The 127,437-nt window shown below is 37.5% G+C and overlaps 2 protein-coding genes across 12 annotated transcripts; both read left to right on the top strand.

The window, feature by feature from the left end:
• The first annotated feature begins 13,374 nt into the window (after positions 1-13,374).
• Positions 13,375-23,931, top strand: LRAT (lecithin retinol acyltransferase). Of its 3 annotated transcripts, none has more exons than XM_059374935.1 (3): positions 13,375-14,143; positions 15,631-16,171; positions 19,965-23,931. In XM_059374935.1, the coding sequence occupies exons 2-3, from the start codon at positions 15,632-15,634 to the stop codon at positions 20,115-20,117; spliced, it is 693 nt and encodes a 230-aa protein (XP_059230918.1). In that variant the 5' UTR covers positions 13,375-14,143; position 15,631; the 3' UTR covers positions 20,118-23,931. The 3 variants fall into 3 exon arrangements, with proteins under 3 accessions (XP_059230918.1, XP_059230911.1, XP_059230904.1); XM_059374928.1 differs by lacking the exon at positions 13,375-14,143 and adding an exon at positions 14,712-15,344; XM_059374921.1 differs by lacking the exon at positions 13,375-14,143 and having other exon boundaries at positions 14,714-16,171.
• A 25,826-nt stretch (positions 23,932-49,757) lies between these two features.
• Positions 49,758-101,273, top strand: RBM46 (RNA binding motif protein 46). 9 transcript variants are annotated; one of them, XM_059374857.1, is made up of 8 exons: positions 49,758-49,886; positions 51,130-51,217; positions 65,076-65,237; positions 68,531-68,998; positions 69,729-70,511; positions 91,083-91,173; positions 92,071-92,130; positions 99,167-101,273. In XM_059374857.1, the coding sequence occupies exons 3-7, from the start codon at positions 65,087-65,089 to the stop codon at positions 92,105-92,107; spliced, it is 1,530 nt and encodes a 509-aa protein (XP_059230840.1). In that variant the 5' UTR covers positions 49,758-49,886; positions 51,130-51,217; positions 65,076-65,086; the 3' UTR covers positions 92,108-92,130; positions 99,167-101,273. The 9 variants fall into 9 exon arrangements, with proteins under 9 accessions (XP_059230840.1, XP_059230846.1, XP_059230830.1 ...); XM_059374847.1 differs by lacking the exon at positions 49,758-49,886 and adding an exon at positions 50,027-50,425; XM_059374863.1 differs by lacking the exon at positions 51,130-51,217.
• Positions 101,274-127,437: the final 26,164 nt, after the last annotated feature.

Below are 127,437 nucleotides of genomic sequence, written 5' to 3'. Positions count from 1 at the left end.
CCTTCTGTGACCCTGCGGGACCTGAGGCCACGCTGACCCCACGTGGGCTTCGCCCCGATTTAGCCTCTGGAGCAATGTCCCTCAGTGGAACAGACTTTTAAAAGTCCTGATTTTGTGCGCCGTTGCTCCACCGCTTACCGGTAGCCGCACCCCCCCGGAAGTCTATCTTCCCGTCACTTTGGATTCACGTCTCTGCCGCTCCTACCTTTCAGAAAGTTGTTGTTTTTCTGTTTCCAGAATTGCTGTTCTTCTTCTCTTCGATCTGCCGATGGATTTTCAGGTGTTTGCAATCTTTAGATAAGCTATCTAGCTGATCTCCGGCTAGCTGAAGCAGTCTCAGCCTGCTACTTCTCCGCCATCTTGACTACTCCCCTCCTCATTGTTATTATTTTTATGGATATTACAAACCCCAAATCACAGATCATTTTTGTTTGAATGAATCAATTATGTTTTAAAGGTAATTAAGTAAGAGAAATACTTATTATAGATTAATTCACACAGTGAGAACTTCTAATGTTCTTCATTTGGGGGGGCATATGTCATGATTTTCACCTGGTAATACTTTTCTTTTGCCCAAAGGACTTCCTTTAAGACTCCTTAGGGTACAGATCTATTGTCTGTCAGTAGTTTGTGTATGTCTCAAGTATCTTCATTTCACCTTTATTTTTGAAAATTATTTTCACTGGTTATGGAATTATAGAATAACCGTATTTTCTTTCAACTTTCAAGATTCAGCTCTATTGTCTCATTGTTAGCATTGCTTATGGCAAAAAAAAAAATGCTGTCATTCCTAGTTCCCTTACTTGTAACATGTCTTTTATCTTCTGACTGTTTTAAAATTTTTGTCATAATTATGATATTTCTTGCTTTAGTTGTTTCCAACTTTCTGTGTTGACTTTTATTGAAATTTTTTTGGTTGTACACTTTATAATTAAAAAATAGTTATTTTTTTCAAATATTTTGTTTCTTTCACCCTTTCTCTTTTTTGGGAATTTCAAATACATATGTATCAATGTGTGTTAAATTATGTCAGAGCTCACTGGTACATTCTTTTCTTTTTAAAATTGTTTTAATCTTTTATCTTTCTGTATTTCATTTTATTTTCAGGCTTTTTTAAAGGTGTGTTTAATTTTAAAGGTTTTCTTTTATCTATTTGAGAGAGAGAGTAGGGGATGTTGGAGGGGCAGAGGGAGAGGACTAGCAGACTCCCCACTGAGCAGGGAGCCCACACAGGACTCTATCCCATGGCCCTGTGATCATGACCTGAGCCAAAATCAAGAGCCAGATGCTTTATCAACTGAGCCACCCAGGTACCCCAGCTGTGTTTCACTTTGGTTTGTTTCTTTTTTTTTCATTTTTATTTTTTATAAACATATATTTTTATCCCCAGGGGTACAGGTCTGTGAATTGCCAGGTTTACACACTTCACAGCACTCACCAAAGCACATACCTTCCCCAATGTCCTAACCCCACCCCCCTTCTCCAAGCCACCCTCCCCCCAGAAACCCTGAGTTTGTTTTGTGAGATTAAGAGTCACTTATGGTTTGTCTCCCTCCCAATCCCATCTTGTTTCATTGATTCTTCTCCTACCCACTTAAGCCCCCATGTTGCATCACCACTTCCTCAGGTTTGTTTCTCTTTGTATGTCTTCAAGTTCATTAATCCTTCCTTCTTCTCTATGCTGCATTTAACCACAGGATATTTTCCATTTCATTCATTTTCACAATACAATTTTGTTTAGGTTTTAAAAAATATTTTTAGGTCAAACTACTGTAATCTGTGTTTAGCTTCTTGAACACATTGGCTACTGATTTTGTTACCTTTATCATTTATGGTTCAGTTTTGATTAGTTTTTCTCTCATCATTATGTATTCCTTACTTCTTTGACTACCTGATAATTCTTTGATTAATTCCAAAATATAGGAATTTTTACTTTGTTGGGTGATAGATATATTCATGTAAATTTTTATATAAATTCATATGTTAATATTCTTGAGCTTTGTTCCAGAATACAGTTATGTTAGTTCTAATCTTTGTATTGTAGCAGTAGATGAGCCTTTTGTCAAAGGCAAATTTTGCTTCACTACTAATGCAAAGTCCTACCAAGTACTCTGCTTGATCTTCCATGATTTATGAGGTTTCCTATTTGGTCCAGCAGGAACATAAACTATTAAAGCCCTGTGTTAGTTTTGGTTATTATTTTCTCAAATCCATTTGAGTTCTTTCCCTTGCCTTTATTATTTTTCTTAATTGTATATACTGATCAATACTCAGCTGAACATTCTAAGAGAACTCTGCACATCTCCAGAGCTTTCTCTTTGTGCAGTCTCATTCCCTTCTAGTGCTATGCCCTGCCATTTCTAGTCAGATTGACCTCTCCAGAATCATAGATCCATTTTCTCATGTTTGCAAAATTTCCTATTGCTACTTGGAGTCTGAAACCTTGTACCACAGCCTGGAAACTCCCCCGGCACTAAACTGGGTCAAATCATAGGGCCCATGTTGCAATTTCCCTGTTCTTATGGGTCACTGATTTTTGTTGCCTGATGTTTTACACCATTAAATTATAATTTTGTATATGTTGTTCAATTTTAGTAGTTTCAGAGCAGAGAATCAGTTTACTTTCTCTTACTCCATCTTGGCCAAGAATGTAAGTCTTTGATTTCTAGAAAATTATGATCCATATTCTAGGACAAGATAGGCACTTTATATTTCTCTAACAGTACCCAGCCAGTTGCATTATTTGATTTGTTTTATTGTAATATTCTCTGAGAAGAATGTATGAAATAAAATTCAGGGATTTTTTAATGTTGTTTGCATCTATCAAAATGTTTAAACCGGGCGCCTGGGTGGCTCAGTGGGTTAAGCCGCTGCCTTCGGCTCAGGTCATGATCTCAGGGTCCTGGGATCGGGTCCAGCATCGGGCTCTCTGCTCGGCAGGGAGTCTGCTTTCTCCTCTCTCTCTCTCTCTGCCTGCCTCTCTGCCTACTTGTGATCTCTCTCTGTCAAATAAATAAATAAAATCTTTTAAAAAAATGTTTAAACCAAGGAAGGCAATATGAATAGAGAAACGCATTAGTTAATTCATATATTTGTAACAGAACAAGATAAAAAGGAGAAATTAATCCCAAGCTAATATTTTGGTGGGGTTAGTACAATCAGTCTTATGGGTGATGTTCTTTTGGTTAGGATGATAACTGGTTGAGCTGGAATGGTCTTTTCCATGTACAAAGGCTGAGCCCACATCTGTATCTACATTTGGGGTAGAGACTAAGTCTCTAAAAGTAAGAGAAAGAGATAGCTAAATACTTTGATAAAAGTTAGAAGGTTTTTGGAGTATTCACAGTAAGCTAGAGGGAGTGAGATCAAAGAAAACTAGAAACAGAGGGGCAGTAGGTGTGCTGAAAATACCCTCAAGAATTTTATGCCGGGTTTATTTTATTTTTTATTAATTTATTTATTTTCAGCATAACAGTATTCATTATTTTTTCACCACACCCAGTGCTCCATGCAATCCGTGCCCTCTATATTACCCACCACCTGGTACCCCAACCTCCCACCCCCTGCCACTTCAAACCCCTCAGATTGTTTTTCAGAGTCCATAGTCTTTTGTGATTCACCTCCCCTTCCAATTTACCCCAACTCCCTTCTCCTCTCTAACACCCCAAGCCATTCTTAAGCTTCCGTTATCAGTTAAAGGAAAGAAGTGGAAAGTTGCTAAAAACAACTCACCTGTTCAGCTGTGCTTTAGTCGAAGCCAGTAACCTATGGGATGAGGATAAGCAGAAGGAAAATATATCTGAAATTAAACTCATTTTCTTTCTTCCATAAACCCGTTCTTATTCTTCCCTTCCTCCTCTTACTGTTGGTCCAATTGCTCCAGTAAGGAACTTGAGAGTCATGCCTGGGCCCACTGTACTCCTCTTACCACTCCTACCACCCCCAATACAACCAGGTTACCAGTCTTGGCAGTTTGTCTCCAGTAATATCTTTCATCTTTTTAACATGCCCTTCCATCTCATGCCCCTCCCCACATCTTACTCTCTCTTCCCTGGACCACGACATGGCCATCCAACTGGTCTCTGCCTCCAGTTTCTCTCCCTTCTCCCTTCAATCCATTCTGCATCCTGCCTTCAGAATTACCTTGGAGCAAATCACTCCTGTTCTTGTAAGCCTGCACTGGTTCTCTGCTGCCTCTGCAGTGAAGCCTGAAGTCCCAGCAAGGCATGGGAGGCCTTTGCAACCTGGACCCCACAAAGTGCCAGTGGAAGTTCTAACCTCTCTGAGAGAAGCGTACACCTTATATTCTAGTAGAACTAGCAAATTATACCAAAGGCTTTTTAAAAAATCTTGCCTTTATTCATGCTATGCCTTTGCCTGGCCTCTTGGCACCAACCAGGTTCACCTGTGTACCTGGCAAACTCTCATTGGGGTCTTGACTCCTTGTGGTACAACTTAGGTGCTTCTCCTTCTCTCACTGTTCTTGCCCCAATTAAAAACGATCGTTCTGGGGTGCCTTCATGGTTCAGTGGGTTAAGACCTCTGCCTTGGGCTTGGGTCATGGTCCCGGGGTCCTGGGATCGAGTCCCATGTCAGGCTTTCTGTTCAGCGGGGAGCCTGCTTCCCCCTCTCTCTCTGCCTTCTTGTGATCTCTCTCTGGTCAAGTGAATAAATAGAATCTTTAAAAAATAAATAAATAAACAAATAAATAAATAAATAAAAATGATCGCTCCCTTGGAAGTGTCCCAGCACCGTTAGTGCCTGTGACTGTTCAGTGCGCTACACTGAACTATGGAAGTTTTATTCAGGTCTTTCTGTTCCCTACCTAGTGGCTCTGTGTTTCATTAGGAAGGGGACTAAATCTCATTTATTGTGGTATTTCTGGGTGCCCATACAGAACTTGAGACTCACCTGGAGAACAACATCATTTGTTGAAGTGGATTAGAGATTAGAATTCTCCCATCCCCATTTCTAGAATTTTCTACTACCCTATGGATCTTTGCTGCCTCTTGCAAATTTTCCTGCATGCTATGGGCAATCAATAGATTGTTGAATGTGTTCCAGAAAGAAAACTCATTTCTTGAGTTCTTACTAGGTCTTAAAGGAACATATACATATTAATTTTTTAATCCTTACAACAACCTTATGAAGTATCCATCATTTTTATTAGCATTCTCATTTGAAAGTGGAGATAACTCAGACCAGAGGAGTTAAACCACTTGCCCAAGGTCACATAGCTATAAATAAAAGAGCCAGGATTTAAACCCAGGCAGCCTGGCTACAGAGTAGACATGCTTAAACATTCATCGCATTTTCATTCTCATTACATGAGAACTATGGACAGTCCACAAATTTGCCTAGCCCTTTCTTTTGACCCATTGGTCTGATCCAGGCCCCCTGGGGTTCTTAATTATTTGGGAGAAACAAATATAGGCTTTTTCAGAAATAGGCAAATATTATAAGTATGTACATTTCATCTAATCCATTTGGCTATAAAAGCATGGAAACATTTTATTGATATGTACAATTTTTGGATATATAATCTGTAATTTAAAATTAGTTAAATATAAATTATGTTAATATTTCATTATTTTATGACATTTTCAATTTTATAAATTTGACATTTGGCTAATGAAAAAATACCAAAATGTATTACTTACATCTTTCTCAAAAAGGTATGGATGGAATTTTAGGGTCAAAAGGACTTTGAGGTTCACTCAGAAAGATGACTCTATATCCAACATAATACAATTTTTAAAAAGCGAAAATAAACTTTGGGGACTTCATCAAAATCAAAAGCTTCTGCACAGCAAAGGAAACAGTCAAAAAAACAAAGAGGCAACACACGGAATGGGAGAAGATATTTGCAAATGAAAGCACAGACAAAAGGCTGATATCCAGGATCTATAATGAACTCCCCAAACTCAACACACACAAAACAGGCAATCATATCAAAAAATGGGCAGAAGATATGAACAGACACTTCTCCAATGAAGACATACAAATGGCTATCAGACACATGAAAAAATGTTCATCATCACTAGCCCTCAGGGAGATTCAAATTAAAACCACAATGAGATATCACCTTATACCAGTTAGAATGGCCAAAATTAGCAAGACAGGAAACAACACGTGTTGGAGGGGATGTGGAGAAAGGGGAACACTCTTCTACTGTTGGTGGGAATGCAAGTTGGTGCAGCCTCTTTGGAGAACAGTGTGGAGATTCCTCAAGAGATTAAAAATAGAACTTTCCTATGACCCTGCAATTGCACTACTGGGTATTTACCACAAATATACAGATGTCATGAAAAGAAGGGCCATCTGTACCCCAATGTTTATAGCAGCAATGGCCATGGTCGCCAAACTGTGGAAAGAACCAAGACGCCCTTCAACGGACCAATGGATAAGGAAGATGTGGTCCATATACACTATGGAGTATTACGCCTCCATCAGAAAGGATGAATACCCAACTTTTGTAGCAACATGGGCTGAGTGAAATAAGTCAAGCAGAGAGAGTCAATTATCATATGGTTTCCCTTACTTGTGGAGCATAACAAATAGCATGGAGGACATGGGGAGTTAGAGAGGAGAAGGGAGTTGGGGGAAATTGGAAGGGAAGGTGAATCATGAGAAAAACAATCTGAGGGATTTGAAGTGGCGGGGGGGGGGGGGGGGGGGGGCGGGTTACCAGGGGGTGGGTATTATAGAGGGCACGGATTGCATGGAGCACTGGGTGTGGTGAAAAAATAATGAATACTGTTATGCTGAAAATAAATTTTAAAAAAATTTTAAAAAAGGAAAAAAAAACCAGGAATAATCTTGAAATATTAACCAATAAGATTTAAGGTTTCTCAGCTAATTCAAATAAATGTAACTTCATAATAAAATTGTAAGTTTTAGATAAAATTAAGTGGGAGTTCTATTTAATGCCCACTGTGAACTTAGAACACATACGAATACTTAGTTTAAATCAAGAATGATGCATTTCTAGATAATATTGTTAAAATGAGGTTGTTTGAAGTCACGTTTTTGGTCAATAATCTTGGCAATACACTTTACTTTTACAATATCAATAATTACTCTTTCTTATTTATTCTTCCTGAGTTTGGCATCCTGAGAAAAGAAAAAAATTGATAGCTATTCTACATTGAAAGATTAAATAAGTAGAGAAAAATCTTGAAGAGTTCTTCTATTTAATCTATAAAGTAAAATACTGGATAAATAATAATTATAATTACTATTATTATTTTTTTTTTTGAAGTAGACTCCAACTCACAACCTTGAGATCAAGACCTGAGCTGAGATCAAGAGCCAAGAGACCTCCCAAACATCTGGTTAAATTATAATTGTCATTTTTTCTTTTGAAAGACAAAACCCAGAAATTGTTATTTGAAAAACAAATGGTACAGTCATAAAAGACATACAGTAGTCCCCCTTATCTCCTGGAGATAGTTTCAAGACGCCCAGTAGATGCCTGAAACCATAGATACTGCCAAACCCTCTATATATTACATTTTTGTCCTATACATACATAACTATGATAAAGTTTAATTTATAAAATTAAGTGCAGTATGAGATTAACAATGACTAATGATAAAACAATTACAACAATAAACTGTAACAAAAGTTATGTGAATGTGTTTTCTCTCAAAATATTGTACTGTACAATATTGTATCCACCCTTCTTCTTCCTCCTCTTATGATGATGTGCGAGAATAAAAAGCCTACCTGAGGAGATGCAGTGAGGTAGAAGACACAGACATCGTGACGTAGTGTTAGTCTACTAATAACCTTCTGAGCGAGCGTATGTCAGGAGGAGGATCATCTGCTTCCAGACTGTGATTAACAGTGAATAACTGAAACCAAATGAAGCAAAACTCAGATGCGCGGTGGGTGCTGTATGAGAAAATCTGGGTCCTCTCATCAAAAGTAAAAACAAGGGCTGAAAGAGCCATCCTTTGAGGAAACAGAGTTTAGATTGTCATCTTATATTTGACTTGGCAGTGAGGCATGCAGGATGACTATTTCTAACTATTGCTAGATTGAATTCTAGAAAGTTCAGAACACGAAGTCAATGAGAATCATCAGCAGGGAAGGTACTGGATGCTGTCACCACTTTTGTACATGAGTTGACAGGACATGAGTTGAACCAATTTACTTAGAATCACAAAGTAGGTTGTGACAATGTTTTGGGTGGTATTGGACTGAATGTAGGAAATTTACTAGTGATGTCAAGGATGTTGAAGTTTGGCTAAATCTTTGAGCTTGGCATCAACATCATTCTATAATGGGTGCCCGATTGGTATAGCCTGCTGACTGACATGGCATCCTGAGGTTCACAGTGTGGCTGGTTTGGTTACTTACCAAATCATCTCACAGGCCACTCCCATGCCAACTGCAGGCCTCCATTCCCAGGTTCCAGATGCATTTAAGATTCTGATTTTCTGGATGCCATCTGATCCATAAAGGTCAGAGCCAATGGGGATGATGCCCTTCAAGGATACCACTGAAAAATATCAGGAACCCTCCCTTCAAGATTAGCACCTTCCAGAATTAAATAATAGAGATTAAAAGAAAAACAGGAAAAGAGAAAGTGTAAAAATGTAAGTGTTAGAACATGAAATAGTTATGACCAAAGGGCAAATATCCTGGTTTATTCTTTTTGAAAGTAAAACTAATTGAACATTAAAATTACAGTGATTTCTGATTTAAATTCTATTGGATGAAAACAATTACACAGGTTTTTAATTCATCTTTAAAGAAAGAGCTACTGAATTTATTTTCTGTGTTAATTCTGTGTGATCCAAGTTCAATTCCACTCATTTGCTTTTTTTCTTTTTTTAAAGTGATCTCTGCATCCAACATGGGGCTTAAACTCAGAACCCAGAGATTAAGAGTCACACGCTCTACTGACTGAGCCAGCCAGGCACCCTCCACTCATGTGCTTTCCAGGTAAAGAATGGGTATAAATAAAATGCAAGTAATCCAACTTAATGGGAAGTCACTGTAGAGGGCAACCAGGATAAAAATCAGTGAACTTAATTCAAACATGAAGGTTTTTGCCTATAGAGAACACAAATAGCCTGGTTCTTAAAGAGAGAGCTGTCCATTTGGACGTCTTCCAGTTAAGAAGTTTGTGACAATTTCAAAATCAAGTTTCCCTTTTTAATAGTTGTTTGAGCTGTTTAGGTATGAGTCAGCTTTAGCTGAACCACACTGAATTTTATTTTAGTGTGAGCTAAGAGTCCAATTACAAAAATACCAGAAGGATATACTTCCTTCCTTCCAAATGCAGTTTAGAAATCAAAGAGGTATCATTCTTTTCAAGAACATACCAATTATATATATGGCTACAAAATACTGGTGAAGCAGTGTATAGTTTCTATACAATGAAACATACATAATCAAAGGAACCCATGATTATCAGCACCAACTGCTACCAAACTTTTGCCCTGTCTCTCCTGCCCTTTTTATGGAATGACTACTTCACTGGAGTGATTTCTCTCACTTTTTTTTTTTTTTTTAATTCAATGAGGCATTGCATTGTTTAAAGCAGTTATTGTGAATCCTATTTAGATTTTCTAAGTACTGGACAGTGATTTATCTTCATTCTCTGGCAATTACTCCCTGTGAAAATTCACCAAGAACAATGATGAAGACTCTCTGAAGGGCCTGGGTCATCGGATTTTCCTAAGCCCCAGGACCATTCACACTTGGAGGGTTTAGAGAGCATCTCATTCTAACCTGGCTCAAGACACTTCACACATGAGGCCTTCTAGGCCCCAGAAGTCTCAGATCTCACACAGCATCAGATTGGAGCATCTAAAGCTAATCCTGATATTAAGGAAGTTTGGCCTTCAGTAACTTGTCACTATATCCTTAGAATGTCTATGCATTTACAAAGAATTTTTGAAATATAGTGAATAACATGGCATTTATCACTGTTCCCAGTCCTTAGCATTACTGGTGATCACCAATACTGTTCTCTTTGGGTGACAGCAACATCTCATTCCTCTGTATATTTTATATATGAATACAGTGGTGGTATATTTATTTGCCTTTCAAATATGCAACCAAAGACTGTTGCTACATTTGCTTTTGTTAACAAATCTGGGTCACCAAATGTTCATATTTACTATTTACATATACATGTTTACATTACATTACATATTACATATTTACATATTTACTATTGCCTTACCATGACAAGTTAAAATTGAAAGGAAGCAAGCGGAAGTTACTAAGAAGTCACATAGTTTGCCAGTTACCGTATTTTGAAATGAAATGCGTTTTACATGTCGTGGGGCATCTTGGAATTTTTAGTCATTCCTTGGTATTATGTCATTTGATCATTTCAAATATGGACCTCTGGGGGTTTTGCATGTCTCGAGAGTCATCTTCAAAGAAAAGACTGGCCTTTATCTCTGTTCTTATAAATTATAAACGGCTTTATTGGTGGTGAGCAGCTGGAGGAGCAGAGCTCTGTGGAAGCTTCCGAATCTCCCCAGTGTGATTCTCCCTAGGCCCACTGTCTACTGACTGTCCCTCTGTGGTTGCACTCAACTCCAGAACAGTTATGTGCCTACTTTCTGCTCACCCAGGAGGGGTCTCTGAGCAAAAGCAGATCTTTTGTCGACACTGCGTTCTTGGATAGCTGTGCTGTTACAGCGAAGAGGAAAAGCACCCCTGCCTTACTATGATTCTCTGAAGAATAATGCAAATCATATGATAGACAACATGTTATGTTATGAATGTTGGTATAGTGATAAAGTGTTTAATCCTCCAAGCATCCCTTTGAAATATTATTTTAGAAAGATGACATTGAGGCTCAGAGACGACAAGTGACTTGTCTGAATTCATTTAGCTGTAAATGGCACTATAAGGCCTAAACTTGGGATTTTTGCCTCCTTCCTCCATGTCACAGCTGCCTCAACCTGGTATTCATTTATATGAAGATTACTTACTTGAGTCCTGATTCTTGATATTAAATACACATTCTTGGTTTTTTGATCAATCTTCTTATTTTATGGTTAGCAAAACAAAAAAACAAGTAAACAACAACAACAACAACAACAAAACCCTAAATCCTCTCTGGCTGGAACTGAAGCCTTTAATCTTTCTAAAGACAATAGGCAGGTCTGAGGCCCTCATACTAAGGTGCTGGCCAACCAGGAAGGAAGCTGGGGGAAGGAAGTCTTCCTCCCAGGAGGTAATTGATTACTAACACTCTAGTTAGGTAGCACTGAGTGTGGAATCTCCATGAAAAGGAATCTGTCCGTGTCCCCCCCACCCCCACTTGCAGAGGAAAGTGCACAAAGCCTTTATTCTCCCCACTCCCTTAGAATTAACCAGTTAGGGCTTCCGTGTTCATGGGGCCAGACCTGAGCATTTGTAAGTAAAATCAAGGCAGAAGGATAGCTCAGAAGAAAAACAAATGGTAGGATTATCATTATTTGTGTGTCCCCAAATTTAATAATCTTAAAAATCTAACAACAACAAAATCACGCTAAAGAAGGGCAATAATTTTGATGCATGAAGTTTAGAAAACCAAATTCACCAGGCTTAGGGACCAGGGGAAAGAAGGTGTAAGAGGTGAGAAGTCTGGGATCAACTAGGTTCTGCTTCTGAGCCCATGCCCCTGAACAAAACCCTGAACACCTATGTCTAAGGGCATGGAACTACATGGCCTCTCAAGTGCTAGGGCCTTCCTGGTGAGGGAAGACTATTAACCAGAATCTTCATCAGACCTTCCTCACCACTACAGGAAAACAACTGATGCTAAAAATTAAACCCCCATGGCACTAGAGAAGCAGGGAAATGAAGTCCAAATTAAAAAGGCATGGGATCTAAGTTTAGGGTTAGGTATTTCATTGAATTTCCAAGGCAAGCATAAGTACCAGCCGCACAGCAGGTACTTAATAAATGAATGGATGACAGGTGAACAAACTGATGGAAGGTCAGTCCTTCCCCAGTGGTGATGGACCTGGGGGCAAAGAAACCTGTAGATGAGTCCTGATCCATACCAACACAGTGAAGGAAGCAAAATTATAAGCCTTTCTTCCTGTGTAAAATGAAGATGATAATTCACAGGGTAATGAGGATGAAGTGAGAAAAAGCTCACTTCAGGGCCCAGCACATAGGAAGCACAGAATTTTGTGATCCTATTGTCTACTCTAAAGACTTCTCTGAGGAACAAGGAGGCTCCAGATGCTAGAAGTTTGCAGGCAGGAAATGTTAGCCTTCCACATTTCCACTGGACTCTGCACCTTGTCTCTGAGAGTGGGACCTCTTTCTCTTGGGACCCATGATGGGCTCCCAGGGACCCAAGGGTACCAAGATGAAGCTCACAAGTTAGGTGGGCTTTATGAGGCCCGATTTCAACCCCTTTTGCACAGAAACCCAGCACAGTCTTGGCCTGTACCGCTGGGAGAAACGGGCCCAGACTTGAGAACTACAGGTGGGGTTGTTCTCACTCTGTACTGGGAGGATAGGGAAGTGGTAAGTGAGGCCAGAGTTCCTGAACCTTTCATTGAAGTCTGTGTGTTGACCTGGGAAGCCTCAGCTCTTTTAGAATTCCCAGGCCAGACCTGGTGACCCATTTGAATGCATTCAAGGCATTTGCACATGGAGACTTGTTGAAAGTAGCTGACTTTCATACAATCCGGAAAACAAGAGATTTTTCTAGCAACCCATGGGGATGCTCCTTGTTCTAAGTGAATGATTTCTGGTTTAAGGAAGGAGAATTTTTTTTTTAAAGGATTTATTTATTTATTTTAGAAAGACCGAGACAGTGCGGGGCTGGGGAGGGGCAGAGAAAGAGCCTTAAGCAGATCCCACACTGGGGTTGGATCTCAGGACCCAACAACCTCAGCAGAAACCAAGAGTCCCATGCCTAACAGACTGTGCCACTCAGGCACCCCCAAGGAGAAATTTCAAACATCAGATTTTTCGTGGGCCTTTCTTTCTAACAGCATTTTCCCTTCCCAGTTTAGCTAATATTGATGCAGTCTATTAGTGGGAGTGTGACTATTAGCATATAAACAAATTTTTGAAGTGTGCCTCTAAGGGAGCAATCAGGAACTGACTGCTCAGCCACAAAAAATAATATACAAGCCTAAGAACGTTGAGAGTTGCCTTTTGTAAAGTAGGGTTACCATGGGGAGGGCAAATCAGTTGAGCCCTCTAGAGCTCATTGGAGGACGCTGCATTTTTTCAGTTGAGAAGCTGCCCAATCTTCCCTAACCACTCCCCGCTTAAGAGGTCTCAGAAGACTTCAAAAACACGGCAAATGGAAATGTTCTGCAGCCTCCTTTGGGTTACCCAGGGCCGAATTTCCTCAGGCGGGGCAGGGGAAACGCAAATCAGCTTGGCACTGCGTATCTTTAACAAAACCCCTTGGGGATGAGGCTGTTGAAGGTCTCGAGGTGATTTCTCCCTAATATTTTTTGCTCTGAAAGAGTTCTCTGTAGTTCTCCGTACTTTTGTCTGCGCAAATTTCCCAGGTGGAGTCAGTCGTAGGCGTTAATAATCCGCATTAGTGACCACCAGAGACGGAAATCGCTAATTACTAAGTCCCCTTTGATCTCCCCCAGCCGTTTGGCTCCTGACACTGGAGGTTCCGGCATCTACGCTTTCTTAAAACTGTACCAGACTAGAGTGTTCAGACGTGCGATCTGCAGTTTAACGTGTGCGCCGAGATCCGGATCAGATTTTTAAGAATTTCCACAGACTCCCCAGATTTTAAAATCCAGCGGCTGAACTGGTGTGCGGCTGGAAGCTAACAAACGCCCACGCGCGCGGGTGTTTGATTAATTTTGGCAGCTGCGTACTTCTGCGCTTTAAATTTTGGGGGGCAGGCTGGGGAAATAAACGATTTAAACTTTCATTGCACTGCCTGTCTCCCCTTCTCCATCGTCTGCTTTCGATTCGGTTGTGGGAAATGGAGTTTTCTTCTCTTTGCTAGAACTCTAATGTGATTCGGGATCATTTGCAAAAATGAACAAAAAAGTCACCGGCAAACGGGACGACTGGGGCAGAACGCTGATGGCAGACCCGGGGTGGGAGAAAAGGCCGGACCTCCGAGGATAATTAGAGAAGACTGCCTCCTCCCCGCCTGGTCTCCATGGTCCCCTTCATCTTCCAGGTAAGATGAATGGCCCTTCATCCATCATCCACAGCCAGCCTCCTCCCCCAGGCGAGCGGAGAATCTGCTTTCAGAAAAAACCTATTAGCCGCGAATTGGGCAGCTTTGTGGAGCCAACCGAGGCTCTCTATTGTGGCCTTTGTCTGCGGAATTTAAGCATTTACATAATGCACTAGCACCGAACTCCGAGCAGGGTTGGGACTCCGGGTGCGGAGCCTGGCGCGGACTTCGCGTCTACAGCTCCCTCATCCGGCTGCTCCAGCGGACCACCTTACCGGTTGCGCCTGGGTCACGCTGCAGGCGCTCTGGCAAGGAAAGCAGTGCCGCATCCGTACTTTGCCCACTCCGGGCGGCTGCGCTTTGAAAGCGGCAAGGTCTTGTTGGGTGAAACCACACAGGGTCCATCTGACCCTGAGGTCGGAGGAATAAACTTGATATGAATCTGGCTTTCCAGGCGGTCGTTGGGGGCTTCGCCGTTTTTCTGTTGACCGTTGAGAGCCGCGCGCTCAACGGTCACTGGTGCGTCCGAGCACAGAGGCGCCTTGGGTTCCAATCGCCAGAGCGCGGGATCTGGACTCGCGGGTCTCTAGGCGACCCGCGCGCCAACTGAGAGCAAAAAGGATTCGGGCATATAAAAGGGAGGACGAAGACCCGCGGCGCGTGGGACTAGGTCTCCGGGGAATTTAGGAAGGATTCCGCATGCTTTGGAGAGGCGCACGCTTCGAAGAGGAAATGCAAACACTTTAGTAAGCCGAGGTCTCTGGGTATCCAACCCTTTAGAGGGAGGTGGTTCGGCTCAGAAATCTCGCCAGAGGGGACTCTTCCACCGAAAACTTTCTCGAAGTGCCCAGAATACGCCCAATCCAGACAGGTGCAGAAACTTTTGCCGTGCAGTGCCTCCGCCACTGCTCTAAACGACCGCTTAGAGGATGCAAGAGGTTGGGTCGCGAGTGCTAAGGGGGAACCTGCATCTGGAATCGGGTCTCCAGGAAGAACACCGCACCCGGGGGGCCGCCAGCCCCCTTCCAAAGAACCCGCGCGCCTCTCGCGGCGAGCTGCGCTGGTAGCCTGGGCCCAATCAGCGCTGTCGTAGGGTCTGTGACGGCGTTCGGCCCCGCCCCCTTGACTGGGATAAAAGGCTTCAGAGAAGGCTTCAGCCCAGAGCTCCGCGCGCGGCCCTGCGCCCCGGCACTGTCCCCAGGTGGGTTTCGTGGATTGTTGCTCTCAGCGCCGGTCCCACTGTCCCCGCGGTCTGCCGCGATCAGGTCCTCATTCTTCTCAGTCCTCAGGGCGGGGCGGCCAAGCCAGTCTCCAGGATTCTCTCCTTTTCTTTTCGCTCCCCCTTCAAGGCAGCTGCAGTCCTCCGCGCACTGGGCCGCTGGCCTGCAGGTGAGCAGCAGCGCAGCGCCCCAGGCTGGCGAGCTCACCTACCCCGGCCCGTGCGCGACCGGCTGCGGTCCCCCCACAACGCAGCCTTTCCCCTGCAGGATGAAGAACCCGATGCTGGAGGCGCTGTCCCAATTGCTGGAGAAGCTGCTCCTCATCTCCAACTTTAAGCTCTTCAGTTCGGGCACCCCGGCCGAAGACAAGGCGAGGAATAATTTCTATGAGATCAGCTCTTTCCGCCGCGGCGACGTGCTGGAAGTGCCCCGGACCCACCTAACCCACTACGGCATCTACCTGGGCGACAACCGTGTTGCCCACATGATGCCCGACATCCTGTTGGCCCTGACCAGCGACAAGGGGCTCACGCAGAAGGTGGTCTCCAATAAGCGTCTCATTCTGGGCGTCATTGGCAGAGTAGCCAGCATCCGCGTGGACACAGTGGAGGACTTCGCCTACGGAGCCGACATCCTGGTCAATCACCTGGACAAGTCCCTCAAGAAGAAGGCGCTGCTCAACGAAGAGGTGGCGCAAAGGGCCGAGAAGCTGCTGGGCATGACTCCCTACAGCCTACTTTGGAACAACTGTGAGCACTTCGTAACCTACTGCAGATTCGGCACCCCGATCAGCCCCCAGGCAGACAAGGTACACGTGTGACTCGCCCGTGGGTTCGGTGGGGACCCCTTTTCCATCTCTAACTTTTTTCTAGGCTCTGGGATCAGGGATTGAGTTCTAGAATGAGTAACGGTCTCTGGTGTTCCTGAAGGAGGCCAAGTAAATAAATAGCGTTGTCCCTTGCAAGGTAACCTCAAAATGCGCTGTTAAAAAGTGTGGAAATACGGTCCCGCTGGCAGCGATTCTAAATCTACGCAATTATTGTTGCAGAGGTCCTCAGGGTGTCCATCCAGCGTCGTCGAAATGACAAAAGGGCAGGTCAGAGATGGGGAGGGGGGGGTTTGAGAGAAAATCTGTCGTTTTGTGCTTGCAAATTTTCCCAAGAATTGCAATCGAAGAAAGGCGTTCATCGTTTGTATTTTATCTATAACCCTGTGTACAAATTGTTGTGCCTTTAAAATTAAGGAAATATGCAGGTTTCTCCGTCTTTAAGCTGCACAGTGAATTCCCTTTGCTTAATATAAACTATCATAATTCCCAGTAGGAAGACCTCCCTGGTAGATCCCTTATTCTTGTGTCTGGCTTCAGAGAATTTATTTCCTTGGTATTCTGAATTCTTTTCCTTGAAAGCTTTAATCCCCATCTAGACTTCCTCATTGTTAGGCATCCTTCAACCCTTAGCTCCAAAGGTGGGATTGTTTATGGATTCCTCAAAGATCAAAACAATTGGTTTTCAAGAAGGTCCATTCAATGTTGTAATTTTAATGGGCACTTAAAAATAAAACCAGTATTAGCATTGACGATGATTAAATTACAAATCCAAAGGGGTGGAGGAGATGGATTTTTTATTTCCTTTTGAAACCTCTTAACTTAAAGATAGTTGACTTTCTAAGCCTGCAACTGCTTTTGCAATTAGATGCTTTCTCAGTCTTTGCTGTAGATGTTAAAGAGTTTATTGTTAATGTTCACTCTTAAGTGAAACCTGGGCCATCACCTAATGAGCTTCACATTTTAGCCTTCATGTTTAGATACTTTGTGGACCAAAAGAATGAGTCCATGCAACTGATTTTGTATTGCTCCACATCTTGATGAATTTTTTGACCATATGGAGAAATCTTTCTTTCATCTGTGGCAGAACATACAAATTCTATGCTTTTTATACATTGGTCTATGAAACTCCTGATAGATTATTTATAGAGCTACACCAGACTCAAGCTAGGAATTCTTTTCTAAGTAAAATAAAAATATAGTTAGAGCAGTGTGCAATGATTTAAGAATCACAGCCCCAGACCAGGCCTGATTAGAAATGAACTTCACTACATTTGCAAACAGTGGCTCCAAAAGTGTACAAAAGGAAACACGCCAGATTTACTTAGGAACCAAGCAAATTATTTCTCTAAGGAAAAACAGTATTTCTATCCAGTAATTAGGAGTTACCCTTTCATGGAACACATATAGCACTGTATTCTATATTTTGACCAAAAAAAAAAGTGCTTTTTTTGAGGTAGTAAAATATTTAGTGTGCATAAATAACTAGCTGGAGTCGTTTTTCATCTTTGGAAACTTTATAAGGTTTTACAGAAGTAAAGAAGTGTTTTAATTGCTGTTGCTGCATAGCACCTCTTGTGAAACGGAGTTTTTGTCTCCACTTTGAATGGTGTAACAAACAATTTGGCCAGAGTAGATTTCCTGGGGGAAAAAAAAAAAAAACCCATCCCAAATTTTCCAATTCTAAGAACTGTTTTTTTGAACATGCCTTGAGAGAAGTAGGTCATTAATACTGAAGGAGGACTGGTTTCTTCTTTTCAGAGATGTAAGGGATTACTTGATGCAGGGTCTGATTGCTGGGTTCTCCATCTATGTAGACAACTGTAAGCATAACACTGAGAGTTGTAAATTGTCTCTTAGTTAAGTGTGAGTTTATAAACACTCTGAAGAGCACTTTCCCTCATGAAAGCACTGCAACTAATTGGAAAATAAATTGGAAGAAAACATTTTGCTTTTTTGTAGCATGAAGCTCTTTAAACAAGTGTAGAAATCATAAAATTAAGGGAGTTTTATATTACTATTAACAATTTCAGTATTTTGGAAACTATAAAGCCCTTTAGTAACTATTGCTATGCTTTATGCTTTTTCAACTCTTCTTCTTCTTCTTCTTCTTCTTCTTCTTCTTCTTCTTCTTCTTTTTAATTGCTGGTCATGCTTTTCATTGTTAAAAAATTAACGCAAATACCCCTTTTAATTTTGGGGGTCTCAGTGCTCAGAAAGTGCCCCTACAGGCTTCTTCACACCTTCCAGCAATGCAGGACATTTCCTCCTGTTGAGCAACACTAGACTAGAGATGCATTCTGAGCTAATGGCCAAGTGAACAAGAACAGGACATAGAAATAAGACACTCCTTGGGAAAAATCTGCTTTTGGGGAAAGGAGTCCACAATGATTCCCTGTTTTCCTTAATTAACAATTACTGGGGAAAAAGACAAAAGGACATAACTGTATGGGGACAGCTTACTCATTTACCTAAATGCATATCTTCCCATTATTTGCCAAGCACTTTTCCCATTGTCCTGAAAACTTCATTTAGTTTGATCCTCACCACTTTAAGATTGTATATTTGGGGTCAGTGTTTTTGTTCAGCAGAAAGAGACAAATCATGTTTGACATGTAAGAAAAACAGCATCTGGATAACTAACAGGAAGTTTCGTATTTGTATTTGTATAAAAGTATGGATAGAGGCAACCTTACAGTCAAGGTAGCGCATTAAAATATATTGGGCTTGTATAGTCTGTCCATTAAGAACTTAGAAACCTAGCTGTCCAGGACTGTATAGGACACCCTCAAAACATATACAATGTCATGTCTAGAAAAGGAGCTTAAAACTAGTATGAGTAGTGAAAGTCACACATAAAATCAGTTCATTGATAAATTTTGCCCAGACAGTGATGAGGTAGAGATAATTGTCAACAGATGTAGCAGTAATAATAATCACCATAATGCCTTACATTTATGCAGCATGTAGAAGAATACAGAGTACTTTTGCATTAAAGATCTCATTTGATCCTCACAACAACCTCCTTATTCCCATGGAGGAGAAGAGGGTAGTCTGGACAAGTTAAATGATTTACATGAGATTTACTGGAGCTAACAAGAGTTGAGCCAGGACTCAAACATAAGCCATCATTTCTGAGTGCATTAAATTTTTAAAGAAAAACAATTTCACATATTAGAAGAATGGTTTCCTCAGAGGCATTTATTTATCTCCAGCAGCCAATTTTATGTCACATAATTGATTGAATTTAATTTACTCAGGGAATGGGATATGACCAAAAAAATTAGACTTTCTATGCCTTTAGATTTTGAGATTTATGAAGAACATTTTCACTGGTATCATCAAATTTTCAAATGTGAGTTGTAGGAATTGAATTCACCAATAATAATAAGCTAAATTTTATCACTCAAGATTAGAGATTCCTATGCTTATGTAGTTTTAGAATATGTTATTGTTATTGAAAGGCAATTTAAAATTTTAATCTTTAATCCCAAATAACTTTTATATGGTTACTGTAGTTTTCTATAAAAATTCTGTATTTAGAAATTGTCATTATGAACCTCGTTGCCTGAAGCATCATTTCAGTCACTTATGGGATGTGGAACCAAGAAACTGAACTACTCACATCTTAAATACTTTCCAAAGTCATTAAGAGCAATTCTAGTTTTTCTGTTAGACAGAAAAATAGGTGAGAAAATTATGCTTTACTATTTGGTATAGGTGATTCTTCTTAGGTTCAGCCCCTTTTCTAATATTCTTAAATTTTATTTTCTAGTTCTGTGAGAATGTGAAGATAATTATCCGTGATCAGAGAAGTGTTCTCGCTTCGGCAGTCTTGGGATTGGCATCTATATTCTGTCTGGGCTTGGCGTCGTATACTACCCTTCCTGCAATTTTTATCCCATTCTTCTTATGGATGGCTGGCTAACTTCATATCCCCGTGTCAGTGTGTGTATTCTGTGTGTAAATATGTTTATATTTATAGAGCACAAGTCAGTATATGCATCGTCTAGAAAAATGTGACCTGTAACACTGTGTTCTGGATAAAAATGTGACTAAGAATCATGCAAAGTGCTTACTGTGTAAGCCCAAGAACAAAGGCTTTCTCAATCTTCAGGCAGTTCCATTTTAAAGCCCTGCGCAGATCTTGGAAACATGGCAACTTGTGATAGAAGTCATCCTTCCAAGGGAACCAGCCAGTAAGATGATGGCCACAGGAGATTATTTTTTCTCCTGTAATCATGGTTCTCCATTAGGCCTGAATTTGAAGATTAGAAGACTTACTGAATGAGCCCACTAACTTCATTGTAAATTTATTCTGTTTCATCGAAAACCTTACATTAAACTAAAAGAATTTCCCTTGTTCAGATGAAAACATGTTTGGTGATGGTAAAAAAAAAAAACAAAAAACAAAAAAACAAAAAAACATAATCTTTTTTTTCATGTATTATATATAATTCCCAATAAGTCAAAAGTATTTTTATTACTTGAAACCATGTTGTAAAGTTGGAGTTTAATGATAAAGTAACTTACTAGAACTATAGAAACCTATGTTTTCCTGCAGAAATAAGCTAGTATAGCATCAGTTGAACAATTTGATTTGGATTTACTTACCCAGAAACTTGACATTTGTTATTTTTTTTTCCTTTTATGTGTCACTGTGGTGATATTAAACCACTCTGAGAGGTAAAAAGATACAGGATTGAAGTAATTTGGATACTTAGAGAGTGTATGTGCCAATTAAATATGCAAATGTACACATTTACACAGACTGATGAGAGACAAACATTCTTGATTGCTTTATAATACAGTGTGGTTGCCAGAGAGCATTTGTAGAAGTGATGTAAAAACAAGTTTAGTCTGTTTTCTTAGACCTTGCATCCACAGTATAACTTTCATATATGTCATTGGATGGTTTACCTTTTAAAGCACTTACTAATGTATTGTATAATTTTTAAAAGTCCTCAGATTTGTCTTCTAACAGATTTATTAATTTCATTGCAAAGTGTAGTTTCCATCCTTTAAAGAAGGATGCCCCAAGGAAATTACTGTTAGAAGTAATTTCTGAGTGTCAGTGTCACCAGGTGTGTAAATCGATTACACTGAGGCTGTCTTAATATCACGGTTGAGATGTAGCACTGTTAAAGACAGCATTCAAATACTTTGTAGAATTACCAAATTATAAAAATTAGGCCACAAGCTAGACTTGCATTTCAAGTATTAAAATTGCTTTTTAAGCTATCAAGAATCACAAGATAATGAGTCACATTATGAGTGATATGGGGAAGTTGAGTCGGTTACTCAGTGATCTAATCAGAACAAATTTAAGAGCAGATTTTAGTGTAACTGTTGTTTTACTACCACTAATTTACAACAAATTCAGTTGGAGTTTAATAATAATTAAACTTCGGGGCACCTGGGTGGCTCAGTGGGTTAAGCCTCTGCCTCCGGCTCAGGTCATGATCTCAGGGTCCTGGGATTGAGTCCCGCCTCGGGCTCTCTGCTCGGCGGGGAGCCTGCTTCCCCCTCTCTCTCTGCCTGCCTCTCTGCCTACTTGTGATCTCTCTCTCTGTAAAATAAATAATTAAAAAAAATAATTAAACTTTGTGTTTAATAACTTAAAATGTTTTAAATAGTCAAAACACGAAATGGCAACACCACAGAATAAAGGTTATCTGGGCCTATTCCAACAACTTAAATTTATCTTAAGTATGTGTACATGAAAGCAACCACTATGAGAACTCCCTTGTATTAGTGGTTTTTCCCTGACTGTATATTACCTTTGTAGCAACTGTTTAAATAAATTGATTTTTTAAACATATGGTGTCCTGCTAAATAATGTTAAATGTTAAAATTTTTTAAACATATGGTGTCCTGATTTTTTGCAGACTTCAGTATGTCAGGTAGCAAAACCCACTGCCTGATGTTAAATCTGTGTTCACAGATAATAATCCCTTATTAAATGCTAAGGGAAGTATTAAGGTTAGAATTAACATAATTAGTCTTACTTCATATGCTTAAAGTAAGATCCAGTTCCTCATTCATTTGAGTGCTCATTATATGCCAGGCACTGACCTGTTGTAATTTCAGGGTCTAGAATTAATATTACATTTGAACTACCCATATCAGAGTATATACAGTGCTCAGGGAATACAGGGGAAGAAGCATTTAAATCTCCCCAAAGTTCAGAGAAATCAGAAGTAGGCAATGCTAGCATTAGGCTGAGAAGTAGTATGAGGTGATTTTATCACACTGATGTGTTCTGCTATTTACAGGAAGAGGAAACTGGAAAGAAGCGTTTGTCCAGTACCCCACAACACTAGAATCTATTGAACTTAGGACAGAGGAAAGTTTTGGTGTGCTCAGTTTGATGAGTTGCTTAACAAGGTAGAAGCAGCACAGATCCCTGATTTGTGGTTGTGGAAGAAACTGAGCCATTCCTGTGTCTCTGATGAAGTCTCTGGGCTTCATTACTTAAGATTCATCCTTAGGATTCTGCAAGTCCCTTACAGTTCTAAATTTCCCTTCTAACTTGTGAAATGGTAAGTAGTGTCTAAGGCAGCTTTTTGGTGCTTGTTTTGTTGCCATATGTAGATGAAGGCCAAAGAACTAGCTGGGGCTAAGATGAAATAATGTCTCCAGTACTTGGCAGGTAATAAGAATGAAAAGAAGCAGACGTGGACCTCAAAGTTTAGGGCCTCATTGACACAGAAGCAGTACGTCTGTAATAGAGCTGGTTTAAAGCACAGAAAATGACCTGGTTAGTTTTAACCAATAGGGCCAAAATTATAGGGATGTGTACTAGGACTTGGAAACGGGATGTTTTCCAAGGGGAGAGATTTGGGTAGGGCATTCTACGTAGCAGGAACAGTATGAGCGAATGCAGGAAAACTGCCCATTCCTTGCCTAGCACCCAAGTGGGAGGCACTCAACTGTTCATTGACTGAAGCATAGAACTGCATGGGGCAGTCAGGCATAGGCACGTGGTTCACAGGCTAGCGTAGAGCAAGGCTGATGAGGAGAAGTGTTAGAAAAAGAGAGCAAAGATTAGGTGGGTACAAGTTTTGTGCAGACCAAGAAGTTTGGATTTTATGAACAGGCAGTGGAGGTTTGAATTCAGCAAGGTAATTCCGAAAAGTATAGAGGAAGGAGGGAGCATGGGGCAAGATAGGACAAAGGACTTTCTTAGGAGACTAGTTATGGTCCCTAATCTCTCAAATCAGGGCCTGTAATTGTGAGGGTGGGGAGCAAACATGTCAAGAAACTGTCAGCAGAGGAGCCAAATCCTTCTATTTGACTCATGAGTAACTGTTTGTGGAGTGTCAGGGAGGAGTCATGCATCCCTTCCTGCCAAAAAATCTGTTCCTGAAATAGAACTTCATGTGGTAACTGTATGTATTTTGGATATTTCAGAACTTTATTCTGCTAGTTCTGTGTCTTTGCAAGGACAAGCAAAGAAGTGCAGATTTGTTGTTTAATTTTTTTTTTTCAGAATAGAGATATATTTCTTATTTTTCCATTTCTATTTCATACTACTGCTGAAAGAAGTTTTCCAGTGATAACACAATTACGCCAATGGCAAAATTTTGTGATAGATGAGAAGCATATAAGAAATGATGATTGCCAATATTATGTTTTATATAATCTGTTTAGAGAATTTTATCTAACCTATATCTGTTAGCTCAACTAGTTTTATATTTGGTTTATATGTATATGAAATAAAATCAATTGTATATGCTGTCCTCTCTTGTCTTTGAATTTGATACACATAAATGTTTTTCTGAGCATGGTAGCCTGAGAATTTTGTCTTTCAAAGCTTCCTTTACTGAACATAATTGGCTTTACATATTTGAAATTATAACTATGGGGATATGCTTCCAGATTGATATGATTTATGTTATCCACATCGGGAAGCCGATCTTGATTATGTAGAAAAAGTTTCTGTGTATATTAAATAACAACTCTCTCCATTCCACAAAGCCAAGCAGCAACAGCACAAAGAGCCATGCACATGAACTCAGTCACCAGATATTTAACCCTGCCAGTGTGGCTGCCATTTTCCTCTGGCTGAGTGGAGCAGCAGTGTGAGTAGGACAAAATCTCAGGGTCGGTTTTGAGAGATACATTTACCGTATTGTAAAGAACCACAGTGGTTGCTGAGCCAAACCCTTAAACATCTAACCACATTTCAGACATGGAAAATCAGGCACAGAAGTTGAAATACTTTGCGATTACACAAATAACCAGAGGCAGATCCATAATTTGACTCCAGCTTTCTTTCCTCTATATGACCTTGAATTCCTGAGGTCTCCCTAAATTAGACAAGCTTTCATCCAATGAATGTATTAATTTCTTGCAGACCTTTTGTCTACTCCAAGCAGGGCCACAAAAGAATGAACTAGTTGGAATCTTAGTCCTATAGTTGCTCAGTCTCATGAGAAAGATTGGCAAGGAAACAGATTTCAAAACAATAAGTTTGTGCAAGTATCAGAAGGGCAGAGGCAAAACTTATACCTGTCTGCTGGGGGCAAGTAAAGGAGAGAGATGGTGAAACAAGTTTTCAATATCTTCATTGAGTTGTAAAGAGTACAAGCATTCTATGTGAAAGAGATCTTTCTCCAGGCCATTACAGCCACCTGGAGAAGTACATGGAAAGGCACGGAGTCATGAGAAAACAAAGCACAGTTGGATTACTGCTAGTCTCAAAGAACAATTACCTGTGTTTATATTGTTGTCTGAGAGCAATGTATCCATACTCTTCGACCATTCCTTTGAGGAGGACAACTCTAGGCTCAGGTGCTGTTAGAGAAAAGAGGCAAGATCATGGAGAACTTGACACTATGAAAGTCTGAAGTGGAAAGAAAGCATTTCCTAAACTTTCCAAATACCTCAGGTGAGCCTTATGAGCATCCTGTTTTGTCAAACACATGATCGGATGGGATATGGTTGTTAGGAAAAGAAATGTAAAGTTTATGGACGGAAATTTATTTAATTTATTTAAGGAGAAATGGGAGCTGTATGAATCAAAGGATGAATGGTCACATCTCCCCAATCCGCTCACATCTGCTCCCATGATCCAACAACAACCCTGGAGCCATCCTCCTCTTGATTCTAGATTCTGTCCCAGATACTTCATTCCACATTCCACTGAGCTTGTAACTGCTACTCTTCTTGCTACCCACCTACTGTTCCTGACCCTCAGAGTATCATCGTTTCTGCTGCCTCACAGTTTTCTACTCCTTGATTTTGTGTTTCTTCTACCTCTCCACTCTCTGGGCCTCTGTCTCTCATTTAAAATTTCTAAAGGATCTAATGAAGCTGACCAGTCATTATGTAATATTGGTGGTCATGAGCAAAGCTCTCTTTGAGGCTACCTCATGGCCAGTTGTTCTTTCCATATATGTTAGGTCTGTTCCCTTCACGTGACATCCTTGGGCCAGTTGTTGCCAAGTTGCACAATGACATGCTCCAAGGTAAGGAGCCTAAAAAGGCTACTTATGGGGCGCCTGGGTGGCTCAGTGGGTTGAGCCTCTGCCTTCGGCTCAGGTCATGATCTCAGGGTCCTGGGATCAAGCCCGGCATCGGGCTCTCTGCTCATCGGGGAGCCTGCTTCCCCCTCTCTCTCTGCCTCTCTGCCTACTTGTGGTCTCTGTCTGTCAAATAAATAAATAAAATCTTTAAAAATAAATAAATAAAATAAAAAGGCTACTTATGATTGATTTTTCTTTGAAGATAGCAATCAGTTTTAGTTTTCAAGAAGAGAGTAACATCTCATTATCGTGTCAACTCACTCTGCAACTGTGTAGAGAATGGATTAGGTGAGGAGATGTAACTTAAGGGACATAAATTCTATCACCAAAATGTAGGAGAGAAATTATGAAGACCAACAGTAACTCAGTAGGATGGAATGAGGAGGGAGGAGAGAGAATGACTGATTTGAGGGGTGAGGAGGGGGTTTCATTTGGGCCCAATGAAGAAAACAGAAATCATTCTAAGTATTGTCAGGTGGAATGAGCATGTAGATGTGTGTAATTTCCTGGTTTCCCCTCTACTCTCACCCTCCAGTCTCCCTCGAGGGCTTCACATTGGCCAACTAAGCCAGAAACCAGGTTACAGAAAAGCCTGCCAAGAATGACAAGAAATGCGTCTGAGGCATGACAGGCTATGATTTGGCACCAAGATAACCGTACCTGTTGTATGTGACATACCGGCTAATTTGGGCAGAAGTAGGGAGAAATAGAATGAGCCTGATCTGGGATATATAAGTTTGAGAAGGCTTTGGTCTCATGGGTGGAAATGCACAGTAGACAACTGGAAATTGGAGTCTCATGCTCAAGACAGAGCTCAGGAATGGGGATATATTTAGGAGTCATAATGGTGGTGGGTGAAGCCAAGGATATGAATTGGACCCTCTGGGGGAGTCTATGCAGAATTTTAAAAAGGAGGTAAGAGTAAGGTCACAAAAAAATAAGAGGGAAGAAGAAAGCAGTAACAGTTCCAGAAGACTGAGGAATAATGGCACAAAGGTTAGAGTAGACCAAGGAGAGACTGTGAGAAGGCCAGGAAGGAGTAAGTTTTAGAAGCTAAGAATCTGAATAGCATGGAGATACAGAAGAGAGCTGGGGTCTGGTGGGTGTTCACAGTGGATTTGACAAATGAAATTGAGTGGCCTTAATGAATCCACAATGTTAGGTATGGGGATGTTAGGGAGTTTAAGGGAGAAGGCAGATTATGGATTGAAATGTAAATGGAAAGTGAGCGTGGGCTTCCTTTTGTCATAGTTTGGTGGGAAAAGGAAGTCAACAAAGCCCAAAGACAGAGAACCGCATAATATCCGACATCTCTGTTTCCTCTTCAGCATTCTTTGGAAGGGAACATACTGGGACCATACTGTGAACTGCTTTATGCCTCATTTAAGAAGCATAACTCAAGTTAATTTTCATAGTTATTTTCTGAGGGAAATAACTTTTGGGGATATTATCAAAACTGCACTTTTCTTTCAGAGCAGCCATGACTATCAGAGAGTTAAGTCAAATCAATGAACATTCCCATTTCTATTGTCTTCCTTGAAAAGAACACATATTCAGATGTAAATTCTGGTAAGGGGGTAGGGGGAATGGGAAGGAGTAGAAACAAAAACCATACTGCCAGATCTCTAGAGTCTTGAGCTCTTGTTCAAACAACCTGTTGAGGGGAGTCCATTACCATTTCTTCTTTTTCCCAGAACGATGGAGAGATCAAGACACAGTGCAAGACTCAGATTCAAATGCTATTGGAATTGGGGGGTGGGGCATGATAACCTCAAGTATACTTCAGATTCTCTACAGATTAAAATGGTCATGGGCATCTGGGTAGCTCGGTTGTTAAGCATCTGCCTTCAGCTCAGGTCAGGAGCCCAGAGACCTGGGATCAAGCCCCGAATCAAGCCCAGCATCGGGCTCCTGGCTCAGTAGGAAGCCTGCTTCTCCCTCTTCCACTTCCCCTGCTGTGTTCCCTCTCTTGCTGTCTCTCTCTGTCTATCAAATAAATCAATAAAATCTTTTTAAAAAGTCATAAAAATCATAACACAAGATTAAACCAATCCAAACCGCTAACCTGTTCAATGGATATTATCCAAAATAATGGTTTCTTATCCATTAGTTCTATATTGATCTCAATGCATGTAGAATTTTGAGATCATTTTATCTGCTATTCAGCTGAATCGCTTATTCTTTGAGGAAGAATGTGTTAGTGTTCCTAAGTAAATCTTCTTGTTTATCCTGAGTAAATCAATGAGCTGAAACTCCCAAATTTATCAAATAAACAGTTCTTGTATGCTAAGCCTGGCTCAGCCTGCAGCTGCCCCCTAAGGATCTGCTCAAGCAGAAGAACCAGAGCTTTTTTTTTTTCCCCTAGAGAAAGAGAGAGAACAAGGGGGGCTGAGGGGCAGAGGAAGAAGCGATTCACCACTGAGCAGGGAGCCCTATGACATGGGACTTGATCCCAGGACCCCAGGACCATGACCTGAGCCAAAGGCAGCCACTTATCAGAGTGAGCCCCAGGTGCCCTCCCCCCCACCCCGAAGAACCATGTTGGTCCAGACACCTGGTCTGACCAGGTGCCTCACTGCTGGGTGGAAACCCAGAACGTAGCAATTGCTACATGCTGAAGCTACACCAACATTTATTTCCTCTTTGAGATTCCCCAACTCAGCTCCACACTCCACTACTGCACACACATCTCCCTCCACCTCATCTCTGGCAAGTCACAGACAAAGGACAGTCGACGACTGTCAACAGTGGTCAGTTCTCTCCTTTTCTCCCTACATCTAATTTTTCCTGGAAATGGACTTTAAGTGACAATAACATCTGAAAATAAAAGAGAATGAAGGAAACGGCTTTATAGCAACAGCAGTCTGAGGGACTAGCTCCTCAGGAGGCTACTCCATCTGCATTTCTCTTTGTGGCTGCTGTGGGAACTGACACCCCTCCTTCCATAGCTCAGATTTCTCTATTTTGCTGGTGTTCATTCCCCTAACCACCCAGAGACCAAGTGCTATGGATATCTTTTCTCAAAGGAGAAAGGACACTTTTTCCATTTATTTTCTACACACCTCAGCAATAGGTGAAGACACCAACAAGAAGACTTGATCAGAACCGTGATTCTCCCCATATGGCCGTTTCCTTGGTTTTCCTTCCAGGCCTCAAACTGATCCCCCACCCCCCAACGTAAGTCCACCATTGGTTTGCACAAAAATGAGAATGGGTGGGATTGATGAGCTGTAGTCTTTGCCTTCTTATAATGAAGCAGGAATTTAAGTCACTGTGTGAGAGGCCTATGTGGCTTGAACGGGCAAATACTGAAGGAGTCGTCATCTTGGTTGCCTCCGAATAAGCATTTGAGTTTACCCCCTTGCAGCGTCATTAAGTATGATTAAATATAATTTGTAAATTTGGTAGTCTCCTTTTTATCTGTTATTATTATTTTATTATTTATTATTGATTTTTTTTACTTAGGGACGTATGAGTCCATTTTCTTTCTTGGAACTTCACCTTTATTTTTTGCTATGTAAAAGGCAACCAAGTGTTCATCTTTACATCATGTCCAGACTCAGGTGCTGCAGCTCTTGGTGGCTTCACCTGCTCATGCAGACTTTGCAACGCAAGGTGACCTGATGCTGACACGTGGAACGGACTCTCCTTGAGAGCCCAGAACGTGAAAGTTTCCAAGATTTATTTAAGAAGTATGTTGGAATGAAGGGATGTCATGACATCTGTGGCAAACTGATTTGCCCTCAGATTGCCTCCACGTGGCAGTTGTCTTGCGGTGATCGTGACTAACTCTGAACCTCAGGACATGGACTCCGAAGTCAGCGTGTTAGGATGTGCTCCCAAGTACACATTTGTTTCCTGGTAGGAGGGAGACTTGGCGGGGTGAGGGAGGTCTCTCCTAGGTACCCAGAATCTGGGGGGCTTCCTGATCAACCACTCCACATTTGTCCTTCAGGCTTAGGATACCAACTACTTTTTGGCAGTGCAGCTAACTCATTCCCATGGGGGAGAATTCAGATTCTGTTGCATTCCTCCCATTCAGCTCACCTATAGTGAGTGTCCACGATATAGGGGTCACTGACCTTGGTAAAGGGACTAAAGGGGTGGGAGATGAAAGTTTTCACTCTCTAGTGAGAAGGCAGAGGGGCGCCTGGGTGGCTCAGTGGGTTAAAGCCTCTTCCTTTGGCTCAGGTCATGATCCTGGGGTCCTGGGATCGAGCCCCGCATCGGGCTATCTGCTCAGCGGAGAGCCTGCTTCCTCCTCTCTCTCTCTGCTTGCCTGTCTGCCTACTTGTGATCTCTGTCAAATAAATAAATAAAATCTTAAAAAAAAAAAAAAGAGTCTCTAGTGAGAAGGCATGTTGTGACCACAGTTTTAAAACAATCTTTGGTTGAAAGTGGCTTTAGAAAATATCTGACATATTCTCATTAATTATTTTATAAACTCCTGTTGCACACATTTGCTTATTTGATAACAATTACCCTATAAAGAAGAAACTGGGCCTACAAATAATAAATGACTTCCTTTTTAACCACCAAAGTGTTATTCTTGTTTTACAGTCTAGGAAACTGTTCTTGTTTTACAGTCTGATTCAACGCTCATGACCCTGAAGTCAGCGATGTAGTATCAGGACTCAAGCCTTGGTATTTTTACCCTAAATTCTGTATCATATCCAATCACCCTCATTGTGGGCAACCAGGTAAATGAGGACATCAATTTCTTTCCGAGATCATACTGCTGTGTCTAGCCAGTGGGCTTGGCATAAGAAGGGGACACCTTTACTTGCCTAGTCCTTACCTGTGCTTTTTGGTTGTAATCTTAAAGTTCAAAAGGATGTAACCACTCTGAAGATCTTAAATTCTCACAAGAGGGGTGCCTGGGTGGCTCAGTCATTGGGCGTCTGCCTTTGACTTGCATCATGGCCTTGGGATCCAGTCCCACATCAGTCTCCCTGCGTGGTGCCTGCTTCGCCCTCTCCCAGTCCCCCTGCTTGTGTTCACTCTCTTGCTGTTCCTCTCTGTCAAATAAATCTTTAAAAAAAGAAAGAAAGAAAGAAAGTCCTCACAAGAAATTGATATGTAAAGGCCAGTTGGTCCCTGTCCCTGGAATTGGAAAGTTTGGCTAACACAGCTGATGCCTGGTTTTAGTTCTGTTAGATATGCTAAGTGGCTCCAATTACTGCAGGTACTGCTCCTGCTCAGCAGCCTTCTGATGTGGACAATACAGAGTTTCTAAGCTGGCACTGTGGTGAACACTCTAAATTCCATGGTGAGTTATTTACAAGGCAGCTTCCTTCTGTGAAGCAATGCCAAGACAGATGCAGAGATAAAACCAAGGCTTGTGTAAGAACATCAGGTGTGTCTGTCTGTTTGTTGGTAAACACACAAGGGCACACACAGTTCCCTAAACCACAAAACTCATCTGGGACTTATTATTTGGGCCAGGTGTTTCATATTCCAAGTTAGAGCCCAACTCAACGGGTGAATATTGAAAAGCTAAGAAAGCGGGGGTGGCAAATGAACCTTCCTGGCTCTCCACCTATGGGGCATGGTGAAAAGCCTTCTCAAAAGTTTATTGTGAGTGGTAGAATCACAAATAATGATAGACCTATGTTACAAACTGAAGGACGTTATTTACACGTACAATATATCTAATATTGTTGATTCAGCAGAAATCTGTCTTGGTAATTTTCTGAGAACAGGCTGGATTGAATATCCTCCTATAGTTGAAAACATTTTCCCTCCAGTCTCTATTCTTATGGACCAGGCCCTAGAATCCTCGCTGACAGCACCACCACCGGGTAAGCAGAGGACAGAGGCAGTGGGTCGAAGAGTGAGGCCCTTGAGCTTAGGAGATGGACATTGTGTCAGAAGGCAAAGTGAGAGACAGGTAGGTGGAGATGCAGGTCTTTGTTTTTGTTTTCTTTAAAAGCCGATCTTTTAGATTGGTAACGAGCTGAACCAAATCCTTAGGGTGCACAGAGTGAAGGTAAGGTGAGGTGGGAAACAAGAATGTCCCAGGATCAGAGCTCCCAGGTGCTTTTTTTGTGTGTTTTTTTTTGTTTGTTTGTTTGTTTGTTTATTTTTAAGATTTTGTTTATTTGTCTGAGAGAGAGATAGAGTGAGCGAGTGAGCACACAAGCAGGGGGAGCATCAGGCAGAGGGAGAAGCACACTCCCACTAAGCAAGGAGCCCGATGTGGGATGGCCCCTGTTGGAAAGCCACAAGATTGGCCTGGTCTCATAAGTACAGGCCTCTGCCTCATGTGCCCCCACTGGGCACCTGTTAAAACCCAGACCCAATGTTTGCAGCAAGGTGAGGGGTTAAAAACAGAAAGACTACACCTGGAGTGCAGGAGTGAACTGGTGGCTGCGGGCCCAGCTGCCTTTATTTCTAATTCTCCAATGGGGCTTGGGGCCAAGTTCAAGGGTCTGAGATGACCCAAAATAACCAGATGCCGCAGGTTTGAAATCAATGTATTTGCCTTGTTGGTAGCTGGTTTCCTAGGCCCCTGCATTAAATTATACGTTCTCTTAAAGTGTTTCTGAGGGTATAATATAGTGTTCAATAAATTCTTAAAAATAACTACAATTTCAGTATCTCCCACTTTTTTTTTTATAGACATTCAGCCAAAGGAAGAACATTCTCTCACTTTTAGATCCATAGCAGACTTACACTTAGACATCTAACTAGCCACTCACCCTTTGATTGTTTTCTCTCGTTACTTTCTTCCTTTCAGCAAGCAGACATTGAGTACTTGCATGCAAGGTGCTTTATGAGCTATGGATGTGGACAGTGAGGCCCCAGGGCTTCCTTTCCACCAGAAGGCCAAGGGCCCTGTGTAGCCTCCCACAGTCTCATGCCTGGCAGTGATAATGGTGATATTATTCAGGCTGGGTTTTCCAGGCATGAACGTGGCACTTATCCCTGACTGTTGTCAATTTCTTTTCCTTCATTTTAAATTTTATTTTTTTAACTTAAATTCAATTAGCCAACATGTAGTATGTCATGAGTGTTGTAAATTTCTTGTTTAGTCCTTTGCTCCTCTCATGTCATAGTTTCACATTTTCATTCTTAGCCCTTTTTCTGGGTTTAAGGAGCAGATGGCCTTTCTTTTCGTCACTTTGCTAAATTTCTTCTGTTGCCCTGATAGCTAACATACAAGAAAGAGTTTTGGCCATGCACCAGTTTCAGGTGTTCCTCCCCTGGCTCTGACAACACCGCCGCTTCCCAGGGTGTGGGCGCATTGCCCACCTCATAGCCCCAGCAGGCACACCTGTCAGCACTAGGCACAGGCTTGCAGACTTGCCTCCATGACGCACTCCCTCAACGACTCTGATTCTCTGCCAAACACCCTGTTCCATCTTGCAAGTTTTCCTGTTTGTCTACCATCTAATCTATGGGAGATTGTCAAAATAATTGCATTTCTAGATTTCATAGCAAGAGCATTGATTCATCCTGGAAATGTTAGTGTCGTTTAATCCTTTTTCTATTGTTTCATAAATGTTTTCACATTTCTTTGTGATTCCCCAAGGTGATTTCACTTTCCCCCCTCAACAATCATGTTCAGTCTTTGTCAGGGAGTCTCTGTGGTACAATGGAAAGGTTGGGCTTTGGGTCTTGCTCCTGACCAGCTGAGAGTTCTTTGGCAAGCTATCCTGCTTTTAATGTTCTCCAGCATAAATGGGGGACAGACGACATTACTTATTTCCAAGATTATGGTGAAGGTTACAGTATGTCAAACTGCTGTGGGCTTGGTCCATAAATCTGCTTAATGCATGGTAACCAAGATGTTATAGTCAGTATTGCCTCTTCCATGCTCTAAGCAGTTGCTTCTAGGCTTACAGTTCCTTTTGGAAACTACACACCAATTCTTTCTGTTAATGTTTATCAAAGGGATTCTTCTGGGCTCAGCTTCTCCTCTTCAGACTTAGCTCTAAAAAGCAAAGCAGCTGTTTGTGTCTCCTGCTGAGGTGCTTTTGTGGAGCAAAGCCTGGCCGGTGGGGTTCTGGGGCACTGCATGAGGCTTATGCCAGGGGGCGGTTAGGTCCCAAGGTCCCCAGATGGTTGTTTAGTCGGTCTGCCCATTCCAATGATGTGACCCAGCTGCTGACCTCTTGGAAATCCCAGCAGAGGCCAGGCTTCCAGCAACGAGAGGTACTGGTTCTTTTATGAAGAGAAGGGGCTACTGTCAGTGAAAAGCTTTTTCTGTCGAATCTGGGTAATAGAAAAAGTTTGGAAGAGCCAGGGCAAGGAGGAAGGAGGGAAAAGGAAAGCGTGGCCTGAACACAGAGGCTGTGAAATGTGAATTTCAGCTTGGGACATCGATAGGCACCTCTTATTCTAAAATCGGAACCTAGGAAAGCTAAAAGAACCATTCAGATGTCCTTAGCAATCATATGGAAAACTGGACTTTACAGCATTCAAGATTCCACCTGAGAGAAAGATTTGATTATGCTCACTTTCTGGATGGGGGCAGCAGGAGGCCGGGGGGGCGTGAGTGAGGTGGAGTGGAGTGTGCATGTGTGTGTATTCAGGGTTTCTCCCAAATACTGGGCAATAATAATGCATACATAATAACATGACACTTAGCCAACTAAATTATTTTATTTAACACTCACACCCCATTTCTAGCATTCTTAATAAAGGTCAGTTTTCTTTTCAAGGTATACATTTCATTAGGCCTGTGTACCTCTGTTAAATGGAGTGCTTTTAAAAACAAACAAACAAACAAACAAACAAACAAAAACTTTAGTATCATTCCAAAAAATCCCCCCAAAACAAAACCTTAATATCATCCCATTCTTCTTTTTCCCTTTTTCTGATTGTCTACAGTACTGTTCTCCAATGCATACTCCACGGGCCGCTTGAATCAGAATCACCCAGGAAATGTGTTAAAATTGCAGGTCCCTGGACAACGTTCCACATACAGTGGAGCTGGGATTCCTAGTCGGCTATCACATCAGCACTGTAATATGATCCTTATTTAGTTGGGGCTAGCAAAACACCTGTCGAAATACCAAATTTCCCGACTGTCTTTTCCATGGGACAGTGTTCTGACCAATCTAATGAAGACAGACATGTTGTAGAGGAATTCCAGGTGGGCACCTTGAAGGGGAGGGAGTGTGCCTTCTCTTTTGCCATTTCTCTCACTGACAGCCTGGAAGTGGACATAAGGGTTCAAGTGCCATCAGCTGTTCCGGCTCATGAGGTGACTCTCTGGATGGGAGCCAGCAGCCTAAAATGTTGAAGCAAGAAGAAAGAACCTTGGGTCCCTGTGATGATACTATATCAGATTTGTACTGTGTTCCTTCAGAGCAAATAAGCTGTTAATGTATTCAGGCAGTTGGAATTATTTTAGAATGTTCTGTTCTATGCAGCTGACCTAATTGCAATTGCTAAATTTGCTGATTCAAAATCTTGACAGGGGTCTTAGATATCTTCTTTTTTAATGACTACCCCTCAAGACAATTCTTAAACACAGTTGAATTTAGGAGTCACTGCCATGCTATTCAAGGTCCATAAGTAGTTTCACAATTATCTCTTGAACCAACCAGACATAGGAATGGTGTTATTCATAGGAATTGCTCTTATCGTTCAGTGCTTAGTACTCTGACAAATACTGGAGATGGTCCATCAAAGTCTACAGAATGAATATTGTTTTCTGTTTCACCCCTTAATTTTCTTCCTTTAGCTACCAGAGAAAATGTTTCTTTACTGAGGACAGCCTTAAAAAACGCTTGGAAGGCAAATCTTTTTCTACTGCTTTGAAAGTCCTAACTATACTACCTCACAGCAACACAGTGAGCAGCAGCTTTGCTGTGATAAGATTCTCAGTGTGGAGTCCCGTCCAGAACTTGCTACCGGGGGATAGCAAGAGCCCAGTGATCCTACTTAGTCACTCAGTGATGCTAGCCCCGTGGGGAGTAAATCCAGTTTTAAACACAAAGCAGTTAAATGCTTACTGTATTGCTTTAATGCTCTATATCTTTATATGGACACACATGTCATTTTATGAACAAAGTAAACTTCCAAGTTCCTGGGCATTAAATGGCCTCTAATATTATGGTAACTAATAACTGTGATAATCACCCTCATGAAAAATGCCAGTTATTGGGACACCTGAGTGGCTCAGTCATTAAGCGTCTGCCTTTGTCTCAGGTCATGATCCTAGGGTCCCGGGATTGAGTCCTGCATCTGGCTCCCTGCTCAGGGGGGAGGCTGCTTCTCCTTCTCCTGCTTCTGCTGTTGTGCTCTCGCTCTCTCTCTGTCAAATAAATAAAATCTTAAAAAAAAAATGCCAGTTATCTGGATGAAAAGTTAGGTCTTTCATTTAGAACTGTGGTGCCAGGGAGTCAGGGATGAGACATGTTAATGATCTACGGGATTCTCGCCAAGATTTTTGGAAATGACCCACCTCCTGCTTTAAGACATTGATCATCCAATGTTTCTAAAAGGGTGTAAAAAAATCCAGCTCTTTGCTTGAATTTCCATATTCCCTAGGACACTGAATCTGTCAACTTATCCAAGTAATTTTCTTTCTTCACTGTGAGTACTGGAATACGCTACTGAGTGTAAGAGATTTCATAATTGTTATCATAGGGCAATGCTTGAAGATAAAGTGGTTGCTAAATTCTTACCTATACAAAGCAGGAACACTGAAGTTAAAAAAATAAATAAATAAAAGGGAGGGGGTGTCCCTGGTTGGCTCAGTGGGAGGAGTGTGTGACTTGATCTCGGGGTAATGAGTTTGAGCCCTATTTTGGATATAGAGATTTCTTTCTTTTTTTTTTTTTTTTAAGATTTTATTTATTTATTTGTCTGAGAGAGAGAGAGAGCGAGCGAGCACAGGCAGAGTTGCAGGCAGAGGTAGAGAGAGAAGCAGGCTCCCTGCCAAGCAAAGAACCTGATGTGGGACTCGATCCCAGGATGCTGGGATCATGACCTGAGCTGAAGGCAGTGGCTTAACCAACTGAGCCACCCAGGTGTCCCATGGGTGTAGAGATTTCTTAAAAAAATAAAACTTAAAAAATAAAAAAAAAGAACAACTAAACTTCCTAAGCTTGGGTTTTCTTCCCTGATAAAATAGAGATAAAAATAGTACTTTTACATCAAACTAGTAAAGAATAAGTAAGATAACACATTTAAAGTTCTGAGCACAGTGCCAAAACAGAGTAAGTGCTCAGTAAGCATTAGCTGTAATTGGTAAATTCTCATTCTAGTAAATGTTTCAGCTTCATGGTGTGTAAAACATCTGTGAAGCTTTATTAAATACATTCTCTTAAACCTCTTCTCTGAAGTTTTTAATAAGGGAAAACCAAAATTATCTTCCTTGAAGAAGATATTTTCCAGATCCTGCTTCTAATATTTCCAAAATTAATAACAGAATGGTGACCTAAGATTACCTATCTTCCTGGGAGAACATGGGAATAGTTTGGGGAAGAGTTAGTGTTACATCATTTCATTCATTCAAATTCTACTGGAAAGAATAGAAACTCTACTGTGTCACTGGGATGCAGAAAGATGGCAGCACCTAGTGGGAGGGGCCTACCAGGGTAGTACTAGCGGGGGGAAAGAGTAGGTCCTGGAATTCTCCCTGCTCCCTCCTTTACTCTGGGAGTATATAACCAAAATCTAAGAAGATTCTCTGGCCTCTGGCCAGCTGCCAACTCCCTAAGCTGCCCAGCAAAGGACTGGGGCTCAGTTCATATTACTGATGAAGAGCATCAGTATGGCCTTGAGCTCACAAGGAACATTAGATAACCAAAGATCACAACAGCAACCAAAGAACTGGACAAGCCATAGTGGATGAAGTTACATTGATGAACTAGAAGGCAAGTTTAAAATAAGCATGATACATATTCCCTAAGAAATAAAGGAGGCTAATCGTAACATGAAGCAAGAACTAGTACTTACAAACAAAAAATTAGAAAAATAGCTAAATATGAAAAACATGATCTAAAATAAAAACGCAACAGGAGAGATAAGTAGCACAATGCATATAACCAATAAATTAATAAGAAGCTGGATAAAACAGGTCAAAAACTCTACCCACAACATTATGGATAAATAAAGACAAGCCTTACAGCATCTTGATTTTTTAAAAATGTGAACTCTCCATCCAGATGCACAGGTTCAAATATCACCTCTGCCACTTACTGGCTGAATGATCCTGAGCAAGTTACTTAATTACAACCATTTTCTCATGTGTAAAATGGATAGTGTAATAGGACCTACCCTATAGGATTTGTAGTGAAGATTGAATTAACTTATGCAAAATGGACAGAAGATGCTACATAAGTATAAATTATGATGATTATTATAAAGGGATAAGACATACAAAAAATTTTAAGTGTAGGAGAGAAGTATATTCAATTAATAAGAATCCTTGAAGAGAAAAAACAGTTAGGTGGAAAAAAGAAAATGTTTGAAGAAAAGCCTGTGAGTACTCCAGAATGAAGGAAAGATGAACTGTATCTGAGTGAAGGAGTTCATAGAGAGCTAAACAAAATGGATGAGAAAAAAAAAATTATACATAAAGGGGCATCTGGGTGGCTCACTTAGTTAAGCATTTGCCTTCAGCTCAGGATCCTGGGATTGAGCTCCCTGCTCAGCTCCCTGCATCAGGCTCCCTGCTCAGCAAAGAGCGTGCTTCTCCCTGTCTGCCGCTTCCCTGGCTTGTGCTCTCTCTCTCTCCCTCAGTTTTTTTTTTTTTTTTAAACATATAGTTTAAAAAAAAACAACTATATGTAGACGCATTATGATAAAATTTAAGGCCAAAGAAAGAAATTATAAACGCTTCCAGAAAGAACAGAACACCTTCAAAAAGAAGAAGATTAACTGATGTCAGACATCTCCACAATAACACTGGTTGCAAGAAGGAAACAAAGTACTATTTCAAGGTGTTGAAATAAGAAAGCTGAGAAAGTAAAATTTTATTTCCAGGAAGACTATTATTTAAATATGATGGAGCAAGAACAATGGTGTCAGGCATTCAAGGCTCAGAAAGATTGTATTTAAAGGCCAACTTTGAAAAGACTATTGGAGGAAATCACTCAAAGGAAAAAAAAAAGAAATTAATCTAAACAGTCACCTTAAGATATATGGGAATAATGAGTGAATAAATAACTTATTAAATAATTTATAAGAAAAGAAATGTGTGTATGTGTGCATGTGTGCACACGTTTGATAATCCAAAGTGAAAACCAGGTAGCAGCCACAAAGCATGTGTGTGTGGTTTAGTTGGGAAGCCGGTAAAGAAAAGCGGGAGCTGACAGAGTTCTAGAGTCCTTGCTTTGGTCATAAGAAAAATAAAAATTTTGATGAGTATAGGTCTTAGTTAAGTTAGACATATTGAGTATATAATATTCTTACAAACAGAAAAATAATCTAGAGTAGAAGTTGGGAAAGGGAAAAAAATAAAAGAGCCACATCCTTTTCTTTGCCATCATGTTAAATGCCTACTTCCTTTATTCTTAATTACACCAGGCACAAGTTGCCAACCTCATTAGGAGTTAATAACTGGTCACACACTCAATTTGGTTATTCCCTTGTTGCTGCAAAAGGCAGATAAAATGAGGCTAAATTAGGTACCAATAGACTTAAAACCTCATTAATTCAGAGATACACTTTGTATTCCTTGACACTACTGACAGGATGGGTTAAGGCTTAATTCTGCATGAATTTAAGAACACTAGTAGTGTATTCAAGATTACAAGAGAGGATATGTAAATTACTTGAGACAATCATTTTAAAGATCCCAAATACTTCTAAAGCAGTCATTTACTCGTACCCATTAACTTGCAAATACGCTAAGGTAAATAAGTCATTCTTACGTATTCATTAAGTCTGTCCTCAAAAGAATTCTTTCAGTCAGTATTTCATGTTCACGTTTCTGTTATTAAAATAATAAATACTTATTGTCAGTCCGGAGAAGTAAAACATTTGAATTTTTCTTAAATTAAGATAAAAGCTCTTTCGCCTCTTCTGATCTGAATTAATGAGTTAAATTTCTATTGTAAAGAGAAATCTAGCATTAAATCTTTACTAAGTGCAACATAACATTCTAGCTGACCTTGTGTTAACCTTATTTGACAGCATAGACTCTGTAATAAGAAACCGACTTCCATGGTGATTCTAGCTCTCAGAGTAAGCAGTATCTAGATTTTTTTTTTCTATTTATCAGGAGGGTGTTTTCAGACAAGATAAATGGTGCACAATCAAGTAACAGATTCCGTTTTAAAACTAAATGCAACACTTATTTGGCGGGTTACTAAATTATCTCTCTCTTTTTTTTCCTGTGGCAGATGAAGGCAGATTTTACTGAGTATTGATCTATGTAATTGCTGTGGTCACAGCATACACACAAAAGAGGGGAAGGTTTATTACTTGGTCTCTACCTGGACAGATAGTTTTGATGAGCTCCTTCTGGCCTGAAGCAACTCCTTGGGGCACTGGGTGCTTCCTCGCCCTGGTCCTGGGGGTCCCAGCCTGGTCAGCTGGGAGCTCCTGGTGGACTTCTTCAACCCTCAGCTAGTGATGTGTTGCATGAGAATCCAGCTGTTCTTGGACATGCTCCCCTTCACCGCTAAGTATAGGCTGTGATACAGGTGACTGCCCATCTTAATTTTGCAGTGCCTTCTGAGCAGCTGGTGGAGAGTTCACCTTCTCCTCATCCAGATAACTTTCTCGGACATTCAAGCACCACCAGTACCCTTTGGCTTACCTATGCCCAGACAGATGGCTGTCCTTTTCTGGCATCAAGCCCAGGAATGGGCGGTCACAGGCTTGCACATGGTTAGCTTCCAGATCTGCCAACCGGAGTTGGTACTAACTATTTCACTGGCCTTATTGGAGTCCAATCAGAGCCTCTTCTTGCCATAACAGCTGATGCTGGAGGCCAGCCTCTTCTGAACCCCAGACATATTCATAGCTGGCACCACAGTGCAGGAATACAAGTAAGTTATCTGATTTATCTTCCCTTAAAAATCACATTATCTTTTTTCTTTTTAAGAAAGAATTCTATTACATTGTTCAAGATAGCAGAATGAAGTGAAAAAAATACTTTATTTTAATCCTTCTCTTAATATTTCATAAGAATATTCTACTTTTAGTAAAAATGGACTCTCCTTTTAGAATCATAAGCAGTATTTTCCCCCTCCTGAATATTCTTCCACAACAGAAGTTTTAGTGACTGTCAAATACTCCACCATATGGATGTTTTACAATTTATTTAATCAGTCTTTGAATTTTGGACACTTTGCTAGCTGTGCAACTTCTCTTTTTCTCATCTGTACAATGAAATCAATAATAATGCCAACTTTAAGGGTTGTCAGGAGAATTTAAGGCATTAACACATGCAAAGTGTTCAGAAGCATGCTGACTGATATTCCTCTTCTAGACCATGACCACCATCAAGGCAAAGATCTTCTCTGCCTTTTTCAGTTTTGTATCTCGAGGGTCAAATATTGATTTGGCATGTAGGAGATGTTCAATAAATGTGAATAGTAGTGTTAGTTTTGGTAGTACTGGAGGTAGAATTAAATTCTCAATAAATAGTTGTTGAACAAAGTAATTAACATCCTTTTACTGATATACTGATAGAGAACTACTTTAAACAACTAATACACTAGGAAATCTATATTAAGTTTCAGAATAAGACATTTTGTTTTTAAATGCTAAGACCTTTTCATTGTCATGTGGAAATTTAGTGAGGTTAAATTTACAGTCATTGGAGTAGCATTTTCCAACCATCTGAAGCTGTTTGGTAGTTAAATAAGTTTGTTGTGGCGCCTGGGTGGCTCAGTGGGTTAAAGCCTCTGCCTTTGGCTCGGGTCGTGATCCCAGGGTTCTGGAATTGGCCCTGAATCGGACTCTCTGCTCAGCAGAAAGCCTGCTTCCTTCTCTCTCTCTGCCTATCTCTCTGCCTGCTTGTGATCTCTGTCTGTTGGATAAAATAAATAAATAAATAAATAAATAATAAAAATAATTAGTTTGTTAAACCTTGCGTTAAACAGAAGTAAAGAGTTATCTTTACCAGAGGACATCTCTAAACTTCTAATAAGCTACTACACAATTAGAATTTTTAAGAAGGGATGTAGTAGGTGGTGTTTATCAAATTAATTTGGTCACATAACTTTTTTCATGGAGCATTTTCTAATTCAAGCGTTGTACTGAACACAGTTTGTGAATTCAAAGACACTGTTTTTGAAACATGGGTATCTACTTAATAAACAGGAAGGCATACAGGAAGCCACCTAGAGGAAACAGACAGACCCAAGATGGATGTTACACTAAACAGTTTACATTTACCATGTCATTGATTTTGCTGTTCAACCAAAGCAGGTGTTAATGTTCTGGGTCCCTAGAATTATACTTCTCAGGCCCCTTTGTGGGTGATTCCATGTGACCAGCTGCTATTAATGCGATGTGATTGGAAGGATATGTGTCAGTTTGAAATCTGGCATGCGAATGCCCACGTGGGAGGGTCCTTTTCCTCTGCCATGGTGGCCTGCAGTGTAATAGCCAGCCGTTCTCCATCTGTCTGGGTTCCTGAGTAAAGTAAAGGACCATCTCACATGGGCAATTGCATTTCTCTCAAGAGAGAAATAAGCCTCTGTTACTTTCCGCTGAGATTTGTGGGGTTATTTCTTAGTGCAGCATAACTCAGTTCATCCTGACTGATAGAGAACCTTATTTAAGCTAGACTACAAATGTCCAAGACAGCCAGTATTGTTGTATGTGTAATTGATATGAAAATGGAGACATTGGGAGGCTAAATAATTTATGTCCAAACTTACACTGCCAGGATTTGAACTATCTCATTCCAAAGCCCATTGTATTTCCGCTCTATTACTGTGACTAACAAAAAAAATTATTTTTGAAGTGGAACTCATTAGACTTCACAAGTGCTTAGAGAGTAGTAGGTTGTAGACAAATATTTATTGAACAGTGTTGCTCATGTCCTTGAACTACTCTTGAAGTGATGCATGCAGTTGGAGTCCTTTATTGGGCTAGCTAAGTCTACTTCTAGAGGCCAACAAGAAGGCTGACAGTAAAATTTCCTTTGGGGTTTACAGTAATTTCAGTTTTACGGTAATTTCAAATCCAGGGATTAAAAAAAACCAAAACAAAACAGAGCAGCTTAAATTGTGCAAAAATGAATTTTTGAGTCCCATTATTTTTTAAGATTTAATTTATTTATTTATTTGGCAGAAAGAACAGTGAGAGAATACAAGCAAGGGAAGAGGGAGAGGGAGAAGCAGGCTTCTCGCTGAGCAGGGAGCCTGACATGGGGCTTGATCCCAGGACCCTGATAATGAACTGAGCCCAAGGCAGTTGTTTAACCAACTGAGCCACCAAGGCACCCCTCAGAGTTCCATTTTTATCAGTCTCAAAATACTTTAGATATAATTTTTCTAAACCCTGACATTATGAAAATCATTTCACTCATATTTTGCAAGTAAGTACTTTAGTTTTTCTATCAAAGCAGGGAGATGGAGATAATGTCCATCAACATTTTAGTAATTTGGTAAATCATATAGGAATTATAGTTTTCTTTTGATCACTTTAAGCATTCAAATTTGAGAAGAAATTAGCTGCTCCTAATTTTTAAACTCCTACTCATTCCTTTGTGTCACTTGACAAATAATTGTTAGGGGCACTATGCTAAGCACTGGAGGTGGGCAAGACATAAAATGGGCAAAAATCTCTGCTTTCTTGGATCCTATATTTTAGGAGGACAGATAATGGCAAGATTATGGATAGGTAGATGGTGAGAAGCACTATGGAGAAAAACTAAGCAGAGAGAGATAGATATAGCTTGTATGAGTGTTGGGGAAAAAGATGTAATTTACATAGTATGGCCTTGGAGGGTCTTACTGAGAAGGGAATTTCAATAAAGCCTCAAAGAAGAAGAAATAGCCCATCACTTGACCATGTGTAGGAAGCAATTCTAGGATTATGGAATAGCAAGAGTAATGGCCCTGAGGCAGAAGTTGGCCTCCTATAGTCAAGAACAATCAGGAAGTCAGTGTGACTATACTAAAGTGAAGGCAAGGATTTTTGTCTGCCTCGTTCACCATGAATCCCCACCCTAGCATTAGCATTATGCCTGATATGTAGTAGGCATTCCATAAACGTATACTGAATAAATGAACCTATCAATGGGCAAAGGGAATAAATGGGAGGCCAAAGGAGATTCAATTTTTATCATATGTGTGCATGTGCGTACACTTTTTTTCAAGAAAAGAAGAATGAAAGCCAACATGACTGGTTGTTAACAGCAATCAATTCTGAGTTGTGAGAAAGTACATTGCATCTAACTTGTTAAATGTCTATTTTTAAATTTCTAAAATTACAATAATACACAACAAACAAATCAAAAAAAGACACTTAAAATCTCACATCCCATGGGGCGCCTGGGTGGCTCAGTGGGTTGAGCCGCTGCCTTTGGCTCAGGTCATGATCTCAGGGTCCTGGGATCGAGTCCCGCATCAGGCTCCCTGCTCAGCGGGGAGCCTGCTTTCCTCTCTCTCTCTCTCTGCCTGCCTCTCCATCTGCTTGTGATTTCTCTCTGTCAAATAAATAAACAAAATCTTAAAAAAAAAAAAAAAATCTCACATCCCACAAAAGAAATGGGCCCTATAAGGCTTCGTATTTTCATTGCTCTCTCCTGGTAAACGACCCACCTCTGAGACAGCTGCGAAAACTGAAGCTCGGAGACATTAAGTGAGTTGACCAAGGCCATACACAACTGGAAAAAGAAGAGCTGAAATTGGCATATAGATTTTTTGGCTCTGATTCCAGTGCATTTTTTCTTTTTTTAATACCATCCTAGATATAAGATGTATATATAAACAGGCTTTGCTACAAAGATAAACTAAGATATTTAACCATGCATGTAGTGAATAAGTAGTAAGAAAAACAAACCTGTGTAAAATTTTAGTATGATGTAATGCTATTAATATTTGTTCTTAGGGCAGTCCTTATCAATTTAGACCTTATGGTTATTCTACACCTACTTCGTCTTTACTTCTACACATCTAACTAATTGATGTAAATACTACTCACCCACTTCCCAGCCTTCTAAACACATACTACAGACTTCCTCTCTTAGTTATTGTAGTAGTAAAGCCCTATTTCTGGGTTACACAGGGCTACTGTATGGAACCAAAGAAACAGTTCTAATCCAGTCTGGTTAGCCTGCCCCATATACACAGGGCAGTCCTAATGAAAATCAGAATTATACTTTGTAGTTGTTTATTTAAATATATTATTTCGACAGAACAAAATGTAGATTGTTTTTTTTTTTTTGTTTTTTTTTAACTTGCAAGGGCTTGGCAATTCAGTGGTGGCTAAGATGTGGGTTGAGATGAAAAGGAAAAGTATCCCATTTATTAAGAATGAGGATTGGAATGGAATAGTTAAAAATTGGCAAAACATAAAAGGTCAGTGATTTCAATGATGCCCTAGAAATTGTATGTATAAGCAGATCAATGCAAATTAAAACAAACATAATAACTTGTTAGAAAGATCTGATGCTTTAACGTAGAACATTGACTGACTGGATTGTGGATTGTAATGGTTTTCTACTTTCCCCTTTGAGTTCCATGGACTCTCTAGTCCCTGCATTTGAGAAAATGCAAAACACTCTCACAAGCAAAGAGGGGCAGTCTCCCTCTGCTTCTTTTGCTAAGACAATAACTGAGTTAGATAGACATAGCTGCAGTCACTTTGGGAGGGCACCACCCATGGATTCTGAAGAAAGAAATGTCAATCCCCAAGAAACTACTTCACACATCCTTTATGGCCAGGAGTACTAATATCTCTGAGCCAAAGCTGACCTGGTTGTCCTCGGCCAAAATAATATTCTTCGTTGAATATATCTGTGATAGGGTTTTTTAAACCACTGTGTAATTTAAAGCAAAATTTAAAAGTTTCTCTGAGAGCCAGGTTTTAGGACTGAAAGTCAGGAGAGAGAAGCTGGAGATCCAGTATTGCTATTAACTGGCTCTGATTTGGGACAAGTCATTCTGGCTCTTCCAGCTGAACAACTGCTATGGTGTCTGTCGGCTCTAGTTCCACTGTAATTTGTGACTTAAAGAAGATTCTTCAGTGAGGTAAGACAGGAAAGAGTTCATCATACTCTCTCCCTAACCAAGTATTTAAGTTTTTAATCAGAAAGTTATTTTTTAGGGATGCCTGGGTAGCTCAGTCAGTTAAGCATCTGACTCTGGATCTCAGCTCAGGTCTTGATCCCAGGGTCATGAGTTCAAGCCCAGAGTCATGAGTTCAAGCCCTGGGTTGGGCTCCACACTGGACTCTGCATTGGGTGTGGAGCCTACTTAAAAAAAAAAAAAAAAAAAAAAAAAAGGAAGAGAGAGGAAGTTATTTTTAACGTATGTTATTGGTTATTTCATATGAGGTAAGTCTGTTTCTCAAAGCGGGGAAAAGATGATTTTTATGGGATCGTCAAGCACTATTTCTAATATTGTAATTGATTTTAAAAAAACAACAACAACTGGATGACTGAATCCTGTTGTTAACTAACAACTAATAGCAATCAGCAAAGGTTGGTTTTAGTATTGCTTCCTTTAGTTAGCACCTATGTTAACTGAGGCCTTAGTTACAAATTTGGTCCCTGTATAGACCATTAAATTATGTACAAAGATTCCCATTTCTAATCTGTTGTCTTGGGAGGATAGTTTGCTAATCATGGGAAGTACACTGACTGAATGAAAAGATGGCTCGGGATAGCCTATCACCTTAACCGGTCAAAGCACTTTTCCACCTTATAATCATCTTGGTGCTGACATTTACATCCCAGAGACATCAAAAGTTCAAATTAATCTGTTAAGCAGAAAGCCTCAAATGAGGATCAGTGAGTTGAAGTGAGTAAACATATTTACTCTGAGATTTTTTTTTTTTAAAGCCCCCACACTTCTGAGAGCATTTTGAGATATCATTTAGATTGGAGAGTCACCTGATTAAAGGATGGTCCTTAGCTCCCAAGCTGTGTCCTGTAGAAAGATCATTAATTCTGTAAAAAAGCAAATATGGAGGGAGTAAGCTCTAACACTATACAGTGCTCTTTTTTTTTTGTATGAAAGTATTCACTCCTCATTTCTTTTATTAGGACTAAGTTGGATTTTAAGCATTAATACAGACTTCTTATTGCTTTTCTTCCTCTTTGGGGGGTTCGTATTTTACAGAAGTTATATGAAGATATTTATTCTAAAAAATTGCATTTCATATGAGAAAAACCACACATACATGATATCTAGACTACTTGAACCAACTATATTTTTTGTATCCCTTTCAATTTTTTGATTGAATTGATTTTACTGATAACTTTTTCTTCCCAGGTCCCAAAGTCATGCAGAGAGCTCCCTTTCTATTTTTTCCTTTACTTATTCAACTTTAGGCTTCTTTTCAGTAAAATATACCTCCATATCACTTATTTTCATCCTTCATTCTTCCTATTAATTTGGATCTCCTTTTCTCATGAACTTGAAAGCCCTAATTTGGAATTTATTCCTGAAAAAGAATTCTAGTTGGTAAAGGTATTTAAGTTAAGATTCTCTTTTCAAAGAGACTTGAGAAAGTCTTACTTTTATATACAGAGAAAATAGTTTTATAGCATTTGAAAAATACATCTATTAATAGATTTTGGATAGTAAAAAATTTTAGAAGAAATCTGACCAAAAGGACACACAATGTAAATACCACAAGGGTCTTCAAATAGCATTGTCTTCATCAAAGCAAGGTTCTAATGGCCTAATGCCTGTTGAGAAGCCTTTGTTTATTTGTTTTTCTTTATATGGGGCTGGGAGAGGGTGTCTGGCAAAGGAAAAAAGGAAGCTAGAAATGTAAAATAACCCTTGAGGCTTTTCCAGGAACTATCTTTTGCACCTCACAAGATGACATCTCCACCTAGTGAGGCTTTAAGGATCTTACAGCAACTCCTAGAAATATTTTAGTTTGAATTTTTCAGACTAATATGTTTTAACACAATTTCAGCTAAAACACATGTAGTTAGACCTTAAACACATGTAGTTAGAATTAATTACTGAGAATTGAGATGGCACTGACATAAAAATAAATAATGTGGGTAATCTCAGGAGAAATGAAAGAGCAGTCACTAATAGTAATCAACATGCTAGAGCTTGCCATATTTGCAGTTCTTTAGGTAGAGAATTGACATGTTAAAAAGCAAACAAACAAACAAAAAACCCAGCCAAATAGTTACATTCTGTGTCTGGATTTTCTGGTTGGTTTTATTATTATTATTATTATTATTTTATATATAGGCATATAGTCTATATACGTGAGATTGGTGGTGTTCATGAACTGAAGGACACACAGTTTAGGAAGGTATTTGTTAAGCTTCTACTTAACATGCTCTGGGCATTACACCACTTGTTTCTGGACACATTTTGAGACCGTATAGCATAGTGGTTATGTCTGCAGGGTTTACAGTGGAAATACACTTATCTGCTGTATGACCTTGAACAAACTAACTTAAACTATCTATCTGCGTGTCTCCATCTGACACATGCAGGTACATGGGGCAAGTACCTTTGTCAATGTTATTATGAGAGTTAAATGAACTATTATGTGAAAATACCTTATAGTTGTTTCTGGAACATAACAAGTGCTCAATATTTGTTAACATTATTTATCATTAATGCTCCCAATCCCTGGGACACCTGGGTGGCTCAGTTGGTTAAGCCGGTTAAGCCGCTTTCTGCTCAGCTCACGGTCCTGGGATGGAGCCCTGTATCAGGGTTCTTGCTGGACGGGGAGCGTCCTTTTCTTTCTGACTGCTGCTGCTACCCCTGCTTGTGCTCTCTCTCTCTCTGACAAATACACAAATATAAATCTTAAAAAAAAAAAAATCCTCCCAATCCCCATTATGTCACGACCAGAAAATGGTAACATGGATTCGAGTCCAGATCCATTAGACTCCCAAGTCCTTGCTAATTCCTACTACGAGAAGAGGGATAAAAAGCACACAAGCATGTCTTGTTAACAAAATGTAAGACATTTGTTAGTGTCTGAACATAGGGAGACAAATTAAAATCACTAGTTAATGTAGAAGAAAGCACCTTGACGTTGGGTATTTGGGCACCTAGGTCTTTGTGTAACCCAGTGGATTATTCTGGCTATCAAGTCCCTCATTTGTGAAAGCAGAAGCTACGAGATGGAGGTTCTTTCCAGTCCTATTATTCTGAGTCTATTAGTCAGCAGACTAAGTTCCTAAAGCCGTTTTTATTTTCTTTGCCATTTAAACTCATGCAATATCTTCAAAGGAAGCAAAATTCAAGGCGTGTATGTAGAATAACGCACAACCGTACCTGTGAACGTTGGTTTTACACAAGCATAATACCTGGTTCTTCAGCTCCGACACTGTCATTTCTCACCCAAACTGATTAGGGGTGGAATCAGGCCTATTACTAAGTCTCCCCCGATTTAGCCCATTCTCCTAGGCATTTAAACCATTTAACTTTCATGTGTCTAGTCTTATTTGCAAATCCGCCCGTTCAGCCTCATAGATCCCCATCCTCCTCCGCCTTTATTAAAAAATGGTGTAAACTAGGAGTTTAAGACTTGAAAACTCCGTCAAAAGAGAAGAATCATGACAATATATCCATATTTTCCCCGAAGTAACAGAAGTATGTCAAAATCGTAGCCTTCGTTTTTGAACACCTTAACAAACACCTTAACAGATTTTTAACACCTTAACAGAATTCTCGACACCTTAACAAAATTTTCTTTCGGCATCATTACATGTACGACCACCCCCTAAAACTTGCTCTCCTAATTCCAATTGGTTAAAGTGCTTGTCGCTCCACGCGCTTTTAGTCCCCTCAGAGAGCCTCATTCAGATGAAAACTGTGGTCCCTCCCACTCGCCCCTCCCCGTCTCCTCCCCGGGGCTGGTCACTGATTGGTTGAGGTTCCACTCCTCGTGGGGAGGTCTAGACCAGTGCGCGCAGCGCCTGCTGGGAGACAAACCTAGGCGCGAGGACCGCGCGAGCTCCTCCGTGTGGGCTCCCCTCCCCCTGCGGCGACTTCCGCTCTGACCGACTGGTCCCCGAAACGGTGGCGGCGGTTTGTGGTCGTTGGTCTCAGGGATTTAGGACCAACATTTGAAGGCCAGAAGGGGTGAGGAGGGGATGGGGACAGCGGGGTCACTGCCAAACCGCTGGTAACGGCTGGAGACCCTGCCTCCCAGCCGCAAAAGGCCCTGCCCGACACACTGTCACGCCAAATGCGCAGTGGGGACCCACGCCCCGCTGGAGGCGGTGTCTGCCGGTTTCGCCGTTCTCACTCCCCTGCCCCGTCGAGCCTCGGGAGAGCTAGTGTCAGAGGCTGGGCTTCCTGGCCCCAGAGGGCATCTTTGACTGGATAACTCCCGCTGTCACCCTTTGCGCCGCGTGGTACGAGGCGTCTGGCTCCCAGTTCCCCGGGCCGTCGGGGGGGCCCCTCGGCGGCTCCCTCCGCCCCCCCGGCGCCCTTCCCTCTTTCTGCCTTATTTCCGCTCTCCCCCGCCGCCTTCCGGCTGCTTCCCACCTGCTGCCCTCCATGTTCTCCTAACCCCGCGTCCGTCGACCGCCACACGTCGAGGGTGTCCGGCCGTTGTCGCGCTCGCGCGTTCCCCTCTAGAGGCTTTGGGACGACGTCCGGGGCGTCCCGACTGCTGGGTGAGATTTGGCAATCCGGTCGTTTTCACGGAGTTCTGGGGATGAGCCTCGAACTTTCCTCTGCCTTTGACCCTTTCTCTTTATTCCCCAAGTGCTCTCTTGTGTGTAGGGGTTTGAACAGCGAAAGGTTGCGGGTGTGCGGGCAAGATAAGACCCCCTACCACCCCCCTGCCCCGCGACTCGCGCCGCAGGCCGCCACGGACGGTAATACTCGCAATAGTATCTGTGTTTCCTGACGTCAAGTAGTTTCAATTACAAACTTTTTAGCGTCTTTTCTTTGGAGTCCTGGAAGGACCACGAAACCTGGAGTCCGGAGATCCGGGCTTTAATCGTGGCGTTGATGCGAATTCTGAGATCCTTGGGAAGCCAGGACCAGTGAATTGGGGCACCAGTTTCCTCCTCTGTGAATTTGGTTAATGTTGAAGTTTCTTTTAAGCTCTCCCTTTCTATTCTTGACAAGTAATTTATAGCCTTTATAATATACGATGATTGTAACACAGGCCGATATTACCGATGGAATACCCGGAGGAGCTTTTCAAGACTCGGCTTCTCTTTACAGATCTGTTCCACTTTGTGCTTGAGAATGGCGTCAGAGTCAGCAAGCAGGATATGTTGAGTGTATAAGTACACTAATATATAAATAACATACCCACTGTTGGTAGGATTTTCCTTACATGAATAATAGGAAGATATTTTCATTTCAGGAATCACTACAATGTTGCGCCTTTGGACAAACTTCAGAGATTTTCAGAATTAAAGCTCCTCAGCTGTAATGATTGACTTCTTTCCAGGGTACATATCTAAAGGTTTCTTCTTAAAAATTTGTTTTTTTTTTTTTTTGCAATTATGGCAATAATAGACATAAAGATCTGTTAGTGCTGCAATTAGCAGCGCCTTAATTTCTGTTTAAGGGACTGCTTATTTGCTAATTTTCACTTTAGAGGGTGGAGTATTGGACTTGAGCATTATTGCCAAAGATTATAATACATATCAACGTCTGGAATATACATGTGTAATATTGGATGTATTATGAGTTAACAATTATAAGAATATGCCGAATTTATGGACTGAAATTAAGCCTCATATTTTTAATGCTGTCATTTTTGTTGTTAGGAAACAGACATGTTTTAAGGAGGGTTTGTAACTATAAATGAAATAATTGTAAAATCTGTCTGGATTTGTATATTAATGCTGGGTTGTGTCTTATTTTATTTTATCATTGGTAAAGCAAAAACAAAAAAAAATTGAAAGAAAATGTGATCTCTATGTTCAAACTGTCACATTTTGGATGAAAGCTTTTAGAAAAACTTATGTAAGGAGTAGCAGTGTATTAGGTAGTGGCATACAAGAATTTTGGTTGTATTGTGGATATCTTTATCCTAAATTCCGAGAATTTTGTGTTCAACACAGTATTTAAAAAATTTATTGTTAATTATAAATTAAAAACTGTACTGCCCTCCACAGTATTACTAAAAGTTGTGAAACACCCAGTGCCAACGCTTTTTATACATTATATATTTAACTTCTAGAAATAAAAATGTGTCCTCATATTTTAATAAAAATAACCAAAATGGAATTGAATTGATCCATCTATACCTTTTTACTCTGAAATACTGTTAGACTTCTAAATCCATACACTTTTGAATCATCCTTCTCAGTTTCCAACCATGTGGAAAATAGTGCAGTCTGTTAATAAAATGAGCTGCCAGTAAAAAACTTTCATTGACTTGGCCTCTGTGGTCTAAGCATACCATACTCAATTGAACTAACAAATCAGGAATTTAATACCATGTAATTTAAGGAATGCCATAAAGATCTAATGTGATTTCTATAAAAGCATTTTGATACCTTAAAAATTAATGTTTTCTTCACTATTGTATTCACATTTTAAAAATCATAGTAAAATTTATAAAATGTTCATTTTCACTTGATAAATTTTTACTGTAATTCATAAAATGAAGTTTCAACTTAAGTAGTTTAAATGTGGCTGACACAGATTTCTTTAGATAAATGATTAATTTTCATGTATATTTTGCTAAAATAGTGCTAGTTATTTTTTGGCTAATATCTATTTTGAAAGGCAGTATGAATTTGAAAATTTATATTTTTGCCAACTTATTAAGGATGCTTAAAATTAATGAGGATAAAGTTAGCAGTTAAAGCTAAAGGCTTGATTTGAACTGTTAGTTTGAACTGTTAGTTGAATACCTATCCTGTGATTGGTTATGCCATGTGGCTGTCTACTTTATAGCTCAGAGGATTTTTTTCTTTAACTTTTCTTCTAATTTTACTTTGGAACTGAGCTGGGGAGGAATCTTTGAAGTTCAAAATTCAGGAAAAAAATTTATCCATGAAAACTAGAGTTTATATGTGATATAATAACTTTTATAACAACTTTTAATCTGCTGTCCCTGCTTTTTTTTTTTTTTTTTTTTTTTGCTGTTTATGTCAAGAACCTCCTTCCTTTACTCAGATTCCTTGGGTCAGCAAGACTAATTGAGCCTAGAAGCTTCAGTTGGTATGTCAGTTTGGTTATGATATATAGGACTGCTATGCTTTCTTGGAATTCTGGTAATTCTCAGATTGATTTTGGAATATTTTATAATAAATATAAAGACATGATATGCCTGTTTTAGATTTGATTTTTAATTCTCTTGTTAAGGTTCTTAAATTCTGGCTTTTTTTAGAAATGTATTTTGTTAAGTATGGTATTAAAGTTATATATTTTTAGATTTTTGCATTAGCTATGTGTATATATTACTTGTGTTGTGGAGGCTTTAGGAAAAAGCATATATTCCTTTCCTTTTTAAAAAAAATTATTTGGGAGAGAGGGAGAGCAGAGTGAGAGAGAGAGAGAGAGTGCACACACATAGAAGTTGAGGAGAGGAGCAGAAGGAGAAGCAGATACCCCACCAAGCTCAAGACTCAGTCCCAGAACCCAGGGATCATGACCTGAGCCAAAGGCAGACATTAACTGAGCCACCCAGGTGCCCCTTTCTGAAGAGAGGGTGAGACAAAAGAAAAAAAAAAAAAAAAGGTGAGATTAGTGACTCTCTTGTATGTCTTATACTTATGTAATTTTAAGTTTTTAAGATATTTTGGTTGAGATTTCTTTAATGTATGAAGTCCAGCATAGTTTTCTAGTTGTTATCTATTAAAAAGAGTCTTTAATGTGTAGACTGAGCAATTTCAACATGACACGCTAGATATCTTTAAAAATACAACTTTAGAGACATGAATTGACCCAAAATATATATCTGTAAGTAATTGCTGGGGTGGGTTTTATTGCACACATCAGCCATTTACAGTAAGCTGTGAGTTACAGAAAAACAAAACAAAACTGTGTATTAATTAAATTCTACATCTTGGGTAGAATGGAAGCAGAAGGTATATTTACCAGTTGTTTTTATAGCAGTAAATAGATATGTAAGGTAGCATATTAAACTAGTGGCATGTTTAAAATATATAAATCTCATATTTGCCACTTCTCCACATTGTATCAACGTAATCTCTTTAGTGTAATGGACCAGCGTAGTGTCCCATGGGGTGGGCCATCTTAAGTTTATAAATGTCTGAAGGTTTGAGCCACAGGTCTTTTCGGTTACTAGTTTTGTGACCTTAAGCAAGTCTAATATTCTCTTAGTAGAACATCTTCAAGGATGGTATAATGTCAAAACCTGGTAAAAACAATCTTAAATGGAGAAAGGTAGCTTTATTATTTTTAAAAAAATGTTTCTTCAGAATATCACATATACTTGGTCTTCAAATGTAAACACATTTTTAAAATGGATCAAGCTAAAGGCTTGATTTGAACTGTTACTTGAATAATCAGTCTCATTACAAGGATGACAGAATGTTGACTATTTAAAAAGACAGTGTAGAAGGTTCCTGAGTGGCTCAGTGTGTTAAGCCTCTGCCTTTGGCTCAGGTCATGATCTCAGGGTTCTGGGATAGAGGCCCGCATCAGCTCTCTGCTCAGCAGGGAGTCAGCCACCCCCCACCCCTCTGCCTGCCTCTCTGCCTACTTGTGATCTCTCTCTCTCTGTGTCGAGTAAATAAATAACATAAAAAAAAAAAAAAAAGTGTAGAATCATTTTTCACTGGTCCAACCAGGACAGTTTTAAAATATTTTCTGATTATATTTGGAAAGATTGTTCTTAATTAAGCATGAAAATAAGAAAGTTATGTCTTGGGGGTGCCTGGATAGCTTAGTCGGTTAAGTGTCCGACTCTGGATTTCAGCTCATGATTTTGGGGCCATGCTGGTTGTGGCACCTGCTTAGGATTCTTTGTCTCCTTCTCCCTCTCTTCTCTCCTGCCTCTCACTCTCTCTTTAAAAAAAAGTTATATCTTGGAAAAGGAGGTTAAGTTAGGCCATATCGTAGATGGGACACAAGTGGGTAAAAGGTCAGAGGGGAAGTTAAGAAATTGTGGGTTGAATCTAATATGATGGAATTCAGTATGGCTTTAAAATCCAATTACTTTGACATAGGCTAAGAAAGATTTGGGTATTTTGTTGACAGTATGCTTGATTTGAAACATCAATGCCATGCAGCTATATAGAACACTAACACATCTTTCTCTGTAATTTTGGCCACTATGCTTTTAAAGAAAAAAGAGTCAGGATAGTGAGGGAACATGAAACTGTTTGTGTAAAGAGTAGTTAAGGCAGCATTTTCTAAATAATTTCAGAGAAAGTTAATAGAAGTAGTAAGGTCGTGTAGGGTGGAAGGAGTAGGGTATTGTGTTGAAATAGGAGTTATAGCTGAAAGATTTGTTTTAACTGAAAGTTTTCATGGCCTTAAATACACTGATTTTCATTGTGATACTCTTAAAAGAGTGGTATAGTGATTCTCAGATGTATTTAGGTATGGAACACATTTTTGAGGGCTGTTAATTGCTCTTGGAATAGTATTCTAAGGGATACCATTTTAGGAAATGTTGGGTTTAAGGTGGGTGATAGAATGAGATAATTTTTAGGATCTCTAAAAAATCTGACATTATTTATTAGAGTTTTTCCAAGAGGTTTTTTTTTTGTTGACTTCTCCCCCCTCTAAGTTAATACAGGTGTGTTTTTTTTTTTTTTTAATGGTATAGTTTTTCAAGAGGCATGAGTAACTGAATAGTTGTTACAGTTGTATTTAAAAAAAAAAAGATTGATGTGAAAAAAAATTTGGATTTAGATACTGGTTTTGCAATTTATATGATTTCAGGCGAATCACATCACTTTTCAGAGATCTCAGATTATTAAATATCTAAAATGGAGGTAGTCTAAAGTAGAGCTTGGAGCCCAACATTTAGGCAGACAGGTCTCTGATTTGAGTATCTACCCTACCAATTTGTGGGCACTATAACTTTATCTTAGTCTCAGTTTATTTTTGAAATAAAATAGAATAGTACCTCACAGGGTAATGAAATGATGTTTATAAAGTGTCTGTCATGCAGGGTATATAAGGTGCTAAATAAATGAATGCAGAAATAAACATAAAATGGAATTTCCTAGATTAGGAATGTAAAGGTAAATGTTGTAAAGTAACCCGTCAAAGATCTCCTGACTAAGCACAGAATTCAGGTCTTCTCTCACCCAAGTCTATTATTTCTAATTGCAATAATCCCATCCTTTCTGTCTTATTCACTGAATGGTAATCACATACCAGGGAGTGTACCTGGTGGTAGAGATTTGGAAATGAAAGGCTAGACTCTGGCTATTTGGCAGAATTTAGGGGAGAGGGAGGTAGAAGGGATTGACAGACCAGCACTCTCAGATGGGTTCTGTGATGATAGTACAAATAGAGGAATACTTAGTTAGCATTTAGACGGGAGGGTCACGGGGAGGTTTTCCTAAAGGATATTAGGAATGGGAAAGGCAAAGAGAGTGAGAAAGGACTGTGGGAACAGGCTATATACAAAGGCTGGTATGTGAGAACTTGGCACATTTGACAAATTGCAAAAAGGTAAGTATTGTTGTTCACATATATTAAGAAATGAAATTGGAGAAGTAGACTGGGCCAGATTATGAAAGGACTTTTAAAAGTGACCTTTTGTTTTTCTTTCTTTCTTTTTTAAAGATTTATTTATTTATTGCAGTGAGGGGAAGGAGGAGAGGAAGAGGGAGAGATTCAAGCAAGACTCTTCACTGAGCACAGAGCCCCAGATGCTGCTCTTGATTTGATCTCAGGACTCTGAGATCAGACCTGAGCTGAAACCAAAGTTGAATGCTTAATTGACTGTGATACCTAGGCAACACTATGGCTTTTTAAAGAGTTTAGATTTTATATTTAAGGAAGAGTGGAAACCCTCAAAAAGGCTTCTTGCTTTTAATACAAGTAGTACATGTTTTTGGCAGTCACAGAAAAGTGAAAATTAGAGTACTCTGACTCCTCATTCCTACTTACCAGTGATAATTACTGTTTAAATGTCTTGTAAATATTTCTAAATTTTTTTTATGCTTCTACAAACGTGTGAATGTATATGTGAATATCTTTAAACAAAATATTTCGGTTGGTAGACCAGTAAACATCTTGTTTTCCAATGTAATTTTTTAAAGATTTTTATTTATTTATTTGTCAGACAGAGATCACAAGTAGGCAGAGAAGGCAGGCAGAGAGAGGAAGGGAAGCAGGCTCCCTGCTGAGCAGAGAACCCAGTGCAGGGCTTGATCCCAGAACCCTGGGATCATGACCTGAGCCGAAGGCAGAGGCTTTAACCCACTGAGCCACTCAGGTGCCACCCTCATATATTTCTTAGTATTTTTCCATATCAGTACATACAAATCTGACATTCTCTAACAGTTACATAATATTCCATTATGTAGTTAACCATAATTTTTAAATATTTTATTCATAGACAACTAGCTATTTTTTTAGATTTTTTGGTCTTTTTTTAAAAGATTTTATTTATTTACTTGAGAGAGAGAGATGCTTAACCAACTGAGTCACTCAGGGCCCTTCCAGATTTTTGCTTTTACATACCTTGTTTCAGCCCACATATTTTTGCATACTTGTGAAACTATATCTGTAGGTTAATTTTTTAGTGATTACTAAGTTTATAAACACTTTAGATTTTGATAAATATTAGCAAATTTCCATCTAAAAAGATAATTCCAATTAAATACATGCCTCTTAACAATATATGAAGTCCTATGAGGATTTTTCTGAATTTTCTGTAGATTCTTCATCCAACAAATAATTCTTGAGCACCTACTATGTACAAAACACTGTAATGGATAGCAGGCTAATTGTTCAAGGCATATGGAGTCTCTGCCCTTAGACGCAGCCCAGAGTTAAAACCATAGGAAGTCCATAGGTGGTGTTTGGTCTGTACAGTGTTTGTTACTGTTTATATATTTGATATAATTTTCAGTTTTTTGTTTGGTTTATTTTGGTTTTTTTGAGTATGCAATACTCTGTTTTCAAGGAACCATGTTTGAATACTTCCACTTGGCAGGAAGTTACCTTCTGTGTCAGTCCTTTCTAACTTAGCACAGTTCTGTCTGCTAAGTAGAAAGTTATATTACTCTCTGTCCCCAGCACCAGACATTCGTGATTGTAATTCTGCCCCTTAGGGTCATCATTATGACTGAAAGTCCAGTAAAGTGACTTGGACATAGAAAACATTTAATAACGGTATAGAGAATTGAACTGAATTTTGAGAATTTGACTCATTAAGTTTTGAATTGGAATTTAGAACTAATATATAACCAGGACTGTTTGAACATGATTTTCTACCAGATTACTTTTTAGTCATGCCATTTTTATGTCTGTTGAGTATCACACATGTAAATGCAATAACGTTTATGTAGCTTAGCAATATTTTACTTTATTTTTTATTGAAGTATAACATATAGTATTATGTAGTTTCAGGTGTACAGTATAGTGACTAAACAGTTCTGTGCATTTTCAGTGCTTATCTCAGTGTACTCTTAATCTTCCTCATCTCTTTCACCTACCACCCACCCATATCCCTTCTGGCAGCCACCAGGTTTCTCTGTAAGAGTTTGTTTTGAGGATTTTGGGGGGTTTCTGTTTTGTCTCTTTTGTTGTCTGTCCATTTGGCTTTATTTCTTAAATTCCACATATGAGTGAAATCTTACGGTTATTTGTATTTCTCTGACTTACTTGGCTGGCTTAGCGCAATACCCTCTAGGTTCATCCATGTTGTCACAAATGGCACAACTTCATTCTTTTTTTATGGCTGAATATATTGCACTATATGGAATATGCCACTTCTTCTTTATCCATTCATTTATCAGTGGACACTTAGGTTGCTTCCATTTCTTGGTCTTTATAAATAATGCTGCAGTGAACATAGGGGCACATACATCTTTTTAAATTGGTGTTCTCTTATTCTTTGGGTAAACACCCAGTAATGGAATTACTGGATAATATGGCAATTCTATTTTTAATTTTTTGAGGAACCTCCATAGTGTTTCCCATGGTGGCTGTACCAAATGCATTCCCACCAGTTCTGCAGTTTAGTAGGTAAAAGTAGCTCTTTGGTTCTCAAATTAAAAAAAAATTTGAGTCACATAAAAATCTGCAGATTTCTGGCTCCCCTCCTGAAAAACTGGAAAATTTGGCATAACTGGGAGACTGGATTTGATCATGATAACAATTTGCTAGAATTTTGTAGCCCTTTTCAGATGGTGCTTAACACTTCTTAGAGTCTTATCCTTGGCCTTTCTGCTTATCTAACATTTCTTCCCAGGGACTTGTAGGCATTTGAATTGGTCATTTAGTGGATACAAAAACTTAACATGTGCAAAACTGAACTGTTTCTACCCCTAAAGTCTGTTCGTTTTCCTCATCTTTCTGCTTCTCATGGCCCAGGCCAATACTGGGGTGTTATCCTTGACTTCTCTGTTTATCTCACAACCCATATCCAGTCTGTCAGTGAATTCTGTTGGATGTATTTTAAAAATATATCTCATATCAGAGACTCCTTCTTTTCTTCTTTTTCCCTTCACCAGCCTCTCTGGTCCATTCTGCCATTTTCTGTCACCTGAATTTTAGTTGTAGTCTTCTCATTAGTCTCCCTGTTTCCACTTTTTGCTTTCCATTTTTGTTGTTGTTGTTAAAGGTTTGATTTTTAAAGTAAACTCTACACCTAGTGTGGGGCTCGAACTCAGAATCTGAGATCAAGAGTTGCATGCTCTACCAACTGAGCCAACCAGGCATACCACCTCTTTTCACTTTCCAAAACGGTAGCCAAAAGACCCTTTTGAAAGGAAAGATCCTATTACTCCTGTGTTCAGGAACCTATGGTGGCTTCTCATTTAACTCAGAATAAAAGCTAAAGTCCTTTGTGACCTGACTTACAAGGTCTGTGTGTCACGTGACAGCTTGTTATCTCTTTGACCTCCTCTCCTACTATTCTTATCACACCCCCCACCGTCTTACCATACCAGTTCCCTTGCCTGTACTTTTTGTGTGCCATGCACACTTGTACCTTGTACCTTTGTCTTCGTTTTTCTATTTGTGTGCAGTGCTTTTCCCAAATACCTGCATGGATAGGTTTCTTAATTTTTTGCTCAAATGTTATCTTCTCATTGAGGTCAGTAGTAGTTATCCTATTTAAAATTATACTCTCTCTTCTGTCAGTTCCTTCCATGAGTCCTATCCCTGTCTGTCCCCTGCAACACTACTACCTTTCACATATATTCCTACCTTATTACTTTCATTATCAGAATTTTGGTCTTTTATTTACTGATGTATTCCAGACATAAGGAATAGTATCCACATACAATTGGTGCTCAACAAACATTTGTTGGACAAGTGAATGAATCCTGAGTTTGCAATCCCTGGTCTGCAGTTTGTGCTTTTCTTATTATTTTATTAGTCAATTTATTAGACAATAATACTTATTAGAAGTTAGTTTTATTTATTGTTGCATATTAATTAGATAGTAAATACATTTATAGTGTTTATATGAAAATAGTTTTCAGCCCTTAATACTTAATCCTGGTAAGAACGCTGTGAGGTAGAAACTATTATTATCCACTTTTTTTTTTTTTAAGATTTTATTTATTTATTTGACAGACAGATCACAAGTAGGCAGAGAGGCAGACAGAGAGTGAGAGAGAGAGGAGGAAGCAGGCTCCCTGCTAAGCAGAGAGCCCAATACAGGTCTTGATCCCAGGACCCTGGGATCATGATCTGAGCCGAAGGCTGAGGCTTTAAACCACTGAGTCACCCAGGTGCCCTATTATTATCCATTTTTTTAAAAAGATTTTATTTATTTATTTGACAGAGAGAGATCACAAGTAAGCAGAGAGGCAGGCAGAGAGAGAGGAAGGAAGCAGGCTCCCTGCTGAGCAGAGAGCCCGATGTGGGGCTCGATCCCAAGACTCTGGGATCATGACCTGAGCCGAAAGCAGAGGCTTTAACCCACTGAGCCACCCAGGTGCCCCTATTATCCATTTTTTAAGGACAAGTAAACTGAAGACCAAAGTCAGAGCTAGTAAGGGAAAAGCCAGGATTTATATTTAAGCAATTATTTAGGTACTTGAATTTGTTCTTTAATTTATCACACCATTCTGCTCATCTTTATTTTAAATAAACCTTAAATGTATGTGTTGCAGATAATTTTTCCTTGTTTAAAATTTTCTATCTTGATTTTGCTTTTTTGCCCTCCAAAATAGTTTAATATTTATGTAGTAAAAATAATAGAGTAATATTTTCCTTTGAGGCTTGTTTATTTTTTGAAGGTCCTTTTTGTTTCTAAGATTCCCCTTAGTTTTGATTTGTAGTCAAAGCTTAAGATGATCAGATACACATTTTATATCACCTTGATGGCATTGTGGAGATTTTGTTTGAAGGGCGTAAGACTAAAACCTGGAACAACAGTTAGGAACCTAGTACTTACCCAGTAAGAAATAATTGAGGACGGACTGTGGGGATGGACAGGAAGAGATTGATTTCAAGATATATTCATAGGTAAAATATGCAGGTCTTTGTGACTGATAAGCTGTGAATTAAAGGAAGACTACATTAGCTTGCAAGTTGCTGGTTTTAAGTTTGGAGGAGAGGGAGTATGTTTGTTGTGATGCCGTTTATTGGTTGAGTGGATGAATTGATGGGAGATATAAAACAGGAAGGAATATAAACAGGTTTGGAAGATAAAGTGGTACTCACTTTTGGATATGTTGAATTCAGGATGCCTACTGAATACCTAATTTTCTTTCCCTTTTTTTAGAGAGAGAACACTAGTGGGGGTGGGGGAGGGTCAGAGGGAGAGAGAGAATCCCAAGCAGACTCCTTGCTGAGCATGGAACCTGATGAGGGGCTCTATCTTAGGACCCTGAAATCATGACCTGAGGCGAAATCAAGAGTCAGACCCTTAACCAATGGAGCCTGAGTATCTCATTTTCAATACGTTCATTCGGCAGTTTGGTAAATGAATCTTAGCTTCCTGAAGAAAACTGGGCTACTAAGTTGAAGGAATAAGGTAGATGGCAGGTAGAAAATATATGGGTCTATGAGCTACTTTCCTGCCTTGTTTTCTTCAGAATTACTTCATTGAATAAAATATAACAGTTCGCAAAGAGCTTTAAAGACTGTGAAAAGTTTGTATGTCTGTTATATGTGTGATATTAATGTGTTTGTAGCTATATTCATCACTCAGAAAACTTCAGCTATTTTACAATTAGGAGGGATTCTAGGAGTCACTTGACTTAGGTATATGAATTCATAATTTCTGAATATTCCACTTGCATAAAAGTCAGTTTGGATACTTTGTTTTTTGAGGGGCTTTTAAGGTAAAATTGTGGCAAAAGGGCATTTTCTTGGCAGGAGGGGATATTGAGATCAGGAAGACCTCGTATTGAATTCTTTCTGTGCCACTTTCTGGCCCCATGATCTTGGATAATTTATCTTTCTTAGCCTCAGTTTTTTCATCTGTGGAAATAATTTTCTTTTAGCAAGGTTGAGACTCCCTTTTAGTGGTTTTAGAAGCTAGAGATAATGTATACATGTTTTCTTGTGTTTATAATAGGCTACTAAATAAACGGAACCTCTTCTTTTGTTTTCAACCTGTTTTTATCCAGTGTCATACTTTTGTTCTGAAATCAGTTACTGTAAAGATAAGTATCTGGATTCTAAGCTAGAGTTATTTGTAGATGTTTAATGGTTCTAAAGGTTCCAATATATGCATAAAATTAGTATTCATGTTTATGTCCAAAAAATGAGTTTAGAGGTTTTTAACAACAGTTAGCTAACTTAATATCCATGAAAGCTATGAGATAGGCAGTGTATTTTCTGCATTTTAAAGGTGAGAAAATTAGGTTACAGAAGGGCTAAGTAAGTTAAAATTATAGCTAGTTGAGTGCAAAAGGATTTGAATCTAGGCAGTCTGGCTTCAGAACCACAGTCTACTAAGTACTAGGGAGTAAAACTGCAGTGACAGTTTTCACTTACTCTAGAGCCGAAATTCTTTGGTAATGTCTTCTCCATTCCCACCCTCTGTCCACTGTAGAGATGCTAATGCTCTTCCCTAGGTTTGTGTCTGCCACAGCACAACTCCTCTGCCCCAATCTTTGAGAAAATGCAAGATGTTTCTGAGAACAGCAAAAACAAAAGCACTGTGGGTATGTGAAAAAATAAGATGAGCTGCCCTCTATATTTATCAAAACTAACCTTTAATTAAGCCTCAGGTGATTCTAACAAGACTTTTACTTCATTGCCCCATTTAATCCTAACAGCGGCTTTGCAATAACTTGTATTGGTATTCTCATTTTATAGTGAGTAGAGAGAAAATAAGCTGACCAATTTGCACAGCTATAAAGTGGCAGAGCTAAGTCAAATTGAGGTGCTCTGGCTAAAAGTTTTGTACTTTTTTAAATGCTGTGCTGTGGTTTGGTTTCCATTTATAATAAGAAAAGTTCTGTTGAAAGTCAAAAATGGCTTGCTCAGTGCAAGATTTTAGTTTTTTTTTAAGAGAACCTTTTTTTTTTATTTTTAAGATTTTATTTATTTGTCAGAGAGGGAAAGAGAGAACGGGTACAAGCAGGGGAAGCGGCAGGCAGAAGGAGAAGCAGGCTCCCAGCTGAGCAAAGGAGCCCGATGCAGGACTCCCATCTCAGGACCCTGGGATCATGACCTGAGCTGAAGGCAGATGATTAACCACCTGAGTCGCCTAGGTGTTTTAATTTTGATTTTAACTTTTTAAGAATTATTTATTTATTTGACAGAGAGAGAGTGAGAGCACAAGCTAGGCAAGCAGCAGGCACAGGGAGAGGGAGAGCCAGACTTGCTGCTGAGCAGGGAGCCTGATGTGGGGCTTTACCCCAGGACCCTGGGATCATGACCTGAGCTGAAGGCAATACTCAATTAACTGAGCCACCCAGGCACCTCTGTGGATTTTAATTTTTGTATTTGTTAATGATAACACCAAATAAGAGAGACATAAAATTAAGAAATAGAGTAAATCAGAGTATTATCTTTTGGATCAAAGTGATTTTTCTGGCAACCTAAGGATATGGTAATTAAGTTCATTTAAAAAAATTAAAAACACATTCTTTATATATAGTGCTCAACATAGATCTCAGGTTCTCTCTAGGTCCTGCTTACCCGTTGATGTAATTTTCTTTCTTTTTCTTTTTCTTTTTTAAGTTTTATTTATTTGAGAGAGAGAGAGAGAGAGAGCATGAGCAGGAGGGGCAGAAGGAGAGGGAGAGAGAACCTTAAGCAGACTTTGCACTGAGCAGGGAGCTGGACATGGGGCTCAGTCTCAGAACCCTGAGATCATGACTGGAGCCAAAACTAAATTGGATGCTTAACTGACTGTGCCACTGATGAGCCCCTAATGTAATTTTCTTAATCTGCTGCTAGTTGAAAATCACAGTAGTTCCTGTTTCTGCTCAGAGGAAGTGGTTTTGATCCCCACTTTCTCTAGTAGCAGCTTCTTGGAACAGGGTATTTGTTTACTTACTCCAAGGATCTGTTCAATTTCTGATAACTGGTGGGGTCCTTAAAGACTGCTGACAACTTGAACCATACTGGCATTAGGCTACATTTATCTGAAAAGTATAAGGCATAATAAAATCCAGGGGCGCCTGGGTGGCTCAGTGTAACCCACTGCCTTTGGCTTAGGTCATGATCTTGGGGTCCTGGGATCTAGCCCTGCATTGAGCTCTCTGCTCGGCGGGGAGCCTGCTTCTCCCTCTCTCTCTCTGCCTCTCTGTCTACTTGTGATCTCTCTCTCTCTCTCTGTTAAATAAACAAATGAAATCTTTAAAAAAAATCATAAAATCCAGTTGGCCTATATGATAAAATAATTTAAACTTTGGGCTCCGTGGATCAGCAGTGGTCATATATTCATTGACGGCAGTATATTTATTTTGTTATTTCTGCTTTTTTTCTTCTCTAACTCCTTTCATGTATTTGTGTTTTCTATTTTTGTTGTTGTTCTTTTCTCTTTTTTACTTTTGCCTTCTTTTTTTGTAGCTTAATGCTTTTTAAAGGTACTGGTTAATTGATCAGTCACACTAAGTGAAGTTTCCAGCTTCCATTATGTAACATAACTTTGTGGGCAGGACCACAGTGGTCACCAATTGTAGCAGCCACAACTGTTTTTGGTTTCTTGAACCCCAAAGAAATCCTTCATAGGTCGCTGGTGCTTCATGTCATAAACACTGATTTTGAATTTTGTTTTAGGAATTGCAACCATGAATGAAGAAAACATAGATGGAACAAATGGATGCAGTAAAGTCAGAACTGGTACTCAGAATGAAGCAGCATTACTTGCTTTGATGGAAAAGACTGGTTACAACATGGTACAGGAAAATGGGCAAAGGAAATTTGGTGGTCCTCCTCCAGGTGTGGATTTATTTATGTTCAAAACTATTGAGTCTTCAATATACATTAGGCATATATATCCACAAATATTCCAAATAATAGTTCTTTCCTTATAACTGCTGAAATACCTTAGCAGTTATTTTTACCATTGTGAGGGAAAATTGGTAGATTATGTATGTTATGCATGTTTGACTCTTACATTTTTTTTTCAACTCTGCTCTTGGTTTAGGAAATAGTTGAGGAGAAAGTTGGGTTGGTTGGGTTTTCTTTTTTCCAATTTTTTATTAAATTCTAGTTAGTTAACATATAGTTAATAATGGTTTCAGGAGTAGAATTTAGTGATTCATTGCTTACATATAATACCCAGTGCTCAATGCAGCAAGTGCCCTGCTTAATACCTATCCCTTCTTTAGCTCTCCCCTGGCCAACCTTCCCTCCAGGAGCCTCCCATTTATTCTCTATAGTTAATAGTCTCTTATGGTTGGCTTCCTTCTCTTTATTTTCCCCTTCCCTATGTTCATCTGTTTTGTTCCTTAAATTCCACATATGAGTGAAATTATATGGTATTTGTCGTTTTCTGACTGACTTATTTTGCTTAGCATAGTACTTTATGCATGTTGTTGCAAATGGCAGGATTTCATTCTTTTTGATGGCTGAGTAATATTCCAAAGTATACTTCTTTATCCATTCATCAGTTGATGGGCATTTGGGCTCTTTCCATAATTTGGCTATTGTTGATAATGCTTCTATAAACATTGGGGTGTATATGCCCCTTCAAATCAGTATTTTTGTATCCTTTAGGTAAATACCTAGTAGTGCAATTGCTCAGTCATATGGTAACCCTGTTTTTAACTTTTTGAGAAACCTCCCAATTGTTTTCCAGAGTGACTTCACCAGTTTGCATTCCCACCAATGGTATAGAGGAAATTTATTTACTTTCTTGGAATCCTCACCAACATTTGTTGTTGCTTGTTTTATTAATTTCAGCCCTTCTTACAGGTGTGAGATGGTATCTCATTATAGTTTTGATTTGTATTTTCCTGATGATTAGCAATATTGAGCATCTTTTCATGTCTGTTGGCCATCTGGATGTCTTCTTTGGAAAAAGGTCTATTCATGTCTTCTGCCTATTTCTTAACTGGATTATTTGTTTTTTTTGGGGGGGGGTGTTGAGTTAAATAAGTTCTTTATAGATTTTTGGATACTAACCTTTTATTAGATAAGTCATTTAAATATCTTCTCCCATTCTGTAGGCTGACTTAGTTTTGTTGATTGTTTCCTTGGCTGTGCAGAAGCTTTTTATCTTGGTGAAGTCCTAATAGTTCATTTTTGCTCTTGTTTTCTTTGCCTCTGGAGATGTATCTGGTAAGAAGTTGCTATGGCTGGGGTTTATGGGTGGCTCAGTTGGTCAGGCATCTGACTCTTGATTTCAGCTCAGGTCATGATCTCAGGGTCATGAGATTGAGACCCACATTGGACTCTGTGCTCAGTGTGGAGTCTGCTTGAGGTTCTCCCTCTCCCTTTAAATAAATAAATAAAATCTTAAAAAAAAATTGCTGCGGTTGGGGTCAAAAAGGTTGCTGCCCTTGTTCACTTCTAGGATTTTGATGTTTTTTTCCTTTCACACAGTTAGGTCTTTCATACACTTTGAATTTATTTTTGCGTATAGTATAAGAAAGTGATCCAGTTTCATTCTTCTGAATGTTGTTCAGTTTTCCCAGCACCATTTGTTGAGGACACTTACCTTTTTTTCCACTGGATATGCTTTCCTGCTTTGTCAAAGGTTTATTGACCATATAGTTGTGGGTCCATTGCTGGGTTTTCTGTTCTGTTCCATTGATCTATTTTTGTGTCTATTTGTGTCTATTTTGTGTCTATTGTGATCTATTATATGTGTCTATTTTTGTGCCCATACCATACTGTCTTCATGATTACAGCTTTGTAATATAGCTTAAAGTCCAGAATTATGATGCCTCCGACTTTATTTTTCTTTTTCAAGATTGCTTTAGCTATTTGGGGTCTTGTGTGGCTCCATAAAAATTTGAGGATTGTTTGTTCATTGAAAAATGCTAGTGGATGGGGTGCCTTAGTGACTCAGTTAAATATCTTCCTTTAGCTCAGGTTGTGATCCTGAAGTACCAGGATTGAGCCCCACATCAGGCTTCCTGCTCAGTGGGGAGTCTGCTTCTCTCTCTGACCCTTCTCCATATCATGCTTGCTTGCTCTCTCAAATAAATAAAATCTTAAAAAAAAAGAAGAAAAATGTTGGTGGTATTTTGATATGGGTTGCATTAAAGGAGTAGACTGCTTCAGGTAGTATAGACATTTTAACATTATCTGTTCTTCCAGTCCATGAGCATGGGTTTTTTTTTTTTCCATTTCTTTGTATCCTCTTCATTTTCTTTCATGAGCATTCTGTAGTTTTCAATGTATAGATCTTCTTCCTCTTTGATTAGGTTTCATCGTAGTTATCTTATGGTTTTTGGTGCAGTTGTAAATGGAGTCAATTCCTTGATTTTTTTTTTCTTTTTCAGTATCGGTGTATAGAAATGCAACAGATTTCTGTACATTATTTTATATCTTGCAACTTTGCAGAATTTGTGTATTCTAACAATTTTTGGTGAAGTCTATTGGGCTTACTACTTGGGTTTATGAAGAGTCAGGATTGGGTCACTGGGAAAAAGAGTACTGTTAAAGGAGAGGTTATTTTGGGGAGGATTTTGAAAGAACAGTGAATAGAGGAGTGGTGTTTATACTAGAGGCAAACCAGATGGAAACAGCTACATAAATACGATGTTTTGCCTTTCTACTAGTAGCCAGTGTACTTTATTTGCTCAGAAACCTCCAGTTAGCTTTTTATTAGACTTAAGATAAAATCTTGCCTCTAGGCACCTGGATGGCAGCACTACAACTTTAGTACTACTTCAAGTATGTGTTAGCTGTATAGGCCTGTGTGCTCTATGGTGTTCTAACATACAAAACACTTGCTCTTTCTTAATATATCTGGAAGGTTCATTCCCTCATTTTTTTCTCATCTCCTCTTAAACCTCATATGCTCAGAGAAGGTTTACCTGAATACCGAGAATATAAGCTCTTCTGTGGCTTTATTTTTCTTCATAGCACTAGTCATTATCTCTTTTCTCTGTTGAATGTAAGCCTTATGAGGAAGGGTCTTCTATTTTGTTCACTGTTGTACCATTAATATCTAGAATAGTGCATAGCACATAGCAGGCACAGTAAATTTGTGGAATGAGTGAATCATTGAATAGTGCATATAAATATCTTATTAGAATTTGTTTATTTTTGTCTTTCAGGTTGGGAAGGTCCCCCTCCACCTAGAGGCTGTGAAGTTTTTGTAGGAAAAATACCTCGTGATATGTATGAAGATGAGTTAGTTCCTGTATTTGAAAGAGCTGGGAAGATATATGAATTTCGACTTATGATGGAATTTAGTGGTGAAAATCGAGGGTATGCTTTTGTGATGTACACTACAAAAGAAGAGGCCCAATTAGCCATCAGAATTCTTAATAATTATGAAATTCGACCAGGAAAGTTTATTGGTGTGTGTGTAAGCTTGGATAATTGCAGATTATTTATTGGAGCTATTCCTAAGGAAAAGAAGAAAGAAGAAATTTTGGATGAAATGAAGAAAGTTACAGAAGGAGTTGTAGATGTCATTGTTTATCCAAGTGCCACAGATAAGACCAAAAATCGTGGTTTTGCATTTGTTGAATATGAATCTCACAGAGCTGCTGCCATGGCTAGGAGAAAACTAATCCCAGGTAAACTTGCCTTTTAAAGTTTATTTTTTCATATTAACCTAATTGTAAATATAGAAAAATGACAGCACCTTATGGATTGATATTTTGATAATATGTAATGCCCTTAAAGAGATAAAGAGATTTTTTGAGTAAGGAAGTAAAGTAAATGGTTCTAAAAAGACAAGAAGAAGTTGTCCCTATAAAATCAGTCATTATCTGTAATAATATATGAATTTACTGAATATATACACATATACACTTTTATTGTGGTGTTAATTGTTGTTTGGTAAAAATCCAAAGGACGGTACCTAATTCTTTTGTTAAAGGTCTTTTACAAATTTTTTTAAGATCTAACCCATTTCAGAGACAAAGACAGCATGTGCAGGGGGAGAGGGATGGGGAAGGGCAGAGGGAGAAAGAGAAACAGGCTTCCCACCAATATAGGGCTCCATCCCAGAACCCTAGAATCATGACCTGAGCCAAAGGCAGATGCTTAACTGACTGAGCCACCCAGGTGCCCCAATAAATGTCTATTTTTGAAATATATTTGTACTGTTGACTCTTGAATTCCACTGTAAGTTCTGGCTGGGTTTGCCTTAGTAAAAACTTTCATGGAAGGTATCATGTGAGAAACTATATTTAACCAAATATACTGATATTGGAGTTCCTGCTTCTTTCGAGAAAGTTTTATTTAATAGTTTTTGACTTTTAGTTGTTTTAATTGTCTTCAGGTTAATTTATTTTTTTACAGGTACATTCCAACTATGGGGCCATACCATACAGGTAGATTGGGCTGACCCAGAGAAGGAGGTTGATGAGGAAACCATGCAGAGAGTTAAAGTTCTCTATGTAAGAAATTTAATGATCTCAACTACAGAGGAAACTATTAAAGCAGAATTCAACAAATTCAAACCTGGTGCAGTTGAACGAGTAAAGAAACTTAGAGATTATGCTTTTGTTCACTTTTTCAACCGAGAAGATGCAGTGGCTGCTATGTCAGTTATGAATGGAAAATGCATTGATGGAGCAAGTATTGAGGTAACACTGGCAAAACCAGTAAATAAAGAAAACACTTGGAGACAGCATCTTAATGGTCAGATTAGCCCTAATTCCGAAAATCTGATTGTGTTTGCTAACAAGGAAGAAAGCCACCCAAAAACTCTAGGCAAACCACCAACTCTTCCAGCTCGTCTCAATGGTCAACATAGCCCAAGCCCCCCTGAAATTGAAAGATGCACTTATCCATTTTTTCCTGGAACAAAGCTTACTCCAATTAGTATGTATTCTTTAAAATCCAATCATTTCAATTCTGCAGTAATGCATTTGGATTATTACTGCAACAAAAATAATTGGGCACCACCAGAATATTATTTATATTCAACAACAAGTCAAGATGGGAAGGTACTCTTGGTATATAAAATTGTTATTCCTGCTATTGCAAATGGATCCCAGAGTTACTTTATGCCAGACAAACTCTGTACTACGTTAGAAGATGCAAAGGAACTGGCAGCCCAGTTTACATTACTTCATTTGGGTAAGTTTAAAAATACTTTACATAATTATTGTAGAATATGAAACTAGGAAATACTATTATTAAAAATTATTTTGAATTGATAGTATTTAATATAGGTTTTACCTCAGTTTTATGAATTCATGGTAAATTATGTTGAGACTTTTCTCTTGTATAATCTTCCTATATTTAGCTTTTAGCTTTTTAAACATTACTTAGGGGAAAATTTGGTTTTGATTTACAGAGATCATGATCTTATTTCATTAATTTATTGTTTTTGTAATGACTAATCTTCATTTTATAATTTCTATATAACTTACAGGATGTTACTTAAACCAGCTTATAAGAGTGTCCCTACATCTTTGGTGAAGTCTACATAGTAATCATTTTGGGGGGCAGTAGCAGAGAGTTGGTAAAATCAGGGGTATTTCAGATGGATTATGTGTAGACACAACCTTAAGCTCACCAATCTGGAAATTTGTCATTATTACTCATGAAAGACGAAAAGCATCACCAAGAGGTGTTTATGACCATTCTCCTCTTAATTTCATGCTTTTAAAAGATTAAGTTTACTTAATACCTTTGAGGGATAGTTAAAAAGGCTTTGGTAACAAAACATTTTGCATTGTGAAGGAAGAGATGCAATATCACTCTGGTATTTTCTTCTGTTTTTTTTATTGTTAGTACCCTCCCCCCCCAACACCACTTTTTCTCAGTTTTTTGACAGAGTTATAGATTGTGTGATTATTTTGTGCCTCAAATAATATTTATTAGAAGAATAGTGGTTTCTTGAAGATAACAGTAATGAGTCCCTAAGAGGGATTATAATTGTTTCTTGATTATAATTGTCAAACTCTTAACTTAAAATTGATTTGTTATATGGTTGCAGAACCATACTACTGAAGCTTATTTCAGTTTAAAATTGATGCTCAAGTTTATTAAAGAGAAGGCAGTCTAAAAGGAAAACCATTGCGAAGGGGGGAGGGGAGGGAATTTTATATAGTGCTTATTCATGCTTAACCACCATAGTATGCATGTTTTTAGGAGAATCTGATCATCAGAATTTCAGGGCTGAAGGTAGGGTTTCTTTCAAAAGAAACTTTTTGGTCATGTCCTCAATTATTGGAAACATTAGGGGATTTTATAGTCATTGAAATTAATAAATTCTTAAGTATGATTTTCATTAATGCACAAAATAGAAGCCTTCCATTTTTTTTAATAAAGACAATTTAATTTAAAGATTAAAATTACATGGACAGCAAATAATTCAAATTAGGGTTCTTATAAAAAATGGATCAAATTATTTTTTTGGAGTGGAATATAGGTAATTAGTTGCTGAGCAAGATTTTCTCAGAATACTTATATCTGATCTAACATGGTAATGCTAAAACATACTTCTATCCCTACTCATTCCCTTACAAATTTAACTTAGCTTAAATTTCCAAGATTCTTAAAATAGTCTTAGTTCATAGTAGATTTTCCAGTTCGACATGATTTGCCCATCTACTTATTCCATAAAGATCAGATGCTAATTGAACCAGAGGTTTTTCATCAGCTTTTAACTCCATTATTGAGATGGTTTTGACTTGAGTTCTAGGACCATAGTTAGTTATATTGACCTTATAGTTCCTAAAGAGAATCCCTGTTCAGGTATAGTTTTCCCAACTTGATTTGTTTTTTTTTTTTTTATGGATGAAGTTAGCTTCAATAAATGAAATACTTAGAGGACACAGTTTGCTTTAGTCCTCTATTTCAGATTTTATCAGCCTTATATAAAAGCTACTTAAAATTAAAAAATCGACAATTTCTATTTTATATATTTTCTCAGTTTCTAATTACCATCAGAGAGAAGACCCAAGATCTAAATATAAGCCAAAAATTTTAATTAAACACTAGGACTTGTTTGGATGCACTACACAAGGCTTTTGAGGCCTTATCTACAAAGTGACGTAAAAATCCTTATTGCAGTTGACCAGATATGTGAGTGAAGGTTGAGGCAGCTGAGAAGAAGGGATAGAATTTAGGGAAGTGTAAGAAACCGAAATCAGGGGTCTAGAAATCTTTGATCAGAAAACAAGTGCCTGACCTTTGGAGGTTATTAAAGTAGGGCAGGAATTATAGACAGCCAGGAGGTTACATGTTGCTAAATGGGAGATTAAGGTATATATATAGACTGAATATTGTTGTGGCAGTATTCTGGTTTGCTTTTTACTTCTGTTAATATTGGACTCTGTTAATATTGGGCTTTAAAGAGTTGATGCCTTTTTAGGTACAGATCTAAAGTTTGCAAGGTTTTATTGGGTGTTTAAGGGTTGAGATCAGTTGGTAGTAGTGTGTTCTTAGAGGGTAAAGGGTGGTATGTTCTTCCTATCCTACTAAATATATACATGTTTCAAGCATTGGATTTTTCTGAGTCCTTGAGAGGTTGTTATTGGTTCCTAGAGTCTCCCAAATAGAGTTCATTAAATATTAAATCATCTTTTGGCTCTGTTTTCTTAAAGAATTTGAATGTACCTCTCCAGATGGTACAGATGAATTTGACTTCTATTTTAAAATGTTTTCTTTGGGTGTGGTAATTTTTTTTTCTTTTTTTAAGTTTGTTTTCATACCCTTCTGTTAACCCTTTCAGTTTGATGTTATTCTGAGCATTATTACCTAGTCTTACCTTGATGGTCTTTGATTATTATATGTGATATAGTCATTTACCTTTTTATTTCAGAGCCTTTAAGAATGTACTTTTAATACCCACATTGTTTGGGTGTTATCATGCCCATTTTTCAGGTTTGAAAAATAAAACAAAAAATTAGACTTTAGTTAAATGATTATCATTGGTGTTATGAGGAAAATAGTTTTCTTAAAGGGATAATAGGTACCTAAATGAGTAGTACTAGAGGTCTGAGAGTTTACTTCTAGTGACCATTTAATGCTTTTAGTGGAACCCTAAAAGTTCTTGGTGGGTAGTTCTTTAAAGTCAATTAAAAAAAATTGGGGTTATTTGGTCCCATTTAAAGTGAATTCTATTTTAAGCAAAATACCCCTAATAGAAGAAGCTAAAAGCTGGGATTTAATGCCAAAATTGAACCCTCTTTTTTTTTTTTAAACTTTGAAGTTGGAGACTATCTTCCTCTTCATAATGTCAGAGAATGATCTCGCTAACCTCACTGGAAACTGATTACGCAACCAATGGGATGAGAAATTGCCGCCTGTTTATATTTAGGAACCTGTAATATGTGAGATACTCAGTGGATTTAATACATAGACTACATACCTGTGGGCTCAGAAATAGTTTTCTATGCTAAGTATTTGATATGGAGATATCATGGGTCATTGAGTATCATATCTCTTTTTTAAAGATTTTATTTATTTATTTGACAGGTAGAGATCACAAATAGGCAGAGAGGCAGGCAAAGAGAGAGAGGAGGAGGCAGGTACCCTGCTGAGCAGAGAACTGTTGCCTGTTGCGGGGCTCAGGTCCTGGGACCCTGGGATCATGACCTGAGCTGAAGGCAGAGAGGGTTTAACCCACTGAGCCACCCAGGCGCCCTGAGTATCATATCTTTTTAAATAAGCATTTTCTAGTTAATAGTTTTGTATCTGTTTAATAATGGATCCAGGCTATGAGTGTGATAGTCTTTGCCACTATTTTGAACATTGGCCTTCCATATTTGCCACTGCTTTCCCCTGGAGGATTCTTAAACATGTTAGGAGTAGGATAAGAAAAATCAAGGAAATAAAGGGAGGTCCTGGAAAGTTACAGTTTTGACGAAAGTCCTGGAAAATACTTACTGGAAGGAGGGAGTAGCCTCAAGTGTGTCATGGCAGTTCACCTTGTTATATAATTTATTAGTAACCAATTGAAGGCAAGGCATTTTTTTTCTTATTTCTATGTTTGTATAATACTGACACAAGTGGCAAGTTTTTACTTTGAAACAGCAATAAAGAACCTCTGTCACAAATCAGCTTGTGCCATTGATGTAATTTCATCATCTTTTGGCTGTGACTAATGAAGTTTATTAAAGAACAACTTTTCTTGAATGCTTCTCATGTACTAAGTGTAATTTTGTAGCAGTCAGGAGTTAAATATAAATAAAACTTTGTTTTTGGTCTTAGGGAGAAGGCAGAGACGAACTGCAGAAGTTTTGAGAGTACAAAGGAAGGGTGTGCCCACCTGATTTGAGTTGTAAATCTTGAGAGAGTTTATGGGTAGAGGGGCACAACATGAGCAAATACCTGCTAGAAAAACAGTATGGTTCGGGGTGGCTAATGGCAAACAGTTGTGTCTGGTATTTGCTTTGGTGATTTCAGTCAGATTTTAAGGATTAGAAATTGAAAAGTTGTGGACGTTAGTTAATTGAAATTTCATCAGTCTTGATTTTTATAAAACTTTGCAAGGTTTTTTTTTTTAAATTTTTTTATTAGTATGACTGTGTTGATTTAAGTTGCTTTTCTTTTGAGCAAGTAATTTTTTTCTGGATGAATCCATCCTAAGTTGTGTGGACTATTTTATGTGTCATCTTACGGTCATCTTTTTAATATCTCCTATATTTTCTATTTTCAGTATTCATTTTGTGGCTGACTTGCATATTATTTCTCATATTTGACTTTGTAATGACATACTCTTTAGAATTTTTAATATTTTATGGTCATAGAGTGGTAAAATATTTAGATATATATTCTAAGCATGATAGCTGTTATCTTTGCTAAACCTTTAATGTCATTAAAATTAGGTTTTGATTTTTGCTACCACTTATAATTTGGTTGAAAGTTATAAAATAGAAGACACAGTACAATGAAAGAGAAGTTTTATTCTGAAAAATAATTGGTGCTTTTGTTCTTATGAGCTATCATTATTTCCAGATTGATGGGCAGAAATGCAAAAATAAAATTTTAATTAAAAAAATATGCTAACAAATTGCTTTGAAACAGAGAAACTTTTTTTTTAATTTAGGAAATAATTTTGGGAGACAAGCTCAATATATGTAATGTTTGTATCATATTTAAATGAAATTTATTATAAATAAAAGAAAAAGAATGCCTTTAGAAAGTTATTTTTTCCAGTTTTAATTACAGTCCTAACTTTGATGATACTATTTCAAATTGATAATCTTAAAGAAAAATAATCTAAATTTCCTTTAAAATTCATCTAGTTAAAAAGAAGGAGGGATAACATCAACATTTGTACATTAATTTGATTTTGTATGACCAAATGGTGAGATGAAAATTCCATTAACTCAACTATGTGTCTTTGACCCTCTAGAGGGCCCAGTGCTCATGAAAATGTATTTTTGTTCCTCTTGAAACATACTATTTTCTTCTGCAATATCATCATCTGGTATTACTCATAATTCTTATCTTATTAATACTTTTATATTAATGAACCATAATTATCATGGAGTTAATAATGTAAGAGAAGCAGCTTATTTAACACAAAGTATTGAGTAAAAATTTAAGAACCTATAGCCTCAATCACCAACAAACAGACCTTTCATGGCAAATGAATCATTTACTCTTTGTGTACCTCAGTGCCTTCACCTCTAAAATGTCAGGGTTTTTACTTGATGAGCTTTAAGGATTCCTTTATCCCCCCAATTTATGGTTTTGTTTAAAATATAGTAAAAAATCCTATGAAGGACCAGAAATAATAACTTGAATTTTTATACACACACACACACACACACACAAATATATATATATATATATATTTGAATTTAAATAGTTTAAAACCAAGGGCTGCTTTTCTAGGAATTAACTATCAGTTTAATATCCCTTTCTTTATATAATTGAAAGCTTTCATCTCTCTCCTTCACAGCAGAAAAATGGGTTAAAAAAAAAAAGTAACGAGTCACCTATTTTATTTGCATTATGACAAATAATTTCTTTTTGGTTATTTCTATCCCTGAATTTTTTCAGTTAAATATAATCAAAACTGAGATTTTATAAAACAACCTAATTACTTAAAAGTTTGGAAATTTGCCTTCTTTTGTAACAGAGAATCTAGGAAAATAATGATCTGTATTAAAACATATCATGTGACCAGCATTTCCATAGTTATGTTATTAACTAATGTGATCTGTGATTTCATTTGTTTTATATATTTATTTAATCGTGTTTGATCACTTTTTCTTTTGTTTCTTTGGTAATACCTTTCTGAAATACTTGCTCTAATATACATTTTAACAGTAGCTACTGCTTTATTTTTAAATTTAATATCTGATTTTGTCATTTAACATTTAAAAAATAATGGTTTGTAAATTTTCCTCCCTTGTATCAAATGCCACAATAAATTTTGCATGTATATTCCATTCTTAGATGTCAGCAGCAGTTTATAATTTTGCCACATGATGTCCCCTAAATATATTTTTTGGCATGGCTTTGAAAGGAATTTCAGTGTTATATTGAGATTTCTCTTCTTTCTGGCTTATTTTTGGGGGGAGGTAGACTCAGCAAAATCAGTGTGAAAAGCTGCATTAGTCTTCTGCCTGCTATGCCCTTATTTCTGTTTCCTATTGAATGGTAGACAGTAGTTACTTATCCTTTGGCAATATAATCTAGTGATAGGACTAGTGAATGGAGACAGAATGTTTTTAAAAAATGGTTTTACTATGATGATTTTATTCAAGTAATCATCTGTGCTTTTAACTACTTTAAAATTATTCAGTGCCAGTCATTTCCAGGTCTTTTGGTTAGATTAAATAAAGTATCTACTTTTATTTTTTTATTTTTTAAGATTTTATTTATTTATTCGACAGAGAGAGATCACAAGTAGGCAGAGAGGAAGGCAGAGAGAGAGGAGGAAGCAGGCTTCCCGCTGAGCAGAGAGCCCGATGCGGGACTCGATCCCAGGACCCTGAGATCACGACCTGAGCCGAAGGCAGCGGCTTAACCCACTGAGCCACCCAGGCGCCCCAAGTATCTACTTTTATTAGTTAATTTCAGATATATCATCTACTCTAGAGCAAATGATTCTCTGTTCTAGAGTAATACATACTCTATGTAAGACATGATAGGCACTACCTCCAAAAATGATGCTCTTACTTCTGGGGATTCTAAATAGAAGTTTTAAATCACGAGAGTATTAATAAGTGCTCAGAGTTCTTTGTTCCTTAAATTTGTAGTATTTGCCTAAAGATACGCTAGTTATGTGTGAGCCATTATTTATCTCATAGTAAATGACATTTGGACTACAAAAATGACCTGTTTGTGGGTTTTTATATACATAATGTAGTTCAAATTTTAAGAAAGTGATTTGTTTATATACCTTCGTGCATTGTTTTGATTCAGTAAATATCATCTGTATACCACACTGATAATTCTGCTATAATTGTATCTGTAACTTTAGGTTAAAAGGTATATAGAAATGCAGTCATTAGAAAACAATCTTTTGTAATTGTATTGCCTGATAATTTGGTGAGTGTACTCAGAAATGTCTCTTTATTTTGTGTTTAAACAGCATAGCTTGTTTTTTATAAGCAGATTAACTCAAGGGATTTACATTTGAGAAACTTAAATAGATAAAAAAAATGTAAAGTAGGATATACAATTCCAGCTTCCTTATAGGCTATGTTGACCTTCACTTTTCTCTTGTACCTTTTGATTTTCTTTCATTATGTTTTCTAAAAAGGATATTATTACTAGAAATACTTTATTTTTTCAACTATTTTTAAAAAAATAGTTGTATGTGGATTTTTGTAAGACTGCAGGGCAAGCCCATTAATATTTTTTCTTGTTGCCTTTGTTTCAGCAATACACGTTCCAGTCTGCTTGTTTATTGGCCAGGTTATGGGATAAACAAATCAGTTTGCAGCTTATGTGCCATATATGTATAAGGCTTTTTTTTTTTTTCCCTACCACTGCTGTGTTAATTTTTGGTTCAAGAATGACCAAATCAGTGTTTGTGAATCTATGAAGATTAAAGATTATTTTGGGCACAGAATGTATAAAATTCCAAATGAGCCATTATGAATCTTTGGAAAAAATGTTTAAAGTTATATTCTGCACTATAAATTTAATACTTTTTACCAAAAGTAAAAAAAAAAAATCCAAGCAAGGACATGTTTATTAATTTAAATGATTCTTACCTGTTTGTATTATGTCTTCATGTTTCCTTGAGATTTCACGAATTAAGTTTCCTTAAGTGATCAAGAATCCCTTAGGGATTCCTCAGTCTGAAATTTAGTTTTATCAAGTATGGAATTAGTGATGATACTAGAGCATTGGAAAGCTATTCCTTTTCTCTTAAGAAGTAGAGGGGAAAAGGAGATACTAAGCAAAAATAGGATTATTTGTCCCATGAAAGCACTCTCCTAGCTTCTGAGGGGGATTTACACACATGATGAAATACTCGTAATTGTTTTTCCTTTTTCATTTCTTAAATTTTTTCCCCTATGGTTTACTTAGCAGTAGACTTAAGATTCTTTAACTTCTTTTATTACAGTGCATCTAGGATATGTGTGATTTTTCTGTTCTTTTTGCAATCACCTACTTTGATTTAGGTACCAGTGTTTATTAAAAACTTCACTTCTCTTGGTTTTTAAAAACTTCTGTACTTTATTTTTATTTATTTATTTATTCTTATTTATTGTAGTTCATATGCAAACAAGGAGTTGCTACATTAGTGTATATGACTTGGAGAGAGAGATAGACAAACTTTTTCATCAGTCCTCTAAGGCTTCAGAAAGTAGATTGGTGATGTCAGGCACTCGTCCATTTGAATTGGTAACTAAGGGAATGATTCCATTGCCTTAATAAATGAATTTTCAGGTAATTTCTATTTTCATTTCCTTCAGTTTGATGTGCTGTATTGAGAATTTTTCTATGACAAGAAAAATTCTGTAGTCAACTCCCAAATATTTATACTTAGATATGAGATATGAATAAACCAAAACTAAATAATCCATGTATAATTGGCTTATTTATTTAATTATATTTGTTTATCCCAGGATTTGTTTACGTGTATGGTTCATCAATTCAGGAAATTTACAAACATTCTAAAGCCCTGTTATAAAACCCAACTTAGGAAAATTTGGAAACTTCTCCTCTGCTCAGTTTTCTAGGGAGGAGGATGGCATTATCTCATATTGGTGGAGTGCATGGACTTAAGTAGAATATTCATCTTCCCTCTATTTTTTTCTCTTTTTTTTCTGGTAATGGATGGGGTTATTCACTTTGATCCTTAATTAATTATCTATGAAAACTGTGAAGTGGATTAAAGACTTTCTTGTTGAAGAGAGACCACACACGAGCTGGGCGGAGGGCAGATAGAGAGGAGAGCATCTCAAGTGGACTCTCTGATGAGCAGGGAGTCTGACCTGGGGCTTGATTCCATGACCCTGAGATCCTGAGATCCTGAGAATCTGAGAATCTGAGATCTTGACCTGAGGCAAAATCAAGAGTCAGACGCTAAACTGACTGAACCACCCAGGCACCCCAGGATTCAAATTTTAAATTGAAAGAATTGAAGCAATGGGGAATTATGAGTAGGAAAATAAAGCCAAGCAAAACCAAACAATTTATTGTTTAGGGTTATATGAATATGTGGCAAAATCATTGAGAAATGCAAAGGAATGAATAACACTCAAAAATTAGGATCATGATTACTTTAAGGGTTCAGAAAGAGAAACTGGAAAGAATGCGAGAGAGACTTCTAAGTTATTGATAATTTTCTGTTTCTCAGCCTGGGGCGGTGAGTACATGTTTTTATTCTATAAATAATGTAACTGTACATTTATATTTTATATATTCTTTTTATATAACATACTTTTACAGTTAGGTAAATAAGCTGGCAAAGAATGAAAGTTTCCCAACCAGCCAAGTGTTGAGCTTGAATTATTTTATCAAAATTAGAATGAGTCAGTTGTATTCTAGAGATTCTCAAATTCATGTAATTCAGGGATATAGGAAAGTTGTGTTGTTTCCAGACCAAATATTTTTATTCTGCTCAGACTGTATGTGAAATGTTTTGTTTTCTTTTGGGACCTGTGGTTTAATTAATCCTTGACAACCAGGGAGGACTTGGAAAATCTAATGCAAAGTAGGACAGTGAACAATTGACGAATTGGGGCTTTTTAGTTTATATATTCTGTATTTACAGAGGAAATACGATTGCTGTCTTCAAGTGTTGGAAGAGCTGGCACATGGTAAAAAGACTGTAATATGAAGTTCAGGGGTTAGAATTAAGTCTAATAGAGGAAAATTTCAGGGGGGCAGATTATGATTTAATATAACCCAGAACCAAGTAAGTGTTTAAAGTACTACAAGCTCTGTTTCACCCAGTTAAAAAAGAAAAAAAAAATCTTTGTTTTAAACCTCTTTATTAAACAAACGTATGGGGAAAGGAAAGATTCTTTACTAGACTATTAGAACTCTGAATTATTTTCCTTAACATCACTTAGAGCCTTGTTGTTTTGAATCCCTCTGAAAAATGTGCTTTTCAAAACTTCAGTGTAAGCAGGTTTGGCTTTGGCATTCTTATTCTCATATGAACAACCTTTTTGTTTATTACTCTTCACTCTTTTAGGCTTTCTGTTCTCCTTTTTGGTTTATTAATGGACAGCTGGCTGACTGTTAAACCTTGTTAATATATGCGTTGATTCAGTAAATACTTACCGAACACTGTACTTTGTCTATAAAGTTCTGAGAATCTGTAGTGAATCAGACCCAGTTGTTGCCTTCATAGGGTTTACCTTCTATGAAGAAGGTGCTAAGTTACAGTTCTGATAAACACTGAAGAGCTGCAGGGTATATGAGGATACATAACTGGATGACCTGACCTAACCTGAGGTGAGAGTGTTAGGGTTGTACATTGCACTTGGAAAGAATTTCTGCAAAATGAAATTCAGCACTTTATATTTAGTATAAATTTAGGCTCCATAGACTAAAAGAGCATGGCATTTGGAGCCAGATTTCCTGAATTCAAATCCCAGCTTCATCACTTATTTGGAAAAGTTATTTTTACCTCTCTGTTCTTTAGTTTCCTCATCTATAAAAATGGGAATATTAACAGTATTTATCCCATAGGGTAATTGTTTGTAATAAATGTGTTAAAATGTTAAAAAGCACACAGTAATGCCATTTGTGTATTTAAGTGTGTCATACAAATATTGAAAAATAACATTCAGAAAACAAATCTAAGACAACAGTTTCCAGTCATTTATAATTATAAATATTAGTAATAGTTAAGATACTTTCGATATTTATATAGGTACTATGCTAAATGCCTTGACATATAATACATTATTCTGAAACTTCCTTAGGTAAATATTACTTTAATGCCTATACGGGCTTTTTTTTGGTAACAAACGAAGAAACTGAGGCTCTAGGAAATTAAATAGTTTGCCAGGATCCCCCAGTTAGCTAAGAGACTGTATGCTCTTAGCTGCTGTTCTTTGTAACGTCACGTGATTGAAATGATAACTAACCTGAGTCTACTGTTAAATATTTGATAACAGACTGTGAACTTGCGGGATATTATTGGCCAGTTATTCTTCTAAAAATTAAAATGGAAGGAGATGGGTCTTTGTTCCATGCTTTTACATCCTTTTCAGAGATAGTTTTATCTTTACCAGTCCTACAAGCTCATGTATCAGACCACTTCAGTGTAGTGTGGACTTAGGACATCTATCTCAGACCTAAATGGATCATTTGATTCTAAATTACAGAGATAGGTGAACATATTTTGTTTACAAGGTAAATTTGGGATTTTAAAATTTAAGATGGACATTGACAACCAGTACTGTATGTTTCAAGGTGGCAGATGATGTTTTCTTTTCCTCTATCAGATGCTAGACAGAATCTCAAACAGGTAGAGTTTGTTTATTTCATGGTCCCTTGTTTGGTACATTCATTTTGCTCTCTGATTATACTCAAAACATCTCAAACACATAATTCAGCCATATGATTTTTCAGTCTGATTATATCTGTTTTTTCATTGTTATTTTCTTGTTCAGGAACCAATACTGGCTTGCTATTGTGATATGATAAAGTTCTCTGAACTCCACATTCTCTTGTTCAGAATGCTCTCCTGGTTTTCCCCATCTTACCTAACCATAGTCAAATACCTCTTAGTTTTGATCATCTGAAATTGTCATGCTCATGGGCACTTCCAGGCTTTTCCAAGTGGTGTTCCCTCTGCTTGGAATATTCTTCTACTTGCTGTCATTTACTTAACCTCTTATATCAAGCTTTTCTTAGACATAATAACTGCCGAGGATGACTTGTTCTTTATATTACTCAACAGTTTAGTAATTTTTATATTACTCTTTATTTTTTATTGTAAAATTTTTGACCCCTCAGGATTGTAAAGCCTAGGGACTTCATACTTTTAAAAAAAATTGTTATTATTTACTGCATTTCTATAATCTAATATTGTCTCCTCCTTTAATACTTAGCCTGTAGTGCTTTTCAAATAATTGAAAATTATCTTCACATTCTAAGATTAAAGCTAAAGATTCTTATGAAAGATAAAGACTGTACTTTGAGCAGTAACTGGAAAAGGATTGGAAAAGAAATATCTGAGATATGGAGTTGGCACAGATACAGAACAATTACATTATGAATGGTGGTTAACAGGACGTTATATAATTTTATTTCAATAAAGTAGAAATGATTAGTGTATAGTTTTTAAAATGCTGATGAAATGAGTATTTAAAAATAGTGAAATCCTTAAAATTAGACTTGGGTCATGGATTATTTTATGTTAAAGATTATAAATTATATATGTGTATATATATATAAATGAAATTTGGATAGTGGAAGAATAGGAGATTTTGGTTGTAGTAGAATAGAGTATATTGGATCATATGTACAATTTTATAATTTTGTTGACCATTTATTGACCAAATATTTTGTAATTTTATTTAAAAATAATTTAATGTTATTTAATTTTTTAATATTTATTGACCATTATAGCTTCTTAAGTTCATAACATAAGCCATAGTTACATATAGTGCCATCTATAACATTTGTTAAGACATCACAAATGGAAAATAATTGGCAATAGCTTATTTGCTGTATGTTCTTTCTAAACTTATTATACTGGCTTGCATTTCTTCATTCTTCTAAACAGGTGTAGAATAAGAAGATGGAGTTCTTTCAGTTTAGTTTTCTAAAGACAGGAAAAACCCTGAAAATTCAGGTTGCTCATACAGAATTTTCTTTTGGAATATACTAGAATCCTGTGCATTCAGTTATTTTCTGTTTTGAAAAGAAGAAAGAGCAGTATGCCAAACCTGAAAGTCTGAAACACAGTTCTTCATTTTTTATACTAATTATTTAAAAATTTGTATGGAATTCTTCTTCAAACTGAAAACCAGTGAAATCTTCAAAAATACACAGTATGCTTGTACAGTTAGTTTTAAGTGATTTTTAAAACATTTCATCACATGTTTATAGAACAGTTCATATCTACAATGATAGGTCTTAGTGGATATAATGAAAATAAATACCTTAATTAGTAGGAATTTTACCTAGTTTATCTTTTTTTGGCTTTTACTTCAGCATAACAGAAGACTAAAAATAACGTATCTAATGATTTCAGCTTTATAGAAAACGAGATCCTGTTTCTGATCTTTGAAATTTGATGTATCCTATTATTATTCTTGACTTTTTGACATGCCTTTTCTTTTCCCTCGTGTCTGGATTATTGAATAATCCCTTACTGAATAATCATTATGTTGTATACCTGAAACTAAAAAAAAAAATTCTTTTGAAATAGTTTCACTGAATGAATTTATTAACAGTCAATACTTTTTAAAAGGAATAATGAATGACAAAACTAACAAATGACAAAGCACCAGTAGTAACCTTGTGTTTGACATTTACTTGAGATTCTGCTGATGGTTTTTACTTTTCCTTTGAGGATTATCATCATCTCTTCTGTACATTAACAGAAATATAATTGTCTTAGACTGATAATTTAAATCCCAGCATTTTCCCTCTTTAACTTTACTAAAGATTAACAAATAATTAATTGTAAAACTCCAGGCAGTGTGTGAAGGCCTTATGGAGGGACAACTGGTTCCGTATTTAATAGTAGTTTCAATTAGATTCTTTACTGAAAATCACCATTATAGTTTCTGAATTGCTCTGAATCATTTTTACTTTATTTTGCTAACTGTATTATGAATATAGTTTTATTTTTTAATCATAGTGATGGGTTTCTCATATATGGATATCACTATAGTAGCTGTTGTAATTCCATTTTTTTTAACTTAGTAAGTTATTACATTACATACAGACAGAAAACTCCACAAATCATAACTATAAGCTTTGTGAATTACTACAGAGGAAATATCTGTTTAGCTACCAGTGAAAACAAAATATGAACACCTCAGAAAGTTCCTTTGTTTGTACCCCAATGCACATATTATCTCCTCTCTTCCCAAACCATCCTTCTGACTTCTGTGTTTTTGGTTTTTATACAGCATTTTATATACTTTTGTCTGGCTTCTTTTAACATTATGTTTATGAATAAAGATTGGTCCATGTTGTTGCATGTGGCAGTACGGTTCATTCACTCTCATTGATAGTAATATTCCATCAGAATGTTAGAATTTATTTGCTGTTTCTGTTGTTGATAGAAATTTGAGGTGCTTTCAGTTTGTGCTGTTCGAATAATGATGCTGTGAAGATTCTTGCATGCATTCCCGTTGAATACATGGGAGTAAAAGTGGGTCATATTTTTAAAACTTGAGTAAATAATGCCAGTTTTTCAAAATGTTTATATAAATTTACACTTCATAAGCAACATGTGGGTTTCGGTTATTCCAAATTCCTGCCAACACATGGGTATTATTAATCTTTGAAAATTTGGAACATTCTGGTTAGTATATATTGCTGTCTCCTTGAGATTTTAACTTTTATATCACTGTTTACTAATGATATCAAACATCTTTTAAAAGGATTACGGGGCATTAAGATTGATGAAATGTCTTGTTCTAAGTTTCTTGTCTCTTTATTGTAGTGGGTTGCTTTTTTTTTTTTTTTTTTTTATTACTTAAGATACAAGCCCCTTGTTGGATATATATTTTCTACAAATACCTTTTTCTGTGTGGCTTATCTTTCTACTCTTATTCAAGGTATACTTCGAAAAGAAGTTCTTAATTTTGGTATGGTTTAATTTATCAGTTTTTTTAAAGTTAGTCTTGGTTGTGTCCTGCTTAAGAAATCTTTGCTTACCTCAAAGTCATGAAATAATTCTCCTAGAAATTGGGAATTTTTTTTCTTTTACTTTTAGTGAGGGTTTGAAGTACATGTTCATTTTATTTTACCTTCAGTATGTATAATCATTTACATAGCACTATTTATTGAAAAGACTACCCTTTTCTCATGACTCTGAAGTGCCACCTTCAGCATAGATCAAATATGTATGTGTATGTACACACATGCATACCTATGTGCACATACCTGCCTTATTCTGGGTTCATTATTTCATTGATCTAATTTAATTTACCACATTTTCTTAATTATATAACTTTGAAAAGTCTTAATTTGATAGAGAACATCTTTACATTTTTTTTCTTGATTATCTTGGCTCTTCTCAGCCCTTATGTTTCCATATGAATTTTACAATAAGATTGTTAATTTATACCAAAAAGAAGTCCTACTGGGACTTTGATTAAAATTGAATTGTATATGCTGATCGATTTGCAAAGGAATGACATTTTATACTATTGGAACTTCTGATCCATGTATATTATAGATTTTTCCATTTATTTAGGCTTTCTTTAATTTTTCCAAATATTCAGTAGTCTGCTATATAAATTTCTCCTACATCTTTTATTAGATTTATTTGTAGGTATTTAATGTTGCTCAGTGCTAATGTAAAAGGTGCCTTTTAATTTTGATTTCTGATTGCTTATATAAGTACATTTTATTTTTTATGTTTTAAATAAAATGATCTGATTCTAATGATTTGATCCTCCATTATTTTAAATTTTCTACCTACACAGTCATGTCAGCTGCAAATAATGAGCTTTTTCCTTCTTTTCTATCCTTACACTTTTCTTTTTTCTCTTGCCTTGTTGCACTGGCTAGAACCGCTTGTCCAGCATTGAATACAAATGATGATAGAAGGCATCCTTTTAAACTTTCACTATTTCTCCATTAAGGTATGATGTTTGTCATAGCTTTTATTATAGAAGCACTTTGTCACAGTAAGGGCATTTTCTTCTATTCCTAGTTTGCTAAGAGTTTTTATCAAGAATGACTTGGGTGATGAATTTTATCAAATGCTTTTTTGTATATAGTTAGATAATTATATCATTTTTGTTTTTTATTCTTTTAATGTGGTGATTTGCATTGGTGTTTCAGTGTGACATCAGTCCTGTATTTCTGTAATAGATACAATTTGGTCATCATGCATTATCTTTTTTGTGTATTGCTAAATTTGGTTTTCCTTATTTTTTTTTAAATTTAATTTAATTTTTCCAATGTTCCAAAATTCATTGTTTATGGACCACACCCATTGCTCCTTGCAATATGTGCCCTCCTTAATACCTACCATCAGGCTCACCTATCCTCTCACCTATCCTCCCTCCCCTCCAAAACCCTCAGTTTGTTTCTCATAGTCCAGTTTCTCATGGTTCATCTCCCCCTCCTGAGTTCCCCCAACTTACTTCTCCTCTCCATCTTCCAGTGCTCTTTGTGTTACTCCTTATGCTCCACAAGCAAGTGAAACCATATGATAATTGACTCTTTCTGCTTGACTTATTTCATTCAGCATAATCTCTTCCAGACCCATCCATGTTGATACAAAAGTTGGGTATTCTCCTTTCTGATGAAAGCGTAATATTCCATTGTATATATGAAACATATCTTCTTTATCCATTCGTCTGTTGAAGGGCATCTTGGCTTTTTCCACAGTTCGGCAATTGTAGCCATTGCTGCTATGAACATTGGGGTACATATGGCCCATCTTTTCACTACATCTATATCTTTGGAGTAAATAGTAGTGCAATTGCAGGATTATAGGGTAGCTTTATTTTTAATTTCTTAAGGAATCTCCACACTATTTTCCAAAGTGGCTGCATCAACTTGCATTCCTACCAACAGTGTAAGAGGTTCCCCTTTCTCCACATCCTCTCTAACTAGTGTTGTTTACTGTCTTGTTAATTTTGGCCATTCTAACTGGTGTTAGGTTGGTATCTCAATGTGGGTTTGATTTTAATTTCCCTGATGGCTAATGATTTTCTTAGCCATTTTTTCTTTTTCTTGTGTCTTTTAGCCATTTTTTTCTTGTGTCTGTTAGCCATTTGTATATCTTCTTTGGAGAAGTGTCTGTTCATGTCTTCTGCCCATTTTTGGATATGATTATCTGTATTTTGGATGTTGAGTTTGAGGAGTTCTTTATAGGTCTTGAATGTCAGCCCTTTATCTGTAGTGTCATTTGTGAGTATCTTCTCCCATTCTGTGGGTTGCCTCTTTGTTTTGTTGACTGTTTCCTTTGCTGTGCAGAAGTTTTTTATCTTGATGAAGTCCCAAAAGTTCATTTTCCCTTTTGTTTCCTTTGCCTTTGGATACATGTCTTGAAAGAAGTTGCTTTCTAGTTACTGCCTATGTTCTCTTCTAGGATTCTGATGGATTCCTGCCTCACATTGATGTCTTTTATCCATTTTGAGTTTATCTTTATGTATAGTGTAGGAGAATGATTGAGTTTCATTTTTCTATACATAGCTGTCCAATTTTCCCAGCACTGTTTATTGAAGAGACTTTTGATATTTTCTTTTGGATTTTTAGACCTCTGTTTATTAGTGAGATTGGCCCATGTCTTTCTTCCTAAAAGCAGGAAGTTTTTTCTCTTTGTTCTGTGGAAGAGTTTGTATATAATTGGTATGATATATTTTTTGAATATGTGAAATACCATCAAGGAAGCCATCCTAGTTTAGAGTTTTCAGCCTTTTTTTTTTTTTTTTACTGTAATATATACATATTCAGGCTACAAATTTCCCCTCCTAAGGTATGGTGATCACTGTGACACAGTTTGTTGTATTTTATTTTTATTTTTATTATGTATTGATTTATTTTTATTGTGTTAACTTCTGTAGTCAGCAGTCCTCGAGTTGTTGGGTTATAGATGGATAATTCTAGTCACTGCCTCTATTGTAATAATTGTCTTCTCCCTGTGTTTCTGTGTCTTCACAGGGCAATCTTCTGTTTTCTCTACTCCTGGAAGGATACCAATCATATTAGATTAAGGCTCTATCATACTCTGCTGTGACCTCAGCTTAACTAATTTATATTTGCAATGGCTCTATTTCTGAATAAGGTCGCATTCAGAGGCATGAGTAGTTGGACTTTAGCATATCTTTTTGAGACATACAAGTCAGGGCAAGTTTGTTAATCATATTTAAATTTATGTTTCATGATTTTTTTTTTTTTTTGGTCTGCTCATTCTTTTATTGAGAGAGGGTTATAAAAACCACCCACTGTGATTATAGGTCTATTTTTATTCCTCCTTTGGTTCTTTCAGGTTTTGCATTTTATATTTTGAGGTTATATATTAGGTGTATAGAAATCCAGAATTTGTTATATTTCTCTGCTAAGTGTACCTTTTATCATTATACTGTCATTCTAGCTCTATCATGCTTTCCTGCCTTAAGCTGTACTGTACTTTTCTGATGTTAACTTAAACTTACTTATAAGCTGTCTTTTGGTTAGTTTGCATATTATATATTTTTCCATTGTGTAATTTCTACTTTTACTGTATCTTAGCCATAAGATGAGAGCAGTATATAGTTAGGTTCTGTTGTTGTTTTTGTTGATGTTTTTGTTGAAAGTCTGTTCTTTGAGTGTTTGGTTAACTTGCATTTAATTTTCTTATTGATTTGCTTAGAATCTTTCATCTTGCCATTTGCTTTCTATTCTTTGTTCTATTGCCCTATTCTCTTTTTCTTACCTTCTTTAGATAGATAATTACTTTGCCCTTTTCTCTTTTTTCAGCTGTATTAGCTGTAGAGTCTTTACTGTTCTTGTAGTAATTACCCTGTTGATTCCAACTTGGATTCTTAACCTATTAAAGTCTAATATTAATGCTTTTATCACATTCCAGACAGTGCAAGAACCTTTATACACTTCAACTTATTTCTTCTTCCAATTTCTACAGTGTCATGGTATTACCATATGTTTTATCTTTTTTTTTTTTTTTTAAATAAGTAGTCTCCACACCCAGCATAGAGCCCAATGCGAGGCTCGAACTCATCACCCTGCGACTGAGACCTGAGCAGAGATCAAGAGTCAGAGGCACCCTGGTATTTCCAAATGTTTTAAACTTGTATATTTTAGCTCCCGCATACCTAATTATAATAGTTCTTTCTAAATATATATTTGTATTCATTTACATTTACATTTTTAGCTTTTTCTTTATTCTTCATTTCCTATTTTATATCTCCAAGTTTCCTCTATACTTGTTCCTTTATATTCTGCCCAAAGAACATTCATTTGTATTTCCTTTACTTCAGTTTTGTTTACCTGAATATGTTTTTGATTCACCCACATTTTGAAAGGATATATATATATATATATGTGTACATATATATAAATAAAATAACTGCTGATCTTATATATAAGATCATATATATATATAAGATCTTATATATAAGATCAGCAGTTATTTTCCTCTAGCCCTTTGAAGTTATAATTCCACTCTCTGTTTTCTGGTTTCCACTGTTTCTGTTGAGAAGTCAGCTGTAATTTACTTACTGTTCCTTTGAACAATCACCTCACCCCTGCGGGGAGTTTTAATATTTTCTCAATATCTGTGATTTCTGAAAGTGTCACTGTGATGTGCTTACGTACTGTTTTCTTGGCTTTTATCTTAATTGAGACTTTTCACCATGTCTAAAATCTGTGGATCAATGTTATTCATTTGTTACAGAAAGTTCTAAGTTACTCTGTCTTCAAATACTGGTTTGGTCTTGTTTTTTTCCTTTATTTTTATACAGTACTCCAGTTAAACCTGTGTTAGACCTCTGTACTGTATCCCATTTATCTATTATGTTTTTTCTATGTTTTGCACTTTTTTGTATGTTTTGTCTGTGTATTTACCTCGGACCCTTTGTTTGGTTCATTAATTTTTTCAAAAATATGTGTGTAACATGCTGATAAAACCATTTATTTGGATTTAGTTCTAGGATTTCATTTGACTTATGATTTACATTTTCCCTTCAGAATTTTTAGTCTTTTATTTCCTTGAGCATATTAGGCATAGTTATTTTAATATCCAGTTCTGAAAACTTTATCTAAATTCCTTGTAGATAAGTTACTGTTGAATGTTTTTCTGTTGGTTTTAGGTCACATTGTTTTATCTTTCTGTGACTGACTATTTTTGATTGAATGTCATATATTGTCTATGAAAAGTATAGGGATAGTTTGAAAGCTAGCATGCACTTACGTTTATTTAGAGAAGATTTATATTGCTTCAGAAAGATGACCAAGGTACTGGCAATCCCAGATTGCCTTATTAATCCAGGCAGGGATCAGGAAAAGTTGAAGTTGAGTTTACTCTCTCTTAAAGTTGGTCTTCTCTTAAAAAGTTCAGTTTTATTCAGGCTCCCAGCTATCACTAGCTCCACAGCTCTAATTTTGTCCTTTTATCCTCAGAAATTTGTTTGTCTCTTGTTATCTTCCATTGGCTATCAGATCCCTCTTCAGAGATGACCAGTCCTTCTAGGGGAAAACACATCTCCAAAAGGTGTGCAAACTATGTTGGGTTTCCTTCTTATCCAAGATCACAGCCCCATAATTCTTCACTGTCTTCCTTGGTCCTTCTCAGTGCTTTTTGATAAATCCTTTTGCTTTTTAATAATTACCTGCATTTTTTAAACTCTTACTAGAAGGGTTGATGGTAGTTACCTAAGTTCATCATGTAAATAATAAAATATTTTCACTTTTTTTCTACTGAGTTATAATCTTTAAGATGGCTATTTAAAAATCTGTAGTTCTATGTGGATCATCAAACATTTTCATTTGTTCATATTTTTTTTTTTGCACAATATCTTAGCATATGGTTGGATGTACATCCTGACCAGAATGCTTTAAGGGATATAAAGAGATAACCACTAAAATGTATGGATATCCAAAGTTGTACTATATATGGTTATATTATGTTTCAAATATATAAAGTTTAGCTGTTAATAAGAAAAACTTTTTTTAAGCTTAGTATTATTTTGGCCATCTATCTCTTTTTATGACAGAAAAGATACTGACATTTTTCAAATTCCTTTAAGATTCTTTGGGCTATCTTCTTATCAGAAATTGGGCAATCTTATTTGTTTTTAAAGTCCTTTATTTTATTAGTACTTTTTGGAAAAACCAATTAATAAAGACTTAATTTATATAGAGAAACTTTTTTGGATTATGTATTAACTCATACTTTTCATTTATATATCAGAATACTGTTTTCTTTTTTCATCTTTGCAGAGATTCAGAAATGATAATTATTTGTCCCTTGTTTGTTTGTTCTTTAAGTTTATTTTCCTACTTACTGATTGAGTTTTTAACTAAAGTTATCAAGGATTCCATGCACTTCCAAGATTAGGGATAACATCAATCTAAAGACTCAATTCTTTTCTGTCTTCACTGATTACAGACAGGGAACACAATCTCTTCAGCCTGGACCTATGTAGAAGAATTTGGAGAAAATAAACAGGTAAGAAAAAGTCTTTTAGGAATATTAAGTGATATATTTAGTTTTCAGAAAGCCAGTTATAAATTATTCTTATGGTTATAAGAAGAGAATTTAAAATTGTCTAAAAAAGCTTGTGAAATATTTGGTTATAATAGCTTTATTAATTATAGATTTGTTAAGAAAAGTTTTAAAAAGTTAACTGGTTTCCATATTTCAGGTTCTTCTCAAAGCTTATAACATACCTAGTGTATGTTTTGAACCACTACATGTGGTAAACAGTATTTTAATGTAGATGTTGTTGGAGTGAGTGTATTATATGTAGATTTTCAGCATTTCTCAAGTTTATCTGAAAAATTTTTATCTATTTTTTTTAACTAATAAAACAACAATTATTGTTGATGCAACTTAGAATAAAAGTTATTTACTAGGATTCATGCTTTAGTTTTTCCAACATGGTGCTGAAAGGATAGGTTTTAGTAGGATATTAAAGGTAGTTTATAGTTTAAATAAAGATTACTTTCATTCAGCTTCCTTTTCACATGTTGAGGCAAAGAGAATGTTGTGGTTCCCTGGGTAGAATCCATGTACTAGTTCTGTGTTCTTAAGTAAATTAACTTTTATCTTTCTGTGCCTCAATTTCCTTGTTGAAGAGGAAAATAATAGTATTTGTTTTGCAAGGCTTTTATAAGGTTTAAATAGTGCTGATGTTGTGTATAGGTAGCTTTGGCACTTATTAAGTACTCAATAATTAACTCATTAATAGAACTCATGCATTAGATACAAGGAAATGTATTTATTATGCTTGAGGCATATGACTTTATTTTTGTATATCTTAATCTTAACATAAAATTCAAATATGGATGCTATTCACAGAAATTCCTTTTACAAGATTCTGTAGTTCAAATTTTGAATTATGAGGACTAATTTTACTGATAGAAATGAGACTTGAAAAGAGTTGCCATCTTTTCTAAGGCTTTTATTCTCTCTTAACTTTTGCCCAGATAGTTTTTCTAGTGAGCTGTAGTTTTTGAGCCATACTGAAACCTAGATAACTGTAGCGCTCAGATAATAATTTTCTCATATAGGTTGCTTTTCTATTAATCTCTTCCAAATGGTTTAGGAACTGTCTTGAAAAGGAATTTGACATAATCTATTAAACAAATGTAACAGACTGGAAACTCTAGGTGTGGTTTGTTTGGTCTCTTTGGTTTTTTGAAAGGAAATCAGTTTGATTTAATTTCAGTACAAATAGCTCGACACCTGTTTTACATTTGGTCCTCTTTGAGTTCTTTTTTCATTTTTTTGTTACAGCTGAGCCTCTGAGGGCATTTGAATTTGTAATCACTGTGTTTAACATAGTTCAAGAATATTTGTTTTATTTTTAATGTTTGCCATTACATACTAGCTCTATTAAAATTTCTTCCCAAAGGGTTTTTAATGTTTATTCAGTTAAATAACAGTTTCTAAGGTCAAACGAGAGTTTGGGGAATGGTGTGTAGTACATACTGCCTTAGGAAAAATCATAATGCTTATTAGTGTATAAAAAATCACTGCAGTAGCAAACTGTGTAAGTGTTAAATCCAGTTTTACTAAAATTTTTTCAGTATTTTATTTGGCTTAGGGATTCTTGTTTTGAGTACTTCAATTGTACAGTGATATACGTTGGGAAACACTGAAACTAACTGAAAGAAACACTTGGGTTTTGTTTATAACCTTAAAAAAGTATAACAAATACAATAAAGTGCACATTTAAAGGGTAGTACACTTTGGTCAGTTTTGATTTATGTATATATCTGTGAAATGATATCACAGTCAGGAAAACATTTTGCCACTCCTACAGTAACCTGTTCCTTTGTCTTCTTTTCCAGGCAACCACTGATCTGATTGCTGTTACTATAGATTAGTTTGCTTTTTCTAGAATTTCAAACCTTTGTTTTTTGAAAGCTTAAATAACAATCTTTAGGTAATTTAGGATGAAATAGTAGTAATATCTTAAAAATACGAGTACAGGTATCTGACAATTATGTTTATAAAAATTGATATATACTGTCAAAGTTTCACAGCAAGAATTTGAAACAAATCACTCAAAATTAAATAAGAAATAAATTGTAAATTTAAAAAACAATTAAAAACAAAAACAGATGATTTTTTCCCCAAAACTGAATCTGAAAAACAGAGAACTAACCAACTAGAACTTTATAAGATAAAGAAGTTAGAGATAATAACTCTCATACTTATACAGCCACCATTACTAGGATTATCATACTGAAAGCCTCCTAAAAATCATCTAAAACATAAAAACTTACCTAAGCTATTATATGAGCCTAGTCTTAGAAAAAAACATTGGTCGTGTCTACTTCTTGCTCTTTTCTGTCAGTTGCCTATAGCAAAAATTAAGTAAAGGTTAAAAATACCTTGTTTTGGTCAATATTTAATTGTAATAGGGAAAGTAAACTAGATAAAAATGCCAGTAAATTTGATAATAACTAAAGTGTGCTAGCCAAAAATATTACTTAAAAATTCTTGTTAATAATTTTTAAATATGTCATAAGTTATAAGTTATTTAATAAGTAGTAATTTTGAAAATTTCCTCTTCTGTTTTACAGTTAGTTCTTGGTAATTCTTTCCTAGGATGGAAAGGACAAAATAATTGATAAATGTCATTTACACTGTAATAGAGATTTTTTAAATCTCTCTTTGAATCCAGCCATGTTTTCTGTTCTGCATATATACAGTGCTGTGTTAACATGTTAACTTGTTAATAGGCAGGTGAAGTTTAGTGAAAGAAAGTTACTGAGTTGTTTCAGTTATGGCCTCTTTGAATTTTAGAAATTGAAATAATAAAATGGTGAAATAAAAATTTTTTCAAAAAATTTAGTAAATTTCCTATAGAAATCAAAAGAAGTACTTAAAGTATGTATTAAAGTTATGGGATATGTATTAAGGGTATGGGAAATGTGTTTCATAGATCAAAATATCAGGTGCTTCATTCTCATACACTGCTTTTAGGAGGGTAAAACAGTATAGCTATCTTAGAAAACAGTATAGTTGCCTCTAAAGTTAAACATAAAATTACCTTATGATCCAGCAAGTTGATTTCTAGTTATTTACTTCAGAGAATCGAAAGCATATATCCACATGAAATTTTGTACACATTATTCCTTAGCAGCATTATTCTTAATAGCCAACAGAGAGAAACAACCTAAATATCCATTGACTGATGAGTAGATAAACAAAATGTGGTATATTCATGCAAGGAATCCAAAGAGGAATGAAGTTCTGATATATACTACAACATGGGTGAACCTTGGAAACAAATGCTAAGGAGGTAGTTTAAAAAGACAACATAAATTGTATGATTCCATTTTTTTTTTAAAGATTTTATTTATTTATTTGACAGAGAGAGAGAATCACAAGTAGGCAGAGAGGCAGGCAGAGAGAGAGGAGGAAGCAGGCTCCCCGCTGAGCAGAGAGCCCAATGCGGGGCTTGATCCCAGGACCCTGAGATCCTGATCTGAGCCAAAAGCAGAGACTTTAACCCACTGAGCCACCCAGGCGCCCCCTTCCATTTTTATTAAAAATCTAGAACAGGCAAATCAATAGAAACAGAAAAATTAGTGGTTGCTGGAGCTGGGGGAGAGGAAAGAAAGGAGTGACTGCTAAATGGTTCAGAGTTTCTGTTTAGGGTGATGAAAATATTCTGGGTCGTGTTTCTGGTTACATAACTTTGTAAATCTATTAAAAACCACTTGAATTATACTTAAAAAAGGTACATCAAAAAGGGAGTGGATTTGAAGGTAGAACTTAAATAGTTAAGGAGAAGAAGAAAAATAGTTAACAAGGAGAAGAATTATGAAGAATGTACTTACTTAATGGAAAGTTAAAGAGTATGGTCAGAAACAAATCAGAAGAAACAGATAGCTAAAAAAGTGTAGGAAGACACTTGGAGCAAATTCAGTGTAAGGTCTCCATTAAGGGTTTCCTCCCTCTTTTATATGAAGCAGAGAAGCAGTTTGAGAATCCATGGTGTTTGGTCAAGATGTGTAAGAGAATTAGAAACAAACAAATGAGACAAATAGAGTAAAGCAGCGTGTACATCCATTGCTTAAATTTTCACTGAGAAGCATCTTGGTGGTGGTTTATCTCTTGTGTTGGTCAGAGAAAGGTAGTAGACTGAATTAACACAAAAGTGGAACTGGAAGAATGGTGGTGAAAGTGCTGCCAGTCTCTGCACTTGCTCCCAGGTCAGTGGCACAGCAGTTCCTGCCTATTCACTTTCTTGCTCAATATAGCCACAGCTTCCATATGGTTGGGAATTGGGGGTCCTTTTAGCCATTACTGCTTGATTAGAATAGGCACTTAAGGTTAAGCCTGTTTCCAGTATAGATCAAAGTTACTCTATGGAAGTGTATTCTTTCCAGATATAAATATGAAATTGTAGGCAATTTGCTCAAAATGCTATCTCTAATCATTACATTAGAGCAAACTCCATTTATTTATTTTTGCAAAGGGCCTTTTCTTCAAATGAGATTCTTAGATAACATTTAGCATATAAAACGGGAATGCAGAGCTGCGTGGTTTGAATGGGAAATGTGGGGGTGAGTGGGTGCAAGCAGCAGCCAGATAGCTGAGAGCACTATTTACTGTATTTCTACCCTCTAACAACCTCTTATTAGACAACCTCTAACAAACACTTTCCCCAGCCCAGTTTTGAGAAGATATACAGAGTGAAAAAGCTGGTCAAGTAGAAATAATACTTTCCTAGGAATTAGGAGACCTAATTTTTAACTCTTTTTTCTTCATTTAACTGTGGGAGTAGCCAACAGTCACTTAATCAACCATCTTTGGTCTGTGTCACTCTTCAGTGAAAGGTGGTTAGAATTTCAGAGACTTCTGAGGACCAACCTATTCCTGGTTTATGATTTTGAATTAGAGAATTTGATTAGCTAAAAATTTTTATTATAAACAATAAAAAGTCAAACAAATAACAATAGATCAAAAGGCTTGAATACATACTTTACTAAAGAACATGTTCAGATGGGCAACTAAACACATAATTAGTTATGAGGGATTAGTCATGAGGGAAATCCAAATTAAAACCAAAATGAGATTCCATTTCACATACTGGGATAGTTATGATTCAAAACACTGGCAATACTAAATGTTGGTGAGGACATGGAACAGAGCTTTTGTATTTTACTGGTATGAATGTAAAATGGTCACATTGGAGAACAGCTGAGCAGTATCTGTCTGTCCAAAGACCCAGCAGTTCCACTCCTAGTTATTTACCCAAAAGAAATGAAAACATATATCCACAAAAAGACTCATATGAGAATATTCATAACAGCTTTGTTCATAATAGTTGAAATTTAGAAACAAATATTTATCTGTCAGCAGGTAAATGGATAAAAAATGTTATAGTGTATACATACAATAGAATACTGCTGAATAATAAAAAGTGACATACACAGCATAGTGAATCTTAGAAATTATATTGAGAGAAAGAAGCTAGGCTTAAGATATTTTAAAAAATACATTTTGTATGAAGTCTAAGACAAATCTAAGCTATAGTGAGAAATCAGAAAGTGGTTGCCTCCTGCAGAAGGGCTATTAACTGGAAAGGAACACAAGGAACTTCTGGATTGATGGGTATATTTTATATCTTGTTGCATAGGTTTATAGTTATCAGAACTCACTGAAATGGGCACATAGGATATATGCATTTCACTGTATATAAATTTGTACCTCAATTTAGAAAGTATTAAGACAGTTGAATAATTCTTAGTGTAAAACTTAAATTCTGAAATTGGCTCTGTCATTCCCTTAAGAAGGGAAAAGGGGAGGACAGATCCAAGTCTTGAGACAGAAACAGTGGGATTGAAGAGTTAAGAATATTCATTGGGAAGAAAAACCAGGGGTGGGCAAGTAAGTATATGCTAGGAATTCTGACTGACCTAATTTATTTCATAAAAATCAGTGATGCTTCCTGATTTTTATTTTCTGTGATATATATTATATGTTAGATCTAAGGAAAACACGATTCATCTAGGTTTATGTCAGTAGTTACTATCTTAAGTTTGATATGTATTGTATTTTCTGATTACCCAGATTTTTTCTGAATATATTTAGATTCTTGTAATAAAATTTACTTTTGAAATGCTTATAAAATCTTATGAACAGTGAAGCTTTTCATTTCCTAATTTTCATAGTATTCGGGGGAAATTTTTTTCTCTTGATTTATCCTGTATGAGTGAGGTCAAATTTTGTATTTCAATTTAGTTTCCTTAGAAATTTGAGAAGACAACAGTTAATTAGTGTATTTTTAAATTAAAGGTTTACAGTAGGAGACTATATAAAATGCCCATTTTCAGACCTAAGTACTAAGCCAGTAGCCAGTTGCCTGGCTATTTTCTTTGTGAAATCATTCTCTGAAGATGTCTCTTATCTACATTTCAATGAACAGCCTGCATTAACTGTTGCATGGGTGTAAACCCAAAGTGAAAGTGATTTCTCTGAAAACTACATTTTCCCCACCTACAGAAGTATAACTAGTTAAAGATCTGCTCTTCTAAATCGAATTGTCTATGGCCACATTGTTAAAAATTAAAAGAGAAAGTTGTATCATAGATGCCTGTCTAATAAATAATTGTCTATATTTGTGTAATATTCTTTAGGGGGAGAGAATCAGAAATTCTTTTAAACAATTTGAATTATGGAAGCACTAAGATTTTTGTTAATACTAAATACCATACCATTTAGGCACAGTGCCTCCTTCAAGAAAAACAATTCTGTGATACCTATTTACCCTACTTTGGATATTAGGAAAGCAAATGGTATCAAAGTAATTCCTTATCCAACTTCAAAATACTGAAAATATTTTGAACTGGATATTTTAAATGTATTTGTCTTTTTGGAACAGACTGCTTTTATTGCTTTTATGGTACCACTAATAAAAATAAAAAGATTATAAAATTAATCAAGTTAGAGTTTTATAGTGTTAGAAATTAAACATATTTAACTGATTTTTATTTTTTCCATTTTTTTTTTTCTTAACTAGGTCCTTACTGATGTTGCTTGAGCTTATTCTCCTGCAGTTGATCACATTCCTGTTGGCTAAATATTAAGTCCCATGACAACATTAAGTTAATGCTTATATGTTTTAGGCCTCATCTATAAGACCAGGAAAATACAGAAAAAACTTGACTTGTGCATTAGATTACCTAATTCATTTTTTTTCATTCCTAGAAACACCATAACTTTTATAAATAATCATTTTATAGTCATTGTTAGGCCCTTGGCTTATTCTACCCTAAAGAACATAGTTGAGTTTTTGGAAAGTACAGGATTTACAAATTTGGTCTTTAATATTCATATACACACAAAAACATAACAATGAAGCAGGAAATTATTGGTGCATAAGATGAATGTTTATTGTGGAATAGTAATACTTCAAATATAACTGGTTTTTAAAAAATAATTTGGTTTTAATTTTTGGATTTTTCTATACTATAAGTTGATAATGGTTTCTTGAAGTTTATTTTATAAACACGATTCATTTTACTGTTTTATGGTACAAGTAGGAACGCTAATGTTAAATTGGTATATTGAGTTATACAGAAGTTTATATTAGTATTTAAATAATGAAATATTGGACAGTTAGTTTACACCAAATGTTTTTGCAGCCCAGGGGAGAATGTTTCTGCTGGCTTGATGCCAAATACAGTTTCAAAAAAAAAAAAATAAGCAAATATGAATTCGCTGGTTTTTAATCTTTTCTTCATGGACTACCCTTTAGCATCAGAACCAAATTTAAAAGGAGCTGCATTGTAGAACAAGGGAAATCAGAGGTTCTCTTTTTTCTTTGATCAAACCCACAAAACAATGAATAGATACGCAAGTAAAAGATATCCAAGAATGCATTCTAGTAAGATCTCTGAAGTTTTGTGTCAGTGAAAGAAGTTGCGTCAGTGAAAGAAACTTGCGTCAGTGAAAGAAACTTCTAGTAAAAAACCATTAGAATTTGCAATGCTCTGAATGTTGAAACAGTCTTTACCAGCAAAATAGTATTAGCAGGATTTTGAATGTTAGAACATTATGTCAAACTGTGATTATAGTTTTAATGCTTTGTCTCTTTGAATTAAATTTGTATCCATAAAGATGTGCAGCATAATTGTTCATGTATTTATTTACAGACTACAATTTTCGTCGCAGCTCAGTAAATAGTCTTTCCCCTGTTAGTGCTACTTTCTCTTCTGGGACTCCCAGCGTGCTTCCTTATACTTCAAGGCCTTATTCTTATCCAAGCTATCCCTTGTCACCAACAATATCACTTGCTAATGGCAGCCATGTTGGACAGCGACTGTATATCTCCAATCAGGCCTCATTCTTCTGAAGAAGATACTGTAAACATGCGTATGAAAGTTTCTTTGTAAAGCATGCAAATTAAAATACTGTTTTATTTTAGAATCGGGTTTGCACATTTGGTTTTAAAATGATAAATACATATTTATTTCAACATAGTAAACATCAACCATAATTCAGAATAACCTACAATTGCAGAACTTGTAAAAATGCTAAGTTTAAAAAGTTATTCAGTAGTTTCTCTTGATAAAGGTATAGCAAACTACTCTTCTTTTTAAACTTTTGGGATTTTAAATACTTCTAATTCCTGAGTGGGCAGTAGAACCCAATAGTTTATGTTAAATTTTTGCATAATAGCTTTGCCAAATAGCATTTCACAAATATTTAAGCACTTGCAGACAATGGTTACACTACATTTGATTACCAAGGATCACTATCTGTATTAGAGATTGTAACAGTTATATTATATAACCAGAAGCAACTAACTATTATGTAGAAAGAAATGAAGGGCAAAAATTAAGATACAAATCTTTTGCAGTACGAAAGGAAAAGCAGTCTACCAATGTGGTCCTTGAAAATAACTATAAATATTTTACTTAATTACCTGTTATAGAAATAAATTTTAATTTTGCTGTTAATGTATTTCAGGTTTTTATAGTTATACTTCTTTTGTGTTTTTGATATTCACTGTATAGTTGTTTGACTAATAAGTGTTATGGTTTTTTAATGTTGAAATCATGTGTTGTTTAATTTTTGTACGTGAATTCAAATTCTTTGACATTAAATATGTGATGCTTCTAATATGTATGTGTTTTATTTTTGTTTATTAGTATACACAAAAAAGTTAGCTCTCACAATCATCTTGACCTTTTCATGGGCTAAGTGACTTTATGGGACCAAAGCAAAGGATATTGCAGACCAAAAAAAGTGTTTGTTTTGTGAAACATAGTAACCAAAATCCTTTTCAGGAGCCAATAGAAATAATTTATTGGTGAACCCAATGAAGTTTTCTTCTTTTACTTATGAATACTTAGTGAATCCTTTCATTTTGGCTGTTTAATGGTTTGGTAACTAATGATGATTTACATAATAATCAGGGACAAAAATTTTTCCAGCCTTAGATACCAGACATTAACTTTGTTGATTAACTCATTATGTAGGAGCATAGAACATGGGATTTCCATACATAGAATATGAAATGGTTGCAAATATTTCTTCTAGCTTAAGTTTCTAGCAGAAGTTAAATGGAGAGTAAATTACAGTTGACCCTTGAACAACTGGGTGGAATCACTTATACAAGGATTCCGTACAGTACTGTAATATATTTCCCTATGATTTTATTAATAATGTGTTCTTTTCCCTAGCTTTAATGTAAGAATACAGTATATAATACATATAACATACAAAATATGTGTTAATAGAATGTTTATGTCACTGGTAAGGTTTCAGATCAACAGACTCTGAGTAGTTAAGTTTTGGGGGAGTCTAAGGTTAAATGTGGATTTTTGCCTACATGGGGATTGAGATGGGGCAGTTGGTGCCCCTGAGCCCCATGTTTGTTGTTCAAGGGTCAACTGTAGTCTCATTTTTTTTCACCCTCTATGGAATGCTCATTCCATATAACCATATGCAGTATTTAATTTTCCAGGTTACAGCCTTAGATTTTCTAATTTAAATTAGCATAGATATTATACTAAACCAAAATTAATTTTTTTTCCTGACATAGATTGTATAGCTTTTGCAGTTTAAATACCATGACTTACAGGTTCATATCACTCTTTTGGCAAACACATAGAGTGTTTATTTAGTCAGCTACTGTGCTAATAACCTGGGGATATGGAGGTGACTCTGTTTCCAAACCAAAAGAAAACATATTAATATAGTTTTTCATAGGAGTGTTTGTAATGGCCCAAATAATCACAGTTACAAGTTCCCAAGCATTTTCATTAAACAAACAAACCCACATTGAGAGAGCTTACCAGCCACACACACTAATATGATGGAAAATATGTAAGCCTTGGTTATCATATTAGATTACCACTTCTGCCAGGTAACAGTTCTTTTTTTTTTTTTTTTAATTTATTTTTTTCAGCGTAACAGCGTTCATTGTTTTTGCACCACACCCAGTGCTCCATGCAATCCGTGCCCTCTCTAATACCTACAACCTGGTTCCCCCAACCTCCCACCCCTCACCCCTTTAAAACCCTCAGATTGTTTTTCAGAGTCCATAGTCTCTCATGGTTCACCTCCCCTTCCAATTCCAGTTCTTTGAACTTGGAGACAGTTTTTTGATCTGTCTGGGTCATACTTTAACATTTGTAAAATGGCAATACACACCTTCTAATGTTAAAAACACCTGTCAAGTAGAAGGCACTCAAATGGTAGTTGATATTATTTGGATATAATTATATAAATCATATACTATTTGTACAAGTCTTTCATCTCCTCTCCCTTCAGGCAGAAATCTGGAACATCAGTACATTCATGTCAAACACTGTCCATTTATATATTATAGATGAGCAATTAATTTTGTTCATGCTGCACATGAAATTTCATTTGGTTTGTGAACATAGATGCTAATTACTTGTTGCTTTAATTCTTATAGGCTGTATAAAGCCTTTGATTCAAATAAGGGCTTCCCTAGTTAGTTCATCACAAATTATTATGGATAAAAGCCTCTTAGCTATTTGATACAGCTCACGGGTCAGGGAAACAATTCTTAAGACAGTCCTTTATCAGATTCTCTGTGCAACTTTATGCAAGGGACCATGGCTGAGATGTGGAGTAGTCCTATTATGGAGCGATGATCTATTTTGCATAAAATCCCTTCTAAACAAATCAGAAGACTATGCAGAAAGCTTAACCTTATTTCTCTAGTTTAAATCTTTTATAGTGTTACAGTGGAAAAGAGTTCTCTAACTATGACTTAACATCTTGTAGCCATTATAGAAAAGGTTGTTAAGTAATTTAAAAAGAACATGCACGGCAAGAAAGTACATATGTCAAAGGAAAAAGATGAACAAGAATCGCAAGTTATTTTTCCAAAAGGCTAAATTCTAAAATTTTAAAATATCAATAAAAGACCATCCACTCAACGGGCGCCTAGGTGGCTCAGTTGGTTAAGCATATGAATTGATTTCTGCTCAGGTCATGAGCTCAAGGTTGTGGGGTCTAGCCCCATGTTGGGCTGTGCGCCCAGAGTCTGCTTGTCCCTCTCTCTTCACTTGAGCTCTCTCTCCCTCAAAACTCTTTAAAAGAAGTACCATCTACTCGAGAAAAATGGATAAAATAGGCAGATAACAGATCGCCCTTAAATGTGTAAAAAGATGCTTTATCTCAGAAGTGCAAAGAAAGTTCAGATTTTCAAAGAAATCTGAGAAATTCAAAGGTCTGATAAAGTTTTGGTAAGATTTTAAAGAAGTATTCTCATTTTACTGCTGAGATTATAAATTGGTATGATTCATATAAAGAACAATTTGGCAGCAGTTGTCAAAAATTACAAATACTTCAATCATTTGACCTGCAATCCTAATGTTTTGGTGATTCATTGAAACATTTTTTATAGCCCAATCAATACCTGTCATCATGGGACTGATTAAAATGATACATTTATTGGTGCATATTAAGAAATAAAAAAAGAGACACTCTTTATTCCTAATATAGAAAGAGATAATGTTAAGTGAAAAAGAGCAAAGTTCAGAAGTATGTGTGCAATATGCTGTATTTTGGAATAAGGAAGAAGACATTTGTGCTTATATTTGCATACCAGCCAATGGAAGACTATACAAAAAATTAAGTGATTATGAGAAAGCAGGTAAGATTACACTTTAAAAGTTCCCTTTACTCCAGACACAATGTGACTATCTATCTTACCTATCTATCTATGTCTCTGTCTAATCTATCAACTATCTTTTTTTTTTTTTTTAAGTAAAAATACATATGTTTTCAGAAACAAAAGATCCCTAAGGAACCATGGTCTGAACACAAGGACAGTAGGAAAAGCTACACTGATCATTGATGACTGATTGACCAAAAGTTGGGTTTTGAGTAGGGATCCATGGTAAAATACACCCAGATGGTAAATGCAATGCGATGTAACAATGCAAGCAGCTGTGTACTTCACTACTTTTGACTCAATGGGTCCAGTGTACTTCAAATATGTCACTATGAAATATATCATGTTTATAATCTCTGGTAGGAAGAACATATGAAGACTCCTCAGGGAACAAAGCCGGGTTCTCTGAAACAAATAATTTGCCTTTTTGAGAAACTGCTGTTAGAGACTATTATGAACTTGGTTGTTACTTGATCACCAAGTTCATAAAGCTGAACATGTTCAATAGCACTACTGTCTAGCAGAAATGGTGTATGACAGTCCGAAGTATTCTTGCTATGCTGCCGATCCTTACTCTCTGTTTCTAAAATTCGTTGGCCAAGGGGAAAAAAATGGGAACCTAGTACTCTAAGGATAATGGAAGTCACCAAAATCTAAATCTCTTTACACATTTTCTAGAAACTATGCAGAACAATAGCAAAAGCAAATAAAACCACATATGATCCACACCTTCAGCATAATGAGAGAACACTACACAATTTGCAAAATAGCTGTAAGTAAAAAATAAATACGGAAATGAGTTCCAGGACAGTTATTTTTTGAGCTCTTGATGCAACACTTTGTAGAGAGCAGAGGTATGTTGGGGTCTGGAAAACCAAATAGGAAAAAAAAAAGAGTAGAGGGTCAAAGGGTGAGCCAACAAGGAAGCCCATCCCAACAGTGAAAATACTAAAAATAATAATAATAATAATAAAAATTCTGGTATGTACAAGCAGCCTTGGAAAAGCAAAGTTTCCGGGGAAAGGAGGATTCTTTTGTTTAATATGTCATAAGTTAATTCAGGCCAACATAAAGTTTAAAAAGGTGTTTATATAACCCAAGTGTCTCTCCACATTTAAACACAGTGACCTTTAATACCATGATACAGACACTCCAAAATCAGCAACAGAAGCCACTCTCAGAAAGACAGGAACAGTAGCACTGCTGTTTCTATCAAGTAGAAATGGTATCCTCTCTCACCCCTAATTTAAAAGAGTTCATCATTGATCTCGTGTATTCTACATGTAGACTCCTTATATTCACTCATTCAGCAGATATATATTTTATGCCTACTTATTCCTGTTGTAATTAGTGTCGGATGAGCATACTTTGTCTTCTTTTGGAGCTGATATGTAAAACTCTCTGGGTGGAAGCTTCTAGATTGTTTGATAACAGAGGTATGACTGAGAACCATTAGTCTCCACACCAATATCCAGTCCTCAATAAATAAGGTGATCATCAGGATTGCACAAAATTCTATATAGCACAAATGTTAAGGTGAAATACCTCAGCTCTGATTAGGCAATTATGTACTCATTACAAAAGGGCTCTGTAGAATGTTCTCCAACAATAGGTAATTCTTAAAAGGCAACCTTCAGAGAACACTGGAGAGAGAAAAGCACACCAAATTTGTCATCCACCGAAGGATCTTTGACCCTTGAATTGGCTGCCTAGGGTCTCTTAAGCCAATCCCACTTGAGTATCTACTCCCGGACCTTTTAAATACCCCAATAGAACCACTGAAATCTTAGGCACCACATCAGGAAAATACGGCGTGTGAATTAGGAAAAATCGTTCTCTAAGCAGAGAAGGGGAGTTTCCAGTTAGAAAAATGATACATGAAAGATGGCATTGCGAGGCACCATAGCATGCTGAGGGAAGCAGTCTGGAGTCCTTGCGGGCACACATCGCAGGGCGGGCAGAGGGATGAGAATGAGGAGGGAGCCCAGCTGTTAGCCTGGAGAGGAAGGTGGGTGTCAGGGCACGAAGGGCCTTGTACGCCACGTTGAGGTGCTCCTGCTTTATCCTGTGGCACCTGAGAAGCCAGGTACCAAAGGGCCTGAAACGGAGAAAAGAATGATCATTCGCATTCCAGAAAGGCAGATTGGAGATTGGTTAAGGCCTTGAGGAGGAGAGCTGGGTTAGGAAGCCATTCCAGGAACCCAGGTGAGAGACGGCAACAGCAGGGCTATCTATATGTGACAGGCTTGGGGGTGGGGGGTTGCGGAAGGCGTACCCCGGAGATCCCTGGAAATGACTGGAGGTACCATTTGGGGAAGAGGGAAGAACCCAGAAGAAGCTTTCCTCTCTGGTGAGATGAGGTGGCCTGCTGGGTACGGTACGGTAGCCTGGCAATTAGCTTCTTTTGGGTGCTGCTGTATTCTCGCCGGTGTCCCAAGGGGTGGAAGCTCGAAACTGCATTTTCCAGGCGCTCCTGCAGCTGAAGTTCCGGACTTGATTCTGCTACGGGGCTGTCCCCACAGGAGCTTTGGGGTGTGGGAGTGACGTAGAGGCTGTCCTCCTACCGTTCGATACACTGGGGGAGAGGAGGGTGTTTCTAGCGGCAGAGGCCGCTCTCGCCATCCGCTTTGCAGGGGTGAGGCGGTGGCTGTGCTCAGAGCAGCACCCGCACCTGCCCCGTGGCTGAGGGCGGCTCAGGGGAGTGATTCGGAAAACCCAACGGTCGGGAGGTGGCTCCTGACTTCGACCTCTGTCTAGCAAATCGTGTAAGCACTCGGTTTCCCGTGTGAAACCCCTTCCCGAGGAGTTCTCTAGAATGGCTTCTGTCCCCTGCACCGAAGGGGTGGGGAGTCCGCGCCTGCCCGTCTTCCCTCCGGACGGGCCCGCCGTCCCTCCAGCCATGTCGCCGGCGACCTTCATCACTCCCCGAGTCTGCAGTGCCACAGCCTGGGTGCCCACGCGAGCGGCGAGAGTGCCCTGCTTCACGCTGCTTTTTTGTTGGAGGTGCGGGGCAAGGAGAAAACAACGAGCCTTTCCCCTTTACCTAGATTTGCCGAAAATTCCCCAAAATACTGCATTTCAGAGGCCCCTGTTTCCGAGTTGCCTTTTCTCAGAAGCCCTTGTCAGGCCGGTGATTCCTCCCCAGCAAAAGTTATGACCCTTTCCGGATGGGATCTTTCGAGAACAGTTTTCTTTACCTAACGTCTCCTGCAGGGGGCAACATCCTCCAGTGTATGAGGACAGAGCCCGCAACGGGCGGCGTCCGCCCTCTGGCTTGGCGAGGATTGCAAGAGCGTTTTGGAAGGAGAAAGTTGCAAAAGCGCTTGCTTGATTCCTAGTCTATATTCCTTGGATGAAGGGAAATTATACACACACAAATATATATGTGTGTGTGTATATACATATTTTTTTATTATTATTTTTTTTAATAAAAAAGATTGAAAGAATGTGTGTTCTCTTAAGTCAATCTTCGCTGACCACATGTGTAATGTTCATTGTACTCCCAGTGCTTGGAGGGCCCACATAATCTAAAAGCATAAATGACCACCTGCTGTAATTTGTTTGCTTTCCAAGAGCTGGAAAGAGCTCCCAGGACCGAGGGACAGAGGCATCACCATTCCTTGTGCATTTCATCAGTTGAAACTTACCTGACTGCCTCATTGAGGCACTGTGTTGTGTGCTGGGGATACAAAAGGGGAAAAAACAGGGTTTGTGAACTTGAGTTTAAAGAAAAAAGATTAATGTTTGGCAATAAATCATTTTAAAGATTTCTTTCAATCTGATGTTTAAAATGTTTGTTTTTCAGAGACATTGATGGGGCACATCATTGTCTTCTTACTTTATCTATGGGCCTTGAAAGGAGAGGTCACCTTTACTCTCTTCCTACTGCACCTGGTTTTTGACCACCAAACGGCAGCATTCGGAGAGGCCTTTGCCAGATCCTCACTTGCTTTGACTTTCCTGTAGTATTTGAAGCCATTTCTTTTTTTCTTTTAAATATTAATTAATTTTAATGAGGGGGAGAGAGGGGGAAAGCATGCAAGTGGGCGGAGGAGCAGAGGGCAGACCCCATCCTGAGTGTGGAGCCTGTGGAGGGGCTTGATCCAGACCCTGAGAATACAACCACAGCCAAAATCAAGAGTCTGAGGCTTTACTGACTGATCCACCCAGGCACCTCAAGGCCGTTTCTTAGAAAGCTTTCTTCTAATGTGATTTACAAAGTGTCTTCACATATATTATATTTTTTAAAGATTTTATTTATTAGAAAGAGAGAGAGCACCTACAAGACAGAGAGAGAGAGAGCAAGTGAGTGCAGGGGCAGAGGGAGAAGAAGTCTCCCTGCTGAGCAGGGAGCCTGACGATGAGGGGTTTGATCCCAGGACCCTGAGATCATGACCTGAGCTGAAGGCAGATGCTCAACTGACTGAACCACCTAGGCACCCCTCACACATACTATTTTTTTTTAATCCTCCTTCAAACCCTGTGATGTTAGCAGTACAGGGAAGTAGAGCTATAGTGAGATGAAGTGACCTGATTAGGCTCTTCTCTTCTTTCCCAAATATAACAGTGTTACCACATGCTTTATTTTTATTTAGATTTTTCTTTCTCTTCATACTGTCCCTATAGATATACCGTGGAAATCTAAAGTTTGATGTATCTGTAATCCAACTAACCGTGTCTCTTATTTCCTAAAATACTCTCTTATTCCCATCAGTCACGCAGTCTTCCTCTTTGGCTTCCAGAAGTGTCATCCTTTATTTATTTATTTTTTAAAATATTTTATTTATTTATTTGACAGACAGAGATCACAAAAAGGCAGAGAGGCAGGCAGAGAGAGAGAGAAAGAGAGGGAAGCAGGTTCCTGGCTGAGCAGAGAACTCAATCCCAGGACACTGGGATCATGACCTGAGCTGAAGGCAGAGGCTTTAACCCACTGAGCCACCCAGGCATCCCTCGTCCTTTATTTCTATCCTGTTTACCTGCCATTGATCTTCCTTAGAGTCTTATCTAAGTTTTTTTGTTTTGTTTTGTTTTGGTCTGTGTGTGTATGTGTGTGTGTGTGTGTGTGTGCTGCCTGAACCATTACAGTAGCCTTCAGCCTGAGCTCTGTATTGATGACTTCCTCCCACAGGCAAAGTTTATAACTACATATTGTCAGCACCTGTACCTGTTTATTGCCTATTTCCTTGGGACAAGGACCCAAGTATAGATAATATCTGGAACAACACATTGGTGTTTCTTAATAACTATTAGTTGGATGAATGTTGAAGTGATGAACAGTGCTGTAATCATCTTCTCAACTCTCAGTTCTGATTTTATCAGTCTTGCCCCAAAGCTTCCATGGCCAACTCTGGTCTAAATGCCATCGTCATTGTCTGACCTATACCTGCTTTTCCATTTGCCTGATACAGATCTGGAGGAAAGAGAACACATGAGCACTGTGGGTAGAATTGTAAATTGGTATAATTACTAAAGAAAACAGTACAGAGGAGGCTCAAAAAATTAAAAATAGAACTAATGGTTGTCTGGGTGGTTCAGTTGGTTGGGTGACTGCCTTTGGCTTGGGTTTTGAACCCAGACTCCTGGGATTGAGTCCTGCATTGTGTTCCCAGCTCCCCGGGGAATCTGCTTCTCCTTCTGACCTTCTCCCCTCTCATGCTCTCTCTCACACTCTCTTTCCCTCAAATAAATAAACAAACAAATAAATAAAATCTTTTAAAAAACCCAGAACTACCATATGATCCAGCAATTCTACTTTTGGGTATATATTCAGAGGGGGTAAAAAAATACCCACTAACCCAAAAAGATGCCCACACCTCCATGTTCATAGCAGCACTATCTGCAATAGTCAAGACACCAAAACAAGGACCCATACATACCCTAGGTATGTATCAAGGTATAAAGGAATAAATAAGTTGTGACATGTATATGCAATGAAATATTATTCAGCCTTAAAAAGTAAGGAAATCCTACCATTTGCAACAAAATGTTGGACCTTGAAGTCATTGTGCTATGTGACATAAGTCAGAGAAAGACAAATACTGTATGATCTTACTTACATTTGGAATCTCAAAACAAGCAAATAAAAATAAACTTATAGAATCTGGAGAAAGGTGATCAAAGGGTACAATTTCCCTTTCTGCACCTTCATTATTAATGTACAGAAATATTATGGATTTCTCTACATTGGTTTTTTATCCTGCAACTTTACCGAATTCATTTATCAGTGTTAGTAGTTTTATGGTTGGGTCTTCTATATATACTATTGTCATGTCATCTGCAAATACTGAAATTTATTTCTTCCTTACCAGATTGCATGACTTTTATTCCTTTTTCTTGTCTGACTGCTGTGGCTAGGACTTCTACTACTGTTTGAATAAAAGTGGTGAGAGTGAACACTTTTGTGTTGTTCCTAACTTCAGGGTAAAAGCTCTCAGTTTTTCATTATTGAGTATGATGTTAGCTGTAGGTTTTTCATATATGGCCTTTGTTTTGTTGAAAGTATATTTTCTCCAAACCTACTTTGCTGAGGTTTTGGTCATGAATGGGTGTTGTACTTTGTCAAATGATTTTTCTGCATCTATTGAAATGAAATTATGGTTTTTATTCTTTTTCTTATTGGTGTGATTGATGTATCACACTGATTGACTTGTGAATATTGAGCTACCCATGCATCCTGGGAATAAATCCCATTTGCCTGATGCCCAAATCTTGAGTTCCCAGATTCCTCTGAACTCTCTGAGCCTGAACCATGCTCTCCCCTATTAATAGCTACATTCGCCCTTTTGTTGAAGGTGATGCAGAGGTCCCCTTGGGATCTTGTCTCTCCTCCTGGCCACAGGGCCTGCACTCAGAATTAAGTCTCAACACCACCCAGCAGGATGTTCTGGGCCTGATAAAGGAGGAAAGAGAATACCTCAAATGTGATGCAACACAACACACATTGGCAGGAGCCAGGAGAGTATGAATGAGCCTGGGCTCTGAGGTGCTTGACTTAGGTGGAGGGTATATTGGTTTGGGGGCATTCCTTGGTGATACAAGATTTAACACCTTGGTGAGGAACACAGAAAATGTTGTGAACTTGCTACTGGGTGGTCTCTAGATACTGGAAAGTGGGGGGTAAGCTGAAATATGAAGAAGGAGTGGCAGGGTAGCCAAGTAAAGGAAGTTGTAGGGTGGATGGAATCAGGGACAGGGCAGTATAAGGAATCTTTTCCTGGGCTGCAGGGCTGGGCATCACTGCTGTTTAGGTTACTGCTCAACTATAATTGCAAACCTCGCTCTGCCCCTCAGAGACTCAGCTCATCCAACTCTGGCTCACCAAGGCATGGCCTTTGAACTTCTCAGGGCTTTCTAACTCTGGCAATCTCAACCTTGCTTTATTCCAGTGTGGCAGAAAATAGTATACTCCTGCTTTGGGCTTGTCTTTCAGGTGTCTCTTTAAGGTTGCTTTCTCTGTGGATCCCTCTAAGCAGATGCCCTGCTTAGAGGAATTCAGACCTGAGCATCAAATGATTGTCATCAAAATTATGTTCGCTTGCCTCCTCTTCCTAGAGAGGGTTGCCTTCTAATAATTACCTTAAAAATGAACCTCTTACCACCTCTTTTTCTGTATTTTTTCAGTAAGAGGATTGTAAGGGGCTTTAACCTGGAAGGTCATTTGGTACGAGATTTCAGACGATGTGAACAGTCTCTAAAAGCATAAGAGACCTGGAAGTAAAAGATGTGGTTTGTGGCACTTGAGAGCTGCTTTGTAGAGCATGACTGTAAGACGACTGGTTCCAGGGCATGACTGCTAAGCACAGGGAGATGAGGAAGAACTTTCTGAACCAGGCTAAGTTTGGGGTATCACCCAAGGGTCGGGGGCAGGGGACACAAAAGAGGGCTCTGTTTGGGTTGCAACATCACCAAATTATTCCTTACTATAGTCTGGAGAACAATTTGAAAAGATATTATTAGGTAACTTTTACTTATTATCTTATTTAATGTTAACTTATCTATTTTTTTTTAAAGATTTTATTTATTTATTTGACAGAAATCACAAGTAGACAGAGAGGCAGGCAGAGAGAGAGGAGGAAGCAGGCTCCCCGCTGAGCAGAGAGCCCGATGCGGGACTCGATCCCAGGACCCTGAGATCATGACCCGAGCCGAAGGCAGCGGCTTAACCCACTGAGCCACCCAGGTGCCCCGTAATGTTAACTTATCTAAGTTAACAATTAGTTCATAGTTGCTAAAGTAAACAAATATGTAAGTAAATAAACATTTAAAATTATAAATACATATATATATATCAATGCTGTAGGTTTTTAGTAGATAACAATTCATATTTTTATAAGTACAAAAATTGCTGACATTTATTAATTAAATAACTTTTTACTAGAAAGCACATGTTAAGTCATTGTGGCTGAGGCTTGTCAAAATGGTAGACAAGATCCCCGCCCTCCGTGAGAGGGAGGCTTTGTGGCCCAGTGAAGCCATTGTTAAAACTCAGCCTGGACCTCTGTTTTTAGCTAATAAAACAAAACGATAACAGTCATAATGACCTGGAGGTTGTGTAGATTAAAAGAATTGCTGGAAGAGTTGGAAGATGCAAGGTGAGGTGGGTACGGTGCAAGGTTCCAGCCTTGGTTTTGGGGATGAATGTCGGGAGCAGGAAGGCTCATCAGGATACGTTTGTAGTGTGTGGTGCAGGGGTTGTTATTACACAGCACTGTGGGCAAGAAGAGGGTCAGGCTATTTTCAGAGGCTGGAGTGCTCTTGGCCTTCCTTAACTGCCACTGCCCCTCAGAACAATGTATTACTTAAAATATAACCCATGGGAAATTTTACTATTTACCAAGCGCATTCAAAGGACTTATCTAACTAGCCACAGGCACTTTTGGGAGGAGAAAGGGGAGATGACGGCAAAAGTGATGCTGGCGGCCTTCAGCCCTGAGCAGGCTGGCCGTTCCCAGCTGCTCAGCTTCAAGGCCTCTCCCCCAGAGGCCTGTTGCAGTATGTGTTTTTCTTAAGGCTATATCCTAATGTGCTGGGTAACTAGTAAAATTTCCTATGAGTTGTATTTTAAGTAATACATTGTTCTGAGGGGCAGTTGCATTTCTCCCTTTTTGTTTGTGAAGAAGTAGAAAAGTCGATTTTGCCGCTTCTTGATTCTCTAGTCCTTGGAGGGATTTTCACATGCATCTGAGGACTAAGCATAAAAAGAATAATCATTCCACCTATAATGCCAAGACCAGTTTGTTTGATTCAAGTAAAAGGGTTTAGATTAGACAGAATATCGCTAATTCTTTGAGTAAAACTCACTCCTGGAACTGATCGTAATGATCAGTGAGTAATACTTTGAATAGTACCTTGAAGTTGTCTAATATCTAAAGTTAGATTATCACCATAATGATTAGTAATATGCCGGCGAATTTTGCTCCAAGATATTTCTGATTCATTATAGGCATGGGGAATAACACAGAAAGAAGAAACATTCTAGTCACATAAAATATGAAGTTTAAGCTTTATATTTTGAAGATCATCTCCTATATATATCATGGCTGCTTCTAAATCAGAGATACTTTTATTTAATTTTTGATCTATGATCATTTGTTGATTCCAAGCTTTGCTAGTATTCTCGTGCCACTTTTGTACAAATTGTGTGGTTGGTACAGTTTGATGCAAGGCTATTCCTATAGTGGTAGCTGTAGCAGTAATGGCTATAATTTCTAAAATAGTTGTTATAAGTAACCCAAGAAATCTTTTTGTTCTATGGACCCAGTTCTTTAAAATTGTTAAAAGTACATGTATATCTGGAGAGCTTTCCCAAACACGGTGGTATTTCACTGGTAACCAAATGTCTATTTTTCTTCTAGCTATGAGAATGATAGAATTATCCCTATAAACATTCTTATCTACACAGGTGAACATTTTACATCTGAGACAGTTTATTTGTTATGACAGTCTATTGTTATGATCAAAAGTCATTTTTCGAATAACAAAAACATAGGGATCTCTAACACAAGCTTTCACCCATTCTTCATCCATTAGGAAAAAAGAGAATGCATAGTCATTAGACTGATGAATGTGAAAGTCCTTCCAAACTCTTATGTGATTTAAAGTGGTGGTGACCTTCCATAAATTCTTTTGTTTTTTATGATAATTAACAAAAGGGGATGGCATAGAAAGTCCTTGCCCAAGCCAGACCAGAGGTGCATCTCCTGAGGTTAAGGTTTGTAGTGAAATGAGATAATAAAAAACTTGCCATTTTAAATTTCAATGAGAGGAGCAGGGTCTCCCAGTGCAATTGGTGACTGCCATCCCCTTAGGGGACCAGTCCCATACAATTCCATAGGAATCATTAATAACAATACCCGGGTGAGAAGCTCGACAATCGTCCCATAAAGGGTGAATTCCCTCATCAGACCACATTTGTGTTAGTTTGCATTTGGGAGTAGGGGGTGCTGCTCTGTTATGGTTAGGACCCCGATATTCATTGGCTAAGAATCCTTTAGTAGAGAGTAAATGTAACTGAACTTTACTCAGATAATTATCAGTAGGAAAGTCCACCAACCATCTTTGATTATCAGGGATAAGACAACTGGAATGATTGCCGATACATATTGGTCTATTTTGATATCCTAAAGTGAGATTAATATTTGTGCCCTCCTCTAAGTGCAATAGTGGCAATCTAGGATCTAAAATTCCAGGTGCCCATTTTGAGGCATTTAAATAAATTGGTATTATATCTTCTCCCCATTCTCCTGGACGGAGCAAGGAAGGATTGGGTATATAAGCCCAGTAAGCAAAGTTATTTATTTGTGCATAACATCCAAAAAGACTTACGGCTACCATGATGAGAGCCATCATATTACATCAGATGTAGAAATAGTAGTAGTTTTGATATGCTGTAAAACATATACTGTATATAAAGAATCAGATAACAGATTAAATGCAGAAGAAACATCTTGAAACAATGCTATGACCACCATTAATTCTGATTTTTGTGTTGAGAGACTGGTAGTAGATATGATCTTTGAAGTAGGACCATAATAACAAGCTTTATCTTTGACAGAGCCATCAGAAAAATAAGTAGGGGCATCTGTTATTGGATTTTTAGAAGTAATTTTAGGAAGGACAAAAGCAGTATGTTTTAAAAAGGAAACAACAAGGTTAGGGTTGAGTTAGGTTAGAGAAGAAGTGTTTCCAGTAAAGCCACTAAGGGCAATTTGCCCGTTTAAGTTATTTTGGAATGTCATTTCAATTTGTGTCTTATTTAAAGGCAGAACAATAACCTGTGGATCATACCCCTGTATTTGGCAAATTCTTTTTCTTCTTAATTGAATAATACTGCCAATATGGTCTATATAGGTAGTGAGTGCTTTAACAGTATTATTTGGGAGAAAAATCCATTCTATAATTAATTTTTTCCTGAATAATTAACCCAGTGGGTGTATGTGGGGTATGAAAAATAAGAAGATCTAATGGTATCTCAGGTTGGGCTCTATCCATTTGCATTGAATGAATCTGGCTTTTAACAAATTGTAATTCTTTTAAGGCCTCTTTTGATAGGGTCCGAGGGCTGTTTAAATTAGGATCTCCCTTTAAAGAGGCAAATAGATGCTGTAAAGCATAAGTGGGAATTTCAACTTTAGGTCTTATCCAATTAATGTCTCCCAATAATTTTTGCAAATCATTCAAGGTTGTAATTTTATCTCTACGGACTTGAACTTTTGGGGGTTTAACTGAGGTCCTGTCCATAATGAACCACAAATATGAGAAAGGTGTGGTGACTTGTATTTTTTCTGGAGCTATAATTAGTTTGTATTTTTCAAATTGCAATTGAAGCATTCTGAATGCATCTTGCAATTGCATGTTATCAGAGGCTGCACATAACATGTCATCCATATAATGGATAAGATAAACTTGTGGAAATTGATTTCTGGCTGTATAACTTTTGCCACATTCTCCTGACAGATAGTGGGGCTATTCAACATTCCTTCTGGAAGAACTTTCCATTGATATCGTTTGGCTGGTTCTTTCAAATTTACACTGGGAATAATGAAAGCAAAATGGGGACAGTCTTCCTTAGCAAGTGGTATAGTATAAAAGCAATCCTGTAAATCTATGATGATTATTGACCATTCGCGTGGGACTAGATTAGGCGGAGGCAATCCAGGTTGGAGAGACCCCATGGGTTGGATAGCAGAATTAACCGCACTCAGGTGTGTTAAAAGTCTCCATTTTCCTGATTTTTTCTTAGTAACAAGAACTGGTGAATTCAAATTTTAGTATATGTGCTGCCGAAGCGAGCATAAGAACTGGTGAATTCCAAGGACTGTGAGATTCGTCAATATGTCCTTTTTTTTTTTTTTTTTTTAAAATCTGTTTCTCTACTATGGCTTGTAAAGTAAGTAATTTCTCTTATGTTAAGGGCCACTGCTCCACCCAAATAGGTTTGTTATTTTTCAAATTTAATTTAATGGGTTCAAGAGCAGTGGCCTTCAGTGAAAAATCTGGGAATCCTCCTTAGGGAAAGGTATAACCAAAGAGGCTTCCCATTGACTTAGTAAATCTCTCCCCCAAAGGTTAATGGGTAAGTCTACAATATATGGCTGTGGATAACACTTTTGACCCTCAGGTCCTTCACAGAAAAGAATATTGGAGCTTTGACACACATTGCCAGCCGATCCTACTCCTGTAATAGTAACAGAAGAGGAATTATATGGCCATTTTTTAGGCCAATGTAATGATCTTATGATAGAGACATCAGCTTCAGTGTCAATTAAACCTAAAATTCCTTTTCTTGTATCACCTTTTGAAAAGAAGAGCACTTCTCTCCTTGGGGTTCTATTCTCTCCCAGGCTCTCAAACAGTAATGCCGGAGCTGCTCAATAGCTTGATCATTCATTAGTACCTGGTCTTGCACTTATGCCCACGGCCCAATACCCATGAACTGTTCCATGTAAATAGGGACATTACTAGCTCTATTATGGGAAGCTGCTGTTTCTGCGTGATCTTGCCACCATGTTTTAAATTGTAAGAACTCACTTGAAGATAGAACTGTTTTTTCTAACAATGACCAATCAATCGGAATTAAGTTGATTGACTTCTGCGATGCCTTGAATGATTCCTGTTGTAAATGGAGAATTAACTCCATAGTTTTGTACTGCTTATTTTAGTTCCTTCAATAATTTGAAGGGAAATGGCTCATGCTTGGCCTCATAGATACCATTAAGGTTGTTAGGATCATGTCCCTGAGGGACATGTTCTTTAATAATAACCGGGAAATTAAAATGTAAGACATCTAGGTCTCCTGCTCGTTGTGTTTCAAGGAGGCCTTTTTGAATGGCTGATATCATGTATTTTTCATCTTTTTCATTAAATGGTGCCTTCTTACAGAATGATGAAGCCGAGGGCGGCAGTGCCACTTGCACCTTTTGTTCTGTTATTGGAGAAGGAGGAGGAGATTACTCCTTTATGATGGCCTTAGTAATTTTTTTCTCCTCCTGCATGGTGTGTTCAGGTTCCTCTTTTTTAGTTTCTCCTGAAAATTCATTATCGTTCTCCGAATCAGGGGTTTGTAAAAGCTCCAAAACGGAGCGAATGAGGGTCCAAGTAGGCCACATAGTAATTGGAGTTGGTTTTCCTTTAGTATGCACAAGTTTTAACTCATGACCTACTTTTTCCCATGTTTGTAAATCTCAAGTCCCGAATATAGGGAACCAGGAGCAATGTTCTTTAATTATCTTTAAAAGCTTCATAAGTTGGCGCTCGCTGACTTTTGCTCCTCCTGCCTTTAGGAGCCATCTCAGTAAGCAAATGTAAGGGCGATAATCCTTTGTGCTCTCTAGATTACCCATACCCTGCGATAAGTAACCACAATTCACAATTCACCAGCAGGAAAAAGGCATGGCCGTGCAAAAACTCACGTTGGGGCTTCTTCTCCTGTTTTGTTTCTGGTCCCTGTTTGGGCGCCACTTGCAGCTTCTTTTCGACTGTTGTCCCCTTCTCCCTTTCTCTTGCAGCTGACTTGTTTGTGTCTTATTCTTCCCCCGTTCACCGACTGGAAGTGGCACTTAACTTCTTGTCAAAATTCTGTCTTTTAAAGCTCACCTCAGTTATTACTTCTGCAAAAGTCCTTCCTGGTTCCTGGGAATTGCTACCCCTCCTCAATTCATTGTGTGCACGCCTATCTTAAGACTTCCCTTTCATCCTTGATATGGAGCCAGCTGTCAACATGTCTGTCTTCACTAAATTGAAAGCGGGAATCATAAAATTTTCCATCTTTCATTGCTGAGCCCACTCCCTAACACCCAGAAAGGGCTCAAGAAAGATATATCTATTTAATTGAAAAGTGACCCAAATCCCTGGCTAAAAAATTGGTGTCAAAGGGTACTTGTGAACAGACTAAAAGTCCTGGTCTTTCCCAGTGAGCTTAGCAGAGTCTTTGCTAACACGTTTTGCAAGGTCCATTATTAGTACCCTCATGATTGTCTTTCCCTCCCAGCCTTGATGTTTTAGTTTTATGTTTATCTTGTCCAGTTGTAATACATTGATTTTAGTAAATTTTCTCAACTTTCGTGGAATGAGGCAGGGTATACATAATTTTTTAAAGGTAGCTTCTTAAAATAGAGGATGAATATGCACAACTTCTCTATTAAATATGGAGCTCTGTGAAAGGGAGCAATTATAAAGGAAGATGATTGGTTTTAGATTCTCCCAGCTGAGGAATAGACTCTTAGTGTTCATGATGTGTCTTCAGAAGTCTTCAGAAGCAAAGGGAGGCCTGCCGTATAGGTAACAAAGTTGGGTAAACTGTAAGGATTGTTCTAGCAGCATGGTGTATGATACTGCTTCCGTGTTTTTGCTGGCCAAGGTTCTGAGTATGTCACCCTGAGCATTGTGCTTCTTACAGCTATGAGTGGGCTAGAAATTCACAAATCCATTAGAGATGAGCAATGCAGGAATTAAGCTTGCCTGATTTCCATAATAAGTAAAATTAAATTCATTCTATGCAAAAGGAATAGGTACTTAAGGAGGTTCAGGTTTGCATATAAATTTAGTGATGTTATTGGGCTCCAGTAGGCAGATTAAAAAAAATTCATTGATTTGACAGTTGATTAACATGTGTTTCTTTTATATGCCTTTATAAGTTAAATTTGTTTCTTCAAAAAGCAGAAGAAATCCTGACAGTTGATCTGAAATTTCAAGCCAATAGCCATTTTTCATAGACATGAATGAAACCTTATTTCATAGCAATTAATAATTATGTCAATACAAATAATTATGTCAATACATAATTAATAATTATGTCAATAATTGTCTCAGGGAAAGTAGTGCTTTTGAAGGCCTATGTGTGTGCATACATATATTCACAATTTTATGTTTTTTTTTTTTTTTAAAGTAAAATTTGCTTTAGTGAATATATCACACTTGAAGAAGTTTAACTTATAAACATATAGGTGCACTGGCTTCTCTTTACTGAAGACATGTGTACAAGCAGGCCTCCAAGTCACAGTGTGTGCAAAATGTGGCAATAAAGTCATGAATGATTATTAAAAACAACTATTTCATTTTATTTTGTAAAGATTTATTTGTTTATTTGAGAGAGAGAGCGTGTGTCCATACGAGGGAAGAGAGTGGCACAGTGGAGAGGGAGAGAGAATCCTCAAGCAGACTCTCCACTCAGTGTGGAGTCCCGACAAAGGGCTTGATCTCAGGACCCTAACATCATGACCTGAGCTGAAATCAAGAGTTGAACACCCAACCGATTGAGCCACCTAGGTGCCTCTATAAACAAATAATTCACGAGTTGTATTCAAATCCAGTATATGGACCATATAAGAAAAAGTAGCCTCTTTATTTCACTCATTTCTTACTCAAAAATGATTATTCAAGTTTGTTCAACTCATCCATCCCATTACGTCCAAATGACTTTTGGATTTTTTCAAAAACCACACCCATTCTCAATGGATAACACCATCTTTGAGACTGTCTTCCAAGGAGGCTCTGTTTCTGACTCATCTTACTGTATAATATATTGTCTGGCTTATGGTATGGATCAACAAACAAATGAAGAGATTCCTCAGGAATTTATAAACCTCTTCAATGCAGAGAATATATCTTAGATTTCTGAGATACCCCATAATTTAACAGTTATGCCTCACACCTGAATATTATACATAGGAAACTACATTCTGTTTTGAGCTAGAAAGGAAAATCCATTTATGGACGTCTCTATACCATGTGTGAAAGATTTAGGCGAAAATGAGTCATAGCCAAAGCAATATAATACTAACAGTTTTTATAAAATAGTACTTTTTGCTTTTCCAAGATCTTTAAAATGTATTATTTCATTTTATCCTCATGACAATCATGTAATATGTGCAAGAAGTATGGAGGCGGAGGAGGAAAACCATCTAACTGTTCTGATGGAGACTAAAGCTTATATAATTTGGGGGTACTCAGTAAGAAAAGGAACCAAATTATGTAAGAAAACATTTATTTGGAATGAGGAAAAAAGTCACAACAAATTAAAACTTAAAAAAATGATAAATACTGTAATCATCTCCAAAGCTAGAAAGATAACTGCAGTTTTGTTAATGAACTACCTGACACATATCTGTAGGACATCTCCCTGTTTCTGGCAGTGTAATCTTTGATTGCCTATTTATATGACAACAAAGTAATATAATTTTTATAGAGATATAAGAAAGATAATTCAATCTTATTTTTAGTCTGGTTGATTATTGATTTTATGACTGATCCTTGGGATGCATAAAATATGTGACCTTACACACAATGGCATTTGTGGTTTGCAGATTGCTACAGGATTGTACCCTTAAAACCCAAAAATGATGACAAATCTTATTTTGCCTCATTCTTAATATACGGAAGAACATTTGTAACTCACTGATATTTGCATACACTGGATTATAGAATATATAACTGACAAGGGAGAACTTCTCTTTTTTAATTTTAATTTTTTAATTTCTTTTCAGTGTTCCAGAATTCATTGTTTATGCATCACACCCCATGCTCTGTGCAATACATGCCCTCCATAACACTCACCACCAGGCTCACCCCACCTCCTACCCTCCTCCCCTCCCAAAACTCTCAGTTTGTTTCTCAGAGGCCACATTCTCTCATGGTTTGTATCCTCCTCTGATTTCTCCCAATTCACTTCTCCTCTCCATCTCCCAGTGTCTTCCATGTTATTCTTTATGCTCCACAAGTAAGTGAAACCATATGATAATTGACCATCTCTGCTTGACTTATTTCCCTCAGGAAAATCTCCTCCAGACCCATCCATGTTGATACAGAAGTTGGTTATTCATCCTTTCTGATGGAGGCATAATACTCCATAGTATATATAGACCATATCTTCTTTATCCATTCATCCGTTGAAGGGCATCTTGGTTCTTTCCACAGTTTGGCGACTGTGGCCATTGCTGCTATGAACACTGGGATACAGATGGCCCTTCTTTTCACTAATCCATATCTTTGGAGTAAATACCCAGTAGTGCAATTCCAGGGTCATAGGGAAGCTCTATTTTTAATTTCTTAAGGAATCTCCACACTGTTTTCCAAAGTGGCTGCACCAACTTGCATTTCCACCAACAATGTAAGAAGGTTCCCCTTTCTCCACACCTGTTGCTTAATGTCTTGTTGATTTTGGCCATTCTAACTGGTGTAAGGTGGTATCTCAATGTGGTTTTGATTTGAATCTCCCTGATGGCTAATAATGATGAACATTTTTTCATGTGTCTGGTACCCATTTGTATATCTTCTTTGGAGAAGTGTCTGAGAACTTCTTTTTTGACTTGGTCAGTGTCCTCTAGCAAGTTAAGAATTATTACTATATTTTTATTGTAACTAAAGCCATTTAAATAAAATAACTAGGTAAATTATGCATAAATGAAACATCACCCAAAAATTAAAAATAAATTACAGAAAGAGGTATAAAACTTGAGTGATTATTTTTCTACATCCTTCTTAATTCTAAAGAAGTTTAAGACAGTCCTTATTGATTCATACAATGCACCCTATGAAATACACGCTAAATAGATGAGAAAGTGAGGCCAAGGGAGAGAAGGCCAGAGGGAAGCTGAATGAGACCAGGATAGTGACTTCAAACAAAGAGAATATAATAATGATCCAAGCCTTGTGCCTTTGAATACAGTGTCAGGTGAGCAAGTTACTCAATGGCTGCCAGCCCTGTTTTTCTTATCGGTAAAATGAGGACATTAGTAATAGCTATGTCAAGGAGTTTTTGTGTGAAGATAGAATCACTTAATACATAAGGTACTAATATTAGGTCATATTATTCTTTAGACTGTAAGCATCAAATAAGATTTAGTTTTAGCAACTCCTTAAAATAACGATCAGCAAAATCGACTTCTTACAGTGTAGGCTGTTCTTCTCTCATTTTTGAATTTCTACGGAATAATAGAACCAGGGCAACCCACCACAGTGATAATTTTCCTTTGTATTGCAGCAATGATTCTGTGAGATCTGTTTGAAAACAGTTCAAAGGTTTGATTTAGTTTGATGTTGAGTACTGTCCCATATCCACTAAATAGTGTAAAATGTACTCTTTCATGAGTACCTGCATCCTTTAGGCAAATTTCAGAGACAAAGCGGAAAGTGGAGACAGACATAAAGGGAAAAACGTGTGTCAGTGTCTTTTTATTTGTTACTGCCATGCAGTCAGTGGTTGTCTTATTGATTATTGTTTCCCAGTACCTCCGACTATGCTAGAACAAAGTTTAGATAGTCAATAGATATTTCTTAGGCTTGAAGTTAGTGATTGAGATTGTCAAATAAGAAAGTGCATGAGCAGTTGACTTGGTTTTAAAAAATCTATTTCCATCCATCTTTTCCTAGATAATTGAACACTTTATTATCTTCTCATGGAGATAATGAAATAAGAAACTTTGCAATTAATTTTTTAAATCAGATCTTATTGATTGATGATAAAATGCCTTTTCCATCTTTTCCAAAAGATGTTTATGCTAATGGAGTGGAGGTGACAATTTAAGAAAAGGTGAAGTTTCTGCCAGTTACTCTGCTCCTCCCTTAGCCCTTATCTTTATCTGCTTATTCAAAATGGATTGCTGGCATCTCTGCTCTCAGGTTTGCAGGAAAGGAAAAAGAGCCAGAGTCTTGGAAAGGCAGCTTCTCTAGAAAAAGGAGCTGACATCTCCTTGAAAGCTCCCTTTCCTTTCATTGGCTCAGCTGTCACATGGCAACACCTGGCTGCCAGGGAGACTTAGAATCGCAGTCTTTGGCTGGGCAGCCAAGGACGTGGGAAGAACAGACTTTGGAGGAATATGACCAGCATGACCATTTTAAGCAGCATCCAATGGTTTTTGTATTGAAATTCCTCAACCCAGTTCTATACTGATTTCTTTTCTTTAGGGAGTAAGGCTTTACTGTACTCAAAAGAATCTCAAGTGCATGACAACTTTGAAGAGAGGATCCCTGTGAGAGTAGATGATTAGGCTGCTAGGTACGCAAGAAGACATGTTATTTGAACTGCTGTGGGAATGAGTTAACTTTGTTAGACTAGTTTAGACTTTACCTTAGCAAATTTAGAGATAGGTACTTGGGAATGGTGTACTTTCATAACACAAAATTGATGATATGTTGCATTTTTTCATAACACAAAATTGATGATATGTTGCATTTTAGTAGATGAGGGACAGGGGACGAAGAAATAGGTATTGTAATCTGGAATACTGCTGGCCGTTTTTTACCACATAATGAAATATGTGATAAAACTATCTATTTTAAAATAATATCTAGTAAAAAGCTAGGAGAAAAAGAGAAGGTAGAATTCTTATTCTCCAAAATAACCATAACTAACATCACACTTGATGATGAAATGTTGAATCCTTTCCCTTTGTGATCAAGAAGACAAACATGTCTGCTCTCACCCCATCCATCTGACACTCCACTCGAGATTCCAGAGAGTTCAGTAAAACTAGAAAAGAAATAAAAGATACAAGGATTAGAAGGAAGAAACAAAACTGGCATTATTCAGAGTCTGGTGAGAGTTTGCAAAGCCAACAGATATGAATTGAACAGTATAGATGCCATACACGAAAACATCAAAAGTATGGAGCACTTCGGAATAAATCCAACTAACTCTGTGTCAATCTTCTACAAATAAACTTAAAAGAGTTTATTAAAAGAATAATATAAAATGGAGAGTTATGTACTATGCTCATAAATTGGAAGAAGCAGTACTATATGGACAGGTCGATTAATTTAGAGGGTCATTGCCATCTGAATGACCAATGGCAGAAGGCTTTGTGTATAACCTGACAAGCTAAGTCTAAAATTTATATAATACACAAAAGGCCAAGATTGCTGTAAAAAAGAACAAGTTTGTAAGATTTGTTTACGGCCATCAAAACTTCTTCTTCTTCTTTCTTTTTTTTTTTTTTGACAACATAGCAACCTAGGCAGCATGGTATTGACAACATAGCAACCTAGGCAGCATAGTATTGGTATGGAGATAGACAAATCAGTGGAATGGACTAGAAAGCCCAGAATCATATCTACACACATAAGGGTATTTGGCATTTGACAGAAGCAGCATTACAGATCAGGGATGAAAGCACATAGTTTATCATCCACAATGCTGAGACAATCTAGTATCCATGTGGAAAAACATGAAACTAGATCCTACTTCATCCCACACTTAAAAAACAATTCCAAGGGGGATTACTATCCCATATTTTCTTGAGTCTAAGAGACACATTTTAAACATTCAAATATCTCTTTCTCTGAAACCAGGATGTTTTCACAATCAATGCCATATCATAGTTCAGTTAGCTTATATAATCTTTCCTTTCTTGTTTTGAATATATTAATGGTGGATATTACATTTGACAATGACATAGATTTGATGAAATATGGTGCAACAGTTTGGGTTTGATCAGGAAAACAAAAGTCAATTAGCAATCCAAGAATGAAATATTTTAGTATAGAGAAGTAGAGGCTTCCCCTACCATTGGGAGGAGTAGGGAAGTAAAGAGCTGGAAAGTTGTCATTGCTGATCTAACCCAGCACTGCTGGAGAGCTTACCAGTGGGCAGGTAAAAATCACAGAAATCCAGCTCCAAGAAGCCATTAACCACTCCCTCAGACTCAACTTCCCAGGAAGCCAATATCAATGATCTCAAGTGCCAGAGATCTGCATAATTTGAAGACATGCATTCCTATGATCCTCTGATGCTGTCAACAAAGCATTATAAGAAAGGGATATGCTCAGGCAAGAATTTGGTCCCCATTGTAGATTGAGTGTATATTGGGAAGGAAGTAGATAACATATATAAGCTGTTTTCTTTTTTTTTAATTTAATTTTTTCAGTGTTCCAAGATCCATTTTTTATGCACCACACCCAGTGTTCCATGCAACATGTACCCTCCTTAATACCCACCACCAGGCTCTCCCCTACCCTCCCACCTCTCTCCCCTCCAAAACCCTCAGTTTGTTTCTCAGAGTCCACAGTCTCTCATGGTTCATCTCCCCACTCCGATTTCCCCCAACTCACTTCTCCTCTCCTTCACCTGCTGTCTTCCATGTTATTCCTTATGTGCCACAAGTAAGTGAAACTTTATAATTGACTTTCTTTGCTTGACTTACTTCACTCAGCCTAATCTCCTCCAGTCCTGTCCATGTTGATACAAAAGTTGGGTATTCATCCTTTCTGATGGAGGCATAATATTCCATTGTATATATGGACCATATCTTCTTCATTCATTCATCTGTTATAAGCTGCTTTCTTGTGTATACCTTCTGGACCATGAGGAGCCACTTTGGACCAGATGGAAAAGTTGCTCATCACTTGGGGATCCTAAAGTTTTGTTGATCTGGCCATAGTAACTGGATGGGACTTTGAGTATTTCAGAGAAAGTGTAGTGTGTTGCTTGTGTGGGTAGAATGGTGTGTAGGATATTTGGGTGGACAGAAGGGCAGACCACAGCAGAATGCATGTTGTCTCTTTCTTCCTGGATATGTGGTAATTTATATAGAAGTCACATTTCTCAGTCTTTCTTGCAGAGAAGTATGACCATGTGACTAACTTTGGACCAAGGATATCTGGGAAGAATGTGACAATTTCAACTTACATCTCTTCTCCAACTTAAGGACTAGTTACTTTTCCCAGACAATGGATCTTTTCCCCCAAAGTAGGAAATAGAACACAGATGTGTCAGAGACCTATGACTTTGAAGACAAGGACAATGCCTTTGTGAATGATCAAGCATGGGGGGGCAGACACATGGATGTTAGAATGCCCATGTGGAGCAGAGAGATCTTGTCAGTCTAGAACAGCTAGACTATAGTTTGGTGGATAATAATAATCTGTCTTATTTAAACAATTCTAGGTTGGAGTCTTTGATCTATCATATCAAAGTTATAACCATTGAAAATACAATGGATGCAATTTGAAATTATTTTTGTAGTTAGTTTACCACCCAAGGAATTCAGCAATAACTTTTTAGTTCTTGAGATCCCATTTTAAAATGAACAAATCCAAAGCCTCAAACATGAAGTTTTTCCATGGTCCTAGGTTTTATATGACTTACTCTAAAGCTTGTATTCCCATCCCAATAGGTAGTTAACTCAGACAATTTGGTTTGTTTTCATAGAGTATCTTTACAAACAAGCCCGAGAACATTGTAGAGCTCAATAAATAGTCTTTGATTGATTAGAAATGATGTAAGTAGACCAAATACTGTGGTGTTTCAAAGGAATTTAAAAAAAGAAACTTAATGAAAAGAAGAAGAGCCCTCTTCTTTAATTTTGGATAAAGATGTTAATTTTGGCCTGAAGTTTGAAGTTCTGACTGAAGCCATTCTTTGAACCATTAAGAAGTGACTGATTTTGGGGAGGAGTCAAGATGGTGGAGAAGTAGCAGGCTGAGACTACTTCAGCTAGCCGGAGATCAGCTAGATAGCTTATCTAAAGATTGCAAACACCTGAAAATCCATCAGCAGATCGAAGAGAAGAAGAACAGCAATTCTGGAAACAGAAAAACAACCACTTTCTGAAAGGTAGGACCAGCAGAGAAGTGAATCCAAAGCAACATGAAGATAGACCCCGGGGGGAGGGGCCGGCTCCCGGCAAGCAGCGGAG

The sequence above is a fragment of the Mustela nigripes genome, chromosome 1, assembly GCF_022355385.1.
Source record: "Mustela nigripes isolate SB6536 chromosome 1, MUSNIG.SB6536, whole genome shotgun sequence".
Taxonomy (NCBI): Eukaryota; Metazoa; Chordata; class Mammalia; order Carnivora; family Mustelidae; genus Mustela; species Mustela nigripes.
The sequence above is the reverse complement of the archived record's forward strand: the minus strand, read 5'-3'. Positions and strand labels throughout refer to the sequence as shown.

What these genes read in the sequence shown, in the direction of transcription:
- RBM46 (XM_059374863.1), top strand. Translation starts at nt 65,087, where the DNA reads ATGAATGAAGAAAACATAGATGGAACAAATGGATGCAGTAAAGTCAGA. An exon ending in ATTTGGTGGTCCTCCTCCAG is followed by an intron (nt 65,238 to 68,530) that starts GTGTGGATTTAT and finishes TTTGTCTTTCAG; the next exon opens with GTTGGGAAGGTCCCCCTCCA. An exon ending in GGAAAACACATCTCCAAAAG is followed by an intron (nt 91,174 to 92,070) that starts GTGTGCAAACTA and finishes CACTGATTACAG; the next exon opens with ACAGGGAACACAATCTCTTC.
- LRAT (XM_059374935.1), top strand. Translation starts at nt 15,632, where the DNA reads ATGAAGAACCCGATGCTGGAGGCGCTGTCCCAATTGCTGGAGAAGCTG. An exon ending in TCAGCCCCCAGGCAGACAAG is followed by an intron (nt 16,172 to 19,964) that starts GTACACGTGTGA and finishes TTTATTTTCTAG; the next exon opens with TTCTGTGAGAATGTGAAGAT.